The sequence below is a fragment of the Bos mutus genome, chromosome 5 (genome assembly GCF_027580195.1).
Source record: "Bos mutus isolate GX-2022 chromosome 5, NWIPB_WYAK_1.1, whole genome shotgun sequence".
Classification (NCBI taxonomy): domain Eukaryota; kingdom Metazoa; phylum Chordata; class Mammalia; order Artiodactyla; family Bovidae; genus Bos; species Bos mutus.
In genome coordinates, this window is record NC_091621.1 from 96,626,681 (window position 1) to 96,770,859 (window position 144,179).

General features: G+C 39.9%; 1 pseudogene; it reads right to left on the minus strand.

The window, feature by feature from the left end:
• Nucleotides 1-5,926: 5,926 nt before the first annotated feature.
• Nucleotides 5,927-42,457, minus strand: LOC102276088 (protein Mis18-beta-like; annotated as a pseudogene).
• Nucleotides 42,458-144,179: the final 101,722 nt, after the last annotated feature.

Here is a 144,179-nt window from a genome sequence, read left to right on the forward strand (position 1 = left end):
CTTGCTGAGCTTGCAGGCAGGCACAGAATCCCAGCAGTGTCCAGACAGGTCAGAGGCCTGCTCTCCTACTTCTGAAGCCTGAACACGACTTCCTCCATTTTAATTTCCTAACAGTCAGCCTCAAGATTGTTTAGGCTGTAGAGCACAAGAATAAAGCAAAATAAAATGAGCAGTCTTCTTAATTCTATAAATCAAATATTAATAGCAGTTCTAGATAGTCAATAGAAACAAAGTGATCAAAGAAACATGTATGGGTTAAACAATGCAGAAAACAATTTTTGAGCAGTAGGGGATTTAGTAAAGAAAAAAATCCCATGAACAAGAAGTTTGTACATCAACTCCTACATCTATTAACTTATTTGCAGAAATAGTAGTAATAACAGTAATAAGAGAATCAAGGTACAATTATGTTTATCTATGAAATTTTGTGACTCTTTGATTCCTTGCAAAATCTTACTTAAGGGGAAGCTAATATTGGGAACAGAAAGAGTAGGGAATAACATTTGAGTCCACAATACTGGAATTCTCATGGGGGAGTAAGAGAAAATAAATAGGTGATACCCTTCCAATATAAGGGCTTCCCTGGTAGCTGAGATGGTAAAGAATCCACCTGCAATGCAGGAGACCTGGGTTTGATCCCTGACTCAAGAAGATTCCCTGGAGAAGGGATTGGCTACCCACTCCAGTATTCTTACATGAGAAATCTCAGACAGAGGAGTGTGGAGGGCTATAGTCCATGGGGGTCACGAAGAGTTGAACATGACTGAGCGACTAACACTTTCACACTACTATCACTTCCAATATAAATGATCAATATGTGTTAGGCATCTGAGAAAAGGGGTTCCTAAAATGACAGAATGATCATTGTTCATTTCCAAGACAAACCATTCAATATCACAGTAATCCAAGTCTATGCCCCAACCAGTAATGCTGAAGAAGCTGAAGTTGAAGCTAAGTCTATGAAGACCTCCAAGACCTTTTAGAACTAGCATCCAAAAAAGATGTCCTTTTTATTATAGGGGACTGGAATGCAAAAGTAGGAAGTCAAGAAACACCTGGAGTAACAGGCAAATTTGGCCTTGGAATACAGGATGAAGCAGGGCAAAGGCTAATAGAGTTTTGCCAAGAGAACACACTGGTCACAGCAAACATCCTCTTCCAACAACACAAGAGAAGACTACACATGGACATCACCAGATGGTCAACACCGAAATCAGATTGATTATATTCTTTGCAGCCAAAGATGGAGAAGCTCTATACAGTCAACAAAAACAAGACTGGGAGCTGACTGTGGCTCAGATCATGAACTCCTTATTGCCAAATTCAGACTTAAATTGAAGATAATAGGGAAAACCACTAGACCATTCAGGTATGACCTGAATCAAATCCCTTATGATTATACAGTGGAAGTGAGAAATAGATTTAAGGGCCTAGATCTGATAGAGTGCCTGATGAACTATGGACTGAGGTTCGTGGCATTGTGCAGGAGACAGGGATCAAGACCATCCCCATGGAAAAGAAATGCAAAAAAGCAAAATGGCTGTCTGGGGAGGCCTTACAAATAGCTGTGAAAAGAAGAGAAGTGAAAAGCAAAGGAGAAAAGGAAAGACAAAAGCATCTGAATGCAGAGTTCCAAAAAATAGCAAGGAGAAATAAGAAAGCCTTCCTCAGTGATCAATGCAAAGAAATAGACAAAAACAACAGAATGGGAAAGACTAGAGATCTCTTCAAGAAAATTAGAGATACCAAGGGAACATTTCATGCAAAGATGGGCTCGATAAAGGACAGAAATTATATGGACCTAACAGAAGCAGAAGATATTAAGAAGGGGTGGCAAGAATACACAGAAGAACTGTACAAAAAAGATCTTCATGACCAAGATAATCATGATGGTGTGATCATTCACCTAGAGCTAGACATCCTGAAATGTGAAGTCAAGTGGGCCTTAGAAAGCATCACTATGAACAAAGCTAGTGGAGGTGATGGAATTCCAGTGGAGCTATTTCAAATCCTGAAAGATGATGCTGTGAAAGTGCTGCACTCAATATGCCAGCACATTTGGAAAAATCAGCAGTGGCCACAGGACTGGAAAAGGTCAGTTTTCATTCCAATCCCAAAGAAAGTCAATGCCAAAGAATGCTCAAACTACCACACAGTTGCACTCATCTCACATGCTAGTAAAGTAATGCTCAAAATTCTCCAAGCCAGGCTTCAGCAATACGTGAACCGTGAACTTTCAGATGTTCAAGCTGGTTTTAGAAAAGGCAGAGGAACCAGAGATCAAATTGCCAACATCCTTGGATCATCAAAAAAGCAAGAGAGTTCCAGAAAAACATCTATTTCTGCTTTATTGACTATGCCAAAGCCTTTGACTGTGTGGATCACAATAAACTGTGGAAAATTCTGAAAGACATGGGAATACCAGACCACCTGACCTGCCTCTTGAGAAACCTATATGCAGGTCAGGAAGCAACAGTTAGAACTGGACATGGAACAACAGACTGGTTCCAAATAGGAAAAGGAGTACATCAAGGCTGTATATTGTCACCCTGCTTATTTAAATAATATGCAGAGTATATGATGAGAAACGCTGGGATGGAAGAAGCACAAGCTGGAATCAAGATTGCCAGGAGAAATATCAATAACCTCAGATATGCAGATGATACCACCCTTATGGCAGAAAGTGAAGAGGAACTCAAAAGCCTCTTGATGAAAGTGAAAGAGGAGAGTGAAAAAGTTGGCTTAAAGCTCAACGTTCAGAAAACGAAGATCATGGCATTTGGTCCCATCACTTCATGGGAAATAGATGGGGAAACAGTGGAAACAGTGGCAGACGTTATTTTTGGGAGGCTCCAAAATCACTGCAGATGGTGATTGCAGCTGTGAAATTAAAAGACCCTTACTCCTTGGAAGGAAAGTTATGACCAACCTAGATAGCATATTAAAATCAGAGACATTACTTTGCCAACAAAGGTTCATCTAGTCAAGGCTATGGTTTTTCCAGTGGTCATGTATGGATGTGAGAGTTGGACTGTGAAGAAGGCTGAGCACCGAAGAATTGATGCTTTTCAACTGTGGTGTTGGAGAAGATGCTTGAGAGTCCCTTGGACTGCAAGCAGATCCAACCAGTCCTGAGTGTTCTTTGGAAGGACTGATGCTAAAGCTGAAACTCCAATACTTTGGCCACCTCATGCGAAGAGTTGACTCACTGGAAAAACTCTGATGCTGGGAGGGCTTGAGGGCAGGAGGAGAAGGGGATCACAGAGGATGAGATGGCTGGATGGCGTCACCAACTTGAGGGACATGAGTTTGGGTGAACTCTGGGAGTTGATGATGGACAGGGAGGCCTGGCATGCTGCAATTTATGGGGTCACAAAGAGTCAGACACGACTGAGCAACTGAACTGAAGTGATATATAAAAGTATATTCTACGTCATTGGTACAATACATACAAATTGAGGGGCTATTTCTAAAACATAGGATTTAGGGAAGATAACCCATTCACAGTAGTTGATGGAGTTCTCCAATAGGCAGGGATCCCACATGTGAAAAGTTGGTCCACATAACAGTCCCTCAGTAGCCTTTTTACAGTTTATCAGTAAGTGAGTGCAATTATTAACATCCAAATAATTTCCAGTGAAATGAGGTAGCCAGTATTCTCCAAAAAGAATAGGTAAAATTGGCACATTAAACTCATATTGGCTATACAATAACAGTATAGAGCTCCTTGGTACCAGGTGCCAGTGCATTTGGTAATGCTTCAGAAATAAATACCCAGTGATTTTTAGGAAACATTCTCTAAATAATTTTTCCACTCGTATGCATTAGTAGACATTAAAATTCCTTGGGCCTTATCCTTTTGAGCAAGGTAATATAACAGCTGCATAGAACAATCCAATCAAACATGTCAGTTAAGGATTTAGTTTGGTATAGCTGAAATATTACTTTCAGCTTTTTTTTTTTTTTTAACATACCATAAAAGTCTTTATGGTATGTTAAAACTAAGTTCATGGGGTTTTAATATTGTAGGCATCCACTTAGCATTAATGGTCAAGGCTTGAGCTATGTCTTTACAAATGCTGTGTAATCTAGCAAACAGATAAATTTTGTCCTTAGAAAGTCAAAGTTAAGAAAAGACAATCTTATTTGCTCGGCAGGAAAAATTATCTTGGGTTCAGGTCCAGCTCATGTTTCTCCAGCTAAAGATCCTTGAAGGTTGAGGTGCAAATCACAATCTGCATTACAGTCAGGCTTTTAAGAAGAATCTATTTGTGAGAATTAACAGTGGGTTAATTCTCACAAATTAACCCATATTTCCATTTTTCCTGTCCAGGGATCATCACTAATACAGTGTTATCCTTTCCCTGTGTAATCACATCAGCAGGTATGGGAGAACTGTTAGACTGCTTCACCCAGACTTTAGCTCCAATTGCATATATTTCGTTTGTGGACCCAAACCCTCTATCACCTCTGTTAGTACGGTGGGAGAGTCTCCTTTTTGTACTTTTCCATTTACATTAGAAAAATCAGCAATTGGGCCATTTGATTATGGTTTATTAACAAATAGATCATCTTTTCCTTCATTTTGTAAAATTACTAAGATTTCTCCTTGGTAGTCTGGATCTGTAACTCCCCCATGGACACAGATCCCTCTTAACGCTACACTGGAACATTCTTTGATTAATCCTAAGTGTCTGAGAGGCATTTTAATTACAAGACCAGTTGAAATAGCACATGTCAATCTTTCAGTAAGTCTTTGTTCACATATAGAGTACAAATTCTGTCCTGTGGCCTCAGGAGTAGCTCGGAAAGGAGCTAATGCTCTTGGGCTAATTTTCCAATTTGTTATTGTTGTTTATTCTCTCAGTTTTAATGTCTGGCTCCTTTGCAATCCTGTGGACTGTAGCCTGCCAGGTTCCTCTGTTCATAGGATTTCTCAGACAAGAATACTGAAGTGGATTGTAATTTCCTTTTCCAAGTTTCCCAATACTTAGTTGTTTCAGGAAAAAAGTGTATTTTATGAATTTGTAAATTTGGAATAATCATCCTCATCAAAGGAATTTCTGATTCTCCTCATGCTCATGCTCAAAATGCTAAGTCATGTCTGACTCTTTTGCAACCTCATGGACAATAGCCTTCCAGGCTCCTCCTGTCCATGGAATTTCTGGAGTGGATAAGAATACTGGATTGGGTTGCCATTTCCTTCTCCAGGGAATCTTCCCGACCCAGGGACTGAACTCATGTCTTCTGCATTAGTAGGCAGGTTCTTTACCATTGAGCCACCTGTCCTCCAGTTTTTATAAAAGCCCTCTCCAAGTTTAATTAATCTCTGTTTAAGCAGACCATTCCTTCTTTAAATCAAACCGGCAGCTTGGAGATAGTAAGGAATATGAAAAATCCGTTGTATGTTATGTTCCTGGGCAAACTCTTGCATTAACTTACCTTTAAAATGTAACCCATTGTCACTCTCAGTTTGAAATGGAACACCATAATATAAATTATCTCCAATGTTTTAATAGTTTTAGCCTAATTGGCTTTCCTGAAGAGAATGACCACTAAATATCCAGAATAGGTGTCCACAGCAGTACACATGTGTTGACATCCTTTATCTCAAATTAATGGATCCAATATAATCAATTTGCCATATTTGCGCACATGCCAATTGTCCTTTGACTAGGTGTGCAAGCTTCTATGAATAATACATTGACAAATTGGACATTTTAAATCGGACAATTGGACATTTAAATCTGCATTGTAAAATCGCAAGAGTCTTCTCCAACACCACAGTTCAAAAGCATCAATTCTTCAGCGCTCAGCTTTCTTCACAGTCCAACTCACATCCATACATGACCACTGGAAAAACCATAGCCTTGATTAGACGGACCTTTGTTGGCAAAGTAATGACCTTCAACGTGGGATACCTCCTCTAGGCCCTCCTGCGCCTGTGCAGCCAGGGCTCTTTGGACGTGGGGTTGGTCCTCCCGGCCACCGCCCTTGGCCTCGGGTGAGGGGTCGTGGGGGCATGGGGTAGCTCCTCCCAGCCGCTGCCCCTGACCTCGGTCACGGGGTAACTCCTCTCGTCGTCACCCCTGACCTCGGATGCAGGGTAGCTCCTCTCGGCCGCCACCGCTGACCTTGGACGCGGAGTATCTCCTCTCGGCCGTTCCTGTGCTGTCGCAGCCTGGCACTCTCGGCCGCTGCCCCTGACCTCGGACATGGGGTAACTTCTCTTGGCCGCAATCTCAAAAATGACAGAATGATCTCTGTTCGTTTCCAAGGCAAACCATTCAATATCATGGTAATCCAAGTCTATGCTCTGGCCAGTAGGGCTGAAGAAGCTGAAGTTGAACGGTTCTATGAAGACCTACAAGACCTTTTAGAACTAACACCCCAAAAAGATGTCCTTTTCATTATAGGGGACTGGAATGCATAAGTAGGAAGTCAAGAAACACCTGGAGTAACAGGCAAATTTGGCCTTGGAGTACAGAATGAAGCAGGGCAAAGGGTAATAGAGTTTTGCCAAGAGAACACACTGGTCATAGCAAACACCCTCTTCCAACAACACAAGAGAAGACTCTACACATGGACATCACCAGATGGTTGACACTGAAATCAGATTGATTATATTCTTTGCAGCCAAAGATGGAGAAGCTCTATACAGTCAGCAAAAACAAGACCGGGAGCTGACTGGCTCAGATCATGAACTCCTTATTGCCAAATTCACACTTATTGAAGAAAATGGGGAAAACCACTAGACCATTCAGGTATGACCTGGATCAAACCCCTTATGATTATACAGTGGAAGTGAGAAATAGATTTAAGGGGCTAGATCTGATAGAGTGCCTGATGAACTATGGACAGAGGTTCATGACATTGTACAAGAGACAGGGAGCAAGACATTCCCCAAGAAAAAGAAATGCAGAAAGGCAAAGTAGCTGTCTGAGTAGGCATTACAAATAGCTGTGAAAAGAAGAGAAGTGAACAGCAAAGGAGAAAAGGAAAGATATACCCATTTGAATGCAGAGTTCCAAAGAATAGTAAGGAGAGATAAGAAAGCCTTCCTCAGTGATCAATGCAAAGAAATAGACGAAAACAACAGAATGGGAAAGACTAGAGAGCTCTTCAAGAAAATTAGAGATACCAAGGGAACATTTCATGCAAAGATGGTCTCGATGAAGGACAGAAATGGTATGGACCTAAGAGAAGCAGAAGATATTAGGAAGAGGTGGCAAGAATACACAGAAGAACTGTACAAAAAAGATCTTCACGACCCAGATAATCATGATGGTGTCATCACTCACCTAGAACCAGGCATCCTGGATGTGAAGTCAAGTGGGCCTTAGGAAAAATCACTATGCACAAAGCTAGTGGAGGTGATGGAATTCCAGTTGAGCTATTCCAAATCCTAAAAGATGATGCTGTGAACGTGCTGCACTCAATGTGGCAGCAAATTTGGAAAACTCAGCAGTGGCCACAGGACTGGAAAAGGTCAGTTTTCATTCCAATCCCAAAGAAAGGCAATGCCAAAGAATGCTCAAACTACCGCACAATTGCACTCATCTCACATGCTAGTAAAGTAATGCTCAAAATTCTCCAAGCCAGGATTCAGCAATACATGAACCATGAACTTCCAGATGTTCAAGTTCATTTTGGAAAAGGCAGAGGAGCCAGAGATCAAATTGCCAAAATCCACTGGATCATGGAAAAAGCAAGAGAATTCTAGAAAAACATCTATTTCTGCTTTATTGACTATGCCAAAGCCTTTGATTGTGTGGATCACAATAAACTGTGGGAAATTCTGAAAGAGATGGGAATAGCAGACCACCTGACCTGCCTCTTGAGAAACCTATATGCAGGTCAGGAAGCAACAGTTAGAACTGGACATGGAACAACAGACTGGTTCCAAATAGGAAAAGGAGTACGTTAAGGCTGTATATTCGGAGAAGGCAATCGCACCCGACTCCAGTACTCTTGCCTGGAAAATCCCATGGAAGGAGAAGCTTAGTAGGCTGTGGTCCATGGGGTCGCTAAGAGTCAGATATGACTGAGCAACTTCACTTTCACTTTTCACTTTCTTGCATTGGAGAAGAAAATGGCAACCCACTCCAGCGTTCTTGCCTGGAGAATCCTATGGACAGAGGAGCCTGGTGGTCTGCTTTCTATGGGGTCACAGAGAGTCAGACATGACTGAAGTGACTTAGCAGCAGCAGCAGCAGCAAAGCTGTATATTGTCACCCTGCTTATTTAACTTTTATGTATAGTATATCATGAGAAATACTGGGTTAGAAGAAGCACAAGCTGGAATCAATTTGCCGGGAGAAATATCAATAACCTCAGATATGCAGATGATATCACCTTTATGGAAGAAAGTGAAGAAGAACTAAAGAGCTTCTTGATGAAAGTGAAAGAGGAGAGTGAAAAAGTTGGCTTAAAGCTCAACATTCAGAAAACTAAGATCATGGCATTGGTCCTATCACTTCATGGGAAATAGATGGGGAAACAGTGGCAACAGTGGCTGGCTTTATTTTTGGGGGCTCCAAAATCACTTCAGATTGTGACTGCTGCCATGAAATTAAAAGACGTTTACTCCTTGGAAGGAAAGTTATGGCCAACCTAGACAGCATATTAAAAAGCAGAGACATTACTCTGTCAACAAAGGTCCATCTAGTCAAGGCTATGGTTTTTCCAGTAGTCATGTATAGATGTGAGAGTTGGACTATAAAGAAAGCTGAGCACCAAAGAATTGATACTTTTGAACTGTGGTGTTGAAGAAGACTCTTGAGAGTCCCTTGGACTGCAAGGAGATCCAACCAATCCATCCTAACAGAGATCAGTCTGGATGTTCATTGGAAGGACTGATGTTCAAGCTGAAGCTCTAATACTTTGGCCACCTGATGTCAAGAGCTGACTCATTTGAAAAGACTCTGATGCTGGGAAAGATTGAGGGCAGGAGAAGGGGACAACAGAGGATGAGATGGTTATAAGGCATCACCGACTCAATGGATATGAGTTTAGGTAAACTCTGGGAACTGGTGATAGACAGGGAGGCATGGTGTGCTGCGGTTCATGGGGTCACAAAGAGTCAGACATGACTGAGCGACTGAACTGAACTGAACTGAACAGCATATTCATCACCAAATTGAGTCAACACCTATATCCAGACTTGAACAGCACTGGGAAGTTCCACATTAAGAGAAATCTGGAGTCTTAATTGAGAAAAGGTCCAAAGTAGTGTATCTACTCCATGGGTGAGATGTCAAATTGCAGTTTGGGGGCTCCCATTTATAATCCCAGACTACAAACTGATGTTATCATCAGTTTACATTAAAAAATGCAGCTATGGTTTTACTCAAACTTTTACAATGCTGTTTGTTACACTTGTGAGTCATAAGACTTCTTAGATCCCAGGAGGTTGGCTAGGCCTCCAGAGTATGAAGAATTCCAAGACACGTTCCCTTTTTTATCTAAAGAACTGCCTGACTTGCTACAATTGTAAACAGGCATAGAATGTGGGCAGTGTCCAGACAGGTCAGAGGCCTGCTCTTCTGCTTCTGAAAGCTGAACAATACTTCTTTTTGAATTTCATTAGCAATTGGTTGGAGTGTAGGGGAAAGATTTGAGTCAAGGCTAATTTCTAGAATTTAGGTTTGGAGAATTGAGTGACATATGGTGGTGCATTTAATGAGCTGAGAGGATTAGAGAGGTTTTTTGAAAAGACAGTGATGTTAAATTTTGGACATGTGAATTTTGTTGTTGTTCAGTCGCTCGGTCATGTCCAACTCTTTGCAACCCCATGGACTGCAGCACGCCAGGTTTCCATGTGCTTTGCCATCTTTTGGAGTTGGCTCAAACTTATGTCCATCGAGTTGGTGATGCCATCCAAACATCTCATCCTCTGCTGTCCCCTTCTCTTCCTGTCTTCAATCTTTCCCAGCTCAGGGTTTTTCCTAGTGAGTCAGCTCTTCCCATCTGGTGGCCAAAGTATTGGAGCTTCAGTTTCAGCATTAGTCCTTCCAATAAATCTTCAGGGTTGATTTCCTTTAAGATGGACTGGTTTGATCTCCATGCAGGCCAATGGACTCTAAAGAGTCTTCTTGAACACCACAGTTTGAAAGCATCAATTCTTTGGCACTCAGCTTTCTTTATGGTCCAAATCTCACATCTGTACCTGAGTGCTGGAAAAACCATGGCTTTGACAAGAGATGGACCTTTGTCAGAAAAGTAATGTCTCTGCTTTTTAATATGCTGTCTAGGTTGGTCATAGCTTTTCTTCCAAGGAGCGAGCATCTTTTACTTTCTGCAGTCACCATCCACAGTGATTTTGGAGCCCAAGAAAATAAAGTCTGTCACTGTTTCTATTGTTTCCCTATCTATATGCCATGAAGTGATGGGACCAGAGCCATGATCCTCATTTTTTGAGCGTCGAGTTTTAAGCCAGCTTTTTCACTCTTCACTTTCACATTCATCAAGAGACTCTTTAGTTCCTCTTCACTTTCTGCCATAAGGGTGGTGTAATCTGCATACGTGAGGTTTTGATATTTCTCCTGGCAATCTTGATTCCAGCTTGTGCTTCACTCTGCATAGAAGTTAAATAAGCAGGGTGACAATATACAGCCTTGATGTACTCCTTTCCCAATTTGGAACCAGTCTGTTGTTCCATATCTGGTTTTAACTGTTGCTTCTTGACCACATACAGGTTTCTCAGGAGACAGCTAAAGTGGTCTGGTATTCCCAACTCTTTAAGAATTTTCCACGGTTTGTTATGATCCACACAAAGACTTTGGTGTAGTCAATGAAGAAGATGTAGATGTTTTTCTTAAATTCTCTTGCTTTTTCTATGATCTAGTGCGTGTTGGCAGTTTGATCCCTGGTTCCTCTGCCTTTTCTAAATCCAGCTTGTACATCTGGAAGTTGTCTATTGAAGGATTTTGAGCATGACCTTGCTAGCACATGAAATGAGTGCAATGGTGCAGTAGTATGGACATTCTTCCTTTGGGACTGGAATGAAAACTGACCTTTTCCAGCCTCATGGCCACTGCTGAGTTTTCCAAATTTGTTGGCATATTGAGTGTAGCACTTTCACAACATCATCTTTTAGGATTTGAAATAGCTCAGCTGGAATTCCATCACTTCCTCTAGCTTTGTTTGTAGTCATGCTTCCTAAGGCCCACTTGACTTTGCAATCCATGGTGTCTGACTCAGGGTGAGTGATCACACTATCATGGTTGTCTGGGTCATTAAGATCTTTTTTGTACAGTTCTCTTTATTCTTGCCATCTCTTCTTAATATGGTCTGCTTCTGTTAGGTCCATTCCATTTCTGAATTTTGTAGGGCTATGGAAAATATAGGCTTGCAGCTATAGATCTGGGAAGTTATGCTGGTTTGCTTTTAGCGGAAATATTGAATACTAGCAATAGTACATGTATTTACTTATGAATTCAGTAATCTGGGGGAAGAATCCTCTGTTGCTCTGATCGTTTAGACCTTAGAAGACCTTGACAGATCAGATAAGAGCAGACTTCATGGTCCTTCCTGTCTGTTTGTTGAGGGATCCCCAGTTTGAGTGCTACACAGCTGTCCATCTAGGTCTTCCCGTTGATTACTTCATTCTTCAATACCGGAAAAATGCAGGTCACTGCTCCAGTCTTATGAGGTACTCAACTTTGGGTGCCTGCATTCTTCAAGATTAACTATATTCTTCTAAATAGTCAAAGAAGATGTCACAACTTTTTTGTTTTTTAAGGAAATGTCAATTATATAAAAAGGTGGGATAACAAAGTTCTAGTTATTTCTCGCCAATTATTTTAAATGTCAAAGATGTACAAATCCTCATGATATCACAATTCTTAGAACTAGAACATATTTTACAAAGATTTCCTACAGATTTTAGGGCCTACAATTTACAAACTAGCCTCTCAGATACTTACCACATCTGTACCAAGAATATGAATCTCTTGCTCCTGGATAAGATAGGTCTGATGTCTATTATAATTGCCTTAACATACTCATCTCATTCCTTCCTTATTTTATACCAGCAATGTGGTTTGGGGACTGACCCCATATTCAGAGATGGGTCTAGATTAAGGCTAATCAGTGATTACTGTAATTATTGATTCAAGGGTTAACAGGCTTAGACTAATCAAGAAATTACAATATTCCCTTAGCCATTCAAATGGATTCAAGAATGGTCACATGGGCATAAGATTCATTCATTGCCAATAAGAAGCAGGAAAATTTTTCTGGGGATTTCTGGGAAAGAGGGCTTCCCTGGTGGCTCAGCTAGTAAGGAATCTGCCTTAAATGTGGGAGACCTGGATTCAATCCTTGGGTTGGGAAGATCCCCTGAAGAAGGGAAAGTCTACCCACTCCAGTATTCTGGCCTGGAGAATTCCATGGAATGTATAGTCCATGGGGTCCCAAAGAGTCAGACACAACTGAGTGACTTTCACTTCACTTCATTCGTGTCTTACTTCAAGTTGGAAACAATAGTGCTCATGATCATAAGTTCTGCATTGTTAAAATTTTCATTAGCTTGATCCTTGATTTAATTTGTTTCTAGACTATAGATCCATGAATTTGTAATTCTCATGGATTTGAGGCATATAGTGTATGATTCTGGATCTAAGTCAGGAAACAGCTGGGCAAACTCAAACAAGAAAAGCAAAACCTTAATAAAGAGGCTGTTTACAAAGGTTTGGGTACAGGAATAATAATGTTTCAATACCTTAGGACTAGCAATAGCAGAAAGCCCTTACCTCTCCTAGCCCTGAAGGGATAGGGAGGGAGCAATTACCAGAATCTGAAGAGAATTAACATAGGTGTGAGTGATGTCGCTCAGTTATGTCCGACTCTTTGCCACCCTATGGACGGTAGCCTACCACACTCCTCCGTCCATGGGATTTTCCAGGCAAGAATACTGGAGTGGGGTGCCATTTCCTTCTCCAGAGGATCTTCCCAAACCAGGGATGGAACCCGTGTCTTCTGCATTGTAGGCAGATTCTTTACCGTCTGAGCTACCAGAGAAGCCACCTCACATAGGTGAGGCCACCAAAAAGGAGGTATGGCCTCTGGGTCAGTAAGGGAACACAGTCAGCAAGTGCAACCCAGACAGGAGAGAACTGGAAGAATAAACAGTCTAACTCATTCTCTATCTTCTCTTTTGATCTGCTGGTGCCATCATGCCTTCAACCCAACCAGAGGTTAGAGGTCAAGGGATCCCAGTTTACACAATCTATAAAGGTCAGCTTATTAGAGCCCAGAGTACAGAAGGATTGTTGTTGTCAGTCACTCAGTCATGTCCAACTCTGCAACCCAATGGACTGCAGCACGCCAGGCTTCCCTGTCTTTCACCATCTCCTGAGCAAACGTGGGTTTGGGTGGACTCCTGGAGTTGATGATGGACAGGGAGGCCTGGTGTGCTGCGGTCCATGGGGTTGAAAAGAGTCGGACACAACTGAGTGACTGAACTGAACTGAATTGAGCTAGCTCAAACTCATGTCCATTGAGTCGGTGATACCATCCAAGCATCTCATCCTCTGCCATCCCCTTCTCCTTCTGTCTTCAATCTTTCCCAGTCAGGGTCTTTTCCAACGAGTTGGCTCTTTGAATCAGGTGGCCAAATATTGGAGCTTCAGCATCAGTCCTTCCAATGAATATTCAGGACTGATTTCCTTTAGAATTGATTGGTTTGATCTCCTTGAAGTCCAAGGGATTCTCAAGAGTCTTCTCTAACACCACAGTTCAAAAGCATCAATTCTTCAGTGCTCAGCTTTCTTTATGGTTCAACTCTCACATCCATACTTGACTACTGGAAAAACCATAGCTTTGATTATATGAACATTTGTTGACAAAATAATGTCTCTGCTTTATAATAAGGCATCTAGGTTTCTCATAGCTTTTCTTCCAAGAAGTAAGCATCTTTTAATTTCACAGCTGCACTCACCATCTTCAGTGATTTTGGAGTCCAAGAAAATAAAGTCTGTTACTGTTTCCATTGTTTCCCCATCTATTTGCCATGAAGTGATGAGACCAGATGCTATGATCTTAGTGTTTTGAATGTTGAGTTCTAAGCCAGCTTTTTCACTCTCCTCTTTCACTTTCATCAAGAGGCTCTTTAGTTCCTCTTTGCTTTCTGCCATTAGGGTGAAATCATCTGCATATGTGAGGTTATTGATATTTCTCCCAGCAATCTTGATTCCACCTTGTGCTCCATCCAGGCCAGCATTTTGCATGATGTACTCTGCATATAAGTTAAATAAGCAGGGCGACAATGTACAGCCTTGATGTACTTCTTTCCCGGTTTTGATCCGGTCGTTTCTCTACCTTCGGTTCTACCTGTTGCTTCTTGACCTGCAAACATGTTTCTTAGGAGGTAGGTAATATGGTCTGGTATTCCCATTTCTCAGGAGGCAAGAAAGGTGGTCTGGTATTCCCATCTCTTAAAGAATTTTCCACAGTTTGTTGTGATCCACAGTCAAAGGCTTTAGTGTAGTCAATGAAATAGAAGTATATGTTCTACAATTCTCTTGCTTTTCCTATGATCCAACAGATGCTGGCAATTTGATCTCTGCTGAAAAGCCTTTTCTAAATCCCGCTTGAACATCTGGAAATTCTCGGTTCACATACTGTTGAAGCCTAGCTTGGAGAATTTTGGGCATTATTTTGCTTGCATGTGAAATGAGTGCAATCTGTGGTAGTTTGAACATTCTTTGATTATTGCCCTTTTTAGGATTAGAATGAAAACGGACTTTTTCCAGTCTTGTGGACACTGCTGAGTTTTCCAAATTTGCTGGCATATTGAGTACAGCATGTTCACAGCATCATCTTTTAGGATTTGAAATAGCTCAGCTGGAATTCTATCACCCCCTCTAACTTTGTTTGTAGTGGTGCTTCCTAAGGCCCGTTTGACTTCACACTCCAGAATGTTTGGCTCTTAGGTGAGTGATCATACCATCATGGTTTTCTGAGTTAGGAAGATCTTTTTTTGTATAGTTCTGTGTATTCTTGCCACCTCTTCTTAATATCTTCTTTTTCTGTTAGGTCCATACTGTTTCTGTCCTTTATTGTGCTCATCTTTGCTTGAAATTTTCCCTTGGTATCTCTAATTTTCTTGAAGAGATTTCTAGTTCTTCCCATTCTATTGTTTTCCTCTATTTCTTTGCATTGATAACTTAGGAAGGCTTTCTCATCTCTCCTTGATATTCTTTGGGACTCCACATTCAGATGGGTATATCTTTCCTTTCCTCCTTTGCCTTTAGCTTCTCTTCTTTTCTCAGCTATTTGTAAGACCTCCTCAGACAACCATTTTGCTTTTTGCATTTCTTTTTCTTGAGGATGGTTTTGATTATCACCTCACTAAACCACCAAGGAAGTTCCCACAGGACAGAGTGGAAAATATCCAATTCATAAATAAACCACTGATTTTTAGATAAAGTAATTAAATATTACTAACATTTTGAACACTAATAAGAATAATAGTTAAATAAAGCCAAAATGACAATGATCAGTTTTGCAACAGTGAGAAGATGGCAACTGGTTTCCTTCATCAGTATGCTGAGAGCCATTGCGAAGACAACCTTGTCTTTTTCTCGTTAGCTTCGTCTGTTATTTTTATTTTTACAGTATTACATGACTCCTAACTCATATTTATCAGTCACTTACAATGGAAGCAAATGCTTGATATTTCTGTCATACAGTCAGACTTTTTAAAATCCATCCATTACATTCATTCAAACAAATATTTAATGCTTTCTAGGTGCCAGGTAGCATATAGTAGTAAGCAAACATATCCTCTTGGAGTTTATATTTTAGTGTGGGAGATAGAAAACAAGCACACAAACAATGTGTGGAGATGAGGACGATGAAGAACAGGGTAGGATCAAGGAGAGAGAGGGTGTTGGGGGAAGGGGAGAGATGATAGAGGGATTACTTTTGCTGTGGGTAGTCATGGGAGGCATCTCTGAGACTGTGATATTTTTGCCAAAACCTATTAAAAGATAAAATGAAGCATATTAAAAATCTTGAGAGTTTATTTGAAAAAAATTTGATTAGAATTAGGCAGTGCTAAACCAGAAGTGGTTAGGAGTGTTCTGCTGATAGGATTTGGGAGGAGAGACTTACATAGAGAAAGAGCAGAACCAAAGAAAGAAATTATTTGATTGGCTATAGCTAAAAGCCTAGTTGGCTATTTGTGATTGGCTGTCTTCAGCATTTTGATATAATCTTAACATTTACATGCTTAGATTTTGGTTTGCTTAAATAGGCTGCCATGGCATTAACATGTGTGGGTGCTCAGTTACTAAGTCATGTCTGACTTTTTGTGATCCTATGAACTGTAACCCACCAGGCTCCTTTGTCCATGGAATTTTCCATGCAAAAATATTGGAGTGGGTTCCCATTTCTTACTCCAAGGGATCTTCCTGACCCAGGGATTGAACTTGTGTCTTTTGTGTCTCCTGCATTGGCAGGCAGATTCCATACCACTGAGCCACTTGGGAAGCCCCATGGCATTAGAGTCAATCACAATCTAATTGTTTCCCTATTTATTTGTTTTACACTTCATACTTGAGCTATAAAAAGGAGCTAACAATGCAGAGATCTGGGGACTGAGGGAGGAGACTCTTCTGAAAGGAAAATAAAAATAGAGTCAGTATGGCTAAGAGAGCTCTCTAAAATGGAACCAGGAAATCATTAAGAAAGTATGGCTTTTGCACATTTCAGCCTGGATGAAATCTGACCTTTTGACCTGATGAAGTAATCCAGAACACCTGCCAGAAACTGGAGATGTTTGTTGGATTCTTACTCTAAAACAATTCATGACAGTCTATTTACTGATTAGACCACTACTTTAAAACAACTTGTGATTCCTAAGGACAAATATTTTCTGACTCACATCCAAGTCAATCACAATTTTTGTTAGGCAACTTTTAACAGCCTGGAGTTTTGTCTTTATAAGCTTCTGACTCTCTTCCTTAGAACTCTCCTTTGGGTTTACCTAAATCTGTGTCTCATGAATTGCAATTCTTAAGACTCCAAATAAATTCTTTTCTTATTTGCAGCCTCCTGTATTATTTTTTCGGTTGACATTCTGAAGCAAAAAAATGTGCTTAGTAAAGTTTGAAGGACCAAAGGAGGTCAGTATGGAGGAGGGAATAATAGGAGATAAGATTGGAAAAGCCAGAAGCCAGGTGAGGCAAAATCTTCATGACCAAAGAACTGAATCTGAATATTATTCAAAAGGAAATGGAAACTAAACAAGTAGTTACATCAGTTTCACTTTTTAGGAGAAAGGTAGAAAACTACAGACTACTGAAACCAAAAGCATTAAAATTTAGATGCACTTCTACTTTTCAGCTTAAAGCTATAGACGATCCATGTTTTATGTTGTGTGTGACTAAAACATATTATTAAAAAGTATTTTTAAAGGGTATTTCAGTTATCACTGTGGCCAAACAAACATCAAAATTCCTTCACTCTATGTGCATGTCAGTTTTGAAAATGCAGGAGGAAAGATACTCTTCAGTTATTAAAGTCAAAATTTAAACATTTTCAAAGCCCAACTAGAACAACCAGTGCTTCCTACTACCTGCATTATGTGCTATTTTTGTGAGAGTTACCACAGAAGATTCACAGACACACTTTAGATCATATATGTAGCAGGTTGCCATTTACCCTTGTGGAGCTAGATGTCTGTGGAATACCTCTACCTATTACTAGCACTGACTGTACTGGAGGAAGAAAAAGCAATATTACTGCATACGGGCTCTCAGTCTCAATCAACTACTCTTCCCAGTGCATGCATCTGTCCTCATGGCTAACTTTTAACAAATATACTTTTACATTATATAACTTTTTAATCGGTCTATCTTGTTTAGATTGTATACATCATTATATCTGACATTCTTGCAACTACCATGTGATCAAAGGTATACAAGCAGAATCCTATACAAATTCTGCTTTTTAAAGACAAAAATACCAAGCTAAGAGGGGTGACTTATATCCCACATTAGTGGAAGTGCACATGTGTGCTCAGTCACACAGTTGTGTCTGACTCTTTTGTGATCCCATGGACTGTAGCCTGCCAGTCTCCTCTGCCCATGAAATTTTCCAGGCAAAAATAATGGAGTAGGTTGCCATTTCCTACTCCAGAGGATCTTCCCAACCCAGGGATCAAATCTGTGTCTCTTGCATTAGCAGACAGATTCTTTACCACTGAGTCACCTGGGAAGCACATTAGTGGGTACTCACTCTAATTACAGGACCTTTAAAACAAACACATTTTTTGGACTTCCCTAGTGGTCTGGTGGCTAAGACTCTGAGCTCCCAATGCAGAGGGCCTAGGTTTGATCCCTCATCAAGGAACTAGATCCCACATGCTGCAACTGAGAGTTCAAAAGCCGCAACTAAACATCCTGCATGCCACAACAAAAATCAAAAAGCCCACATGCCACAACTAAGACCCGGAGCAACCAAATAAATAAATTAAAATACTTTTTAAAGTACATTTTCAATGAACTAGGGTGAATAAAGGCAGAACTAACAACTTTCCTCCCTTCACACACACACACACACACACACACACACACACACACACACACACACACACACAAAAGAAATGGAAACCATTAAAGGTTTAAAGAAGGGAATTGGTATCACTTGGGCTGCAGTGTGAAGAACGGAGGAAGCTATGGGGAATGAATCACAGCATGTCTTGAACAGAGCTGAGTCTGGTGGTGGTTTCCCCAAAGGTTATACCTTTCCAGAGCCCCCACCTAGCACTCTCAGCTCCCTTGCAACCAAGTGGAAAGTGCCCTCCAGGGAGAAAGAAGAGTGGTGCTTCTGGTGGCAATAGTGCTGCTAGAGATGGTGGTGGTGGTGGTGTCACCAAGCACAAGTTTTGTGCCTGACGCAGGCCAAATAACACTGAAATGTCAAAGTTTGGTGCAGAGAAAGGTTTTTTGCAGGGCCATGCAAAGAGAAAGATGGCTCATGCATCAGAGAAAGCCTGAACTCCCCAAAGGCTTTCAGCAAAGCCTTTTTAAAGGCCAGGTGAGACAGGCACATGGTTAATTTTGCAGACTTCTTGTTGTTGGAGCCTTTGTTATGGCAGTTGTCCAGTAGGGCAGGTCACGATGTTCCTGTAAACCTCCAATGGGATAAACGTTATTCTCTGTTCTGCAACTTTTTATCTCTACATGAACCAATTCTTAAAAGTCAGAGCCTTGAGATAGGGTATATTGTATATTTCAGGCCATGGGCAACATTCTTTTACCAAAAAGTTGTAAAATTGTGTATAAGCTCCTGTGTCCTTGTCTTTTCAAGTAAAATGCTGACTTGAGTAAATGATTGGGAAGTATGAAAGATGTAGAAACAAAGAATAGCTGTTGGGCTAGGGAACTGGTAACAATTTAGACCACAATTCTGCCACATAGCAGAATCACTGAACTTCCAGTTTCCTGAAAGATATAGATAAAGCCCTGACACACATTCTTAAATTGCTTTTACAGGAAGCAGATCCCTTTCCGATGAAAACTGCTGACCACAAAATGATAGATCCTAGATGAAGACGCTCTATACAGTCAGCAAAAACAAGACCGGGAGCTGACTGTGGCTCAGATCATGAACTCCTTATTGCCAAATTCAGACTTAAATTGAAGAAAGTAGGGAAAACCACTAGACCATTCAGGTATGACCTCAATCAAATCCCTTATGATTATACAGTGGAAGTGAGAAATAGATTTAAGGGACTAGATCTAATAGACAGAATGCCTGATGCACTATGGATGGAGGTTCGTGACATTGTACAGGAGACAGGGATCACAACCATCCCCACAGAAAAGAAATGCAGAAAAGCAAAATGGCTGTCTAGGGAGGCCTTACAAATAGCTGTGAAAAGAAGAGAAGTGAACAGCAAAGGAGAAAAGGAAAGATAGAAGCTTCTGAATGCAGAGTTCCAAAGAATAGAAAGGAGAGATAAGAAAGCCTTCCTCAGCAATCAATGCAAAGAAATAGAGGAAAACAACAGAATGGGAAAGACTAGAGATCTCTTCAAAAATTAGAAACACCAAGGGAACATTCCATGCAAATGTTCCCTTTATCAATGGGCTCGATAAAGGACAGAAATGGTATGGACCTAACAGAAGCTGAAGATATTAAGAAGAGGTGGCAAGAATACACAGAAGAACTATACAAAAAAGATCTTCAAGAACCAGATAATCACAATCGTGTGATCACTCACCTAGAGCCAGACATCCTGGAATGTGAAGTCAAGTGGGCCTTAGAAAGCATCACTATGAACAAAGCTAGTGGAAGTGATGGAATTCCAGTTGAGCTATTTCAAATCCTGAAAGATGACGCTGTGAAAGTACTGCACTCAATATGCCAGCACATATGGAAAACTCAGCAGTGGCCACAGGACTGGAAAAGCTCAGTTTTCTTTCCAATCCCAAAGAAAGGCAATGCCAAAGAATGCTCAAACTACTGCACAATTGGACTCATCTCACATGCTAGTAAAGTAATGCTCAAAATTCTCCAAGCCAGGCTTCAGCAATACATGAACCGTGAACTTCCAGATGTTTAAGCTGGTTTTAGAAAAGGCAGAGGAACCAGAGATCAAATTGCCAAAATCCACTGGATCATGGAAAAAGCAAGAGAATTCTAGAAAAACATCTATTTCTGCTTTATTGACTATGCCAAAGCCTTTGACTATATAGATCACAATAAACTGTGGGAAATTCTGAAAGAGATGGGAATACCAGACCACCTGACTTGCCTCTTGAGAAATCTGCATGCAGGTCAGGAAGCAACAGTTAGAACTGGACATGGAACAACAGGCTGGTTCCAAATAGGAAAAGGAGTTCATCAAGGCTGTATATTGTCACCCTGCTTATTTAACTTCTATGCAGAGTACATCATGAGAAATGCTGGGCTGGAAGAAGCACAGGCTGGAATCAAGATTGCCGGGAGAAGTATCAATAACCTCAGATATGCAGATGACACCACCCTTATGGCAGAAAGTGAGGAGGAACTAAAAAGCCTCTTGATGAAGGTGAAAGAGGAGAGTGAAAAAGTTGGCTTAAAGCTCAACATTCAGAAAATGAAGATCATGGCATCTGGTCCCATCACTTCATGGGAAATAGATGGGGAAACAGTAGCTGACTTTTTTTTTTTTTTTTGGCTCCAAAATCACTGCAGATGGTGATTGCAGCTGTGAAATTAAAAGATGCTTACTCTTTGGAAGGAAAGTTATGACCAACCTAGATAGCATATTCAAAAGCAGAGACATTATTTTGCCAACAAAGGTCTGTCTAGTCAAGGCTATGGTTTCTCCAGTGGTCATGTATGGATGTGAGAGTTGGACTGTGAAGAAAGCTGAGCACTGAAGAATTGATGGTTTTGAACTGTGGTTTTGGAGAAGACTCTTGAGAGTCCCTTGGACTGCAAGGAGATCCAACCAGTCCATCCTAAAGGAGATCAGTCCTGGGTGTTCATTGGAAGGACTGATGCTAAAGCTGAAACTCCAATACTTTGGCCACCTGATATGAAGAATTGACTCATTGGGAAAGACCCTGATGCTAGGAAAGATTGAAGGCGAGACTAGAAGGGGACGACAGAGGATGAGATGGCTGGATGGCATCACCAACTCAGTGTACATGAGTTTGAGTAAACTCTGGGACTTGATGATGTATAGGGAGGCCTGGAGTGCTGCAGTCCATGGGGTCGCAAAAAGTCTGACACGATTTAGCAACTAAACTGAACTGAGGAATTGACTCTCTCAATAGTATTTGGACTTTGTTGCTGAAATGTCTCCAGAGGAAAATCTTGTGTAAATAGGAAAGAACAAATCTGACACCATATTCACTTTAACCTCACTTTAACCTTTTTGCTCTGTTGCTTGTGCTTAGTCATGCTGGCTCTGCACTTTCTGTAAAAGAATTTGCCTATAACCTGAAATATACTTGACAAACTGACCATGATCTGACCTGAACAGAGAATAACATTTGTCTTGTTGGAGGTTTACAGGTACATCATGACATGACCTATATGGACAGTTGCAAGAACAAAAAAACCAGCACCAAGAAGTTTGCAATAATCAGCCATGCCCCTCCCTCAACTTGCCTTTATAAGGGCTTTGCTGAAAGCCTTCAGGGAATTCCGGCTTTTAAGGCCAGAGCTACCTGTCTCCTTGCTTGGCCTTACAATAAATCTATCTTTGCTCCAAAATTCTATTGTTTTGGCCTCACTGTGATTTAGGCGCTGGGACTTGAGTTTGGTAACACTGATATTCATAACAAGCCCCTTTGGACTAACACTTGAGTTGATGTTAATGAACTGACTTTTAGAAAGCTCCTAAGGATGGTGGCTGGCTGCCAGGGGAACCAGCCATGAGATTAGATGGTTGCAACTTTCAGCCCACTGCCCCCCAACCTATGAGGAGCAGAGAGGGTGGGTGACATCAATCACCAATGGCAATGATTTAATCAATTGTGCCTATGTAATGAAGTGTTCATACAAATCCACCACCACACAGAGCACAGAGGAGAGGAGAGAGCACAGAGGAGACTTGCTTACCTAGTCTTCTGTGCAACTGGAGTAGGAAGTACAGTTCTCCACCCACCCAGACCACCACACTCACCTCTGCATTCCTCATTTCTCACACAGAAATGATCTATGTCACTATTCCTCTCCCACCTCCCCAGCTAGACTATGGGTTGTCAGAGTAAGATGGTTTCAGGGCTTACTCAGTGGCTCAATGACATTGTGACTCCATCCTCTCAGGCTTGTAAGATGGCTCTGTGGGTCTAAACAATACATTGTTGCACTAAGGAGTCTGCTGCTGCTGCTAAGTCACTTTAGTCGTGTCCGACTCTGTGGCAGCCCATTAGGCTCCTCTGTCCCTGGGATTCTCCAGGCAAGAACACTGGAGTGGGTTGCCATTTCCTTCTCCAATGCATGAAAGTAAAAAGTGAAAGTGAAGTCGCTCTGTCCTGTCTGACTTTGCGACCCCATGGACTGCAGCCTACCAGGCTCCTCTGTTCATGGATTTTCCAGGCAAGAGTACTGGAGTGGGGTGCCATTGCCTTCTCCGAGGTAAGGGAAATGGTCTTTTCTCCCCTCTCACATCTCCCTTTCTAAGAGCACAAAATAGATACCTAGAAGAATTCCCAGCAGTACCCTTGTATTATAGCAGTACCATGACTAAACCAATCAAGGGAAATGAGACATCACCTTTGGCTTAGGTTGGTTGTACTTTATGTCTTGGGATGGGGATGGGTCTGACTGCCCCTGTAGCATATGGCTACCTGATACCTGAACAAAATCAAAGTTCTGTTAAACACGAGAAGAGGAAGGGACAGGGCGTTACTGTAAGCAACAAACACTGTCATCCACAGAAAGTCAGGGAATAAAAGGAGAGGTAAGTTAGCTTTCCTGGAAATGGTAATGTTTCACTTGAGACTTGTCAAGAAGTTGTCAAGGGAGGAGGGTTCAGGATGGGGAACGCGGGTATACCTGTGGTGGATTCATTTCGATATTTGGCAAAACTAATACAACATTGTAAAGTTTAAAAATAAAATAAAATTTAAAAAAAAAAAAAAAAAAAAAAAAATAAAAAAAAAAAAAAAAAGAAGTTGTCAGTCTTATGAAACCTGGAGACTAGCATTCAGGCATAAAGAGCAAATGCATTGCTTATGGCTACAGGGTTTCTTTTGAGGGTGATAAAGATGTCCCAAAATTGATTGTATATTAGTTGCATAACTCTGAATATATTAAAATTTATTAAACTATATACTTTAAATGGATTAATTGCATGATATATGAATGATATCTCAAAGCTGGTATTTTTAAAAAGAACAATAAATACAAATGCTTTGAGACTAGACAAACTTGGTCACAAGAACTTTTTGTTTCACTGAGTCACATTGAGTGGAGAATTCTCATAGAAAGACCTTAATCATATTATATCTATTAATGAGGGGTATGTAACTCAATGTCAGAAATTCTAATAAAAGACAGAGAAACATTATACCCTATATTTTCAGGTGTGATATTCCCTGTTGGTGTTTCTTCCCAGGAATGCAACCTTCAAGTCACTCAGCAAGTGTGGCTTCCAATAGACCTGCAGCCAGTAGTAGGTTGGACTTTAACTCATCTGAAGGGCTTCCACTGTGATTTATATAATTCTCCTCATATGTAACATCTAGTCTACTACATAAGTTGAAATTTTTCCATTGGATACAAACATTAACAATAGACATTACTTGAGTAGTCTCTGTCTTCCTCTTTTGTTGTTGAGATTACTTTTGTTGTTTTTACCCTCTGGTTTTACAAAATTGCAAGAAAACATTTTTTATCAGTGCTAGTATTATGCACCTTGCAGCTCAGCCTATCTAACTTTCTGCAGAAGTGCAAGTGAGCATTTGCCAAGAATTGGCACTTATTCAAAGCTGAGCAAGAGAGGGAATTCACACACATACCTCACACATGCAATTAAGAAATAAGAAGAAAGCCAGTGTTGCTGGAGCTTAGGGAGGCAAGAGATTAGTAAAGACTGGATCATATAGGGCCTTGAGGATCATGAAAGTTTAGATTTTATAGCCAAATGCAGTTGGGAGCCACTAGAAGTCTTTGAACAAGCATGTGACCAGATCTGATTGGCATTTTTAACAGATCAGATCAATTTGGAGCCATAAATTTGGGAAAAGTATCTGCAAAACAAATAACTGAAGACTTTAGTATCTAGAGTATTAAAAGTACTTCTACAAATCAAAATAGTAAAAGACAAAGAACACAGAAAATTAACAAAATATCTGAGAAAGCTGTTCTCCAAAAGAGGAAATTCAGACGGTCAATAAAGACATGAAAAATGTTCATTATTAATTAACCAGGGAAATACATATTAAAACTGCAATAATAACTGTATCAGCCACTAGCTTGGTAAAAAGTAGAAAAAAACACATTATCAAAACACTGAAAATATCAATGCAAACTCACCCTCTACTAGTTGTCAGAGTATTAAATTGGTATAACTATTTTGGGAAAATGAGGATGCATAACTTCATGGTTATTAGCAGTCCAATATCTACAGCCACATTGATATAGATCTTAGAGAAACTTACACAAAAGTACCAGGAGACATGTATCAAAGTGTTTATTGTAGCACTGTTGATAACTGAAAACAGTCCATGACTCTGTGTGTGTGTGTGTGTGTGTGTGTGTTTTAGTTGCTCAGTTGTTTCTGAGTCTTTGCAACCCCATGGATTGTAGCTCACCAGGCTCCTTTGTCCACAGGTTTCTCCACTGGAGTGGGTAGCCATTACTTTCTCCAGGGAATCTTCCCAACCCAGGGATTGAACCTGGCTCTCCTGCATTGCAGGAAGTCTCTTTACCATCTGAGCCATCAGGGAAGCCCATTAATTATGGTATAAATATGCCCATAATTATGATATATACTATAAAATTTTATACAGCTATATCCATTAGGATGAATGAAGCTCATGAACATAATATTGAGAAAAAAGAAAGTCACAAAAGAACATATACAGTGGACTCCATTTATATAATTTCAAGATATACATATATATATGGTAAAACTGAAGTAAAGCAAGCGAATGATCCAAAAAAAGAGGAAAAAACCAAAGGGCTATGGTTATCTCAATAGGAGAGAGGAGATATAAGCAGAAGTAGCCTTATGAAATTCTGAAAGTGTTCCATTTTTATGAAGCACAAAAGCTTTTAATTTTGATGAAGTTTAACTTGTATATATTTTCCCCTTGGTTGCTTACAGTTTGGGTGTCATAAATGATACAAAGATTTATCCATATATTTTCTTCAAAGAGTTTTATAGTTTTAGCTCAAACATTCATATTTTTGGTCCATTTTAAGTTAAATTTTATATTTACTGTGAGGCAGAAAATCTGATATTTCTTTTGCATATAAGGTTCAACTTCTAAAGCTGTGTGTAGATACATGAACATTTGCTTTATCATATATACTCTTCTGTATATAAAGTATATTTCATAGATTTAAAAGTATAAACAGGAAATAATTGATTGGAAACTGTGTGTGGAGAGCAAATTGTAGTGGAATAAGAGACAAATCAGGAGCACAGTTTAGAAGGTCCCATGGGTTTTTGGTTGAAGTAAAGGTTCGGTGGTGGTCCCATAACTGAGATAGTAATGAATGCAGAAAGACCACGGTTTGGGGGGGAAGAAACAAAATTATCTTTAGGATATGTTAATTTTAAGTATCTATTTTCAATATCTAACCAGAGAATTCAAGTAATTGGATAAATTAATCTGTAGTTTGGTGAGGGAGACAGGGCTATAGGTACAAGTGATACAGGTAAAAGCCTGATTTGGTTTATACACACTGGGAAGATGAACAAGCTGCCAACCTTTGGTTTATTCACATTTTTTACAGTTTCCTTTAAATAAGATCAGAAGGCATATTATTGACCAACCATTTTTCTTTATAAAGCAATGCATGCACGCATTGCCCTTTAAGTGCAACTTTCATTGTTACATGTAGTTAGCTGGTGTAACGTTGAACTGAATCCAGCATACCCTTTCCAGTCTATGTTATGGCCTACAACATAGTGAAAATCTACATGAAAAAAAATTTCTCCAGAAGCACTGGATTTTTAGTAATGAGCAGAACAAAAAACACTTTACCACTTCTTCATATACCACACATGCCAAGAATTGATTCATTTTCTAGTGATTAGTGGCTTCATCCAACTCTAAACAAAATCTTCTCTTTCTAAAAAAATATAAATGTATCTATGTTTATTCTCAGTTGCACTAGGTCTTCATTGCTGCACCAGCTCCTCCCTAGCTGCTATCAGCCACAGGCTGCTCTCCAGTTGTGGTGCGTCGGCATCTCACTTTGGTGGCCTCTTCTGCCACAGGGCATGGGCTCTAGGGCAGCGGGCTCTAGACCACAGGTTCAAATAGTTGTGGTGCACAGGCCCAGTGGCTCTGCCATATAAGGGATTTTCCTGGACCAGGGGTTGAACACAGGCCTTTTGCATTAGCAGATGGACACTTTTAGTCACCAGGGAAGCCCCCAACAAAATATATTCTAGTATACATCAGTTCATTTCAGTTCAGTCGCTCAGTCGTATCTGACTATTTGAGACCCCATGAACCACAGCACACCAGGCCTCCCTGTTCATCACCAACTTCCGGAGTTCACCTAAACCCATGTCCATTAAGTCGGTGATGCCATCCAACCATCTCACACTCTGTCGTCCCCATCTCCTCCTGCCCTCAATCTTTCCCAGCATCAGGCTCTTTTTAAATGAGTCAGGTCTTTGCATCAGGTGGCCAAGATATTGGAGTTTCAGCTTCAACATCAGTCCTTCCAATGAACATCCAGGACTTATTTCCTTTAGGATGGACTGGTTGGATCTCCTTGAAGTCCAAGAGACTCTCAAGAGTCTTCTCCAACACCACAGTTCAAAAGCATCAATTCTTTGGCACTCAGCTTTCTTTATAGTCCAACTCTCACATCCATACATGACCACTGGAAAAACCATAGCCTTGACTAGACAGACCTTTGTTGACAAAGTAATGTCTCTGCTTTTTAATATGCTATCTAGGTTGGTCATAACTTTCCTTCCAAGGAGTAAGTGTCTTTTAATTTCATGGCAGCAGTCACCATCTGCAGTGATTTTGGAGCCCAAAAAAATAAATTCAGCCACTGTTTCCCCATCTATTTCTCATGAAGTGATGGGACCGGATGCCATGATCTTCGTTTTCTGAATGTTGAGCTTTAAGCCAACTTTTTTGCTCTCCTCTTTCACTTTCATCAAGAGGCTCTTTAGTTCTTCGCTTTCTGCCATAAGGGTGGTGTCACCTGCATATCTAAGGTTATTGATATTTCTCCCAGCAGTCTTGATTCCAGCTTGTGCTTCATCCAGCTCAGTGTTTCTCATGATGTACTCTGCATATAAGTTAAGTAAGTAGGGTGAAAATATCCACGCCTTGACATACTCCTATTCCTAGTATACATGCTGCTGCTGCTAAGTCGCTTCAGTCGTGTCCGACTCTGTGCGACCCCATAGACGGCAGCCCACCAGGCTCCTCTGTCCATAGGATTCTCCAGGCAAGAACACTGGAGTGGGTTGCCATTTCCTCCTCCAATGCATGAAAGTGAAAAGTCAAAGTGAAGTCGCTCAGTCGTGTCTGACTCTTAGCGACCCCATGGACTGCAGCCTACCAGGCTCCTCCATCCATGGGATTTTCCAGGCAAGAGTACTGGAGTGGGGTGCCATTGCCTCTTTCACAATGAACAGCATTGACTTAACGCAATGATATGTAATTTGACAATGGAATTTTGCCAGTAGTTTGTTTTGCTTTCTCTCAGGGGATTTTCAATAACTCTGCAGATGATTTTTACAAGTTTTTTAAGGACAGTAAGAGCTACCTGTTTTAGTGTAAAAGGAGTGCAACTTTGAATAAAATATCTTCAGTTTTGGCTTCCTTTTGACTTTAGCAAAAGAATTATTTAATTTTATACCCTATTTTTTAACAATAAAAAATGTTATTGGGTTACCATAAGGCACAGTGTGTTGAAATGAAAGTGTTAATTTCATGCCAAAACTCAATGAAGCTTCTTAGAAGATAACACAGTGAGAAAAAAATAGCTAGATTGCTAATTTTTAGATATCAGTCTTATACTTGTGTTTATATTTTCTTTTTCACTTTTTTCTATGAAATTATCACATTTGTATCTTCATTTACCTAGAAATGGAAATCCTGTTCTTTTTTTTTCATTTATGATATTCTTAACTTTAATATTTATATTACATCATTACGTCTTTGTAATAATGAAATAATATATTACATCATTTATATTTTCATCATTATGTCTTTGTTTTAGTAAAACACTTTTGAAGTCCTCAATAGCATTTTTTAAAAACACTAAAGATACAAGGCCACATAATAGTCACAACACAAAAAGTTAAAATAATGTGAAATTTTTTTTTTTTTTTTGTATCGAGAAGTTTATTTTTAAAAATAGCATGGCATCCTGGCAAATCAGTCACATCACATCCACAGCCTGGTGGAGGGAAAGTAACTTTTGTGGGCCAAGTTTCATCACTGCAGTGTACAGATAACATGGATTTTTATCAGTAGTTGTTTTACGTCAGGAATTTTGTTGACAAAGAACAATGCTAATTGCAATAAAACCACCACCTTGAAATATCACCATACATGACTCAAGCATTCCTGACAGTTGGTTCTTTGCATGTATGTACTTAAATCATATAGTCACCTATTAGGCAAATTATTTAATGACAGAACTCAAGAATTTCTTAAACCAAACTATTTTAAACCAAGGTGAGTTGCACCTGGTAGTTGAATGTTAGTGGTAACAAACTACCAGGCACAGTTTTTAAAGTGCATCTTGTACATTCAAAAATGAAAGTATCTCAAAAGATGTAGTGGGACATAAGATTTGAAAACAGTAGTGCAAAGTTAGAATTTTTCCTTTTTGGGGGAGTATCACTCAAAAGTGACAAGTAGAATGAGATGACAAGTAGAATGAGAAGAAGAAACTGAGGCAAATCCCTGAATTACAAATAAGCAGGAGGGCTGAGTATGGGAGGATGTTAAGAATGCATATTTTAGAAAGTTTTTGTTAGTTTTGGGGTTTGGGATTGGATACATGTCAGGGTTTGGATTAAGTAGCAAAATATACTGCTGGAAGGTTAAGGACATAACTTAAATCTCTAGTTAGAGACTAGATAAATAAATCTGAAATAAATCTTTTATTTCAGAAGCAGGAATGAGATTCACAGGCTGGTTGCTGGAGCTTCTCTAGACCCTTTACAGTTCCAAGAAGCAGAGAAAGTGTAGCAACCTACGTATGACATGGAAAAATTGCATTTACAGAAAATGGTCTGCATCTGTGACAGTCAGGGAGAAGAGACTTTACACCTTAAATATCCCTGTAATGATCTATTTCCATTGGCCGAGGTGAAGTCAAAGTCAAACAGACTGACGCACAAATTACAGGGTCATAAGCAAATCCCTGATGGCTTAAAAAAACGGTAGACAGCCAGGATAGCAGAAAGCTGCCTGAGTGAGCAGGAAACCAGAAAATACAGTGTTAGCCTGAAGAAGTATTCCTATAACAACACACTTTTTGGTACCAAACCTCGGAATGACAGTTGTTACGTATAAACTGAACCTGGATAAACTTTAAGCCAAAACTCCAAGAACTGACGGTCTTGGTTACTGACAGAAATAGAAACAAACCATGTCTGGACAAGAGCTCTCCAAGTTTGATTCGGAGAACTCGTACAGATTATGATCAAGCAATGAACTCACAAACAGTACTATCAAACATACAAGAAGGCAATAACCATAAATGAGAGTCAGCAGAAACAAGAAGCATCACATTTAAATTTCCCAAAGATTTCAAGTATTGGAGTTACAATTACACACATACAACATTAAAACACATATGTGGGAACTGTTTTAAGTAAAGCATGAAACTTAAAAAGTGAACATTCAACTAGAAACACTTAGGAATGAGTAGAAATATTTTGGAAACAATCCAAAAGAAATGAGAAATAAGAAATATAATTGTTGGCAGCAGAAAAATCTCAGTGGAGAGATTAACTAGATTAGATAACTCAAGTGAGAATATGTGAATCAAAAGTTATATCTGAAGAACTGACCCAGAATGCAGTAAAGAGAAACAACAAAAAATGGGAAATATGATTAAAGGATTAAAGGACATGGAAGACAGAATAAGATCCTACAATTTGATAACATTCCAAGTAGAAAGAATAAAGAGGAAGGGAGAGGTAATATATAAACAGATAATGGCTGTGAATTTGCGAGAACTGATGAAAAACATAAATCTACATCTTTAAAGCAAACAAGAAAAAAAAATAATGGAACAAGAAAAAAATTCAAGAAAAAATTGCAGAAATAAAAGGAGACTTAAGTCTGAAAGTGTAAAAGGACATACAGTAATCTAAAAATGATCCCACATGGTTAATGCCAATATATGTTCAAAAATAAAGCATTCTCTGAAAGTTAAAGAAAGTAAATTACTTATAATGAGAAAGACTTAGGCGGATTTTGTGTTGTATCACAATATTCATTTCTAGAAGACATTGTAGATATAGCAATACAGACAAAATCCTCAAGGAAAGAGATGTGACCCAGAAATTCTATAACCAGTTAAATTGTTTCTTGAGTAAAAAAAAAAAAAAAAAAAATTGAAAACACAAAGTTTTAGGGGTATTGTTTCCATAAACTCACTTGAACAATCTGCCAGTGGACACATTATATCAAAGAAATGACTAGAAAGCAAGCATAGGGGAGATAGCATAAAGAATGCACATAATTAAGACTAAAACTAAAACAAATGTGGGGATCATTAGTATTAAACAGAAAGATAAATATTAAGAAAGATAATATAGTTAAAATTGGAAAGTTGTGGAGAGAAAGGAGAGAAGGAAGAGGAAAGCTATTAATTTAATTATTCTTTAGAAGAGCACTTTTAATGTCTAAAGAAATAGAGATTAGACATTACAAAAAATTGCAAACATTCATAATCATTGGAAGACATGCATGTATAACCATGCAAAATCTCACATGGGAAATTATTTGTAAACCTTGAAAACATGAATCATAACATGGTATAACCATAACTAAACATGTCTTTCATATCAATAATTGTAATTGACTGGTTCAAAAATTGGGAAAGGAGTACAACAAGGCTTTATCTTGTCATCTTATTTAACTTCTATGCAGAGTACATCATGCGAAATGCTGGACTGGATGAATCATAGGTTGGACTCAAGACTGCTAGAAGTAGCAACAACCTCTGATATGTGGATGATAACACCCCAATGGCAGAAAGTGAAAAGTAACTAAAGAACCTCTTGATGAGGGTCAAAGAGGGGTGAAAAAACTGACTTAAAACTCAACATTCCAAAAACTAAGATCATGGCATCTGGCCCTATAACTTCATGGCAAATAGAAAGGGAAAATGTGGAAGCAGTGATAGATTTTCTTGGGCTCTAAAATCATGCAGAAAATTAAAAGACACCAGATCCTTGGAAGAACAGTTATAACAAATGTGTGACAAACTTGTGTATTAAAAAGCAGACATCACTTTGCCAACAAAGGTCTGTCTAGTCAAAGCTATAGTTTTTCCAGTTGTCATGTATGATGTGAGAGGTGGTCCATAAAGAAGGCTGAACACCAAAGAGTTGATGCTTTTGAATTGTGGTGCTGGAGAAGACTCTTGAGAGTCCCTTGGACTGCAAGGAGATCCAGCCAGTCAATACTAAAGGACTGATTCTTTGGAAGGACTGATCCTGAAGCTGAAGATGCTCAACCTGCTAATTATTCAGTTCAGTTCAGTTCAGCACACAGTCGTGTCCGACTCTTTGCGACCCCATGAATCGTAGCACGCCAGGACTCCCTGTCCATCACCAACTCCCGGAGTTTACTCAGACTCATGTCCATCGAGTCAGTGATGCCATCCAGCCATCTCATCCTCTGTCGTCCCCTTCTCCTCCTGCCCCCAGTCCCTCCCAGCATCAGTCTTTTCCAATGAGTCAACTCTTTGCATGAGGTGGCCAAAGTACTGGAGTTTCAGCTTTAGCATCATTCCCTCCAGAAATGCAAAATCAAAACAATAATAAAGTAACACTTCACACCTGTCTGAATGGCTATCATCAAAATATTTACAAATAACAAGAGTTGGAGAGGATATGGAGAAAAGGGAACCCTTATACATGGCAGGAATGAAATTGGTGCAGCCACTATGGAAAAGAGTATGGAGGTTCCTCAAAAAACGAAAAATAGAACTGCCATGAAAGTGTTAATCGCTCAGTTGTATCATACTCTTTGGGACCCCATAGACAGTAGTTTACTAGGCTCCTCTGTCCATGAAATTCTTCAGGCAAGAATACTGGAGTGGGTTGCCATTCCCTTCTCCAGGAGATCTTCCTGACCCAGGGATCAAACCCAGGTCTCCTACATTGCAGGCAGATTCTTTACCAACTGAGCCACCAGGGAAATCCTATAGTAGGGAAGAACTACCCTATAATCCAGCAAATGTACAAAAACACTAATTTAAAAAGACATATACACCTCAGTGTTCATAGCAGCACTGTTTACAGTAGCCAAGATATGGAAGGAAACCAAATGACCATAAGCAGATGATTGGATTGGGACTTCCTTAGTGGTCAGTGGTTAAGAATCCTTCCAGTGCAGGGGACATAAGTTCAATCCCTAGTCAGAGAATAAGATCCCACATGCTATGGGGCAACTAAGTTTGCCTGCCACAACTAGAGAAGCCCGAGTGCTGAAACAAAATACCAGCACAGCCAATCTTATTAACTGGATTAATAAGACGTACTATGTATATATGTATACAATGGAATATTACTCAGCCATAAAAAGGAATGAAATTTTGTCAATTGCCATATGGATGGAATTGGAGGGTATTATACCAAGTAAATAAGTCAGAGAGAGAAAGACAAACACTTTGTGATAGCACTAATATGTTGAATCTAAAAATTGGTACAAATAAATGTATATGCAAAGCAGAAACAGACTCATGATATAGAAAACAAACTGCTGTTGCTGCTGCTGCTAAGTCGCTTCAGTCGTGTCTGACTCTGTGCGACCCCATAGACGGCAGCCCACCAGGCTCCCCCGTCCCTGGGATTCTCCAGGCAAGAACACTGGAGTGGGCTGCCATTTCCTTCTCCAGTGCATGAAAGTGAAAAGTGAAAGTGAATTTGCTCAGTCATGTCTGACTCCTAGCAACCCCATGGACTGCAGCCCACCAGGCTCCTCCGTCCATGGGATTTTCCAGGCAAGAGTATTGGAGTGGGGTGCCATTGCCTTCTCCAGAAAACAAACTAGTGGTTACCAAAGGGGAGAAGTAAGGGAGGAAAGACATTAGGAGAATGAAATTAATAGATACAAATTACTATGCATAAAGTGATAAGGGAACAAGGATATATTTGTAGTATAGTACAGGGAATTATGGCTATTAGCTTGCAATAACTTTTAATGGAGTATAAACCAAAAAAATACTGAATCACTAGGATGTGTACCTGAAACTAATTTAGTATTGTAAACCAAATATACTTCAATTTTTTAAAAAGTCAATGTAATTTGAGGAATCAAAGTATTTTTCAAACTATTTTGATTTCAATGCAAAACTGTGAATCTGGACATTAGCAAGGCAACACTTCGTTAAAAGAGACTACTGCAATAGGGAGATAGTCAAACTTGAAGCCAGAAACATCTCTGAGAAGGAGTGCCCAAGCACAGCTTTATATGCAGAGACCATGGGACAGGTGGCTGTGAAAAGAGGAAGTGGTATATTAAAATTGGTAAGGAAAGTCCCGACCTTAATGAACTATGGCAAACATTGCAAAAACAGGAAGATCATGGGAGGAAATATTAGTCAGTGGTTAGGTATGTGGGGTGGAGTTTGGGTCTTAGGTGGAGTAAATTACAGCAAAGAAAGTTTGCATAAAGTTCAGGGTCTACTTCCTTTAACAGACAAAAGTTATGTCAAGCACTAAGTTTGACCAACCTTTTATCAGTGCCTGCTTAAATAATTTTGATTTTTAAGCAGGTATAAATTGCATATATTCCAAGTTGTTCTGACACAAATATATCCTAAAATCTAGCCCTACAAATATTCCAAGCTAGGTCTTATTCACAGGGGAATAAATCACAAAGCAGCTAGAAAATTTCACTATATTAACTAATAAGAAAGAATGAAAACAAATGAAATGGGTGTCCAAGTGAAATTAAAGAAAGATCAGCAAAATTAATCCCAAGAAAGCCGAAAGAAGGGATTAAAAAGATAAAAGAAACCAGTTAGTTAGAAAATAAAACCAAAAAACTGTAGAATTCAATAACCCAAAAGCTGGTTGCTTGAAAAAGCAAACTGTTGGCTAAGTTAATTAAGAATAAAAGCAAAAAGCTGGAAATTCTAGATAAAATGGATTCTTTTTAAAGAAAATATCATGTACAGACACTGATCTCAAAACAAATCTAAACAATTTAATTACCATAAAAGAACCATAAAATGAGGGACCTAGTTTTCTCCCTCAACTCTCCTGCATAAACTATTACTCCTGACACATCCTGGAGGAAGGATGACCCCTACCTAATGAGACTGCACAGTTTGGGTATCCTTAGTGACCAGGCAAGGGCTTCCCAGGTGGCTCAGTGATAAAGAATCCACCTGCCAATGCAGAACACCTGGGTTTGATCCCTGGGTCAGAAAGATCCCCTAGAGAAGGAAATGGCAACCCACTGCAGTATGCTTGTCAGGAAAATCCCATGGACAGAGGAGCCTAGCAGGCTACAGTCCATGGGGTCCCAAAGGAGTCAACTTATCAACTAAACAACAACAACAATGATGACCAGGCAAATACCTTAAGTAAACAAACAAGAAATGTCTTAACTATACATCCTGAGTAAATACATTAGAGGATGTATTTATTAATACAATTATTTGTTAAATTGTAAAATGTATAAAATATGTACATATCCAAAGATACAGTCTGTATGTACATTTTCTGTAAAAAGTTTAGAGGCCACCACTATATGAATATAAATCTATTTCAAAATATATCGATATATTTCAATATATATTGATATATTTCAAAATATATCTATTTTGTCAGTAAAATGACTTCTGATAAATTATTTTTTTTAATTTAAAGAAGAAACTACAAAAAAAGCACCAGGTGCTTCTCATAGGTGGTTATGTTGCACCTTTCAGGAACACACAACACCAAAATAATTTAAGCTATCCCATCACATAAAGAAAGAAACTGTCCAAATTTGTTATACAAAGCAAGAATAATTTCAATACTAAATCTGACAAAGACTGGAGGGGGGAAAAAAACTAATTATTAATCTCACTTGTAGATATTGATGAAATAATACTAAGTAAAATATTAGGAAACAAATTCTGCCATATTAGAAAGCAATGACTTGACAAAGTGGGATTTATTTCAGGAATACAAGAATGATTAAATGTTATGACAGATATATTTTTTAATTCTTTATTCTTTCTTGCTCTGCTGGGTCTTTGTTCAAGGGCTCTTTGTTGCTCCTTAGGGGCTTTCTTTAGTTTCGGTGAGTGGGGGCTACTCTCTAGTTGCGGTGCACAGGCTTCTTATTGTAATGGCTTCTCTTGTTGCAAAGTATGGTCTCTAGTGTCCATGGGCTCAGTAGTTGCAGCATGTGAATAAATGCTAGTTCCCAGATTAGGGATTAGGGAACATGTGTTCCCTGAATTGGCAGGCAAATTCTTAACCACTGGACCACCAGGGAAGTTCCCAGGACATATATTTTGTGAATAGATCTGAGAAAAATCAATTCCACAGACTGAAAAGAATTTGATAAAACATGTAACATCTATTTTTGAATCAAAAATGTCATTAAAAGAATAAGAATATAGGACACTTCCTTAACATGAATTTATTTTAACCCCCAAACTAGCTTATGTTCAATAGGAAAATATTACAGTCATTGTCATTAACAAAAGTTTTAAAAAATGATGACTACTATTTCCACTAACATTTTCTAGCTAATACAATTATCTTTATAATTTCAGGAAAAATTAAAAATATAGAGTATACCTCCTCTTGTCAGTTCTATTCAACATTGTACTGAAGTTTCTAGCCAGGGCAATTATGCAAGAAAATGAAATAAATAACATTCTTGTTTTGCAGATAACAATCTTTTTTTAAAAAAAGTCTTTATTGAATTTGTACAATATTGCTTGGGGCTTCCCATGTGGCGCTAATGGTAAAGAACCCACCTGCCAAAGTGGGAGAAATAAGAGACACTAGTTTGATCCCTGGATGGAGAAGATCTCCTGGAGGAGGGCATGGCAACCCACTCAGGTATTCTTGCCTGGAGAATCCCCATGGACGGAGGCGCCCAAGCAGCATAGGCAAAAAATCTATGAGTCGGACATGACTAAAGCTACTTAGCACACACACATGCATAGTATTGCTTCTGTTATGTTTTAGCGTCTTTGCTGTAAGGCACATGGGATCTTAGCTCCCAGATCTTGGATCAAACCCACAACCCCTGCATTGGAAGGTGATGTCGAGTCCAGCTCAACAGCACAGGTTCCTGAAAGCGAGGTGTAGCGAAAGAATGAGAAACACTCAAGAAAGTTACAAAGAGGATTAGGGGACCAACACCACCATGAGGTGAAGGTGGCCAAACTGATCTCAAGTCTGCTTTATTATACTTTTTGAGACTTGCTTGTACGTGCTTACATGAGCATAGCAGGTCAGGTGGCCTTCAATGATAACCCTGGGCAGTTAACATTTAAATTTTTGTATCCCTGTTTTTCTGCCTCAAGGACAAGGACCTAGCTAATCTTTTTTTTTTTTTTTTTTTTTTTTTTGATGTCAAGTTCAAGCATTTAATTTTCCATTGCTGCTGCTGCTAAGTTGCTTCAGTAGTGTCTGACTCTGTGCGACCCCATAGATGGCAGCCCACCAGGCTCCCCCGTCCCTGGGATTCTCCAGGCAAGAACACTGGAGTGGGTTGCCATTTCCTTCTTCAATGCATGAAAGTGAAAGTCGCTCAGTTGTGTCTGACTCTTAGCGACCCCGTGGACTGCAGTCTACCAGGCTCCTCCATCCATGGATTTTCCAGGCAAGAGTACTGGAGTAGGGTGCCATCGCCTTCTTCAAATTTTCCATTGAAAGTTTACCAAAACAGCAAATCCAAAGGTTAAGGAAAATAGCTACATAAGAAGAGCTTAATTTACATTAAAAAATATGTTGAGGTAGATATACCCATACACAGTACAAACCCCAGGATGATTCAATAGAGACTATTATTGGATCTCATTCTTCAGGAGTGGAAAGAGCTTTTCTGGTACTGTTTGTTGCCAGAGGCTTCCTCCTTACTTAACCAAATTTTGCAAACTGAAAAGCATAAAGCAAGTCAGAATTTTCTATCATATTTTTAAAGGAAAATATCCTTTATGCAGTCAAAAAGGGAAAGAACTTGCAATTAACTCTACTAGCCACGTCTGAACCATGTTACCCTGTCTGCACACCACCCTTTGGCTGTATCATATCTTGACTGTACTAGTGTCAGCCCCTCTAGGTCTGCTTGCTGCCCTCTCACCCATTGCTCACAGGACAACCATAATGAGATTCTGAAAAAGAAAATTTGATCCTGTCATAGGCTTCCTCCTTTAAAATTCTTCAAGAGCTTTTCATTGTTGTTGGGATAAAAACAAATATCCTTCAGCAGGCTGATAAGGCTTTGCATCTCTGGTTTCTGGACACTATTACAAACTGCTACATGCCTTTATAGGGGCCTCACAGGGCCTTCATATAAGCCGTTGCCTCTATCAGCTTATTAACTCTTACTAATCTTTCAGACCACTGGTGAAACACTTCCACAGAAAGACCCTACCTGACCCCCAAACCGGGTCAGTTACCCGCTATATGTGTTTATTTCCCTATGTCCCTTTTATTCAGAATCCTTACTACAGTTATAATTTTAAATGCCTTAATGTGGTTATTTGAATATCCATCTATAACTAGATTATAAACTCCAAAGATACAGAATAGGTGTTTTTGCTTATTTCCAGCAGCGAGCATAATATTTTATAGTTATTTATTAAATGACTACTGTGGGAATTTTTTTGGGGGGGACTTGGAAATGGCAAACTTGAAAGAACAACACTTGGACAGTTTTTGTAAGGACTGACAACTTTATTTTTGTAGTCGAGCCTTTTTATAGGAGCAAGGAACAAAGAGTTCAGAGAATATGGTAAGCAGAGCACGTACAAGGTTAAGATATAATCAGTAAAAGATCTTTTAAGGACCAGCACGTTCTTAACGACCCATGTGTTTATCTCATACCCATTTTTTTTTAAGCATCGTCTTTAATGTTTTAATTGTTAAATCTTGGTGCCGAGCCTCGCCAAAGGCAGGAAATGTTTTTCAGCTATCAGTACACAATGCCTGGGTACTTCTGGCCCTTCGCCATTTTCCCAAGGACCTTTTCCTTCAAGGCTATTTTGCACTGTGCCTCTCAAATACTATGATAAGCTATTGAGCCACAGTGCTATATAAAGCAAAATAATGAGAAAACAGCATTCGGTGACTACTTGATGTTTTTATCATTCCTTTCATTACTATCCTGCTAAGTTCAGTTTACAACTGAAAAGGTAAAGATAAATATATATTATGCAGTTAACTTATTGAATATTACCTACAGAATATGTATGTACCTGTATTTCATGTAAGAAAAAAATGATTTCTTAGTATTCCTATGACAACTGCTCCATGTAGGAAAAATAGTTAATTAACAGAAGTAAAACTCTATTTTCAGGCCAATCATGCATCTTTAGATCACAGCATTCATGGGACATTGGCTCTTAATTCTTAAATTTGCAATCAGAATGTTTTCAAAAATTAATATTATGAAATTGATAAGAAGCCAAAATGAATTCTTAAGACAAATAGCTATGAAACCTGGACAGAAGACAGCAATAAGGCCTGCCTCTGATACTCAAGCTTTGATTCTGAATTAGTTAGCTTGGACTGGTCAGGAGGCAGTTCCTTCAAAATCTTTATGAGTGAATTTAAGCGAGTATGGGTTAACATCATCTTCTCTTTCAGCTCTGCAAACTTTTCTCATAGAGGGATGTTGTAGATATCCATCTCAGATGGATTTACTACGGCTTTTGTTTTTAAGAGGTACGGCAGAGGAACCAGAGATCAAATTGCCAACATCCGCTGGATCATCGAAAAAGCAAAGGAGTTCCAGAAAAACATCTATTTCAGCTTTATCAGTCATTTAGTGGTTCAGTCGTGTCTGTCTCTTTGTGACCCCGTGAACCACAGCACGCCAGGCCTTCCTGTACATCACCAACTCCCAGAGTTTACCCAAACTCATGTCCATTGAGTCAGTGATGCCATCCAACCATCTCATCCTCTGTCATCCCCTTCTCCTCCTGCCCTCAATCTTTCCCAGCATCAGGGTCTTTTCCAATGAGACAGCTCTTTGCATCAGGTGGCCAAAGTATTGGAGTTTTAGCTTCAACATCAGTCCTTCCAATGAACACCCAGGACTGATCTCCTTTAGGATGGACTGGTTGGATCTCCTTGCAGTTCAAGGAACTCGCAAGAGTCTTCTTCAACACCACAGTTCAAAAGCATCAAATCTTCGGTGCTCAGCTGTCTTTATAGTCCAACTCTTACATCCATATATGACTACTGGAAAAACCATAGCCTTGACTATACAGACCTTTGTTGACAAAGTAATGTCTCTGCTTTTTAATATGCTGTCTAGGTTGGTCACAGTGATTTTGGAGCCCCCCCAAATAAAGTCAGCCACTGTTTCCACTGTTTCCCATCTATTTCCCATGAAGTGATGGGAGCAGATGCCATCATCTTTTTTCTGAATGTTGAGCTTTAAGCCAACTTTTTCATGCTCCTTTTCCACTTTCATCAAGAGGCTCTTTAGTTCTTCATTTTCTGCCATAAGGATGGTGTCATCTGCATATCTGAGGCATTGATATTTCTCCCAGCAATCTTGATTCCAGCTTGCGCTTCTTCCAGCCCAATGGTTCTCATGATGTACTCAGCATATAACTTAAATAAGCACTCAATATGCCAGCAAATTGGAAAACTCAGCAGTGGCCACAGGACTGGAAAAGGTCAGTTTTCATTCAGCTTTATTGACTATGCCAAAGCCTTTGACTGTGTAGATCACAATAAACTGTGGAAAATTCTGAAAGAGATGGGAATTCCAGACCACCTGACCTGCCTCTTGAGAAACCTGTATGCAGGTCAGGAAGCAACAGTTAGAACTGGACATGGAACAACAGACTGGTTCCAAATAGGAAAAGGAGTCCATCAAGGCTGTATATTGTCACCCTGCTTATTTAACTTATATGAGTACATCATGAGAAATGCTGAGCTGGATGAAGCACAAGCTGGAATCAAGACTGCCAGGAGAAATATAAATAACCTCAGATATGCAGATGACACCATCCTTATGGCAGAAAATGAAGAACTAAAGAGCCTCTTGATGAAAGTCAAAGAGGAGTGTGAAAAAGTTGGCTTAAAGCTCAACATTCAGAAAACTAAGATCATGGCATCTGGTCCCATCACTTCATGGGAAATAGATGGGGAAACAGTGGAAACAGTGGCTGACTTTATTTGGGGGGGCTCCAAAAGCACTGCAGATGGTGATTGCAGCCATGAAATTAAAAGATGCTTACTCCTTGGAAGGAAAGCTATGACCAACCTAGACAGCATATTAAAAAGCAGAGACATTACTTTGTCAACAAAGGTCTGTATAGTCAAGGCTATGGTTTTTCCAGTAGTCATATATGGATGTGAGAGTTGGACTATAAAGACAGCTGAGCACCAAAGATTTGATGCTTTTGAACTGTGGTGTTGGAGAAGACTCTTGTGAGTTCCTTGAACTGCAAGGAGATTCAACCAGTCCATCCTAAAGGAGATCAGTCCTGGGTGTTCATTGGAAGGACTGATGTTGAAGCTGAAACTCCAGTACTTTGGCCACCTGATGCAAAGAGCTGTCTCATTGGAAAGACCCTGATGCTGGGAAAGATTGAGGGCAGGAGGAGAAGGGGATGACAGAGGATGAGATGGTTGAATGGCATCACTGACTCAATGGACATGAGTTTGGTTAAACTCTGGGAGTTGGTGATGTACAGGGAGGCCTGGCATGCTGCCATTCACAGAGTCACAAAGAGTCAGACAAGACTGAGCGACTGAACTGAACTAAGGCACTCCATTTTTTCACTGGAAAGGCAGAAGTGGCCTCTCAAGGCAGCCAGGGCAGCATGGGTAGAATACGGTGGAAACCAATGGGAATCTCACAGGAACTACAGAACAAAAGGTTAAGTGCTGCCTTTGAGTGACCTTCAATGCCTACTAGGAACGGAGCCTCCAAAACTACATTATTTGTGACTCTGGAGAAGACCATAGCCCCGAGGGACTGCAACAGGTCCCAGGCGAGGTGAACAGAGTCAATGAGCATGGCGTGGCTCTGCACGCACTGGAACACGACGCACCTCTCGGGCTGCAGTCATCGCGGGGGTCGGCAGCTCCTCCAGTCCCAGCCCTGCGGGTCCAAGCAGTGAAGACCCTTTCACCACCTGCGAAAAAGAAGGTTCATCAATCGTCTTAATAGCCCATCACAGAAGTCACCCCATGGCTGCTTTGCAGTTCCAGAGATATGCCTCCACGGCCAAGCAGCCATCTTCCAGCGGTCTTTGCTACCGTTCTAATTAATCTTTATGTGCCTCCCAGGCGCTCAAGATAGGAACAGTCTGTTAATGGCTTTCCACTCCCAGGCGTACATCCTGCTTTCAAGATGTCTTTTGTTCCTTCTTGGATTCCTTCAGGAGTTACATGCTGAGTCATGTCCTCTCAGCAAGATTGCTTAATTCTTTTGCCAGGCCTTTTAGTAGGCCTGTCTCCTACAAGGTTTAAGTCTTAGTCACTGGACCACCAGGGAAGTCCCAGCATATAACGATCTTAAATAGACAATTCTGAAGAAACTACAAATCTACTGGGACTAATAAATGAATTCAGCAATGTTGCAGAGATATAATATCAATATATAAAATAGTTGTATTTCTATAAGCTAGTAATACAATCCAAAAATGAAATTAAGTAAACAATTTCATTCACACAGCATCAAAAAGAGTAAAATACTGAAACTTAACCAAAAACAGTGGATGGTTTATAGTCAAAAAACAAAACACCACTGAAAGAAATTAAAAGAATTCTTTGCTAAAGACAGTTCTTTCTCCTATTGATTGCCTTGACACCTTTATTGAAAATGAATGGATCATAATTATATAGGTTATTTCTCAATTATTCTATTTATGCCAGTACCACACAGTCTGATTGCTGTAGTTTTGAAATAAGTTTTGAAATGGGGAAGTGTGAGTCCTCTAACTTTTCTTTTCCAAGATTGTTTTGGCTATTCAGGGCCCCCTGCAATTCTATATTAAAGAAAACTTGAAATTGAAAAGCTATCTGTTTATGAATTGATGATGTGCACTCAAATCAATCTATCAAAATTCCAGTAGCCTTTTTTTTTCAGAAGTGGAAAATATAGTCCTTAAATTTGAATATTCAGAAATCACTCCATTTCATAGATACAAACAACAATCAATTCAAAAATATCTAGTTACAACAGCAACACGAAAGATTGAATTCTTGGGGATAAGTTAGTAGAAAATGTGCAATACGCAAAGAAATCTTTTAACTCACTACCAAGGGAAACAAAAGCTTTGAATAAATGGAAAAGCATAGGATAGGATGACTTATTATCATAAAACTTAAATTCTTCTAAATTAATCTATAAAATCCACCATGATTCTAAGAAAAAATTTTAAGAGACAGACTAATTCTAAAATTTATAGAGAAAAAAATTTAAATGACAACATGTCTGATGAAGAAGAAAAATGACAGAGAACTAGTAAAACCAGAGACGACAACCTGCTTTAGAGCTGTAATTATAGCAGTATGGGCTAGTGTGTAAATAGACACATCAACAGAGCAGAATGGAATCCAAAATAGATGCCATTGCATGAATGAATTAGCATGTGATAAGGTAATATTTTAAAGTACTATGGGCTATTCAATGCATGTTTGAGGATCAGTTCAGTTCAATTCAGTTGCTCAGTTATGTCTGACTCTTTGCAACCCCATGGACTGCAGCATGCCAGGCCTCCCTGTACATCACCAACTCCCAGAGTTTACTCAAACTCATCTCCATTGAGTCAGTGATGCCATCCAACCACCTCATCCTCTGTTGTCCCCTTCTCTTTCTGCCTTCAATCTTTCCCAGCATCATGATCTTTTCAAATGAGTCAGCTCTTTGCATCAGGTGGCCGAAGTATTGGAGTTTCAGCTTCAACATCAGTCCTTCCAATGAATATTCAGGACTGATTTCCTTTAGGATCGACTGGTTGGACCTCCTTGCAGTCCAAGGGATTCTCAAGAGTCTTCTCCAACACCACAGTTCAAAAGCATCAATTCCTTGGTGTCCAGCTTTCTTTATAGTCCAACTCTCATATCCATATATGACTACTGGAAAAACCATAGCCTTGACTAGATGGAACTTTGTTGGCAAAGTAATGTCTCTGCTTTTGAATATGCTGTCTAGGTTGGTCATAACTTTTCTTCCAAGGAGTAAGAATCTTTTAATTTCATGGCTGGAGTCACCATCTGCAGCAATTTTGGAGCTCAAAAAAGTAAAGTCTACCACTATTTCCCCATCTATTTGCTGTGAAGTGATGGAACTGGATGCCATGATCTTAGTTTTCTGAATGTTGAATTTTAAGGCAACTTTTTCATGCTCCTCTTTCACTTTCATCAAGAGGCTCTTTAGTTCTTCTTCACTTTCTGACATAAGGGTGGTGTCATCTGCATATCTGAGGTTATTGATATTTCTCCTGGCAATCTTGATTCCAGCTTGTGCTTCTTCCAGCCCAACATTTCTCATGATGTACTCTGCATATAAGTTAAATAAGCAGGGTGACAATATACAGCCTTGACGAAATCCTTTCCCTATTTGGAACCAGTCTGTTGTTCCATGTCCAGTTCTATCTGTTGCTTCCTGACATGAATACAGATTTCTTAGGAGGCAGGTCAGGTGGTCTGGTATTTCCATGTCTTTCAGAATTTTCCACAGTTTATTGTGATCCACACAGTCGAAGGCTTTGGCATAGTCAATAAAGCAGAAATAGATGTTTCTCTGGAACTCTCTTTCTTTTCTGATGATCTAGCAGATGTTGGCAGTTGTTGGATGTTGGGTATTGTTTGAAGACAACTGGTGTGAAAAAAAAAAAAACAAAAACTTGGATCCATATCTTACATTCTAACTAAGATAGATCTCAGGTAATCAAAGATTAAAATGAAAACACTGCTTATCACCTATAATTTTTTAAATGTAAAAAAAAAATTAAGATGGAAAAAATGCAATTATCCAAATACTAGAATAAATCATCTGAGAAATTTAAATGTAGTTTCCTACATTGTTGTCCAAGGAGCTGTGGCTGCGCGAGTGTAGGAGGTCCTAGAGGAGCTATCCCACGTTGAAGGTCAGAAAGGGCGGCGGTGAGGAGATACCCCTCGTCCAAGGTAAGGAGCAATGGCTGCACATTGCTGGAGCAGCCGTGAAGAGATACCCCATGCCCAAGGTAAGAGAAACCCAAGGAAGACAGTAGATGTTGCAAGAGGGCACCAGAGGGCAAACACACTGAAACCATACTCACAGAAAACTAGTCAATCTAATCACACTAGGACCACAGCCTTGTCTAACTCAATGAAACTAAGCCATGCCCATGGGGCAACCCAAGATGGGTGGGTCATGGTGAAGAGATCTGACAGAATGTGGTCCACTGGAGATGCTAAGTCACTTCAGTCATGTCCAACTCTGTGCGACCCCATAGATGGCAGCCCACCAGGCTCCTCTGTCCCTGGGATTCTCCAGGCAAGAACACTGGAGTGGGTTGCCATTTCCTTCTCCAATGCATGAAAGTAAAAAGTGAAAGTGAAGTCGCTCAGTCGTGTCCGACTCTTAGTGACCCCATGGATTGTAGCCTAACAGGCTCCTCCATCCATGGATTTTCCAAGCAAGAGTACTGGAGTGGGGTGCCATTGCCTTCTCCAAAGGGAATGGCAAACCACTTCAGTATTCTTGCCTTGAGAACCTCATGAACAGTATAAAAAGGCAAAATGATAGGATACTGAAAGAGAAACTCCCCAGGTCAGTAGGTGCCCAATATGCTACTGGAGATCAGTGGAGATTTTAATAACTCCAGAAAGAATGAAGGGATGGAGCCATAGCAAAAAGAATACCCAGCTGTGGATGTGACTGGTGATAGAAGCAAGGTCCGATGCTGTAAAGAGCAGTATTGCATAGGAACCGGGAATGTCAGGTCCATGAATCAAGGCAAATTGGAAGTGGTCAAACAAGAGATGGCAAGAGTGAATGTCGACATTCTAGGAATCAGTGAACTGAAATGGACTGGAGTGGGTGAATTTAACTCAGATGACCATTATATCTACTACTGCGGGCAGGAATCCCTCAGAAGAAATGGAGTAGCCATCATGGTCAACAAAAGAGTCCGAAATGCAGTACTTGGATGCAATCTCAAAAACGACAGAATGATCTCTGTTCATTTCCAAGGCAAACCATTCAATATGACAGTAATCCAAGTCTGTGCCCCAACCAGTAATGCTGAAGAAGCTGAAGTGGAACGGTTCTATGAAGACCTACGAGACCTTTTAGAACTAACACCCAAAAAAGATGTCCTTTTCATTATAGGGGACTGGAATGCAAAAGTAGGAAGTAAAGAAACACCTGGAGTAACAGGCAAATTTGGCCTTGGAATACCGAATGAAGCAGGGCAAAGGCTAATAGAGTTTTGCCAAGAAAACGCACTGGTCATAACAAACACCCTCTTCCAATAACACAAGAGAAGACTCTACACATGGACATCACCAGATGGCCAACACCAAAATCAGATTGATTATATTCTTTGCAGCCAAAGATAGAGAAGCTCTATACAGTCAGCAAAAATAAGACCAGGAGCTGACTGTGGCTCAGACCATGAACTCCTTATTGCCAAGTTCAGACTTAAATTGAAGAAAGTAGGGAAAACCACTAGACCATTCAAGTATGACCTAAATCAAATCCCTTATAATTATACAGTGGAAGTGAGAAATAGATTTAAGGGCCTAGATCTGATAGATAGAGTGCCTGATGAACTATGGAATGAGGTTCATGACATTGTACAGGAGACAGGGATCAAGACCATTCCCATGGAAAAGAAATGCAGAAAAGCAAAATGGCTGTCTGGGGAGGCCTTACAAATATCTGTGAAAACAAGAGAAGTGAAAGGCAAAGGAGAAAAGGAAAGATATAAACATCGGGATGCAGCGTTCCAAAGAATAGCAAGAAGAGATAAGAAAGCCTTCTTCAGCAATCAATGCAAAGAAATAGAGGAAAACAGCAGAATGGGAAAGACTAGAGATCTCTTCAAGAAAATCAGAGATATCAAAGGAACATTTCATGCAAAGATGGGCTCGATAAAGGACAGAAACGGTATGGACCTAACAGAAGCAGAAGATATTAAGAAGAGATGGCAAGAATACACAGAAGAACTGTACAAAAAAGATCTTCACGACCCAGATAATCACGATGGTGTGATCAGTGACCTAGAGCCAGACATCCTGGAATGTGAAGTCAAGTGGGCCTTAGAAAGCATCACTATGAACAAAGCTAGTGGAGGTGATGGAATTCCAGTTGAGCTATTTCAAATCCTGAAAGATGATGCTGTGAAAGTGCTGCACTCAATATGCCAGCACATTTGGAAAACTCAGCAGTGGCCACAGGACTGGAAAAGGTCAGTTTTCATTCCAATCCCAAAGAAAGGCGATGCCAAAGAATGCTCATACTACTGCACAATTGGACTCATCTCACATGCTAGTAAAGTAATGCTCAAAATTCTCCAAGCCAGGCTTCAGCAATATGTGAACCGTGAACTTCCTGATGTTCAAGCTGGTTTTAGAAAAAGCAGAGGAACCAGAGATCAAATTGCCAACATCTGCTGGATCATGGAAAAAGCAAGAGAGTTCCAGAAAAGCATCTATTTCTGCTTTATTGACTATGCCAAAGCCTTTGACAGTGTGGATCACAATAAACTGTGGAAAATTCTGAAAGAGATGGGAATACCAGAACACCTGATCTGCCTCTTGAGAAATTTGTATGCAGGTCAGGAAGCAACAGTTAGAACTGGACATGGAACAACAGACTGGTTCCAAATAGGAAAAGGAGTTCGTCAAGGCTGTATATTGTCACCCTGTTTATTTAACTTATATGCAGAGTACATATTGAGAAACGCTGGACTAGAAGAAACACAAGCTGGAATCAAGATTGCTGGGAGAAATATCAATAACCTCAGTATGCAGATGACATCACCCTTATGGCAGAAAGTGAAGAGGAACTCAAAAGCCTCTTGATGAAAGTGAAAGTGGAGAGTGAGAAAGTTGGCTTAAAGCTCAGCATTCAGAAAACGAAGATCATGGCATCCGGTCCCATCACTTCATGGGAAATACATGGGGAAATAGTGGAAACAATGTCAGACTTTATTTTTCTGGGCTCCTAAATCACTGCAGATGGTGACTGCAGCCATGAAATTAAAAGATGCTTACTCCTTGGAAGGAAAGTTATGAGCAACCTAGATAGCATATTAAAAGCAGAGACATTACTTTGCCAACAAAGGTTCATCTAGTCAAGGCTATGGTTTTTCCAGTGGTCATGTATGGATGTGAGAGTTGGACTGTGAAGAAGGCTGAGCACCGAAGAATTGATACTTTTGAACTGTGGTGTTGCAGAAGACTCTTCAGAGTCCCTTGGACTGCAAGGAGATCCAACCAGTCCATTCTGAAGGAGATCAGCCCTGGGATTTCTTTGGAAGGAATGATGCTGAAGCTGAAACTCCAGTACTTTGGCCACCTCATGTGAAGAGTTGACTCATTGGAAAAGACTCTGATGCTGGGAGGGATTAGGGGCAAGAGGAGAAGGGGACGACAGAGGATGAGATGGCTGGATGGCATCACTGACTTGATGGATGTGAGTCTGAGTGAACTCCGGGAGTTGGTGATGGACAGGGAGGCCTGGTGTGCTGTGATTCATGGGGTCTCAAAGAGTTGGACACAACTGAGCAACTGATCTGATCTTTTCTGATCTGCCACCAAAATCTTGGCTTTCTCTGCCTACCAAAGCCAAATAAAAAACCATAGAGACAGAGTTTGGAAGAAATACAAAGGTGGCTTTAATCTTTAGCCAGTGGAGGCTCATGCCTCAAGAGCTGTGCCTCTCCCCTCTCCATGAGGGGTTGCAGGGGCTTATATAAGAAGATGGTTCTCAGACAGGGATAGCTAATGAGGAACAAAGGTGTAAGGATCTTGTATTCTTCCTCTTGCATTGTTTCACAAACAGTCATAGGTTGGTGTCAGGTAGCCCAGTAATTGGATCTGGCAATCTGGTAGCCAGATAGTTGGGCCCATTGTCTTTTGTTATTGTACTGTGGCCTTCTTTCTGTAATGCAAAAAGAGAAAAGGCTGCAAGGGGTGGTCTTCGAAGAAAAGTCCATAAAGTTGAGCACCAGATACAGGATGTAATTAGTATAGTGTCAAAAGATAATCGGAGAAGGCAATGCACCCCACTCCAGTACTCTTGCCTGGAAAATCCCATGGACGGAGGAGCCTGGTGGGCTGCAGTTCATGGGATCACTAAGAGTCGGACAGGACTGAGCGACCTCACTTTCACTTCTCACTTTCAAAAGATAATAGGTTCAAATAGGTTCAAAATGTAGCACATGCAGAGTTAGGGCACAGAAAAGCAAACTTAGTTACAGATTACAGATTATGAACAAAGTATAAACTAGGAGTGATCATGCCTGCCTCCTGTTATCTTCTTTGTTCTCAGGAAAGAAGAGAAAAACTCATTTCTCTTTAACCCTTTTCATTGCAACACAAGCTCAAAAGAAACTAAAAAAAGGTTTGAGAAATGCAATCACATATTTTTAAAAAATCTGCATAGGAAAAGTTATCATAACCTAAGTTAAAATGGAAACTTAAGGAAAATCATTTGATACTAGTGTCATAAAAAGCTAACTTTCAATGTAAAAGAACACCTAAAATAACTAAAGAAAAAAAAACAAAAAATAACCCAATAGAAAAATGGAAATCAGAGGACCAGGTAATTCACAGGAAAGTTAAAACCGATGGTTCAAACATGAAAAAACTGTTAACTTTACTCACAATAGAATGCAAGTTAATGTGCCACTGAGAGATCATTTTGAGCTAAGGAATTAGTGGGAAAAAAATCTTTGATAATGTGTTGCATATTCAAAAGCAGAGACATTACTTTGCCAACAAAGTTTCGTCTAGTCAAGGCTATGGTTTTTCCAGTGGTCATGTATGGATGTGAGAGTTGGACTGTGAAGAAGGCTGAGCACCGAAGAATTGATGCTTTTGAACTGTGGTGTTGCAGAAGACTCTTAAGAGTCCCTTGGACTGCAAGGAGATCCAACCAGTCCATTCTGAAGGAGATCAGCCCTGGGATTTCTTTGGAAGGAATGATGCCAAAGCTGAAACTCTAGTACTTTGGCCACCTCATGCAAAGAGTTGACTCATTGGAAAAGACTCTGATGCTGGGAGGGGTTGGGGGCAGGAGGAGAAGGGGACGACAGAGGATGAGATGGCTGGATGGCGTCACTGACTCGATGGACGTGAGTCTGAGTGAACTCCGGGAGTCAGTGATGGACAGGGAGGCCTGGCGTGCTGCGATTCATGGGGTCTCAAAGAGTCGGACACAACTGAGCAACTGATCTGATCTGTGTGGCTGAGCCTATGGGGAACCAGGCACTCTAATTCCCATGAGAGGATAAATTGCCCTCCATGGAAGGGCAAAATCCATTCAAAAATCATGAAAGATTTTGGCAGTAACTTTAAAATTACAAGTACAGTAACAAGCCGATAAATATTGGCTAGGATAAGATGCAATCATAGAGATCTGTTTATCCTTTGATCTTTTTCAATTTTGAATCATGTGAAAGTCCAACCTATTTTAAAATAATAAATTAAGAATATAAGAGGATTTCTATAAAAGTAGTGATTAATCTTAATTTTACATTTATTAACTATGTGTTAACAAAATTGTTTCTTTGCTTTTTGCTTTGAAATTGCTAAGCTTTTTTGACTACTTGATAGACCACCAGTTGACCACTCTTTGAACAATACTATACTAGAACTTTAAATATTCAGATTCCAGACAGCCTGCCACAGTTGGACCCAGGATCTCTATCTATATCCCCTTAGGACTAAGTATTATATTCTCACACCAGAGATTAAATGAGATCTTATTAAATTTAGTTCTTAATCCCACTCCATAAATACTTGTTGAAAACCTATTAGGTAATGTAATCTGTTGTGTAGACATGAATATATTATGACTATCATTCTCAAGAAGTTTACAACCATGCTAAAATACTAAATTATTTTCAAATATATAAAATATATTCCAAAGACCCTAGCAACACTATGGCAATTGGTTAAAACAGGCTTATTATTAACACCTTGTGCCTAAGTCTATACCTGAAAAAGTACACATAAAATTGTTATTAGCAATCACCTCTTGAGTGGGATTGGTAGGAAGTAGATCAGTGGAGACTTTATTTTTAAAAATTAATTTTTACTGGAGTATACACCAGGTGGCTCAGTGGTAAAGAATCCATCTGTCAATGCAGGAGACCCAGGCCCTGGATCAGGAAGATTACCTGGAATAGGAAATGGTAACACACTTCAGTATTCTTACCTGGAAACTTCCATGGACAGAGGAGCCTGGTGGGCTGCAGTCCATGGAGCTGAAAACAGTAGGACATGACTGAGCAAGCACGCACACACACATATACACATCATTGCTTTACAATGTTGTATGTTGGTTTCTACTGTACAGCACAGTGAATCAGCTATAGATATACATATAAGGACTTACTTTAAATATTTCAAAATAAAAATGTGGGATCATAAATGATTTTATTTTTAGGGTTTTTGTTTTTCAAACAAAGTGAAAGTCACTCAGTCATGCTCTTTGCAACCCCGTGGACCACACAGTCTATGGAATTTTCCTGTCCAGAATCCTGGAGTGGTTAGACTTTCCCTTCTCCAGGGGATCTTCCAACCCAGGGACTGAACCCAGGTCTCCCTCACTGCAGGCAGATTCTTTACCAGCTGAGACACCAGGGAAGCCCAAGAATACTGGAGTGGGTAGCCTATCCCTTCTCCAATGGATCTTCCCGAATCAGGATTTGAACTTGGGTCTCCTGGGCTACAGGAGGATTCTTTACCAAATCTAGAGTTCTAAACAACAAACATATAAATTATTTGTTCACATTATTACAACAAATTCTCATATACCACTTCCCACTTCCCTTCAGTTAATAGTAGTACTCTGTGTTTATCTTGACTCTTGTTAAAGAACAAGACTGTCTTTTCCTTAGACGAATGTACAATATATCAAAAGATGAAACCATCACCTAAAATCTGAAACCTAGAAACTGAATTTACCACTTAAGTAAGGGAAAGCTATGATGATAAAAGTCAAGTTGACTTGAAATTACAGGGTTTATGAAAATTATTGTTTGAGAAAGTACTTCTAAGAAGTAAAATTAGTTGAAAATCAGCCTTAGAAGTATGGGTTACAGAAAGTTGTTTCCTGTAACTGAGATGTGTTTATTGAAGCAAATTGTCACTGATTAAACAAGTTTAAAATCAGCTTTGGTGTTTGCTTCCCAGGTGGCGCTAGTGGTAAAGAACCCATCTGCCAATGCAGGAGACTTAAGAGATGTGGGTTTGACCCCAACCCACTCCAGTATTCTTGCCTGGAGAATCCCCATGGACAGAGGAGCCTGGCGGCCTGCAGTCCATAGAGTTTCACAGAGTCAGACATGACTGTAGTGAGTTAGCACACATGCATCATGGCTATAAAAAACTGTCATTCTTTTCCTAGGTTGGTGGGGATTTTTTTTTTCTTTAATTCTTAAAAAGTAAGTTATGTCTCTTTTTTCCCTGTACTTGACTTTAAAAAGGCTAGAGGAATCTTGCACTGAGAAGAAGCAATTTCCCTGGACTTACCATAATTTGTTAAGAAACCTTAATATAGTGCATTCATTTTCTATTGCTGCTGTAACAGATTACCAGAAATTTAGTGGCTTAACCCAAATTCATTATCTTACAGTTCAGTAGGTTAGAAGTCTGACATGGCTTCACTATGTTAAAATCAGGCTTTTAGAAATGTTATTTTCTTCTGGAGCCTCCGGGGGAAAATATTTCCTTTCTTCTTTCAGCTTCTAGGGGATGCCCACTGTGGGGAGAAAGCAAATTAGCCAAGATGGTGTGTTCAGGCTCTCTCAGCCCATGTTTTGTAAATAGTGACTAACAGCTGACGTCATTTGTAGCACTGTGCATGCATGTCACAAGGTACTCGCTTGTTACAAACTACTTTGTACTGTAGGAATATATGAGCTCCACCTAGAAAGCAGCAGCATTACTGCTGTTGTTGTGTCCATTAGGTCAGCCACAAGAGAGAATATAGCGAGTTTGCTGCTACAGCTGCTGCATCAGCCAGGAGATAATACTGTTATGGCCGCTGTGTCAGCCAGGAGAGAGGTTATATTGTGTTAGGGTATGCTATGGCTGCTGCTATGACTGCTGTGTCAGCCAGGAGAGAATAAATGTGTCTGCAGTTCCTGCAGCTCCTTGAGTCTTCTTCCAGACTCTTTAACTCATGCCTTGCCTACCCTGGGTTCAGTGAACTGAGTGAACAGTGAGACAATTGGCATCATGAACAGGATCAGTGAGACACCCACATTCTTTAGCTTATGGCCTTCTTCTACATTCAAAGCCAGCACATAGCATTTCTCTGACCTTTCTGTTGTCACATCTCTTTCTCAGATCTTCTTTCTGCCATCCTTTTGCACTTAAAAGGACTTTTATGATCACATTGGGTCCACCTGGAGAATCCAGGATGCTTTTCTCACCTGGAGATCCTTAACTTAACCCTGGCTGCAAAGTCCCTTTTGCCATGTAAGGTCATACGTTCACAAGTTCAAGAGATTAGGACATAGACATCTTTAGGGGACCATTATTCTGCCTACTGGAGAAGCCAATGGCACCACACTCCAGTACTCTTGCCTGGAAAATCCCATGGACAGAGGAGCCTGGTAGGCTTTAGTCCATGGGGTCGATAAGAGTCGGACAAGCCTGAGCGACTTCACTTTCACTTTTCACTTTCATGCATTGGAGAAGGAAATGACAACCCACTCTAATGTTCTTGCTTGGAGAATCCCAGGGATCGGGGAGCCTGGTGGGCTGCCGTCTATGGGGTCACACAAAGTCAGACACGACTGAAGTGACTTAGCAGCAGCAGCAGCAGCAGCAGATTCTGCCTACCATACACAGAAATGGAATGGATGAATGTATCAATTAAGACGGCACTTGACCGCCAAAAACAGTAAAGGATTTCTTTGTCTCACGTACCAGTAAATCCAGGAAAGGGGAAATTTAAGACAGTCGTGGTCGCTCAATAAGGCCATTAATGACACCAATCCCTTTTGTCTTGTGCTTTACCATACTTAGCAATGATTGCCAAGCCTCAGACATCACCCATGTGATGATATGAACTAGAAGGCGCTGTACCAGAAGAAAATCAGTTTTCATTTTATCTGCCAGAATTGAGTCTCACAGGAAATATGAGAAGGAAATTTTTTTTTAATTATTATCCTGCTTCTCTGAAAAAGGAAGGAAAGGACTTTCGTTTTGGTCCACTGGTTAAGTCTGCATGCTTCCACTGCAGAGGGCATGGGTTTGGTCCTTGGTACCCTGTGCAGGGAAGTTCCACATGTCACTCGATGTAGACAAAAAATTCTTTTAAATAAAAGTAAAAAAATTAAAAAGGAAGGAAAATTGAAATAAGGTTTGAAATGAGTGATAGATGGACTGCAAAAATCAAGTGAACTTAACAAAGACTTTATTTCGTTATTGTAGAGCAGGTACAAAGTATTAGAATTTTCCCGGACTACTTGCTGTGTTACTCAATATTGGTTGGTCTTATTGGCTCAAAATTGATAAAAAGTCAAGATGAAAAGAAAAATTTAAAACTTACACCCAGCTAGAAATAACTTCATACTCCCTTCTGATTCTGTAGCTCAGCTTACTCTTTGCAGTCAGGTAAGCGTCATAGTTTCGGGGAAATAGAAACTTAATGTTAGGAAATGAAACTTACCTCACTCACCCTTGTCAATTACCCAGCCCCTGTAATACCGCTTAACCATGATTGTGTAAAGGTCAGGCATCCTCCATGCTGTGTCCTAACAGCTGTTCTCAGGGGTGAGGAGAACCCCTAGTTTAAACTGGCCTATTAACAGTCGGCACTGCTCACTATAGTCTGATGTCATGCACTGCCTATAACAACTGTAACTGCTTTTTTGGGGCTCAGAGCTGGAAGTGTTAACTCCTCTGGGCCTGACGTCGTATCTCCAACTATCAGAGTGTGGTGCTTGGTTTCTTCACCCTCCGACTTCTGCAACAAAGACATGTTCCCCACCTCCACACCAGTTTTCCTAACTTTGAAAGATAAACTGTAATAATTCACAAAGCCAAATAGCAGAGGCCTCCTGACATCTGGCAACAAGTTAGGTTCAGCTTCCACTTTCTTCCATTCCCCAGGGTTCAGTCCCAAGAATGAGGTAGAGCTCAGTGCAGGCAACTTCACCTTGGGGCAGCCTCGCTTCCTATTCCCTGCCTGTGTATGTCCTACGCTTGCTGCCCAGTCTCTTTAGGAGTGTGTGCCAAGTCACATGCCTGCCTCCCAGTGAGCTGCAACTCATGAGAGAGATTTCACAGAGAATGCTCCGGGAACCAGGTGTAATCTGATCTGCTAACAGTCCACATTTATCTCATATCACTACACTCTGGAGAGTAGAATAGCAAGAAAGCAAATCTAAGGTCATACCTCCAGGGTCCCTGGGCCTGACCTAAGAGTTCACACCAGCTGAAAATCTTTTCCTTGCAAGTCAGTTCAGCTTAGTTGCTCAGTTGTGTCCGACTTTTTGCGACCCCATGAATTGTAGCACGCCAGGCCTCCCTGTCCATCACCAACTCCCAGAATTTACCCAAACTCATGTCCATCGAGTCGGTGATGCCATCCAGCCATCTCATCCTCTGTCGTCCCCTTCTCCTCCTGCCCCCAATCCCTCCCAGCATCAGGGTCTTTTCCAAAGAGTCAACTCTTTCGCATGAGGTGGCCAAAGTATTGGAGTTTCAGCTTTAGCATCAGTCTTTCCAATGAACACCCAGGACTGGTCTTTAATATGGACTAGTTGGACCTCCTTGCAGTCCAAGGGACTCTCAAGAGTCTTCTCCAACACCACAGTTCAAAAGCATCAATTCTTCGGCACTCAGCTTTCTTCACAGTCCAACTCTCACATCCATATGACCACTGGAAAAACCATAGCCTTGACTAGACAGACCTTTGTTGGCAAAGTAATGTCTCTGCTTTTGAATATGCTATCTAGGTTGGTCATAACTTTCCTTCCAAGGAGTAAGCGTCTTTTAATTTCATGGCTGCAATCACCATCTGCAGTGATTTTGGAGCCCCCCAAAATACCAGGTACCTAATAAGTACTGTCCCATTCTTCCTTCACAAGAGAAGACTCTATACATGGACATCACCAGATGGTCAACACCGAAATCAGATTGATTATATTCTTTGCAGCCAAAGATGGAGAAGTTCTATACAGTCAGCAAAAACAAGACCAGGAGCTGACTGTGGCTCAGACCATGAACTCCTTATTGCCAAGTTCAGACATAAATTGAAGAAAGTAGGGAAAACCACTAGACCATTCAGGTATGACCTAAATCAAATCCCTTATGATTATACAGTGGAAGTGAGAAATAGATTTAAGGGCCTAGATCTGATAGATAGAGTGCCTGATGAACTATGGAATGAGGTTCGTGACATTGTACATGAGACAGGGATCAAGACCATCCCCATGGAAAAGAAATGCAAAAAAGCAAAATGGCTGTCTGGGGAGGCCTTACAAATAGCTGTGAAAAGAAGAGAAGCGAAAAACAAAGGAGAAAAGGAAAGATATAAACATCTGAATGCAGAGTTCCAAAGAATAGCAAGAAGAGATAAGAAAGCCTTCTTCAGTGATCAATGCAAAGAAATAGAGGAAAACAACAGAGTGAGAAAGACTAGGGATCTCTTCAAGAAAATCAGAGATACCAAAGGAACATTTCATGCAAAGATGGGCTCGATAAAGGGAAGAAATGGTATGGACCTAACAGAAGCAGAAGATATTAAGAAGAGGTGGCAAAAATACACAGAAGAACTGTACATTACAGATCTTCACGACCCAGATAATCACGATGGTGTGATCACTGACCTAGAGCCAGACATCCTGGAATGTGAAGTCAAGTGGGCCTTAGAAAGCATCACTACGAACAAAGCTAGTGGAGGTGATGGAATTCCAGTGGAGCTATTCCAAATCTTGAAAGATGATGCTGTGAAAGTGCTGCACTCAATATGCCAGCACATTTGGAAAACTCAGCAGTGGCCACAGGACTGGAAAAGGTCAGTTTTCATTCCAATCCCAAAGAAAGGCAATGCCAAAGAATGCTCAAACTACCACATAAGTGCACTCATCTCACACACTAGTAAAGTAATGCTCAAAATTCTCCAAGCCAGGCTTCAGCAATATGTGAACCGTGAACTTCCTGATGTTCAAGCTGGTTTTAGAAAAAGCAGAGGAACCAGAGATCAAATTGCCAACATCCGCTGGATCATGGAAAAAGCAAGAGAGTTCCAGAAAAGCATCTATTTCTGCTTTACTGACTATGCCAAAGCCTTTGACTGTGTGGATCACAATAAACTGTGGAAAATTCTGAAAGAGATGGGAATACCAGACCACCTGATCTGCCTCTTGAGAAATTTGTATGCAGGTCAGGAAGCAACAGTTAGAACTGGACATGGAACAACAGACTGGTTCCAAATAGAAAAAGGAGTTCGTCAAGGCTGTATATTGTCACCCTGTTTATGTAACTTATATGCAGAGTACATCATGAGAAACGCGGGGCTGGAAGAAGCACAAGCTGGAATCAAGATTGCCGGGAGAATATCAATAACCTCAGATATGCAGATGACACCACCCTTATGGCAGAAAGTGAAGAGGAACTCAAAAGCCTCTTGATGAAAGTGAAAGTGGAGAGTGAAAAAGTTGGCTTAAAGCTCAACATTCAGAAAACTAAGATCATGGCATCCGGTCCCATCACTTCATGGGAAATAGATGGGGAAACAGTGGAAACAGTGTCAGACTTTATTTTTCTGGGCTCCAAAATCACTGCAGATGGTGATTTCAGCCATGAAATTAAAAGACGCTTACTCCTTGGAAGGAAAGTTATGACCAACCTAGATAGCATATTCAAAAGCAGAGACATTACTTTGCCACCGAAGGTCTGTCTAGTCAAGGCTATGGTTTTTCTAGTGGTCATGTATGGATGTGAGAGTTGGACTGTGAAGAAGGCTGAGCGCTGAAGAATTGATGCTTTTGAACTGTGGTGTTGGAGAAGACTCTTGAGAGTCCCTTGGACTGCAAGGAGATCCAACCAGTCCATTCTGAAGGAGATCAGCCCTGGGATTTCTTTGGAAGGAATGATGCTAAAGCTGAAACTCCAGGACTTTGGCCACCTCATGCGAAGAGTTGACTCATTGGAAAAGACTCTGATGCTGGGAGGGATTAGGGGCAAGAGGAGAAGGCGATGACAGAGGATGAGATGGCTGGATGGCATCACTGACTCAATGGACGTGAGTCTCAGTGAACTCCGGGAGCTGGTGATGGACAGGGAGGCCTGGCGTGCTGTGATTCATGGGATGGCAAAGAGTCGGACATGACTGAGCGATTGATCTGATCTGATTCTTCCTTCTGAATTCAGAATCAATTGAGATATGAGTCACACCGATGAATGTAAAAATATTATCTTAATAAAGCTGACTGGAAGGCGTGGCCAAGTGGACACACTTTTCCCAGACTTATGCGCTGGTCACTGGCATAGTTGAAAACCACAGGCTTCCCAATAGAACAATAGAGGCCCATGTGAGGAGATCAGACCCACTTTCTGCAAAACAGGCCTATTAATAGAAAGAGTGGGGACGGCTGAGCTGTTTATTCTCCCCAACTCACATGTCCAACTAGTTCTTCCTATTCCCCTGGGGAGGAGTACGAATGAACTGTTAGTATCAGTTGGAGATTAACCCTTTGTTGGTCACTTTATCTGTAAATGTTCTCTTCCATTTTGTGGAAGAAAATATTTTGGTTTTGGTTTCCTTTGCTATGCAAAAGCCTTTAAGTTTAATTAGGTCCCATTTGTTTATTTTTGTTTTTCAATACTTTGGGAGGTGGATCGAAAAAGATATTGCTTCAATTTACATGAGTGTTCTGACTATTTTTTCTCTAAGAGCTTTACAGTTGGGCTTCCCAGGTGGCACTGGTGGTAAAGAACCCACCTGCCAATGCAGGAGACAGAGGAGATGCAGGTTCAATCCCTGGATCTGGAAGATCTCCTGGAGAAGGGCATGTCAACCCACTCCAGTATTCTTGCCTGGAGAATCCCACAGACAGAGGAGACTGGCAGGCTATAGTCATAGGGCCATGAAGAGTCAGACACAACCGAAGCAACTTAGCACGCCTGCCTTACATTTAGGTCTTTGATCCATATTGAGTATATTTTTGTGTATGGTATTAGAGAATGTTCTAATTTCATTCTTTCAAGTGTAGCTGTCAAGTTTTCCAAGCACCACTTATTTGAAGAGACTCTTTTTTTCTCCAGTGTATATTCTTGCCTCCTTTGTCATAAATTTAATTGACCATAGGTGCATGTCCTGGGACTTCCCTGATAGCTCAGTTGGTAAAGAATCTACCTGCAATGCGGGAGACCTGGGTTTGATCCCTGGGTTGGGAAGTTCCTCTGGAGAAGGGAAAGGCTACCCACTTCAGTATTCTGGCCTAGAGAATTCCATGGATTGTATAGTCCATGGGGTCACAAAGAGTCAGACACCACTGAGCGACTTTCACTTCACATGTCCTCACAACTTTTGTATATAATCTACAGCAGTGTTAATTTAACAGAGTGATCCAAATACATTAAATGATTTACATAGGCAGCTATGTCCTAAAGAGTCAGCTTATCCATTTCAACTAGTGAGACCTATGAAAATGCTTTGGTTTCATCCTTTATATATTGGTTCATTAGCCAATATGTTTTGTCAGCTTTCAAACATCCTTTCAAAGAAATTTCTTTTACCTTATATTAGCCAGAGTAATTTTCTATTGTCCGCAACCACAAAACCCTAACTAGCTATGGAAGCTTGTATTAGTGACTTACATTCTGTATAATCAAGAAAATTATATTTACATATATGAATGTCATGAAGATTAAATGTGCAAACAAACTTAAAGGATCTGGCATGCAATCACCACAATCAATCTGTGATCTCTAAACTCAGGTGAACATCCAAAAGAACTTGGCAATGTTTTTATTGCTTTGAGCCATCTGCTTCTCCAAAATTCTTTCAGATTTTAACAAACATTTACAATTTTCTTCAGGCTGTCCATTCAGCCTCTTCCTCAGTCTGAACAGCCTGTCTCAGTTGCAACAGGAGACTGTCAAGGAGACAGAGGTACCAAGTTTGCAGAGTCTTGAAAGGTTTTATTGATCTTGTGATTCATGTCAGTATCATAGTTTCTTAGCCATGCTTGCAGGAATAACTTTTTGAAAAAACATATATAATTAAAGCCATCTCAAATTTATAACATTAACCAGGGTCTCCTTACCTTTGTCTACATCCTATAGTAAGTCTTTGTGATACTGACATGGTTCCTGTTGCACATAGGCACCACTCTAATAGGCACATATAACACTCTACCCAGTGTTAACTGGATAGATCAATGGAATGAGGTTTTAATGTGCTCTGCTGCTGAAATTCTTCCTCTTAATCTGATGATGGCAGATTTGAAGGTCAAATCTGGTAGTTTATCTTCTTTTTGTGGGCTTTTGGTATGCAGTGGAAGTCAGAACTATTCAGTCTTTGAACAACTGTTAAGATCAGAATGCTTCTGGTTTGTCCTGGCACTAGAGATACTATTTGAAAATTTTCTGTACCTTTTTCCCAGTCAATCATCAAAACATCAGGATTACATATGGATACAAATAATTTACGTAGTAAAAAATGTGAACTATTAAGTCTTAGTTATAAAAGAGTCCATGAAGCATTCTCAACAAAACAATCAAACATAATACAAAATACAAACGTACAGTATAAAACAACATCAGCCATAAATTTATGCAATCCCAGTGATAAAGAAGTAGTACTATGCTATGAAGGAATGTTAATTAACTGGAAAAGGTAGTTTCAGGGTATCTAGAACCAAGGCTTATAGCTTTCTCACTGATTTCTGTATAAAGAGGCTCCTTTTTTATATTTTTTCTTTCTTCTCCCTCCCTCCTTCCTTCCTTCTTTCCTCTCTATGTTTTTAAAACTCCATGAATAATCTAGGACTAGCATTAATTTTGTTAGACATAGTATTTTCTCAGTATATATATGTGTTTCAGGGTTTTTTTCTACTTGGAATTTCATTTTATTTTGAATCAAGTCCCCCACCCCACCCCCCCCCCACACACATGCACATTACTGAAGTTTTTCAATGTTTAGATATTTTTCTTGGATGAAACATGAGTTTCTTCTTGTTACTCCTGGTCAGTTTTAAACCTTGGGACCACAGTCACACTGCTGATTGGCTTCTGGGCAGTGTCTTTGACTAGTTGGGCTTGAAGTAGAGAGATGGCTTCATCGTCTTAGAATGAAAGCTCTGGAGTGTGCAGCACAAGAAGTTCTGAGTGCACAGTCTCAAGGCTAGTGATTACTCTGGCAAAAATAAGGATTATGGCTTGAATAAGAGGAAACACCTGTCCATTTGACATCTGATTTCTATCTAGAGGAATGGCACATATTGACATGGCAATCTTAAAATTTTCTGATCTTGTTTGTCAAGCTGCTGCCTGGTACCCTGTGACTGGGCATTACAGTATTAATGAGCATGGTGAACTCTCATTTGCAGCATGTTTATATGGTAGAAATGTAGGGACAGCGGGAGTAACTGCAGTAGTAACAGCTGCAGGATATGGACTCAATGTCTATGCTAACACAATGTAGGACATAACTCTTAGAATTGGTCTCATTACATTTGTTGAGAAGTTTAGGTCTGAAAACCTAATCATTCCAGGAAGAAGCTGGTCTTACTTGAGTTGTGTCTAGGAGGACTAAATGCAGCAAGGTTCTGAGAGTCTTGGGACAGCCACCAGAAAGTGTCTAAAGGAGGTGTTGGCACATAGGAGTTGATATGAAGCTAGTACAGTTTTTATTTTTACCATTCTCTGCAAGAACTAATTATTAGGATGAGCCTTCTAGTCTTCTTTATGTTGAACTAAAGCTATAAATAATGGCTTGGTGAACATATTGGTAACTTCTTTTGGGAAGAGGGGGAAATCCTTTGCTGGGTCCACATTCCATCCTTCCTTTACACTAGGGATTGTAGCAAATGGATAAAACAGTTTTTAGAAATAAAATTCCCTCTAGAATACTTTTTAAAAAGTACTCCTCCCAATCAGAAGTTCTCAGAAGTGGGACTTCTATGGCAGTCCAGTGGTTAAGACTCTGTACTTCCATTGCAGGGGGTGTGGGTTTGACCCCTGATCAGGGAACTAAGATCCTGCATGCTACTTGGTACAGCCAAAAATTTAAAAGATGAAGAAGAAATTCTCAGAAGTAATGGATCCCCTCAAATTGAGCCAACACATCCATCAGTTGAGAGATTTTCATAGATTTTAATAATAACAGAAGTTGTTATTGTTACTGAAAGTTATGCATGGGGAGTCCGGCTGCTTGTTGCTCAAAAGGCAATGAGCAGGCCAGGTTGGTGGAAAGGAAAGTTTGCTTTATTTCAGATGCCAGCAACTTGAGGGGAGGGTGGTGGCATCTGTCCAAAGGCCAACTCCCCCTACCCCACCCCTGCCGACAGGCAGCGGGTAAGAGACAGAGGTGGAGAGGGGATTACATGTAGAAAGAGAACAGTCATCTCTAAGAGTCGTCTTCAACTTGTCATGAGTTGCCTGACTAGCATCATCTTGGTTGTTTCAGGTACAGTTAATCTTCAGTTCTGGGGTGCACTTGTTCCCGTTTCTTTGCTCTCAATTCTTGGAACTGTGGCAGCTCAAGTCCTGGGTATATCCTGGTCATCATGTACTTAACTTCTCCACCTGGTGTTTTGGTATCTGTAAGACAGCTCACAGGATATGGCTCAGAATATTATCTATAGCCCTTGAGAAAGGACTAAATATCCTTGACTATGCTTAATGACTGGAGAAGGCAATGGCACCCCACTCCAGTACTCTTGCCTGGAAAATCTCATGGACGGAGGAGCCTGGTAGGCTCCAGCCCATGGGGTCGCTAAGAGTCGGGCATGACTCAGCGACTTCACTTTCACTTTTCACTTCTATGCATTGGAGAAGGAAATGGCAACCCACTCCAGTATTCTTGCCTGGAGAATCCCAGGGACAGAGGAGCCTAGTGGGCTGCCGTTTATGGGGTCGCACAGAATCAGACACGACTGAAGCAACTTAGCATGCTTAATGACTACACTATTATTATTTAGTCTCCTTTGACTATTTTCCTTTGTTTCAGCATTTCTCACTTCTCTGATTAAGCTTATTCATTGACTAAAGTTTTCCACAGGTAAAAGTCAGGCAGAGAACATGATTGGGGCAAGGACCATATGATCCTGCTCTGTTTCAATTTCCCCTTTGCTTTGATACTCCTTAATCTTGAGGAGGGACAGGTACAGAACAAGAGTGGCAATAAACTTTCATAGTACCTGGACAAACACTTGAAAATTATTAGACATATTACAATGAGGATAATAATCAAAATATACCTTTGCACTATTTTTTTGTCTTAATGATTAAAGCAGATGTACAATGTATGTTTAATAGGCCACGAACAGGCTGTTTTGGTTAGCCTAAAGTTTAAATTAAATCATATATAGGCCAGAATGACTTTCCCATACCTCAATATGTGAATATTTCTCTCATCATTTTCCATTTTAAGTTACAACTCTTTCCATAGAGAACATTAATAATCAATATATTTTTCCAAAGTTGCCAGAGTGGTTCATTTGCCTGCTCTGGGTCCATCTATGTTCCCTCAGTACTAGGTCTCCTTTTTATTTACATATTTGGCTAGTTGTCCACATTGGGGGAAAACTAATCAGATATCATGAACAGGCTCAGATGTACGTTAACAGGGAAATGCTTTATAGACCAAACATTTTATCATTCATATCCAATTGTCACACAAGCATTGTGCATGTGTTGTAAGCAGTACATTTAAAGTTAGCAGTATTACACATCATGAGCAGCTTTACTGAACAATTTTTCTTTCCTGAACATTGAGGTCAAAAGTTTGATTAGAAACAAAGCAATTATTTTTCATTAGAAGTCTCTGTTACCAAATCAGATCAATATTCCAGGAGAACTTTGCTTTCTTAACAGAGATAAAAAAAATAAATAAACTTCTGTCTTGTATCAGTTTACTGTTAATAAAATTCATATACCTAATTAAATTTAGTCTAATCTAATCCTGACAACATACCCAATTCTTTTTTAAAAATTCCTTTTTCACAAACCTTTTGTCAACTTCTAGATCCAAAATTTCTTCATGCAGAAACAAACAACTGTAGAACAAAATTATTATCATTTTTCCTCAACAAAAATCTCTTCTTTATTCTTTCTCTTTGTTGACATCATATATCCTACTTGCTTTACATACTGAAATGCTTTGCTTATCATTTTACATATGATAATTTTCAACTCGAAAGTTTTAACAAAACCAGGAAACAAGTGATGGAAATGTTACACTAGCATTTTCTGATTGGCAAACTTAACATATTTTGTAACCTCAAAAAACATACATTTTTATAGCATAATTTTTCTTCTGTGGTACAACATATATGTTTTATAAACCCAAACATCTTTAGTTTCCTGCTTGGTCTTACAAAAAGACAAAGGTAGGTAAATTTAGATTTGTTTGATTTATAAGTACTTTTTTAAGGCCAATTAAATAGTTTCTTTACAAATTAACCTCAGAGATACTAGCCAAAGACAAAACACACATTGAGACATACAAACATACAGACAAACAGAGACCACATTGTTTCATCTTTTTACATTTCATGAATTAGGTGTTGCAATTAAACATTGGTTTATGGATAATAATCAGAATAACCAAATTACACACTCAATTTTAAAAGACTTCCCCCCTTTTTCTTTCCTTAGCTTGAAGTTTTACAATTAACCAGAGGCTAGAGTTCCAGGCTATGTGGACTGTGGTTGTATTTCAAGGACATGAGAAGCATTAACTTCAAATTTTCTCCTAAACATATTTTTGTTTCTTCATGATCTGAAAAAAAAGTGTTTTAACAAGCTAGCTTTCCCTAACTGCATATGCAAAAAGACCTTAATTTTTTTTAATTTCAAGAGTGTCTTCTTAACCAATCTGGAATCTAAAGAATATTGTTGCCATACATTGATTAAAAAAAATTATAATTCCACAGCTTTTTTTCTTAGTCATAATTCCACAGCTAAAATGATTTTTAGTCATAGTTCCACAGATAAAATTTTTCTTAATGAATTGAACCTGAATTTCCCATTTTACATAGGGAATAAGGATACCAGTCATACAAATGGAATACACACTCACACACCAAATGACATATTTGTCATAAACCCTCTCCAAGGGTGATTGGTACAGAGTTCCAAACAAACATTTCCCTGACACAAATGGTCTTCAGTTCAGTTCAGTTCAGTTCAGTCGCTCAGTCGTGTCCGACTCTTTGCGACCCCATGAATCGCAGCACACCAGGCCTCCCTGTCCATCACCAACTCCCGGAGTTCACTCAAACTCAAGTCCATCGAGTCGGTGATGCCATCCAGCCATCTCATCCTCTGTCGTCCCCTTCTCCTCCTGCCCCCAATCCCTCCCAGCATCAGAGTCTTTTCCAGTGAGTCAACTCTTCTCATGAGGTGGCCAAAGTATTGGAGTTTCAGCTTTAGCATCATTCCTTCCAATGAATACCCAGGACTGATCTCCTTTAGGATGGACTGGTTGGATCTCCTTGCAGTCCAAGGGACTCTCAAGACTCTTCTCCAACCTCACAGTTCAAAAGCATCAATTCTTCGGCACTCAGCTTTCTTCACAGTCCAACTCTCACATCTATACATGACCACTGAAAAACCCATAGCCTTGACTAGACAGATCTTTGTTGGCAAAGTAATATCTCTGCTTTTTAATATGCTATCTAGATTGGTCATAACTTTCCTTCCAAGGAGTAAGCGTCTTTTAATTTCATGGCTGCAGTCACCATCTGCAGTGATTTTGGATCCCCCACCTCCAAAAAAGTCTGACACTGTTTCCCCATCTATTTCCCATGAAGTGACGGGACCAGATGCCATGATCTTAGTTTTCTGAATGTTGAGTTTTAAGCCAACTTTTTCACACTCCTCTTTCACTTTCATCAAGAGGCTTTTTAGTTCCTTTTCAATTTCTGCCATAAAGGTGGTGTCATCTGCATATCTGAGGTTATTGATATTTCTCCCGGCAATCTTGATTCCAGCTTGTGCTTCTTCCAGCCCAGCGCTTCTCATGATGTACTTTGCATATAAGTTAAATAATCAGGGTGACAATATACAGCCTTGACGTACTCCTTTTCCTATTTGGAACCAGTCTGTTGTTCCATGTCCAGTTCTAACTGTTGCTTCCTGACCTGCATATAGGCTTCTCAAAAATCAGATCAGGTGGTCTGGTATTCCCATCTCTTTCAGAATTTTCCACAGTTTATTGTGATCTACACAGTCAAAGGCTTTGGCATAGTCAATAAAGCAGAAATAGATGTTTCTCTGGAACTCTCTTGCTTTTTTGATGATCCAGCAGATGTTGGCAATTTGATCTCTGGTTCCTCTGCCTTTTCTAAAACCACCTTGAACATCTGGAGTTTCATGGTTCACGTATTGCTGAAGCCTGGCTTGGAGAATTTTGAGCATTACTTTACTAGCAGTGGTAGTCAAATGTCAGAACCAACTGGCAAAATACCTAAATGACACTTGGTCACAAAGGGTGCTCAACAGTAGTCAGATGTCAGAACCAATTGGCAAGAAAGCCCAAAAGCATTTATGCTCATAAACCATCCTCAATTGCAGACAGACATCAGAACCAATTGGCAAAAATGCCCAAATAATACTCAGTGTTCATAAATGATCTTCAACATCAGACACATGTCAGAAACAACTGGCAAGAATGACTAAATAGTCCTGGTGCTCACAAACAGTCCTCAACAGCAGGCAGAACCAATTGACAAGAATGCCCAAATGGCACTAGCCTCACAAACGGAAAAGTTGCCCATGTGCGTACCAGCGGACTTACCCAGTCTTGGAGCTCGTCAGCTCATCCCAAATGCAAGTTTCCATTCCACCAAGAAAAGTGTAATTTGGCAGCCAGTGCCGAGCAAGGGAGAAACAGGGAGGATCCTCAAAACAAACAGTTTCAGTAGCTGCTAGGAACGTCCTCCAAATCCCCTACCTGGGACGAGCTAGCTACAAGCTGCAGGCTAATATACTGTCATAGCCACAGCACGCCCCAGGAAGACCCAAGAGAGCCAGGTGTCATGAAAGCACAGGAGCCCAAAATCTGTTACCAAAAGGAGGAGTATGTTGGGGGCTCTGGCTTCTCACCACCCAAAAGGAAAGGAAATTTTGCTTTATTTCAGATGCCAGGAACTTGAGGGGAGGGTGGCAGACATCTGTCCAAAGGCCAACTTCCCCCATCCCTGACAAGCAGGGGATGAGAGCTTAAATAGACAGAGTTGGGGAAGGAGAGCAGGGGCGAAAGATGCAGAAGGAGAACGGTCATTTCTGGCAGTCATCTTCAACTGATAACGCATTGCCTGACTAGCATCCTCTTGGTTGTTTCAGGTATAGTTAATCTTCAATTCCAGGGTGCACTTGTTCCTGTTTCTTTGTGGTCAATTCTTGGAATTGTGGCAGCTCAAGGTCTGGGTACAGCCTGTCATCATGTAGTTAACTTCTCCACCTGGCGTTTTGGTATCTATCAGACAGCTCACAGGATATGGCTCAGAATATTATCTATAGCCCTTGAGAAAGAACTAAATATCCTTGACTATGCTTAATGACTACACTGTTATTATTTAGTCTCCTTTGACTGTTTTCCTTTGTTTCAGCATTTCTCACTTCTCTGATTAAACTTATTCGTTGACTAAAGTTTTCCAGAGGTAAAAGGCAGGCAGAGAACCTGTTTGGGGGCAAGGGCCATACAGTCCCACTCCACTTCTTTGTGATGGGGTGGAACTCAAGAACTAACTTGGGAATTTTGATTTGGCAGTTAGCAGCATCCAGAGAATAGGTAAAGAGAATGGTATAGAAGACATTATAAAGAAAAGTGTTTAGAATAATAAGAAAAAACCAGTGAGGTTTGAATTGTGGAGAATATCAATATGTAAAGAGAGGTAAAGGAAGGAGATCTGCAATGGAGGCTGAGAAGCAGTTATGAAAGGATTAGAACAAAAGCCAGGAAAGAATGGTGTCAGCACAGTCATGGGGAAATAGATTCATGGAAAACAAATGCTACAGAGATTAAGCAAGGACTGAAAAATGTATTGGGGTTTTCAACCAAGAAGTCCTTGCAATGTTCCGTGACCCTGGGACGTCAGTTCCATTGGAGAAGTTGGGGTGCAGGTCAAATCTCCATGGACCAAAAAAAAAGGGAAGTGAGGAAGTAAGAGATGTGTGTAGACTTCTCTTTCAGGAGCTCAGCCTTACAGATAGAGTGGTAACTAGAGCAGAACAGAAGGATTTTGGTTTCTTTTCTTTTTTTTCACAAGAAGGTATACAAGTGAAGCTTCAGGACTATAACTTCAGAGCATCTACAACCAAAATAGGGAAAGAGCTAATAAAGTGGAAGTACTCCAAGTTGTGAGAGCAGAAGTGTGATTGATGGAGGTGGAAGAAGTCTGGTGGTCTGACTCCAAGATGGCTTCCAACGTTCCCTGCTTGCTGGTACTCCCCTCTGTTGTCCCTCCCATCTTGTACCAGGGATGTGCTGCTTGGAATATGGCATCACTAATTTCTGTCTTAGTGCCGTTTCTTTTTCTCACTCTGTCTCTCATCACTTGCCTGAGGAAAACCAGCTGCCATTTCATAAGCAGCCCTATGGAGAGGCACAGATGGTGAAGAGGTGAGACTTTCTTGCCAACAACTATGTGACTGAGCTTGAACGTGAATCCTCCAGCTCAGCTAAGCCTTCAGATGACTACATCCTGGCTGACATTTTGGTTGTAACCACATGAGATGCACTGAACCAGAAACACTCAGTTAAGCTGTTCCCAGACCATACCATCTGAAATGGTGTGAGATATTAATAATAAAGTAATTTGCTGTACAAAGCAGGGGAGGAAAAAGATTTTCTCAGCCTTCTTAAGATCCTTGGCTGGGTCTGAAAATTCAACTGACAGAGACAGATTGTCAGGAGAAAAGCATAAACATTTATTTCATGGAAATTTTATGTGGCACAGGAGCCTTCATAAGGAAATGAAGACCCAAAGAGACAGACCTGTGTATTTTATGCTAGTTTTTTATTTTTTAATTTTTGATTATTTATTTTTTGGCTATGCTAGGTCTTCCTTGCTGTGCAGGGGCTTTCTCCAGTTGCAGCGAGTGGGGGCTACTCTCCAGTTGGGGACCTCAGGCTCTCATCACGGTGGCTTCTCTTGTCGCAGAGCAAAGGCTTTAGGTGTATGGGCTCAGTAGTTGCAGCTCACAGGCTCTAGAGCATAGGCTCAGCTGTTGAGGTGCACAGACTTAGTTGCTCTGAGGCAAGTGGGACCTTCCTTGACCAAGGATGAAACCGGTGTCCTCTGCATTATGAGGTGAATTCTTAACCACTGGACCACCAAAGAAGCCCCCTTTATGCTGGGTTTGATGGACAGTGTGGGCATCCTATGAAACTATGGCAAGTTAAGGAGTATGAGTTATTTGTAGCAAACTGGGGGTGACTTAGAAAGGCCCGTTTGTTGGAATTCTTCTTGATGTCCTTTTGTCTTGAGATAAGGATCCTCCTTTCCTCTGGGTATAGGAAAGGCACTTTTCACATGAGGGTTTTATAACTTGTTACAATGGAAAATGGCAGAAGGAAGGTCAGAACAACCTTATTCCTACTCCCGTTTTCTCAAGCTTCTTCAGCTTAAAATATTCAACATACAAAGTTGTCATATTTGAGGGCTGCATGTCCTGAACTCTGTAAGCAGAAATAGATAAATAATACAGGAGGGATTGGCTTTGGGCAGGAGGATGGACTCTGCTTCCTCTGAGAAGCTATTGAAGCTGGTCATTTTTACAAGTTTTTGTTCTTTATGTCTACACTTTATTGCTGAGGCATGATTTCTTTCTCCCTTTCTTCCTTTCTCTCTCTCTTTCTTTTGTCTTTTGTCTGTGCCTTGAGACATGTAGGATCTTAGTTTCCTAACCAGGGATGGAAGCTGCACCCCCTGCTTTGGAAGTACAGAGTCTTAAACACTGGACCACCAGGGAAATGCCTAGGCATCATTTCTTAAAATGTTTCAAATTCTAACCTACAACTAGACTTAAACCATTTTTATTGCTCTTCAAATAATATTTAAAATGTTGGAAGCTCCTACTTTTTGTAATATCCACTCAAAGTTGACCATAATACTTCTTTTCTTAGCTGATATTCATTTCACTTAATCATTCATTCGATGAAGATGTATTATGTGACATTATTATAAACTTTAGAGAAAGCAGTGTTGCTTTTAAAGTGATTAGTAGAGTGACAGGTCAGCTATTTGCTAGGATATTCAAATTATCCAGCAATAAGGCTTTATTGAACAAAGTGGCAAGGGTGTTAGCATAAAAGCATGAACAAATACCCAGACAGCATACATGGGAATTATCCAGGCAGATAATAGATACACGAAAGCCCCACCATGTATGAAGTACAATCTGAGAATGTATCAAAATTGCGTTCAAAGAAAAAATCATGTTTTCATAACACACAGTAGAATACCAGTTAAGACAAATGAATACCCTTGATCATAGAACAAGGAGAAATTCTTCCACCAAGTGTGTGTAAGAAATGGGACCATACTAAAACAGTATGAAGGGAAAACTAATTTTGAGTATGTAACCAGGTGGAACTGAAGCTGATTCTTGATGTTCTGCTTCAGATTATCCAAGAGAGTTGTGCTCACCTTTTAACCATTTGTGATAAGTATAAGATTCAAGCATAAAAATTAAACAGTGAGAGACTTTATTTTGGGGGGCTCCAAAATCACAGCAGATTTTGGGCTGGTGACTGCAACTGTGAAATTAAAAGACACTTGCTCCTTGGAAGAAAAACTATGACCAACCTAGACAGCATATTAAAAAGCAGAGACATTACTTTGCCTACAAAGGTCCACCTAGTCAGAGCTATGGTTTTTCCATTAGTCACGTATGGATGTGAGAGTTGGACTATAAAGAAAGCTGAGCACCAAAGAAATGATGCTTTTGAACTGTGGTGTTGGAGAAGACTCTTGAGAGTCCCTTGGACTGCAAGGAGATCCAACCAATCCATCCTAAAGGAAATCAGTCCTGAATATTCATTGGAAGGACTGGTGCTGAAGCTGAAACTCCATTACTTTGGCCACCTGATGAGAACTGATTTGTTGGAAAAGGCCATGATGCTGGAAAAGATTGAAGGCCAGAGGAGAAGGGGAAAACAGAGGATGAAATGGTTGGATGGCATCATTGACTCTATGGACATAAGTTTGAGTAAGCTCTGGGAATCAGAGATGGACAGGAAAGCCTGGTGCACTGCAGTCCATGGGGTCACAAAGAGTCAGACACGACTGAGTGACTGAACTGAACTGAAATGTGACTTATTGCAGTAATAAACTTGTAAGTTTTTCAGCCATTTCCATTATTTATCTCAGACCTTTACTCTTGTATTCATTTTAGTACAAGCCATTGTGCCAATTTTTAAATGTCAAATATACCTTAAAAAAAAAAAGAAAGTGGGATTTTTCCTTAATGGAAGAGTTTTTAACCACTTTCTATTTTCCTTTATTGTATTTTGGATTTCACTAGGTTGGAGCAGGCTGGACCATGGTGAGAGCTTGGAGCTTGACCAGCTCGTAAGACCGGGCAAAGGTGGCAAGATTAACAGGCTCCACTGTCATTTCATAGAAAGGTCTAACCCAGTGAGCAAGCCATGGTTTTCTTGGTTTCCCATTCTTAATCTGTAGAAACAGTTATAGGTCTTGGAAATGGAAGAACTTGATTTGAAATCTGGGTTGGTTTGGGGTTTCTTTAGTCTTCTGGTTTTGTTAAATTTTTTTGGCTGAGTTGCTTGATTTGTGGAATTTTAGTTCCCTGACCAGGGATTGAACACTGGTCCTTGGCAATGATAGCATAAAGTCCTAACCACTGGACCAGCATGGAATTCCTTCCTCATTTTTTTAAAATACAATTTTTACATCTCGTTTTTCATTTACTTTTGGCTCTTTGTTGCTGCACTTGGGGGCTATTCTCTAGTTGTGGAGTGCAGACTTGTTGTTGTGGTGGCTTCTGTTGTTGTAGAGTATGGGCTGTAGGATGAAGGCGCTTCAGTAGTTGTGGCACATGGACTGAGTTCCCCGTGTATGTGGAATCTTCCTGGACCAGAGATCAAACCCATGTCCCCTGCACTGGCAGGCAAATTCTTAACCACTGAACCACCAGGAAAGTCACCACATTCTTAATTATAAGCAGTACCATAACATTATATAATCTTTCAAAACTCATTTTTTTTTGTTTGTAAAATCTAATTCCTTTTTAGATCTAAGATCTAAAAACCTTTCTAGAAAATATCTGAATTTGTTTCAAAGTTAAATATTTTTCCTCCAAGTATATTTCTAAGGACTCAAGTTCAAAACCTTGCACTACTCTGAACTCCTTCTCTTTTTTTCTTACGGGGAATTACCTGAATTGACTTGATTCTGGATCAAATCTGAATTCTATTAATTCTTTTCTTTCTATACCTATTCCCAGGCTCTTGTTTCCTCAACTCTAGATCATTGAAGGTGGTTTTTGACTGGTTTCCTTCTAATTTCTTTGCTGTATAATCTGTCTTATAAACCTCTTTAATGTATCATTACCCTGCTCAAAAATATTGACTGACTCTACATTCTATAGCAGAGGCCTCAAACTGGAGCCTCAAGGCTGCATATAATCTGCAAATTTGTTGTATTAAAACACTCCAGTATTCAGAACATTGTGTTTTTGTCTTGTTTTGTTTTAAATTTTATTTATTTATGGCCCTGCTGGGTCTTTGTTACTGCATATGGACTTGTTGTGCAAGTGGGGATACTCTCGTTGCAGTGTACAGGCTTCTCATTGCCGTGGCTTCTCTTGTTGTGGGACTTGGGCTCTAGGCGTTCAGGGTTCAGTAGTTGTGGCACGCAGCCTCAGTAGCTGCAGCCCATGGACTCTAAAGCCTGGGCTCAGTAGTTATGGCACACAGGCTTAGTTGCCCACAGCACGTGGAATCTTCCAAGACCAGGGATTGAACCCGTGTCCTCTGCACTGGTAAGCAGATTCTTAACACTGGACCACCAGGGAAGTCAGGAACGTTGTTTTTTAATTAGTTGGAATCCTTTAGATGCTTCACTGTCTTGTGTTACTTGCCTGGCCTCCAGGTTTCCAAGTATGACTGAGCAGACTGAATTGTCTAACTCCAGAGGGACAATGCACATACCACCTCCTAGAGTTGTACAATACACAAACTGCACAATCAGCACTACTCAGCCTGGTAGTCCAGCTAAAACCTATGGACTTTTGAGGCTCTACACACACACACACACACTATATATATATATATATATATATATATATATATGTATGTATATATATATATATTTTTTTTTTCCCCTGCTCAGCATGTGGGATCTGAGTCCCCTGACCAAGGATTGAACCCATGCCCCCTGCAATGGAAGAGCAGAATATTAACCATGGGACAGCCAGGGAAATCTGTCCAAACTCTAATCTCTACAATATGAGAAAGAAAACTGATATCTTGTCTAACCTTGCCTACCATAATAGCTAATGAAGCACATCATGTACCACAGCCTGGGAAAGGCTGACATTCCTAAAAACCTTGCATGCTAAGATAAGTCATGAAAAACAGGAATATTCTAAAAGCCTTGAATTCCAAGATAAGCCATAAAGTTGTTTTTTCTTCAAAAGACAGAAACATCTTTTTTTCTCTTTTTATCAAAATGGAACCAAAATTTACCCAATCAGAACTGCTCACTACCATATAACAATCTGAGTTATCACCTGACCTTGTGATTTTTTTTACACAAATGCTTCTTATGTTCTTGATTACGTCTCCTTTGCAAATATAAGTTAAAACTCTAGTCAGTTCTTTAATTTGTCTCTGAGTTTTGCAGAATAAAGTGTAAAAACCCTTAAATCCTAATTCCAAGTTCTTGTTATGTGGACCCTAAAGTTTTCTCCTTTGCCTAAACATTATACTTGAGACAAAATGACTTATTTCTCTCTTAAGATAATCTTCTCAATTCTTTGTTGTATTTCCCCTTCCCCTGATCCTTCTGCTCTCCTCTTAACCTACATCATTTCCATTCTTTAAGGCCCATTTGAGTTCCTCCTTCTTCATCAAGTCTTCTTAGCCCTTGTAGTTTTCATCCTTTTCCCCCTAATTCTTTCTGCCTTTATAGTCCACTTTATTATTTATTCGACACTGTGTACATCCTATGTGTATTTGTATTTTTCTTATTCTTTTTTAATTATTTTTTTCTTATAAAAGTAAAATTTTCCATTTAAAATACAAAAGTAGAAAGAAACAAAATGAAATATTGAAATACTTGTAGTAAAACAATAAATACCAAAGAAAGCTAGTTGAATATTTGTATTATCTTGAGATAGATAAGGGGCCTCTAGACTGATGCCAAAATGTATAGATTTTAAATTTAGGAAAAATTTGACTTCGTAGAAGTGTTGCATTTATATAAATATTTGTTCTATGGAATAAAACATGAAGTATCTTTCTTGTTAGGTTACTTTTCAACTTTTAGAAATGTGCCTGTGCTGGTTCTGTTGATTTCAGAAGGGGCTGATTTCCTTGTTGATAACATGGGAAAAAATGGCCAGCTTCTCTGGGCATTGATTAATAGCAACACTTATCTCTACAAAGCACTGTTACTGTTGTGAAAGTGAAAGTCGCTCAGTCGTGTCCAACTCTTTGCGACCTCATGGGAATAGTCCATGGAATTCTCTAGGCCAGAATACTGGAGTGGGTAGCCTTTCCCTTCTCCAGGGATCTCCAGGGGATCTTTCCAAACCAGTGATCGAACCCAGGTCTCCCACATTGCAGGTGGATTCTTGGATTGAACCCAGGTCTTCCACATTACAGGAAGATTCTTTACTAGCTGAACCACAAGGGAAGCCCAAGAATATTGGAGTGGGTAACCTATCGCTTCTCTAGGGGATTTTCCCACCCCAGAAATTGAACCCGGGTCTCCTGCATTGCAGGCAGATGCTTTACCAACTGAGCTATCTGGGAAATTACTATTGTAAAGAGAGAGAAAAATGTGTAGAACCTTGATACTTATGATAGAAACTGTCAGCATTACTATAGCCTTTGGATTTAGACAGAATCTGAACAGTTTCAGGAAGAATCTAATGGAAATTTTGTGAATGCAGGGAATGAAACTACTAAACAGTACGTGTGGTTAATCACTATTCGTTTAGTCTTAGGGCTAAAGAAAAGCTGTTGGAATAGTCATTAATACTTTAGACATCTGAAGAAATCTACCTTGTTTTCCAAAAGCCAAAAAAGGAAGATATTTCCAAAAAAAGGAAAACATAGTAAAATCTCTGCATAATTTGTAACAAATAAAGCACCTTCAAACTACCATGAATTACCACCCCAATCTGCTGGGTGGGTAAGGTCCAAATCCAGCTTGGAAGGTTCCTAGCCTCTGTAATCTCTGTGCACACTCTCCAGCCCCCACCCAGATGCCTCTTGGAGTTTTCATCCTCTGTCATAAACAATTTCCTCAAACTTATGTAAAGTGTAAACAAAAGTTTCTTTAGTATGCTGTTATATTTATTGATTTATAATATGTAATCCAAGTAGAAAATGGTGAATTTATTGTGCAAATACAACAGAGTGTTGAGAAAGTCCTGTTGCCTTCCCTATCAGATCAAGAACATTGATGTTTAGAAATGGGAGCTTGGTTGGCTTGAGATGAATGGTGAACAGTGCAGCATGATGGAAATTTGTGTTGGGCTAATACTTTGAGAAAAAAAATACTTTTTTGCCCACATCAAAGGATGTATGTGGGGTAGTTCATTAAATTTATGGAGGCACTAATGCCAGTTGAATCCCCCTCTTGTCACTGTCCCCCTTCCAAACAAATTGTCAGCCCCAAGCCCAACTACATAAAAATTCTGGGGATGGCACTGCTGTAAACCTCTTTGGCAAATATATCTTTACCCTCATTTCCATTCTATCCTCCTTCAGAAGGCAGAGGTAAGTGAAGAAAGAAAATAATAACATTTATTAAGCACTTAGTATGTGTCAGATGCTATTATATCTGCTTTTTATTTAACAACATATTTACTCTTCTCAACAATTTGGGAGATATGAACTATAATTGGTTTTATTTGCAGATGAGGAAACTGAGGTGCAGACAAGCTAAGTAGCCTCCTTAAGTCACTGTTAAAAAGCTATGTTAGGAATAACTGACATGGCAGTCAGCCTAGGACACTGAGACCTCCGTCTTTTTTTTTTCAATAAACATCTCACTCCATTAATCTAAAGCTATACTCTGTTCCAGTTTCCTGGCTTTCAGAAGAATGCCTCCCTGGTCTGGTAGGTCATAAAACATCCAGACACAAGACAGGACATCTATTAACTGCTGTCCAACTTATCAAGAAGAAAAATGCCAGGTGGACCATTAACTCTTAGCCCATACATTTGGTCCTTAAACAATGGCCTGGGGTCATGAGAAAGGGTCACAGGATGGCAACTAAATGTCTGAGGAGATTTAGAAACTGATGATCAAAAGAAGCCATAAAGATGTCAAGTTAAACACTGTAACTTTAAACTGATTGGTTAAAAATGATATATATTAAGAAAAGGGGCCAGCAAAATGTACAGCTCAAAACTAGAAAGCATATAAACTGCTGTAATTCCTACTTTTTTGGGCACTTCACCCTCTCTCAGTGTCTATGCTGAAAGCATTGTATTTTTCTTCTCTTCAGAATGAACTGTGAGTGTTTGCATGTTTGTGAAGTTCATTCTTTGGTTCTGCGAACAAGAACTTGGATTCCTGTTTCATGAGGACTTCCATGTTTACACATGGGCTGGACTTTTGCTGAACACTCTAAATTAAACTACTGAATAGTTGCCGAGTTGCCAAAAGGAAAGAATAATGCTGAGAACTGTACTTTGTCTGGACTAAGGATGAGATGTGTTCCATAACCCAATTGTATATGTAAAACAATTTTACTCTCCAATCCAAACTCTAGGTAAACAAATGTAGGCCTGCGTGAACTTCCCCCTTTTTTAGCACAAAATGCTCACCAACTTTCTTCAAATGGAAGAAACTATTCTGGGTTCCTCTGGAATCTGAGATCTTCAAACTGCTATTCTAAGACCCCAAATAACCTGCCTATTTGCCCTCTTTATAGCTTGGGGTCCCTTCTGCTAACAGTCACCAAGCTAAGTACTGGTAGAGCCAGGGTTCTAACCCAGGCAGTGTAGCCTCAGAATCCATACCCTTACCTGCTACACCAGGAACAAGGGGTGGGGGGGATTGGTGGTGGGGTGGAGGAGGAGGTTCAAAGAAATGACAACTGCCATTTACTGAACTGTCCTCAGAACCACCCTATGAATCTGTAAAATAGGCCTTGGAGAGGTTAACTAATGTAAGAGACCCTGAAGTCCTGAGTGTTTTCCTCATGGCTGCTGTGTTGTCTCTGCCTGAAGTTGCTCCTCCCATTTTTGTTTTGCATAGAAGCTTAGCCTCTAACTGTTCCTCCCAGTCATTTTGACGAATCTAAGTCATCCAAATATTGGCTGCTACTCTGCAACAATTCCTTTCCCTTCCAAGAAGTTTTTCTGACCAACTATTCCCCAGACTAGCTGAATTTTCATTGACAATCCCCTCCCTCACAGTAGCTAAACTTCTTTAAAATTTTTGCTCCTTCTTTCCCCAAGATAAATCATTCCTTAGCTCCTTCAGGAGTCTTCTCAAGCCTAACATTTTCTTGATAAAACTAAATGCAAAGCTTATGGTGCTCTAGCTGATTTTTTTCCACATTAATTTCCTCAAAACCACATGCCTGAAAAGTAATAGAACTGTGATTCAAACCCTGATTATTTTTATTTGCTATACTCTACTGATAATTTTCAGTTTTAAAAGTTACTTGTTGACTTATTTGTTTGCAGTTTGAAATGCTCTTTCTCAAAGAAGTGATTTCATGGTCCAAAGCCAGCTCTTTAGGCTGCTATAACCGCCCCAATCTACTATAAGTGGAGGAGACAAGGCAATAATGAAAGACTGGAAATGTGTGAATGAAAGCAGTCAGCTTTATTATGAATATATATAATTTATATATTAATAATATAATATATAATATATTATATATAATATATATAATATATATAATAAATAATATAATTTATATATTATAAATTATATAAAATTTATTATAATTTATTGTCAAATGAGGAGATTTTGGAGAGTGAAAGAGATGTTACTAATAATTATACTGGAACTACAGAAATAAACTGAGACTCTCTTGGACACACCAGGACATATATTTTCTCTAGACTTACTTTCAGTAATGTCTAGAATGACTTTCAGTAAGTCATAGTAACCTGCTTAAGCCTGTTTCTTCATTGTAAAACGGGAGAGTTGACACTAGCTCATGGAGTGGTTGTGAGAATTAGAGTGTATAGTGCACACTTGAATTTAAAAATATTATGGAAATACAACTATTTCATAATAATTATTGCTAATATGCTGACCTGAGGTCTTTGGCATGTTGAAGCACTATCAGATCAGATCAGATCAGATCAGTCGCTCAGTCGTGTCCGACTCTTTGCAACCCCATGAATCGCAGCACACCAGGCCTCCCTGTCCATCACCAACTCCCAGAGTTCACTCAGACTCACGTCCATCGAGTCAGTGATGCCATCCAGCCATCTCATCCTCTGTCGTCCCCTTCTCCTCTTGCCCCTAATCCCTCCCAGCATCAGAGTCTTTTCCAATGAGTCAACTCTTGACATGAGGTGGCCAAAGTACTGGAGTTTCAGCTTTAGCATCATTCCTTCCAAAGAAATCCCAGGGCTGATCTCCGTTAGAATGGATTGGTTGGATCTCCTTGCAGTCCAAGGGACTCTCAAGAGTCTTCTGCAACACCACAGTTCAAAAGCATCAATTCTTCGGCGCTCAGCCTTCTTCACAGTCCAACTCTCACATCCATACATGACCACAGGAAAAACCATAGCCTTGACTAGACGAACCTTTGTTGGCAAAGTAATGTCTCTGCTTTTGAATATGCTATCTAGGTTGGTCATAACTTTCCTTCCAAGGAGTAAGCGTCTTTTAATTTCATGGCTGCAGTCACCATCTACAGTGATTTTGGAGCCCAGAAAAATAAAGTCTGACACTGTTTCCACTGTTTCCCCATCTGTTTCCCATGAAGTGATGGGACCGGATGCCATGATCTTCGTTTTCTGAATGTTGAGCTTTAAGCCAACTTTTTCACTCTCCACTTTCACCTTCATCAAAAGGCTTTTGAGTTCCTCTTCACTTTCTGCCATAAGGGTGGTGTCATCTGCATATCTGAGGTTATTGATATTTCTCCTGGCAATCTTGATTCCAACTTGTATTTCTTCCAGTCCAGCGTTTCTCATGATGTACTCTGCATAGAAGTTAAATAAACAGGGTGACAACATACAGCCTTGACGTACTCCTTTTCCTATTTGGAACCAGTCTGTTGTTCCATGTCCAGTTCTAACTGTTGCTTCCTGACCTGCATACAGATTTCTCAAGAGGCAGGTCAGGTGGTCTGGTATTCCCATCTCTTGAAGAATTTTCCACAGTTTATAGTGATCCACACAGTCAAAGGCTTTGGCATAGTCAATAAAGCAGAAATAGATGTTTTTCTGGACCTCTCTTGCTTTTTCCATGATCCAGCGGATGTTGGCAATTTGATCTCTGGTTCCTCTACCTTTTCTAAAACCAGCTTGAACATCAGGAAGTTCACGGTTCACATATTGCTGAAGCTATCACACAGTATATTAATTGTGGATTCACATTGCTCTCCTCTTTGATACTGTATTTTCAACTGTGGTCAGAGAAAGCAAACCAAGCAGTAAGAGACCATAGGCACTCCATCCCCTCAGCAAGGCACACCAACAATCCAAAGAATAAATTCTATTTCCTTTCAGAAACCAAACCAAAACAAAACAAAAAACTACTTTTGAAACTGAATAGTAGATTCATTAAACTATAACTTAGTTGTCTAATAAATAGTAAGTAGTAACCTGCCTTCACTGATCAAGGTTGCTTTCATTGTTCTTGCAAACTGCATTTCCCTCAAGCTTCACTTACCTTAGACAATATTATCATAAGACTCCTTTAACCACCCCCTATAGATACCACCTCGACTTATGGGTCACGATGTCAACTTAGGTAACAATTGACTAGTTGTTTTTCAGGAACTTGGAGCTAATTCTTGCTAATTCGAGCTGATTGAGACCATGATCATTCAACTGGGCCTGCATGAGTGTCTAATGGGTGACATTTGATGTCAGAAGGTCAGAAATTCCACCCTGAGAACATGCTAATGCCAACATTTTCTGAATATACATCCTAAGATGAGCCATGAACTCAACTTCATTAGTGCAGACCACCAATCACCTCACTTTTATTTCCTCCAACTATCTTCCCCCAAGCCTCACCACCTTAAACCCCTCTTTCGATGGAGGTGGATCCGAGACTTGTTCTGCTGTGTTCTTGCTTGCTGCCTTATAAATAAACCTTTTCTCTGCTACAGACCTCAGCATCTCAGTATTCAGTTTGCTGCAAGCCAGTCAAATGAACCTGGTTTGGTGACAGTTTGCTTTTATCGAAGTACAAAATGAATCAATGTTGGTGAATGAAACATCAAATTTATAAACATAAACCCCAATCACCACATCAGTCAGATAAAGGTTTACAGATATTCAGTCCCCATGAAGTCCTTGAGCCCAAGTCTCCAGTGAGCCAAGTTGGCCTATCTTATCCTTTACTTATCTTATTCTTTGACCACTGCTCAAACATCTCCCCTGGATCGTTGTCCATGGTGGCACTAATTAGACCAATGTGCTTTTCAGCCTTTGTTGACTGTTCACTATTTCTCATGATATTATCTTCAGGAGGAAGCCCATTTCTACAGGAACCAGTACATGCCTGAGAATTCTGTTTTGTGGACTTCATACACCTCTTTGGTCAGCTTCCAATGTGTCTTTGACTTACTGGTGCTCTGGTAGACTCAAGTCTCAAGCTCTTAATTTGGTTTTCATTCTCTTATCTCATGTACCAGAGCCAGCTCTTCAACTTCCTCTTTCTGTGTTGCTGACCAGGGCAATTTTCCCATAGAACTGAAAATCCTTCAAATACCCACATCTACATGACCTTGTTCTTTATTTTTTCAAGGCTTTTAACTAAACACAATTATTATTTTCAATTTTATGTGTTTCTTGCATAAAATTATGATTCATTCATTCATATATTCAACAAATGTTCACTGAGCACCTCATATATGACAGACTATATGTCCAGGTCTAGAGATAGTGAATGAGAAACAAAGTTTTTGCTCTCAAGGAATTTATATTCAACTGGGGAAGACAAAGAACCTAAAAATTAATAGATAATATATTGAGTGGTAATAGGTGCTGTGGAGAAAAGATAGAGCCAGGGGAATAGGTAGTACAGAGCTGGGGGCAGTAATACAAAATAGTATACAGGGTGCTCAGGGAAGTCTTCACAAGGAAGGTGCCATCTGAATAAAGACCTCAAGGGAGTCAGGAAGGAAGCCATATGGAGAGGTGATCGAAGTGTTCCAAACAGCAAGATGGTTAAGTGCAAAGGTACTGAGGTGGAAGCATTCAAGGAACAGAAAGGAAGCCAGTATGGCTGGAGCTGAGGGTCTAAGGAGAAGAATATAAAGAAATGAGGTCAGGGAGATTAGGCCTGGGTTTTGTTTTTAAAATTATGAGTGAAATAGGATGCTACTGGAGGTTTTGAATCAGTATAAGATGATCAGACTTTCATTATAATAGTAGGAAGGATAGATGCAGAGAAGTATTGAGATGAAATGGGAGGTATTACAAAAATCTGGGCAAGAAATGATGATTGGGAGCAAAACGGCAACAGTGAAGTGGTACCAAATGGTCAGATTATGGATATATTGCATTTTTAATTTAGAGTGAATAAAGTTCATTAAAGGATTCATGTACAGTTTGAGAGAAAGAAAAACATCAAAGATGACTCCAAGATTTCTGCTCTAAACACGTAAGAGAAAATTTCTTCACCGAGGTGGGTATTGCTATAGAAGGAGTAGGTTTGGGAAGTAATCAGGAGTTGTGTTTAGATAAGTTGAGTTTTTGATGGGTGTCTGACATCCAAGTAGATATGTTGAATCAGCAGGAGTTCAGAGGAGAGGCCCAGGCATGGAGATATAAACTGGGGAATTAGCTTCCTTAGTTGACCTCTAAAGTTATGACAGCATATTAAAAAGCAGAGACATCACTTTGCCAACAAAGTTCTGTCTAGTCAAGGCTATGGTTTTTCCAGTAGTCATGTATGAATGTAAGAGCTGGACTATAAAGAAAGCTGAGTGCCAAAGAATTGATGCTTTTGGACTGTGGTGTTAGAAAAGACACTTGAGAGTCCCTTGGACTGGAAGGAGATCCAACCAGTCCATCCTAAAGGAGATCATTCCTGGGTGTTCATTGGAAGGACTGATGTTGAAGCTGAAACTCCAATACTTTGGCCACCTGATGAGAAGAACTGACTCATTTGAAAAGCCCCTGATGCTGGGAGAGATTGAAGGTGGGAGGAGAAGGGGAGGACAGAAAATGAGATGGTCGTATGGTATCACTGACTCAACGGACATGAGTTTGAGTAAATTCTGGGAGTTGGTGATGGACAGGGAAGCCTGATGTGCTGCAGTTCATGGGGTTTAAAGAGTCAGACGTGACTGAGCAACTGAACTAAACTGAACTGAAAGCTACACAATTAAATTCCCTCTAAGGGGCAAGAGAAAGTAGAGACAGGAAGAGTTTCAAAGCATGGATTTTGTGACACACAAGAATTTAGAAGTTTGAGATGTAGAGAAATTAGCAAAGGATACTGAGAAGAAGCAGTCACTGAGAAAGGAGAGGAATGTCACACAAGACAGGAGAGTGATATCACACAAGCTAAGTGAAGAAAACAGTCAAAATCATCCTCTAAAAGAGCAGTCTCCAACCTTTTTGGCACCAGGGACCAGTTTCATGGAAGACAATTTTTCCACGGGCCAGGGTGGAGAAGGTGGATTTGGTTTTGCCCACTGCTCACCTCCTGCTGTGCAGCCTGGTTCCTAAAAGGCCATGGACTGAAACCAATTCAGGGACCCCATGCTCTAAAATAATATATATTTTTTGTTTCATCACATGGTATAAATTTACTTGTTTATCTCCTTCACTAGAGTATCAGGAACATATTGCATCCATTACTCTCTCTCTCTTGACTTCCTACACTTGCATTTCAATCCCCTATGATGAAAATGACATTATTTTTTGGTGTTAGTACTAAAGGGTCTTATACTCTATCTCTAGGGCTATAGCTAGTTCAGTGCCTGCCATGCCTCATACTTTTTGCTGATGGGAATACTTTTTGTTCTATAAAGCCTTTTATTTTGGAAAAAAATTGCATCAGAGAGAAGTTGCAAGAATAGTATCATGAACTCTTGAAACCCCTTCACTATATCACCAATTATCAGTAAATATTATGCCATTTGCTTTTATCTCTCCATTTCAAACTGAGTTACAGACATCATGTCATCAGCTGATAATGAACCTGTCTGCAATGCAGGAGATACCAGTTTGATTCCTAGGTTATTCTGGTGTTGAGGATCGATCCCTGGAGAAGGGAAAGGCTACTCACTCCAGTGTTCTTGGGCTTCCCTAGTGGCTCAGTTGGTAAAGAAACTGCCTGCAATGCAGGAGATCTGGGTTCAATCCCTGGTTTGGGAAGATCCCCTGAAGGAGGGCATGGCAACCCACTCCATTACTTTTGCCTGGAGAATCTGCACAGACAGAGGAGCCTGGCAGGCTACAGTCCATGATGGGGTCCCAAAGAATCAGACACGACTGAGTTGACTAAGCACAGCACAGCACAAAAATCATTACCTCTCACATCTAATTAAATTAACATATATTATTTAAGAAAAGTGTTAGTCGCTCAGTCATGTTTGAATCTTGGCAACCACATGGACTCTAGCCCACGGGTCTCTTCTGTCCATGGAATTCTCCAAGTAAGAATACTGGAGGGTAGTCATTTCCTTCTCCAGGGGATATTCCTGACCCAGTGATTGAACCTGGGTCTCCTATACTGCAGGCAGATTCTTTATTGTCTTAGCCACCAGGGAAAAAGATACTATCTTACAAAATCACAGTGTAATTGCTAAATGCAGTAAATTTAACATCAACATCCTGTTATTATTAATACACAGTCCATATGCAAATCTTCGCAGTTGTTACGATAATCTCTGTAACAATCCTTTCCCCTTCACACAATTCATTTAGTTCCTGTCCCTGTGTCCCTTCTGTCTCCCTTCATCTGGAACAATTCCTCAGACTTCATCTTATATAGCACTGATGTTTCTGAAGCACACAAACAAATAGATTTTTAGGGTAGAAGTAGATTTTCTCAGTGTTTCCTCAGTTTCAGATTTCCTCCATTTTAGGCAGGAAAATACATAAGTGGTGTTGTATACAAATTAGAAACTCAATATTGATTGAATCACTATTAAAGAGAGTAATTCACTAATTTCTTAAAGGAAGATGTCAAGTCAGAAACTGTGAGGGGTCTGAGATAGTCCCATACTTACATTGGGAGGGAGAGAGAGAAAGAGAGGGAAGGAGATGGGGAGGAAAGTGAGGGAGGGAAAGAGAAACTAGTAGAAACAAGAGGTCTCTGGGTCAGAAATCAAAATATGATTTACCCATAGTGCCAGAATAACACTGCAGCCAGGCAGCCAAGCCTACATGCACAGAGGGATCAAACTGTAGTTGAGGGACACAAATAGGGATCTGGGAGTTTACGTGGGAAGACACAATCATTTTTGTCCTTGATGTAAACTGATTTTCCTTAGGAATAGAAGGGGAGGAGTCTTGGATTTATATCCTTGGGAAGCTAAATTATCTAAATGATCCCTATGGAGAAGATAAAACCAGCCTCTCGGAGATTACAACCAGGGCTGTCTCCTCTTTTGAGGTATACACAAGTGCTATGCCATGCTCAGTCACTTTAGTCGCGTTCAACCCTTTGCAACCCCATTGACCATAGTCTGCCAGACTACTGTCCATGAGATTCTTTAGGCAAAAATATTGGACTGAGTTGCCCTGCCCTTTTCCAGGGGATCTTCCCGACCCAGGGATCAAATTTATGTCCTGCATTGCAGGTGGATTCTTTACCACTGAGCCACCAGGTAAGTACACATGTAGGGAAATTCAGTTCAGTTCAGTCGCTCAGTTGTGTCCGACTCTTTGTGACCCCATTTTTCACTCTCCTCTTTAACTTTCATCAAGAGGCTCTTTAGTTTTTCTTCGCTTTATGCCATAAGGATGGTGTCATCTGCATATCTGAGTATCTGTGTGGATATTTAACACATCCATTTGGAAATCCCAGTGAACAGCATTACCATTCACCCAATTTCCTCTTTTCAGGAAACTGAAGATCTGCTTTTTCCTTTCCTTTTCCATATCTAATCAAACACCAAATCCAATCAATTTCAAATATCTCTCTAATCTGTTAGTTTCCTTTCATCTGTGTTGCTACCACCCTCCTTTAGCTACACTGAAGTCTCCCACTTGGATTAGTGCAACAGTCTTTTAAATTGCCTTTCTGCTTTCAATCCCTATTTCCTCTATTGCATTTATCACACTACACCAGAATAATCTTTTCAACATGTAAATGTAATGTCATTTCTGTCAATAAAAATTTGCAGTGGGCTTTCGATGAATTTCAAACAAAATTCAAATTTCTCATCCAGAACTTCAAGGCCACATGACCTGGACTTTGCCTACCTCTCCCATCTTGTTTCAAAACATTATCCCTCTGACTCCATCTGGGTTCCTTCCTCAATGCTAGGTCTTTATTGTCTAAGAGCATCTACTTTGGTTGTTTGACAGTTTTTAAGTTTTCTTTCTACTTTCATGTGTTTGATCTTTTCTCAGTGTTCAAGTCTCAGATGAAATGTCACTTCCTCAAAAAGCCTTCTCCAACCATGCCATCTAAAGTGCTCTCATGCTTATAGAAAACAAACATGGTTACTAGAAGGCAAGGAAGCGGAAGGTACACATTGGGAAGATTGGGATTGGTATACACACACTACTAGGCCTCCTGAATAGCACAGGGAACTCAGTACTCTGTAATGGCCTATATGGGGAATATAGAATCTTTGAAAAAATGAATATATGTATATGTATAGGGCTTCCCAGGTAGTATAGTGGTAAAGAATCCACCTACCAATGCAGGAGATGCAAGAGATGCAGATTCAATCCCTGGGTTGGGAAGAGCCCCTGGAGTAGGAAATAGCATCATGTTTCAGTATTCTTGCCTGGAGAATTCCATGGACAGAGGAGCCTGGGGGGCTATAGTCCATGAGGTCTCAGAGTCCAACACGACTGAGCATACACACATGTGTATGTGTAACTGATTCATTTTGCTGTACACCTGAAACTAACACAACATTGTAAATCAACCATACTCCAATACATTTTTTTTATTTTAAAAATAAAATACACTTTACTGTCTGAGCCACTAGGAAAGCCCTAATATATGCTTTATATCACAGAAGAAGATACATATTTTCTTTCTGGCACTTACCATCGTATGCAATTACACTCATCATTACATATATGTACAACATACAAAAGTGAAGTCACTTTTTGTCGGACTCTTTGCGACCCCATGGACTGTAACTTATCAGGCTTCTCTGACCATGGGACTTTCCAGGCAAAAATACTAGAGTGGGTTGCCATTTTTCTGAGCTCTCATTTCTTTTCCATTGATTTTCTTTTTTCCAGTCTTATAGCTAATACTGCATTTAAAATTTTTTTTATTTTAAATTATTTTAATTGGAGGCTAATTACTTTACAATATTGTAGTGGTTTTTGCCATACATTAACATGAGTCAGCCATGGGTGTACATGTGTTCCCCATCCTGAAGCCCCCTCCCACCTCCCTCCCCATCCCATCCCGCAGGGTCATCCCAGTGCACCAGCCCTAAGCACCCTGTCTCATGCATTGAACCTGGGCTGACGATCTGTTTCACATATGATAATATACATGTTTCAATGTTATTCTCTCAAATCATCGCACCCTCACCTTCTTCCACAGAGTCCAAAGGACTGACTGTTCTTTACATCTGTGTCTCTTTTGCTGTCTTGCATATAGGGTCATTGTTACCATCTTTCTAAATTCCAAATATATGCGATAGTATACTGTATTGGTGTTTTACTTTCTGACTTACTTTACTCTGTATAATAGGCTCCAGTTTCTCCCACCTCATTAGAACTGATTCAAATTCTTTTTAATGGCTGAGTAATATTCCATTACTCAGCCAAAGGTGGGCTGCAGTCCATGGGGTTGCAAAGAGTCAGACACGACTGAGCAACTTCCCATTCACTTTTCACTTTCATGCATTGGAGAAGGAAATGGCAACCCACTCCAGTGTTCTTGCCTGGAGAATCCCAGGGATGGGGGAGCCTGGTGTGCTGCCGTCTATGGGGTCACACAGAGTTGGACACGACTGAAGTGACTTAGCAGCAGCAATATTCCATTGTGTATATGTACCACAGCTTTCTCATCCATTTGTCTGCCAGTGGACATCTAGGTTGCTTCTGTGTCCTGGCTATTTTAAACAGTGCTGTGATGAACATTGGGGTACATGTGTCTCTTTCAATTCTGGTTCCTTCAGTGTATATGCCCAGCAATGGGATTGCTGGGTCATAAGGCAGTTCTATTTCCAGTTTTTTAAGGAATCTCCACACCGTTCTCCATAGTGGCTTTAGTAGTTTGCATTTCCACCAATAGTGTAAGAGGGTTCCCTTTTCTCCACACCTCTCCAGCATTTATTGTTTGTAGACTTTTTGATAGCAGCCATTGTGATTGGCATGAGATGGTACCTGATTGTGGTTTTGATTTGCATTTCTCTGATAATGAGTGATGTTGAGCATCTTTTCATGTGTTTGTTAGCCATCTATATGTCTTCTTTGGAGAAATGTCTGTTTAGTTCTTTGGTCCATTTTTTGATTGGGTCATTTATTTTTCTGGAATTAACCTGCAGGAGCTGCTTGTATATTTTTGAGATTAATTCTTTGTCAGGTGCTTCATTTGCTATTATTTTCTCCTATTCTGAAGGCTGTCTTTTCACCTTGCTTATAGTTTCCTTTGATGTGAAAAAGCTTTTATATTTAATTAGGTCCCATTTGTTTATTTTTGCTTTTATTTGCATTACTCTGGGAGGTGGGTCATAGAGGATCTCGCTGTGGTTTATGTCAGAGAGTGTTTTGCCTATGTTCTCCTCTAGGAGTTTTATAGTTTCTGGTCTTACATTTAGATCTTTAATCCATTTTGAGTTTATTTTTGTGTACGGTGTTAGAAAGTGTTCTAGTTTCATTCTTTGACAAGTGGTTGACCAGTTTTCCCAGCACCACTTGTTAAAGAGATTGTCTTTTCTCCATTGTATATTCTTGCCTCCTTTGTCAAAGATAAGGTGCCCATAGGTGTGTGGATTTATCTCTGGGCTTTCTATTTTGTTCCATTGATCTATATTTCTGTCTTTGTGCCAGTACCATACTGTCTTCATAACTATAGCTTTGTAATATAGTCTGAAGTCAGGCAGGTTGATTCCTCCAGTTCCGTCCTTCTTTCTCAAGATTGCTTTGGCTATTCGAGGTTTTTTGTATTTCCATACAAATTGTGAAATTATTTGTTCTGAAAAACACCATTGGTAGCCTGATGGAGATTACATTGAATTTATAGATTGCTTTGGGTAGTATACACATTTTCACTGTTTTGATTCTTCTGATCCATGAACATGGTATATTTCTCCATCTATTTGTGTCCTCTTTGATTTCTTTCATCAGTGTTTTATAGTTTTCTATATATAGGTATTTTGTTTCTAATACTGCATTTTTTTAAAAAGCAGAGTATTTTACTGTGGTTGGCCCTTTTTGTTCTTCAATAATAATTTTAGAACCAGTTTGTCAAGTTATAAGTTAATCTTAGAAGATTTTAGAGATAACTGATTAGTCCTTCTTATTCAAAATCATGGTACATCTCTATTTAGATTTTTTAAAATGTATTTCAATATGAGCTTATATTTTTTTCCCAAGAAAAAAAAGGTTGTATAACTTTTGTTAGATTTATTCCTAAGCCCTTGAAATTTTTTGTAAAATGTCTCTATGGATGTATTTCTCCCAACTTTTCATTAGCAAAAAAAAAAAAATCAAATACAGAGGAAAATTCAAATAATACAATAAATAACTATTCATATAGATTCATTCACTATTAATTTTATCCATATTGGTTTTAATGTCTCTGTACCTGTAATTTTTAAAAATATTTATTTATTTTGTCATTTTATTTGTTTGTTTATTTTTGGCTGTGCATGGTCTTTGTTGCTGCATGGGTTTTTCTCTAGTTGTGGCAAACAGAGGCTACTCTGTTATTGCAGAGCATGGGCTCTAGGGTGCACAGGCTTCAGTAGTTGTGGTTCCTAGGCTTTAGGGCACAGGCTCAATAGTTGTAATGCAAGGGTTTAGTTGCTCCATGGCACTGAACACATATCTCTTACTTTGGCAAGTGGACTCACTACCACTGAGCCACCAGGGAAGCCCTTTGTATGTAATTTTTTTGTTGTGCCATTTTCACAAACTTTTCAAGTGGTAGACTCTTCATTTTAAACTAGGACATTTAAAAATGACCTTAGAAAGTATTTTCCAATCAAATATTTGACAATTGTCCATTTCTTACCCTTTACTTTTGTCTTGACCAAACTTTAGTGAGACTTCATTTTTTTTTTTTCTATAGGATCCTGAATCCTTGCCCCAAGCTTGAGCAAGCATGTACAAGAGAAGCAGAATGTGGCCCTCTTATCAGCTTCTAATGGCAATCAGCTGACCACAGCTAGATCCTTTTCCTGTCACGTGTTACTGGTCTTTCCTCTTGCTTATCCAGCTTTCCCTTAAAAATTCAGCTTATCTCTGCTTCCCTTCCTTTACCCTACAGAAGAATAACCTTTTCTATGTTTGGTTTTAAAATATTTATTTATTATTTCTTAGGCTGCATTGGGTCTTAGCTGCAACATGCAGGATCTTCATGTGTCATGAGGGATCATTCGTTGTGGTGCATGGACTCTCTAGCTGTTGCATGCGGCTTCAAGAGTTGTGGTATGCGTGCTCTCTCTAGTTGCGGCCCAGGCTCCAGAGCTTGTGAGCTTCAGTAATTTCACTGCTTGGGCTTAGTTGCTCCATGACATGTGGGATCTTAGTTCCCTGACCAGGAATCAAATCTGCATCCCCTGTATTGCAAGTCAGATTCTTAACCACTAGACCACCAGGGAAGTCTCTCTGTTTCATTTTTAAATATTTACAGATTCCTGAGATCAGAGCGTTTTCCCCATTGCACTAGGTTTTCTTTATAATTGAAGTCTGTTCTTAAGTCCAGATTTGTTTTTATTTGGCATTTCCCTGCTCCAGACGTGGAATCAGCTGTTTTTTTTTTTTTTTTTTAAGAAAATGATTTCTTAAAAGGAAATGGTTCTTTTTACTTTATATGTTTCTATTGTCTTTGCATGTATTTATGCTTTTTTATCTAACCATTTGAAACTAAGTTGGACATACCAGGATACATCACCTCTAAATATCTCAAGCAACCATCTCTTAGGAATAAGGGGAGTCTCCCTTATAGATTGTGGGGTAACTACAATCTGTTACCCCACCAACAAACATTAATTATAATTTTACAATACCATTTTCCCCAAGGGTACCCAAAACTTTTTATTGATGATTTTTTGTTTGTTTCTCCTACCCAGAATCCAATCAATATTCATCCTTTATATTTGGTTTTCTGATTTTTTAGTCATTTTTAATCAAGAACATTAGCCCCACTTTGTTTGTTCTTTCTGACATTGACCTTTGAAAACTATACTTAACTATTTTTATGTATTATAGGATACAGCAAATAAGAAAGCACATTAAGAGTAAAATGTAAGAGAAATGAGATACAAACATAAAATAGGAGAAATTCATAATGTTAAATTTAAACTGACAGTATCAATATAAACTCTAGATTTGAAAACTATATCAGTTTCTAATTTTGTTCTCTGAAGTGGCCAAGAAGCAATGACTCTCCAGAACCATTGAGCAAACCTAGTGACCAGATTATATTTTCTAAATGTGACTCCTCACTAAAAGGAATCATTACCTTTTACTGGGAAAAAAGGGGTGTTTTCACATCTGAGGCATTGAAATATAATATAAATATAAAATGTCGTGTTGTGACCTTAAAATTATATTTCTAGTTTTAAATCATGGCTCTATCATTTGCAAGTTTTGCAAAAAATAGGCAGAAAACATTAACTTCTGTGTTTCACTGTCTTTATCTATAAAGTAGGTGAGAATAATAATAGTTAAAAAATTTTTTTTGCAGAAGATTGAGTAACAACACTTGCAAAATTTTTAGAATAGTAACTGAAACATAATAATAATCAAGAGGTATTAGTTGTTATTATCATTTCCATTTTTGTAAAATTCAGTTCAGTCACTAAGTCATGTTTGACTCTTTGCAACCCCAAGGACTGCAGCATGCCAGGCTTCCCTGTCCATCACCAACTTCCGGAGCTTGCTCAAACTCCTGCCCATTGAGTCGGTGATGGCATCCAACCATCTCATCCTCTGTCTTCCCCGTCTCCTCCTAACTTAAGTCTTTTCCAGCATCAGAATCTTTTCCAATGAGTCAGTTCTTCACTTCAGGTGGCCAAAGTGTTGGAGCTTCAGCTTCAGCATCAGTCCTTCCAATGAATATTCAGGACTGATTTCCTTTAGGATGGACTGGTTGGATCTCCTTGCAGTCCAAGGGACTCTCAAGAGTGTTCTCCAACACCACAGTTCAAAAGTATCAATTCTTCAGTGCTCAGCTTTCTTTATAGTCCAACTCTCACATCCATACATGACCACTGGAAAAACTGTAGCTTTGGCTAGACGGAGCTTTGCTGGCAAAGTAATGTCTCTGCTTTTTAATATGCTGTCTAGGTTGGTCATAACTTTTTGTAAAATTAACCAACAGAAACGTCAGTTAAATAGAGTTAGAATGCCAGAAGGGGGAGTTCCCAGGCCTATTGACAATAGCAGAGCCTGACAGGAGGAGTAAAGACTCCTTTCCTGACAAGGACTCAGCCAATGAAAAATTGTGGACTCTTTGTTTACTACAGCCCTCCCAACATCCTTTTCTCCTGATCAAAAGAGTTTTCCTTCCCTTGCCATTTGGAACTTGAATGTGGTTCACCATAGCTTGTTGTTATTGCTGTTTAGTTGCTAAGTCATGTCTGACTCTTTTACGACCCCATGGACTATAGCCCCCTCTGTCCATGGGATTCTCCAGGCAAGAACACTGGAGTAGGTTGCCATTTCCTTCTCCAGGGGATCTTCCTGACCCAGTGATTGACCCTTTGTCTCCTACGTTGGCAGGCAGATGCTTTACCACTGAGCCTCACTATAGTTGCTGACCCCAAATTGCAATTCTCTACTGATTAAGAAAAATCCATTCTTCTGGAGAAATATCTGGCAGTCTACTTATTTTAGGTCAACATTTTCATTAAAACCATTTAGATATCCTATTGTTCTTAGTATAAAGCCCAAAAGCTTTAACAAGGTTTACAAGACACTGCCTGATCGTCCCCTTTCTACCTTACTGTATTCACTGCCTACATACCATTCTTCCTTTTGCTTTCCACTTTTGCACCACATTTATGAATGTGCCATCTTCTCATCCACTTCAGAGCTTTGGCACATAACGTTTTTCTTTTTTAAATGTTCTCCTTTGTCTTTTTGACTAGCCCTTCAGAGCTCACTTTAATGTAACTTCTCTAAAGGAATTCTTCAGACTATGTCCCTTGTTTTATGAACCTTGCAACACCTTATAACTCTTAGCAGCACTTCCATCAATTATGATAGACTAGGTTATGTTGCAGGGCAAACAATCCCAATATCTCAGTGGCTTAAAACAACAGAGGTTTTCACATTCTATTTACCTGCTTTCCAAGGTTCTGCAAGAGCCTTTGTTCATCTTAGACACATAACCATTTGTCTAAATACTTAGATAAATGGAGTACTTACTATCTTGAACATTGGCAGTTGCTATATTAGGGAGGAAAATTCTTTAGTTTCTCATACTCAACAATTAAATGCTTATCCTGGATATGATACATATTTTTTAAAAATTGAAGTGAAATCACATAATAAAACTAGCCCTTTTAAAGTGAAGAATTCAATGGCATTTAATACATCTTGTTTTTGTTGTTCAGTCACTAACTCATGTCCAGTTCTTCGCAAGTCCATGGACTGTAGCATGCCAGGCTCTTCTGTCCTCCACTATCGCCCAGTTTGCTCTAACTCATGTCCATTGAGTCAGTGATGCCATCCAACCATCTCATTCTCTGTCACCCTCTTCTCCTTTTGCCTTCAATCTTTCCCAGCTGCAGAGTCTTTTCTAAAGAGTCAGCTCTTTGCATCTAGTTGACAAGTTTTGGAGCTTCAGTGTCAGCATCAGCCCTTCTAATGAAAATTCAGGATTAATTTCCTTTAGGGTTGACAGGTTTGCTCTACTTGCTGTCCAAAGAATTCCCAAGAGTCTTCTCCAGTACCACAGTTCAAAAGCATCAGCTGTTCCAGGCTCAACCTTCTTTATGATCCAACTCTCACCAGTAGTCATGTACAGATGTGAAAATTTTGACTATATAGACCGTGGTCAGGAAAGTGATGGCTCTGCTTTTGAATACACTGTCTAGGTTTGTCACAGCTTTCCTTCCAAGGAGCAAGCACTAATTTCATAGCCGAAGTTAGCATCCACAGTGATTTTGGAGTCTAAGGAAAAAAAATCTGTCACCTTTTCCACATTCCTCTTCTGTTTGCCATGAAGTGATGGGGCCAGATGCCATGATCTTAGTTTTTTGAATGTTGAGTTTTAAACCAGCTTTTTCACTCTCCTCTTTTACCCTCATTAAGAGGGTCTTTACTTCCTCTTCACTTTCTGCCACTAGAGTAGTATCATCTGCATATCTGAGGTTGTTGATATTTCTCCCAGCAACTGGTCCATCCTAAAGGAAATCAGTCCTGAATATTCATTGGAAGGACTGATGTTGAAGCTGAAACTCCAGTATTTCGGCCGCCTGATGCGAAGAGCTGACTCATTGGAAAAGACCCTGATGCTGGGAGGGATTAGGGGCAGTAGGAGAAAGAGACAACAGAGGAAGAGATGGCTGGATGGCATCACCAACTTGATGCACATGAATTTGGGTGAACTCTGGGAGTTGGTGATGGACAGGGAGACCTGGTGTGCTGTGGTCCATGGGGTCTCAAAGAGTTGGACATGACTGAGCAACTGAACTGAGCTGAACTGAATCTTGATTCCAGCTTGTGCTTTATCCAGCCCAGCATTTCGCATGATGTACTCTTCATATAAGTTAAATAACCAGGGTGACAATATACAGCCTTGATGTACTCCTTTCCCAATTTTGAACCACTCAGTTGCTCCATGTCCAGTTCTAACTATTGTTCTTGACCTGTATACAGGTTTCTCAGGAGACAAGTAAGGTGGTCCTGTAGTCTCATCTATTTAAGAACTTTCCAGTTTGTTGTGACCCACACAGTCAATGGCTTTAGCATAGTCAATGAAGCAAAGGTTGATGTTTTTCTGGAACTCCTTTACCTTCCCCATGATCCAACGATTGTTGGCAATTTGACCTCTGGTTCCTTTGCTTCTTAGAAACCCAGCTTGTACATCTGTAAGTTCTTGGTTCATGTACTGCTGAAACCTAGCTTTGAAAGATTTTGAACATAACCTTGTTTGCATATGAAATGAACACAATTGTACAGTACAAACAATTGTACAGACAATTGGCATTGTCCTTCTTTGGGACTGAAATGAAAACTGAACTTTTCCAGTCCTGTGGTCATGGCTGAGGTTTTAAAATTTGCTGAAATATTGAGTACTGGACTCTAATAGCATCTTTTAGGATTTGAAATAGCTCAGCTGGAATTCCATCACCTCCACTAGCTTTGTTCATAGTAATGCAGTCCTAAGTCTCATTTGACTTCACATTCCAGAATGTCTGGCTCTAGGTAAGTGTATCTACATCATCATGTTTATCTGGGTCATTAGGATCTTTCTTGTATATTTCTTCTGTGTATTTTGGCCACCTTTTCTTAATCTCTTCTGTTTCTGTTTCATCCTTAGTCTTTCTGTCCTTTATCATGCCCATCCTTGCATGAAATGTTTTCTTAGTCTCTAATTTTCTTTCCCATTCTATTGTTTTCCTGTATTTCTTTGCATTGTCCATTTATGAAGGCCTTCTTATCTTTCCTTGTTATTCTCTGGAACTCTTCATTCAGTTGGTATATCTTTAATATATTTACAATGTCACAATTTACCACAAGCTCTATCTAGTTCAAAAATATTAAAAAAATTTAATCACCCCAAAATAAAACCCTGTGCTCATCAAGCAGTTTCTCTGAATTCCCTGCCATTTTCCACATACTGGCAACCACCAATCTGCTCTCTGTCTCTGTGGACTTACATATTCAGAATATTTCCTAGAAATGGAATACGGCCATATGTGACCTATGGTTGTCTCTTTTTAAATATTTTATGAATTTACTTATTTATTTATTTGGGTGCACTGGGTCTTAGTTGTGGCATGGGAACTTTTAATTGCAGTATGTGGGATATATTCCCTAAACAGGGATCAAACCCAGGTCCCTCTCAGTGGGAGTGCAGAGTCTTAGTCATTGGACCACCAAGGAAGTCCCCACATGTGAACAAGTGTGTCTGGCTTCTTTCAGTTAGCATGAGGTTTTCAAGGCTCATTCACATTGTAACATGTAATAGTGCTTCATTCCTATTTATGGCTGAGTAATATTCCACTGCAGATAGTGACTGCAACCATGAAATTAAAAGGCGCTTACTCCTTGGAAGGAAAGTTATGACCAACCTAGATAGCATATTGAAAAACAGAGACATTACTTTGCCAACAAAGGTCCGTCTAGTCAAGGCTATGGTTTTTCCAGTGGTCATGTATGGATGTGAGAGTTGGACTGTGAAGAAAGCTGAGCACCGAAGAATTGATGCTTTTGAACTGTGGTGTTGGAGAAGATTCTTGAGAGTCCCTTGGACTACAAGGAGATCCAACCAGTCCATCCTAAAGGAGACCAGTCCTGGCTGTGCATTGGAAGGACTGATGCTGAGGCTGAAACTCCAATACTTTGGCCACCTTATGCAAAGAGTTGCCTCATTGAAAAAGACTCTGATGCTGGGAGGGATTGGGAGCAGGAGGAGAAGGGGACAACAGAGGATGAGATGGCTGGATGGCATCATGGACTCGATGCACATGAGTTTTGGTTAACTCCGGGAGTTGGTGAGGGACAGGGAAGCCTGGTGTGCTGAGATTCATGGTGTCGCAAAGAGTCAGACACGACTGAGCGACTGAACTGAACTGAACTGAATGACTAATAAGATTGAGCATCTTTCCCTGTGCTTGCAAGCCATTTGGATATCTTGTTAGAATGTTTACTCAATTATTTCACTCATTTTAAAGTTGTTTGTCTTTTTGTAGTTGAGTTGTAATAGTTCTTTATTTGGGGAATAAGACTATTTGTTGAGTCCAGCTCAGCAACACAGGGCAAGAGATAGGTGCCGCAGAACAAAAGAAAACACAAAGAATAGAAAGAAAGATGGGACAGGGGGACTCAAGACCTCGAGGATCAACAGCCCTGACATCCAGTGCCGCATCTCTTTTATTGAGCGTCTTGGTGTCCAGGAAGTATCTGTTTTTTGAGATAACATAAGTTTTCCACGTTCCCAGTCATGTCCCCAGTTAATGTTTTTCTTTTGAACTTCTATGTTATTTTCTATACAAAGGGCACCATTTGGCTGGGAGAAAAAGATCCCGGCAGGAACATCACAGAAACAGTGTGTGCACAAGCAGCTTTCTAACTTCTGCTGACTCGACATTCCTAAGTCCACACTCCTCGCTCTCCATCTGCTAGAATAGGTCACTCTGACCCCAGCCAATCAGCCCATGTACTTTTGTTATTTTTTATTTCTGTTTCCTGTTATTTTTTCTCATGATTTTGCAAAGACATCTGGCAAATGTTTCCCCACAACTATTATCAGATACATGATTTACAATTATCTTCACCCATTCTGTATGTTGTCTTTTCACTTTTTTGATAATGTCCTTTGATGTACAAAAGTTTTTAATGTTGATGAAGCTCAAATTTTTTTTCTTTTGTTGCTTGTGCTTTTTGTGGATTGCCAATGTGAGGCCATGGAGATTTACCCTGTTTTCTTCTAAATTTTATAATTTTGACTCATATTCAGGTCAATAATCTGCTTTAGTTTTTGAATATGATGTGAGATAGAGATACAACTTCACTGTTTTTGCAAATGGATGTCTACTTGTCCCAGCATCATTTGTTGAATAGACTATTCTTTGCTCACTGAATGGCCTTGAGACTGATGTTAAAAGTCAACTGGCCATAAATGTATAGGTTATTTCTGGCTTCTCAACTCTATCTCATTGATCCATATGTCTATCTTTATGCCAGTATAATGCTGCTTTGATTACTGTTGTTTTGTAGTGAGTTTTGAAATTGGGAAGCATAATTTTTCTTTTCCTTATTCTATAAGTGGTCATGGGCAAATGACCTCATTTTATGTGCAGATTTAGACTAGATATCTTTGGTGAACTATATATAAGACATCAGTGTGTCATCTCAAAAATGTATGTGACTGTGCCTTTAACTTCTAATGAGTGGAACAGTCCTCAGAGTTTTCTGAAAAACTGTCTCCCAGGTTATAATCCTCATATTGGCTCAAATAAAATTCTCTATTTCTCCATTAGACTAATTATTGATTGATTTTTATCAGTAAATTTGTATAGAAGCATTAACTAATACTTCAGTATACTAGGCACATACTTAACAGACATATCTACCAAAGCTAGCACGGAAATCACTCTGTTGGAGTTGGGATAATATGAAGATAATAGAGAATGTGTCCCCATGAAAAAGTCTATCTGTATTGAGAGAGAACAGCATCAATTTACATAGGAAAGTGGGTTAGAGAAATGGCAGGGGAAAAATAAAAACAGAGTATTTGAAAGAGCAGTTTCAAACTGTAATACTGATTTAGTTCTTGATTTATGAAGTATCTGAAACTAGACCTACTCATGTAATTTCTAGTGTAATAAACCAATATATTGGTCTTCCCAGGTATCATGGTGGTAAAAAGCTTTCCTGCTAATGCAGGTGATGCTTGTTCAATCCCTGGGTCAGGAAGATCTCCTGGAGAAGGAAATGGCAACCCACTCCAGTACTCTTGCCTGGGAAATCCCATGGACAGAGGAGCCTGATGGGCTACAGCCCATGGGTTCACAAAGAGTGGGACACAGCTGAGCAACTGAGCAAGCATGTGCATACACAAACCAATATACTGCCCTTGTAATTAAACTACTCTGATTTTGATTTCTGTTGTTTGAAACTGAAAGAATCCCACTGAATACAGATTCATTTTCCATGTGGGAAGTTCTCTGAAGTGAGCCTGAAGGTATTTTAGCAACATGCCCAAGCAAGACATTTGCATTCAAGACAATGTTGGTAAAATGAGTAAAACGTAATTAATTATCCACAGATGTGATTATCTACAAATAAGAATGAGAGAGAGAATTTACAGAAGTGTTTTATTGAACCAGTGTTTTGGAGCAAACATCTTCTGTGTTATATTTCAGATATTCAAGAAGAAAAATTTAAATTATCTCTGGTATGCAGAAAGCTTAGATAGCTTCAGAGATTGGTCTTATCTCTTTACAAATGTCATTGAAAATTCTTAAAATATTTTTGAAAATTTCACAGTGGTTTTTACAACAACTTAGAGAGCACATAGCACATAGATCTTGCTGTTGTTCAGTCACTCATTCATGTTCAACTCTTTGCACCCCCATAGACTGCAGCATGCCAGGCTTCTCCATCCTTTACCACCTCTCAGAACTTGCTTGAACTCATGTCCATTAGTTCAGTGATGCCTTCCAAACATCTCATCTTCTGTCAACCCCTTCTCCTCCTACCCTCAATCTTTCCCAGCATCAGGGTCGTTTCCAATGAGTCCACTCTTCGCATCGTATGGCTAAAGTATTGAAGTATTCAGCTTCAGCATCAGTCCTTCCAATGAATATTCACAGTTGATTTCCTTTAGTACTGACTGGTTTGATCTCCTTGCCATCTAAGTGATTCTCAAGAGTCTTATCCAGCATCATAGTTCAAAAGCATCAGTTCTTCAGTGCTCAGCCTTCTTTGTGGTCCAACTCTCACATTCGTACATGGCTACTGGAAAAACAATAGCTTTAACCATACGGACCTTTGCTGGCAAAGTGATGTCTCTGCTTTTGAATACACAGTCTAGGTTTGTCATAGCTTTTCTTTCAAGGAGCAAGTGTCTTTTAATTTCATGGCTGGAGTCACTATCTGCAGTGATTTTGGAGCTCAAGAAAATAAAGTCTGCTACTGTTTCCATCTGTTTGCCATGAAGTGATGGGACCAGATGCCATAATCTTTGTCTTTTGAATGTTGAGTTTTAAGCCAGCTTTTCGCTCTCCTCTTTCACCTTCATCAAGAGGTTCTTTAGTTCCTCTTTGCTTTCTGCCACAAGGGTGATATCATTTGTATATCTGAGGTTATTGTTATTTCTCCCAGCAATCTTGATTCCAGCTTGTGCTTCATCCAGCCCAGAATTTTGCATGATGTACACTGCACAGAAGTTAAATAAGCAGAGTGACAATGTACAGCCTTGTCTTACTCCTTTCTCAATTTTGAACCAGTTCATTGTTCCATGTTCAGTTCTAACTGTTGCTTTACCTTGCTAGCATATGAAATGAGAGCAATTATCTGGTAGTTTGAACATTCTTTGGCATTGCCCTTCTTTCGGATTGGAGTGAAAATTGAACTTTTCCAGTCCTGTGGCCACTGCTGAGTTTTCCAAATTTGCTGCCATATTGAGTGTAGCACTGTAACAGAATCAGCTTTTAGGATTTGAAATAGCTCAGCTGGAATTCCATCACCTCCACTAGCTTTGTTGGTAGTAATGCTTCCTAAGGCCCATTTGACTTCACACTCCAGGATGTCTGGTTCTAGGTGAGTGACCACACCATTGTGGTTATCCACATCATTAAGACCTTTTTGTACAGTTCTTCTGTATATTTTTGCCACCTCTCCTTAATATCTTCTGCTTCTCTTGTGTCCTTACCATTTGTAGTTTAAAAAAAAATTTGAGTCATATTAAGGTATTAAAAATTAATTTGGAGCCCTGCTTAACTTATTTTTTCATTCCCTGGATCACTGATTAAAGATTGCCCTTTACAATCTAAATGATGTAAATAAAATTTAACTTTTATAAACAAGTAAACTTCTAAGCAATAGGACCTGATCCTTTCTCAAGTGAAAATTATTGAAACACAGTATATTTCTGTGATAAGAAAATGTGATTATGATAAAAAGCCTCTTTTTTCTTGAAATCTGCATTCTTATTACTCTTTTCAAGGTATTTTAGGTAAACTAACTGCACAGCAAATAGCCATAAGTAAAATGCAAGAGAAAGATGGATCATTCTCATTTAAATGTACAGTTCTTACAGTGAAATTATTAGTCTCTCGGTCATGTCTGACTCTTTGTAGCCCCATGGACTATAGCCCACCAGGCTCCTCTGTTGATGGCATTCTCCAGGCAAGAATACTGGAGTGGTAACCTTTCCCTTCTCCAGTGGATCTTTCCAACCCAGGGATCAAACTCATATCTCCTGCATCGCAGCCAGATTCTTTACTGTCTGAGCCACGGGAAGCCCAAGTCCTTAAAAACAATCCCCCCAAATATTAAAATCATCTTGGTAACTCATGGTTGAACTGGGAAGGTTTCCTTAGTGCACATGTCTTAATGAAGAGAGTTCACCAAGCTAGAGATATCCACAAGAGATCTGACATCAAATTTAAGATACCCCAGTTGTTACTGATTTCATTTACTGTTTACATGGTATACCTTTATTTAGATGTTTACTTTCAACTTGCCTATATTGTTATATTTATATTGGGTGTCTTTGGACAAGATAAAGTTAGATTGTGTATCTCTTCTGATAAGCTCTGTCTTTTAATTGATGTGTTTAATGGATTTGTATTTAAAGAAAATACTGGTATGCTTGAATTTTAGTCTGCCATTTAATTACATTTTCTGTTTGTGCCCCCCTTTTCATTCCTTTGTCCCCCTTTCCTGCTTTGTTTTGGATTATTTGAATATTTTTTGTATTCCATTTGAGCTCATTTATGATTTTTATCACTATGTCTCTTGGTAGTTTTGTTTTAGTTGAAGCTACAGAGATTACAATATTCATATATATATTTTTCAGAGTCTACTTAGAATACATATTTTAACATTTCAAATGAAATGTAGCCACTTTATCAGTCTTCACATCGTTTCACTGTCTTTCCTTTGTCTTGTAGGTGCCTTATGTATTATATCTTCATACATTGAAAACCCATCAAATGATAGTATGGTTTTCAGTTTCAATCAAGTATTTTTAAAAGAGTTAAGGGGAATGATAGTCTACTATGTTTATGCAAATATTTACCATTTCTGTTGCTCTTCCTTTATTTTTTTTTTTTTTTCAAATAAACCATACCAGTTCCTGTGTAGTGCAAGTACCTGTAATACCAAAATGGTCTTGACTCCTTCCTCCCTCCTCTTGTACTATTATAGTCATTATTTCAATTATATATAAACATAGATCTATAGATACCCCATGGACAATAGGCTCTTCTGTCCATGGAATTTTCCAAGCAAGAATACTGGAGTGAGTTACCATTTCCTCCTCCAGGGGATCTTCCTGACCCAGGGATTGAACCCACATGTCTTGTATCTTCTGCACTGGCAGTCGTGTTCTTTTACCACTGTGCCACCTGGGAAGGTCTATAGATACAGATAGATAGATACAGATAATCAATCAATTATTGTTATTGGACATTCCTGTGATACAATTGATAAGAATTCTCCTGCCAAGCAGGGAATATGGGTTTGAGTCCTAGTCGGGGAAGATTCCACATGCCATGGAGCAACTAAGCCTGTGCGCCACAACTGCTGAGCCAGTGCACTGCACCTACTGAAGCCTGTGCACCTGGAGCCTGGGCTCTGCAACAAGAGAAGCCAGCTCAATCAGAAGGCTGTTTACTGCAACAAAGAGTAGCCCCTGCTCACCATAGCTAGAGAAAGCCCCGTGAGCAGCAACTAAGACCCAGTGAATCCAAAAAACCAAAATTACAATTATTAAACACATACTGCCTGCCTGCTGCTGCTGCTGCCAAGTTGCTTCAGTCGTGTCCGACTCTGTGCGACCCCATGGACTGAAGCCTACCAGGCTTCTCTGTACATGGGATTCTCCAGGCAAGAACACTGGAGTGGGTTGCCATTTCCTTCTCCAATGCATGAAAGTGGAAAGTGAAAGTGAAATCACTCAGTCGTGTCTGACTCTTAGCGACCCCATGGACTGCAGCCCACCAGGCTCCTCCATCCATGGGATTTTCCGGGCAAGAGTACTGGGTGGGGTGCCATTGCCTTCTCCCAAAACACACACACACACACACACACAAATCTCAGAGGTGTATCTATAGGGCTTATGATCACCCAGAAGGAAAAGAATTCCATCTTCTCCTAAATACTATATTTTAGGATATGAAGAGGAGATTAAAAATGGTCCACACTGTTAAACATATGCAACTTTACCTATGATGTGTATTATGAAAACTCTTGACCACCCAGCACTTAGTATATAACTGGGACATGGCTGACTTACAACCACCTGGAGAGCTCAGATCTCTTCCTCCCTCCCACCACCTCCTATTTGCCTAACTCTTAGTTATTATTACTACCACCCCCACTCCCAAAGAAAGACCCTGCTCCTTGGTCTACCAAGCCTCCTTACCCTTCAGATCTCTAATGAAAGTGAAAGAAAGTGAAGTCACTCAGTCGTGTCTGACTCTTTGTGACCCCATGGACTGTAGCCTACCAGGCTCCCCAGTCCATGGAATTTTGCAGGCAAGAGTACTGGAGTGGGTTGCCATTTCCTTCTCCAGGGGATCTTCCCAACCCAGGGATTAAACCCAGGTCTCCCGCATTGCAGGCAGACGCTTTACCGTCTGAGCCACCAGGGAAGCTCAAATTGGAGGTCTTGCCTTTCACAAGCCTCAGGATACTAAGTCATTTTCCATGAACTGATTGTGTGCAGCACCCTTTGAGAATACCTGGGTGAGACAGATCACATTAGTAAGGTAAATACTTTTGACCTTTACCTCCACTTTAACCTCTAGCATCCACACTAGCTAATTCATGTTTTAATTGAAATAAACATCAAGAGAAGCCCTGGAGGAATTTTCCAGCACTCCAGTAGTTAAGACTCTGTGCTTCCACTGCAGAGGGCATGGGTTCAATCTCTGCTCAGGAAACTAAGATCCCACATGCCACACAGCACAGCCCTATTCTCTGCCCACACCCACCCCACCCCACCCCACAAAAAACAAACAGAGCAGTCTTGGAAAGCAAACAAAGAAAAGAGTAAATGCAGGAAAGGTTTTGTCAAGTGAGTATATGAGTTTATGCCTCAGTGATTTTTGCTGGCAGCTGCCTTCATCTCCTTGTTTCACTCCCCCAGAACCAGTATGGCATTCTAGTCACTCTCTGGGTGTTTTAAAAAGTCCACTTTTTCCTTCTATAGGTGTTTACCTTTTGAATTTGTGAAATAAATACCCACTGTGGGCAGGGATCATAAAATTTACTTTTTAAATTGGGGACTATAATTTTTACTTTTATGTCACCTTATGGGAACACAAACTATCCTCCCACATTTCTACCTTCACTTCCAAGAGTCCTATTATTCTTAAACTAGGAGAGTCACTGTCACTCTAGGAGGGGGACAGACACCCCAGTTTATTCAAATGACACTTAGGTATTCACTCTTTCCTGACTCTTCTTTTCCTAACATCTTCTTAAGGTAGAAACTGTGAAGGGTGTGATATTTTAAACTGCTTGCAAGCCAGCAAGTTACCCTACTGCAGGTTTTTATATACACACTGGCGAAAAACAGGAGAGGTCTTTGTCAAAAATAAAAATGTGAACTAACAGCAAAGACAGCAGCCACAGTAACTTCCTAGCTCCAGTTTCCTTAGCTCCAACCTCCAGACGGTGACACAGGGAGGACCAGAAGTTGCCCTACACATGCTTTCGAGGTGCAATATGCAAGATGAAGCCCACCTTGAGGAGACTATGATCTTACATGCTGGCAAATCTACACATTGTTCATTGTTCATCTGAATGTAAGCAAATGTTTCTGGGGAAAAACATATGTAAATCGTTTGAAGGGAGTCACTCTTTTGATCTGTACTTATCTGGAAATGCAAATATGTCTGCTGTAGAGGGAGGCCCCATCTCTATCCTCCGAGGGCTGCCTGCTTGCATTCCTGGACAGATAGTTCTGGAGCACATGGACTAAACATACAGGAGTGCAGCAGATCCATGGAAAATGGTCTTTTAACGTCTCTTAAATTGGTCCCCATGCTCACCAAGTTCTGCTTTTGGACATGTCATTACATTTGTCTTTTTAAAAAGTCTCATATTTTCCAATAATTTCAATTGTTGAAGCCTCAAACTAAGTGTAGCTAATTTCCTCAATGTAAACAAACTCTTGGCAACAAACTTAAAGTGTTCAATCAGAGTATTTTGGCAGAATTTACAGCAACATGGATGAATCTAGAGATTATCGTACTAAGTGAAGTTAATCAGAAAGACAAATATGATATGATATAATTTATATGTGCAATCTAAAATGTGATGCAAAGGAACTTACCTATGAAACAGAAACAGACTCGTAGACATAGAGAAACAGACTTGAGGTTGCCAGGGGGGAGACTGGGAAGGGATGGATCGGGAGTTTGGATGCAAAGTGTTATGTATAGAATGGATAAACAGCGAGATCCTACTGTAGAGCATAGGAAACTATATTCTATATCTTGTAATAAACCATAATGGAAAAAACTTATTTATATAACTGAATCACTTTGTACAGTAGAAATTAACTTAACATTGGAAATCAACTATGCTCAGTGGCTTCAGTCATGTCTGATTTCATGTGACCCCATGAACTGTAGCCCACAAGTCTCCTTTGTCCATGGGATCTCCCAGGCAAGAATACTGGACTTGGTTGCCATTCCCTTCTTCAGGGAATCTTCCTGACCCAGGGATTGAAACTGCGTTTCCTGCGTCTCCTGTATTGCAGGTGATTTGTTTACTGCTGAGCCACTGGGGAAGCCCCCAAATCAGTTATACTTCAATAAAATATATTAAAAAGAAAAAGAATATTTTGGCAGAAGACAATAATAGATGGTGTATTATACAGTGATCTTGTGCTGAAGTGATATGAAAAATTCAAATCTCTCATAATTTATTTTAAAGATGGCCTATTCTACTAGCTATTAAGAATTTGTCTTGAATATTTCTGTCTGTGTAAAAAAGGGAGTAAGAATATATGTGTAATTTCTTGTGTCTGGATATCAAGGTACGTATAACAAAAACACCAGTAACATTAGTTGTCTAAGGAAATGCTATTTAGTGACTGACAGATTGGTACAATACTTTGGATTATTATGCAGAAAATATTCATTTCCTTCCCCATTCTATTGTAGATAGATTATACTTTTTAGGCTTACCCATGTGATTTGCTTTGGCTAATGAAACATTGGTATTCCTTGAATGCAAATTAATGTGTCTTACACAGGATGAGGCTAAACAAAGCAAAATGTCAGAGTTTGGAGCAGGGAAAGGTTTACTGCAGGACCAAAGAAGAAGGCAGTCTGTGCTCAAAAAATTCAAACTCCCATATGGGTTTTCATGAAAGAGTTTTTATAGGTGAAATTTGAAGTGAGGATTGATGGGCATGTAATTTTCTTCTAATTGGTGGATGGTGAGTTAACAGGGTGGTATTCCAGGAATCTTGTGCTCACCCACCTGGGTGAGGGCCTTAGTTCCTACAGAAGAACTCAGATTTATTGTTATGTATACCCCTTGAGGAGGAACCAGGACCATGCTTTATCACTGTAGTACTGTTGTCTTTTAAAACAAAAATTTTTTTTTTTCTCTTTGGTTGTGCTGAGTCTTCATTGCTGCATGGGCTTTTCTCTAATTGTGGTGAGTCAGGGCTACTTTCTAGTTGGGGTGCCTGGGCTTTGCATGGGCTTCTCATTACAGTGGCTTCTTTTGTTGCAGAGAACGGGCTCTAGGGCTCACAGGCTTCAGTAGTTGTGCCTCCCAGGCTCTAGAGCACAATGCTCAAAAGTTGCAGCACACAGGTTGAATTGCTCTGAGGCATGTGGGATCGTCCCAGACTAGGGATTGAACCTGTGTCCCCTGCACCTGCCAGCAGATTCTTTATCACTGAGCCACCAGGGAAGCCCTGCAGCATTGTTTCCGAACTGCCCCTCTGTTTCTGCATTCTTTCCCTTCCTTAATTAGGGAATCTGTTTGAATCTGCCCTTTGGAACTCAGGGAATGTTTTAGAAGCTAAATAGTCTTTTTTCTTCCAAAGAAGAAATGGGGACACAGAAAGGCTTTGGGTCCTATTCAGTTTCACTAGCAAACAGACAAGAGCAGAGGTCTGAAATATATTTGACTTGGTTCTTATTCTACCGTTTGCCTAAAGAACATGCACCAACAGCAACTTCTTCTTCAGCCTGAGTTCTAAGGCAAGACATGGAAACAGACATGTTCCTAGCTTGAATCCTGGAGCCCAAGCAGCTAAGCCCCAGCATGAGGCAGAGTTATCCACTGACCCACAGAGAAACAAGTAAGAAAAACAAGTCATTGTTGTAAGCCATTGGGTGTTGGTGGTTTTTTAATACAGCATTATTTTGGCACTAGCTGGCTCAGCATTGGGAAGAAAATTTTTCACTCAGCATTCTTTTGTAATTTTTGCATTTTGAACCATATAAATACACTATTTCAAAAAAAAATTTAAATGTATCCTGTTATGCATATATGCCAAAATGACTCAGGAGATAGATAAGGGTAATCTTCCGAATACTAAATAGTTTCTTCGTGTCCATGTCTTTCCATTTCCTTATCTTGGACCCAAGATGATGTTTGTGAGAAAACAAGTATAAAAAGAATATTTTTAAAGAATCTGGGCAATATCTTTAAAATTCTGAGGGAATTTCATTTTCAACATAAAATTCTGTACCTAGCTGAATGATCAATCCAGTGTGAAGGTAGGACAATTAGTCATTTTTCACTAGTTGTACCAGTTAGTGCTACAGAATGAGTTTACAACTTTTTAAAAATTATTATTCAAAATGACTTTAACCACTTCACACGTACTTTGATGGCTATAATTTTTCTTTTTTTTGAAAAAAAGGAAAATAACAAATGTTAATGAAAATGTGGAGAAACTACTATACATTATTGACAGTACTGCCAACACACACACAAAAAATGTTTGGCACTTCCTCAAAAAGCTAAACATAGAATTACTGTATTCCTCAGTAATTTCATTAGTAAGCATATACCTGAAGGAACTGAAAGCAGAAACTTAACCAGATGCTTGTATACCAATATTCATTGTCTCATTATTCATATTAGCCAAAAGGTGGAAACAATTCAAATGTCCATCAACAAATGCGTGGATAAACAAACTATGGTATATATGGTCAATGGAATATTATTTGATCATAAAAGGAATCTTAAAAGGAATGAAGTTCTGACACATGCTACAACATTGCATGAACCTTGAAAACATAATGCTAAGTGAAATAAACCAGATGTGTGTGTGTTAGTTGCTCAGTCATGTTCAGCTCTTTGCAACCCTATGGACAGTAGCCCACCGGACACCTTGCTCTTCTGTATATGAAATTTTCTAGGCAAGAATACTGGAAAGAGTTGCCCTTCCCTTCTCCAGGGGATCTTCCTGACCCAGGGATCAAACTTGAGTCTCTGGCATTGCAGGCAGATTCTTTACCATTGAAGCCACTGCTGCTGCTGCCAAATCACTTCATTCGTGTCCTACTCTGTGCAACCCCAGAGACAGCAGCCCACCAGGCTCCCCCGCCCCTGGGATTCTCCAGGCAAGAACACTGGAGTGGGTTGCCTTTTCTTTCTCCAATGCATGAAAGTGAAAAGTGAAAGTGAAGTAGCTCAGTCGTGTCCGACTCTTAGCAACCCCGTGGACTAGGGAAGTTCAAACCAGCTACAAATAGAAAAGTATTATATGATTCTATTTACATGAAACATCTAGAATGGGTACATTGATACAGACAGAAAGAAGATAGAGGTTATCAGATGCTGGAGGGAGTGTTGGGAGAGTTATTGCTTAGAGTATTTCTTTGAGATGAAAAAGTTATGGAACTAGGTAGGGGTAATGGTAGAACGTTGAGAATGTTATTAATACCACTGAATTATATGCTAAAAATGGTTAAAATGGTACATTTTATGGTGTGTGTGTATATATATATATATATACACATATTAACATATGGTATATATATATGTAATATATACATATTAACATATGGTATATATATGTAATATATACATATTATGTATGGTGTGTATATATATATTAACTACAACCTTTAAAAGTAATAATGTAATACCCTGGAAACCAGTGATGATACACTTTAGGTAAATTGTATAGTATATGAATTATATTTCAGCAGTAAAACTACTTAGAAAGAAAAGACATTCACAATTTCAACCTTGCTGAAACAGAGACAACACTGTGTGTGCTAGTAAGAATGGTTAGAACCCAGGGTAAGTATGACATATAATTATTAAGTACATGCAAGTTAGCCCATCTTGAAATCTAAAAAACAATAAAAGAAATACAAAACCAGAAATTGAGGATGGAGCTGTTGTTCCTCAGGTCAACTGACTGCTAGAAAAAGCTATTAATGATGCAAACCTTTATTTGCTAGACTTTCTGCAGTGAGGAAGAATACCACTTTAGTAATGTTTCAGAAGAGTCCAGTCAGAGGAAGACGTTTATAGGGTTTTTGGAGCCTTGAGTTCAAGTGGCTTAGACTGATCTTTCAAGAAGGAAAATTGACTGGGATTGGACGAATTTTGAGACATAATAGCTTAGGATTGGTGGATACAGTGAGATGAGGACCTCAAAGTGAGAACTGATAAGTCAACTATTACTTGGTAAGTAAGTTTTTGTCCAGATGGGTGATCTATTGTCCTAATAGAAGAGCTGTTGGAGTAAATGAACAAATTGCTTACTTCAATAAAATTAGCTTTGCAAAAATGTCCCAAAATAGATAGTTAGTTATTTATTGATTTATCATTTTTCTAGAAAAAAATTCCTGAGGAAAATGTTCTCTGTCCCAAAAGTTAAGCTATGTGGATGAGGTGGCTAGGAAGAGTGAACAAACCTTACACAGAGAGGCCTAGTCACCCACTTTATCTCACTTCTTTCTTAGTCTACATCAATGACTAGCAAACTATAGCCTGTGAACCAAATCTGATCCTCTGAATATTTTTGTACAACCCATTAGCTAAAAATGGTTTTTGCACTTTTTAATCATTGGAAAATTAAAAGGAGAAGAATAAATGAAAATTATAAGAAAATCAAATTTTCTACAAATAAATCAAATGTCTACAAATAAAGTTTTATTGGGAAATTGCCACACCATTCATTTATGCATTGTCTATGGCTGCTTTTAAGCTACAACGACAGAGCTGAGTAGTTAACAACAGAGGCTGTATGGCCTGCGAAGCACTACCTGGGTATTTTAGAAATAACTTGCTGACCCTGGTTGAAGAACAGGAGGCATGTTACCAGAGGGTTAGCTAGCTATTTTAAAAAGGAAAGAAGAGAGAAATGTACATGTTGAAAAGTAGGAAGAAAAAAGGTTAAAGAAATTCATCCAGTTCTGATGAGGCAACTAAATCAAAGGTAACTGGACCAGAGATACTCTACTCATTTATGAGCACCTTAAAGAAAAAGTGGGTTGATGGGAGGTGGGGAGGAGAGAGAGATTCAAGAGGGAGGAGATATATACATTCAAGAGGGAGGTGAAGGAGATATATATATTCAAGAGGGAGGTGATATATATATATATAACTGTGACTGATTTGTATTGTTGTACAGCAGAAGCCAACACAACATTGTGAAGCAATTTTCCTCCAATTAAAAAATGTGTGCTCAGTCGCTTCAGTCGTGTCCAACTCTTTGCGACCTTATGTACTGTAGCCGGACATGCTCCTCTGTCCATGGGATTTTCCAGGCAACAAAAAAAAATCTTGGGACTTCCCTGGTGGTCTAGCAGTTAGGAATCTGCCTTGCAATGGCAGAGAACAAGAGTTCGATCCATGGTTAGAGAATTAAAATCCCACGTTCAGTGGGGCCACTAAGCCCGCACCTCAGCTACTGAGCCTGCTCACTCTAGAGCCCGTGCTCCATAACTAGAAAGAAGCCTGTGCACTGCAACCAAGAGCCCACACGCTACAGTGAAAGACCCTGCAAGATCCCACGTGCTGCAATTAAGACCTGACACAGCCAAATAAAATTTAAAAATAAATAAATAAATATTTAAAGAAGAAAGAAAAATGTTCTTTCGGGAGTTCCCTGGCAGTCCAGTGTTTAAGACTCTGTGCTCCTGATGCAGGGGGCACAGATTCATTCCCCGACTGGTACACAGTGAGGCTAAAAAAGAAAAGGTTTTTTCAATGACAAAAGTTAACAAAGCAATTCAGTAGTTCTCTGCTTTGATAGGCAGAAGCATAACAAATGTAAACATTTGTTTCTTCTGGATAGGAAGAATTATTAATAGAAATATTTTCCAATTTATTTTCACTGCATATACACATGTACCCACTTGCACAGATTCACATCACCAAAAAATGTTCCCTCTCCAAACAAAATTGGAAATCATAAGAAAATAATCCCTTAAGCCATATCTACATATTGTATTTAAGCAAACAAATATCCTAGAAGTAATTGCAAAATGTAAAGTAAAAAAAAACAACAACAAACAAATGTTATTAAATACAAAATATTTATATTACATAAGTGTTAGTAGATGATGTTCCCTGCTTCTTGCCAATTTTGGAGTCAAATCACTGACTTGTTAAATCTACTCCATGTGAACTCCAAGAATCAGAAAATATTTTATTGTCATTCTTTGATGTCACACTAAAAATTTCTGGGATATCTACTGAAAGACTGTATATACAAATAGACATAGCCAGACTACACACGTCAAAATAGAACTCTGACCCACAATCTACAGCAATCAACCCAGGAAGTCAGGCTAAGATATACAAGTCAGACATGTAGGAAATCAGACTACTATCTCTAACAAGCAGTCCAAGAAGCCAAACAAAAACCTCAATAACAATTGGCCCAAAATGTCTAAAACTTGACTAATATCTGATAGTGTTCCAAGTTTTTGCCCCTGCTTTCAACTTAGAACCAAGTAGAGAAAGCCAAATATGCACCCTAATCAAGGATGCTTCACTTCTAGTTAGTCCACCTGTTGTTTTCCTACACCAGCAACCTCCAATCACAGCACACCTAGAGCCTTTACTTTTCTCCACTATAAAGCTTTCCAGGCATGCTGCAGCCCATGGGATCACAATGAGTCGGACATGACTGAGCAAATGAACTGAACTGAACTGAACTCCTCTTTCTACCTCTGAGTTTTTGTCAGAACACAATGGTGCTGGCTGACTTTTTTTGCTATAGCCAGCTCAGAATAAATAGCCCTAGCTTGTTCACATTTGAGTGGTCTTTGTTTATTTCTGTAAAACCATTATCACCTTCCTCAGCAGTTCAGTTCAGTTAAGTTCAGTCGCTCAGTCATGTCCGACACTTTGTGACCCCATGGACTGCAGCACACCAGGATTCCCTCTTCATCACCAACTCCCAAAGCTTGCTCAAATTCATGTCCATCATGCTGGTGATGCCACCCAACCATCTCATCTTCTGTTGTCTCCTTCTCCTCCCACCTTCAATCTTTGACAACATCAGAGTCTTTTCCAATGAGTCAGGTCTTTACATCAGGTGGCCAAAATATTGGAGTTTTGGCTTCAGCATCAGTCTTTCCAATGAACACTCATGACTGATTTCCTTCAGGATTGACTAGTTTGATTTCCTTGCAGTCCAAGGGACTCTCAAGAGTCTTCTCCAATACCACAGTTCAAAAGCAACAATTCTTCGGCACTCAGCTTTCTTTATAATCCAACTCTCACATCCATACATGACTACTGCAAAAACCATAGCTTTGACTATCCAGTACTTTGTTGGCAAAGTAATGTCTCTGCTTTTTAATATGCTGTCTAAGTTGGTCATAGCTTTTCTAACAAGGGGCAAGCTTCTTTTCATTTCATGGCTGAACTCATCATCTGCAGTGATTTTGGAGCCCAAGAAAATAAGTCTTTCACTGTTTCCATCGTTTCCCCATCTGTTTGCCATGAAGTGATGGGACCGGATGCCATGATCTTAGTTTTCTGAATGTTGAGTTTTAAGCCAACCTTTTCACTCTCCTCTTTCACTTTCATCACGAGGCTCTTTAGTTCTTCTTTGCTTTCTGCCATAAGGGTGATGTCATCTGTGTAAATGAGGTTATTGATATTTCTCCTGGCAATCTTGATTCCAGCTTGTGTTTCATTCAGCCCAGCATTTTGCATGATGTACTCTGCATATAAGTTAAATAAGCAGAGTGACAATAAACAGCCTTGACATACTCCATTCCCAACTTGGAACCAGTCTGTTGTTCCATGTCTGGTTCTAACTTCTGCTTCTTGACCTTGCATATAAATTTCTCAGGAGGCAGGTAAGATGGTCTGGTATTCCCATCTCTTTAAGAATTTCCCACAGTTTGTTCTGATCCACACAGTCAAAGGCTTTGGCGTAGTCAATAAAACAGAAATAGATGTTTTTCTGGAACTCTCTTGCTTTTTCCATGATCCAACAGATGTTGGCAATTTGATCTCTGATTCCTCTGCCTTTTCTAAATCCAGCTTGAACATCTGGAAGTTCACAGTTCACGTATTGTTGAAGCCTTGCTTGGAAAATTTTGAGCATTACTTTGCTAGCATGTAAGATGAATGCAATTGTGAAGTACTTTGAACATTCTTTGGCATTGCCCTTCTTTGGGATTTGAATGAAAACTGACCTTTTCTAGTCTTGTGGCCACTGCTAAGTTTTCCAGATTTGCTGGCATATTGAGTGGAGCACTGTCACAGCATCATCTTTTAGGATTCGAAATAGCTCAACTGGAATTCTATCACCTCCACTAGCTTTGTTTGTAGTGATGCTTCCTAAGGCCCATTTGACTGTATTTCAGGATGTCTGGCTTTAGGTGAGTGATCACACCATCGTGGCTATCTGGGTGATTAAGATCTTTTTTGTATAGTTCTTTTGTGTATTCTTGCCACCTCTTCTTAATATCTTCTGCTTCTGTTAAGTCCATACTGTTTCTGTCCTTACTGTGCCGATCTTTGCATGAAATGTTCCCTTGGTACCTCTAATTTTCTTGGAGAGATCTCTAGTCTTTCCCATTCTATTGTTTTCCTCTATTTCTTTGCACTGATCACTGAGGAAGGCTTTCTTATCTCTCCTTGCTATTCTTCGGAACTTTGCATTCAAATGGGTATATGTTTCCTCTAGTCCTTTGTCTTCAGCTTTTTTTTCTTTTCTCAGCTATTTGTAAGGCCTCCTCAGACAACCATTTTGTTTTTGCATTTCTTTTTCTTGGGGATGATCTTGATTCCTGCCTCCTGTACAATGTCACGAACCTCTATCTATAATTCTTCAGGCACTCTGTCCATCAGATCTAGTCCCTTGAATGTGTTTGTCACTTCCACTGTATAATTGTAAGGGATTTTATTTAGGTCATACCTGAATGGTCTAGTGGTTTTCCCTACTTTCTTCAATTTAAGTCTGAATTTGGCAATAAGGTGTTCGTGATCCGAGCCGCAGTCAGCTCCTGGTCTTGTTTTTGCTGACTGTATACAGCTTCTCCATCTTTGGCTGCAAAGAATATAATGAATCTGATTTCAGTATTGACCATCTGTGATGTCCATGTGTAGAGTCTTCTCTTATGTTGTTGGAGGAGGGTGTTTGCTATGACCAGTGTGTTCTCTTGGCAAAACTCTGTTAGCCTTTGCCTTGCTTCATTTTGTACTCCAAGTCAAATTTGCCTGTTACTCCAGGTATCTCAGCAGTATCTTCTAGTTTTCATTGTTTCCTATTCACCACTTGCTTTGGGAAAAAGCTGTTTTGTTAACAATGTTCTAGAACAGGAGACATTGTCAGTACCTAGCTAACTTTACTTTCCAGGGAACATTTTTGAGACTACTCTGCTCATTACATGAAGAGTAATTATAAAGATTTTAGAGAAGAAATCCTGTAGCCTGCGATTTCCCCTTCATTTTTTTTTTTTTCTTTTTGGCTGCCTTACGTAGCATGTGGGATCCTAGTTCTTGGACCAGGGCTGGAAAATGTGGTCCCTTCATCAGAAGCATAGAGTCTCAATCACTGTGCCACAAGAGAAGTTCTTCCTTTTTCATCTTTAATTAGGTTTCTCTCTTCCACTCCTGTAACATTCCTTATAGCTACTTTAAAAGGAAAACTCTGGGACTTCTCTGGCGGTCCAGTGGTTAAGAATCCACCTACCAGTGCAGGGGACATGGGATTGATCCTTGGTCTGGGAAGATTCCACATGCTGTGGGCCGACTAAGTCTTGTACACCACAACTACTGAAGCCCTTGGGCTCTAGAGCCCATGCTCTGCAACAAGAGAACCCATTGTAACTAGAGGGTAGTCTCTGCTTGCTGCAACTAGAGAAAACCTGTGTGCAGCAAAAAGTTAATTAGTTTATTTTTTAAGAAAGAAATTGGGACTCGGACTTTTCTAACCTTCCAGTTGTTAAGACTCTGAGTTTCTAGTGCAAGGCACACAGGTTCCTGGTCAGGAAACTAAGATCCCACATGCTACGGGATGCAAACAAAAAAGCATTAAGGAAAAAAAACAAAAACAAAACTGAGGCTTCTGTCATCAGCTGTTACCATTCTATATACCACCTTCTTTCTGCAATGTAAGGTCTACTGGCTCTATTCTATTAATAGATCTGTGCAGGAAGCCTGTTCACTTTTTCTGGATTTGTATTGTCAGTCAACCTGAAGCAAGAGGCTCTTTAAATATTAGTATGTGGCAAGAGCAAAACGATTGCTTTAAAGGAGAGAAAAAGGAAGCAACTGGCAGTTTGTTTTAAGAAAATGAGCTTCCATATCTTTAACTTCTGTATATCAGATCCGATGTTGGTTGAAAACGCAGATGTGGAGTGCCAACTGTAAAAGATTTGAGCTCCTGAGGATTTTGGTATCTGCAGGGGCCCCAGAATCAATTCCCCATGGATACTGAAGAATGTCCATACTTTTCCTTAAACTAGATCTGCTTGAGAACTTACCTGTAGTCAAGACATCATGCTGGTTCTCAGATGTTAAACATGTCCCACTTTTCCAGCTTCCCACTTTTCCACTCTCCTCCCAATTCATGAACCTATTACAGATATTGCTTGTAGAAGAGGAAGACTCCAGGGTTCCAGGAAGGATTAACTTGAAACACAGCTTTGGCTATTGAGAAAGTGACGGACTCTAATGATAGAGCAATGCACCCTTTGCAAGTCAGGTGTTTCTAAATTCTTTGCTTTCAATAAAATTGAAGGAGGATATGAAGAAGTTGACAACCAAAATTACATTCAAAACTCAACATTTGGGGAACTTCCCTGGTGGCCCAGTGGCTAAGAATCCACCTTGCAATGCAGGGGACTCTGGTTCAATCCTTGGTCAGGAAACTACGATCTCACATGCCATGAAGCAACTAAGGCCGTGTGGTGCAACTAGAGAGTGACAGTGAGACAACTACGGAGCAGAAGCACTCTAGAGCTGGTTCTCCACAACAAGAGAAGCCTGCGCGCCGCAACAGAGACCCAGTGCAGCCAAATATAGAAAAATAAAACAAAATAAATTTTTTTAAGTTATCTCACACTCTCAAAGAAATCAACATTTGGGAACTGTCCGGTGGTCCAGTAGTTAGGATTCCATGCTTTCACTGCCAAGGGTGTAGGTTCAATCCCTAGTGGGGCAACTAAGATCCTGCAAGCTGCTTGGCACGGCCAAAAAAAGAAAAGAAAAGAAATCAACATTTTCTGATGGATAATTATTGTCATATATTTCAGAAAGACTTTAAATAAACTAATGACATCACTATAATAAAATCTCTTTCATTTCCATTTCCTCATTTAAACTACAAGGCATCAAAAACAAATCCAGAGTAGGTAAGGAGAAACTTTTTTCAGAAAGACTGCTGTATTGGGATACTCTGTTGGAGTAAACAAGGTCAGAAGGAACAGGGTGTGGGTGAATGGCATCAGCAGATAGCACCCTGAGCAGAGGGCATAACTGGATAGTTTTTCCTTGCAATCACCAATCTTGGTAATGCCATTAAGGAGATTGTTCCACCTTCCAGGGCTTGTTTAAGCACAAGGGTCCAGGAAAGATTAGGAGTCCTGAGGAAGGAGAGAAGTCCAATTAAAGCTTTGTCAAGTCAGATTGTTACTGTACTCAATGGGTCCGTCACTCGAGGTTCACGGCCAACAGACACGCTATTGCAGGAGTGGGAATCCCTCCCAGGACCTGAAAGTGGGCTCTTGTCTAATGCTCAGAAATGAATTATCTGAGGAGATACATAGGCTGACAAAGCAAGAGATTTTATTGGGAAGGGGCACCCAGGTGGAGAGCAGTAGAGTAAGGGAACCCAGGAAGACTGCTCTGCAAGTTTAGGGTTTTACAGTGATGGGATTAGCTTCTGGGTTGTCTTTAGCCAATCGTTCTGACTCAAAGCCCTTCCTGGTGGTGCACACCTTGTTCAGCCAAGATGGACGCCAGCGAGAAGGATTCTGGGAAGTGCTCAGACATGTGGTGTCTCCTTTTGACCTTTCCTGAACTCTTCCGGTTGGTGGTGGCTTAATAGTTCTGTGTTCCTTACCAGGACTTCCTGTCATAAAACAACTCATGCAAGTGGTTACTATGGTGCCTGGCCAGGGTGAGTGGTTTCAGTCAGTGTGCTTCCCCTAACAACTCACCCTGTGAAAGACTTCTACTCAAGATACTTCTTGGGAATTGGGGAGGAAGTCTCTTTCTTCTGTAACTTTTTCCTGCTGTGTATGGGTGTAGGCCTGCATAGCAGAGCAGAAGTCTCTCTCTACCTGATCTAAGTAAAGGTATTCTGTGCCTGAAACCAGCATTCAACCTTTTAAGAACAGCAATTTAGCTTAAAACTGCTGACCCCTGTCAGAGATGAAATAGACAGGACCAAACAGGAGGCCTAAAGGGATGGTCATCACTGGGTCCCAGAAACAGAAGGCAACATTTGGGGTGAGGGCTGCAGGGTATATGACTTTGTCCTGATTGATTAGTGGTGAGGCAACAGAGCAGTGCTCCAGAAATCTTGTGCTCAGCCTGAAGTTACATCCTCCACCGGGGTGGGGGCCCCAGTTCTGCAGATGAGCTCAAACATATTGTTATGCATATTTCTTGAGTAGGAACCAGGACCCTGCCTCAAGGCTGTACCACCATTTGATTGTTCTTTCTCGGTTTCTGTATCCTCTCCCTTTCTTGATTAGCAACTGCTTGAATCTACTCTTTGGAACTCGGGGAAGGTCAAGGAGGCTGAATGAAACCTATAACCTACAGACAAGAAATGGACAACACAGAACAGATTGGTACTCCAGAGCCCCATGGAGTTCTGCACAGTTTTAATTTAGGGAACCTGGCAACTATGACTGTGATAACTTTCTGTCAAAATGGGACATAGGACTGCCTCAGCTTGGAGAATAGACCCTAAATTGCAAGTCCTATATCTGTGTCTTGTATGAACAAAATCTCAGTCCCTTGATCTGCCATTTTGGTGTAACAGACCAGTTAGAAGTACTGGGAGTGACAACTGGAATTTTAATAGACAAAATAAATCTCATTTCTTTTCAGAAGAATAGGCCTGAAACCCAAGCTGGACATGGCACTCTGGGGAGACTTGTAGCCAGTTGCCTAGTTTTATAAAAAGTAAGGTTATTAGTTGCCAGCAGACACTGTTTTGAGAATGGTGGCATCCAAACCTGACATGACTCAAAAAACTCAAGTATTTAGCAATACAAGGTCTAGTCTGAAATTACACCCATAGAATCACCTAGTTATTTCCTTGGATGTTTGAACCATAGTGACTCTATTTGGACTTTTAATTGTAAAATTTTCTTTAATAGCCAAAGCAGATGTCACCATTAACGATGTCAGTGTTTCTCTGGGTATGAGAAGATGCAAGAACTGGGACTCATAAAAATCTTCTTCTAAAAAGATCTAACTGCCTGAAGGCCTGTTCTGTCAGGTTTTCCCAGAGCACAGAATGCCTCATTCCTGATTTCTACCCTGAACTCCTTTCAAGGGTGTTGAAGATCAGCAGCTGCAGTGGCTATGATTTAATCTTTGTAGAGGTATATGGCAAGCATCAGTTTTTAGTTGGCAGAGCCCTTTCTTGGTCATAAACTTGACCATGATTTTGAGGGGGGCATTTCATGACCATTTTATCCCATGGTGCTGAGAATGTCCATTCTCAGGTTATGGTAAAGATTTTGTTGACAGGCCACTCAATGTGCTGTTACTGCACTAGGCCAAAACACAGTATTCAAAATTCTCTGGACCACCTGTCTTACTAGCCTCTTGGTCCAGGAAAACATACCTTCTTGTTGTTTCTTCCCATATCTAGAGTTACACTGTTACCATCATCAATCTCATATGGAACTATATGTTATTTTATCAGAGGCCTCAGTCAAACATTTGGCAGTGTAAGAAACAACAATTTTGTAAAACAGGTGAAATACCAATAACATAGCCAGCAGTATTAGTAAAGTCATAAGTAAGACTTAAGCTAAGAATTTCCACTAGATGCAGCCCAGTATATCCCAGGTTATCTGACCTAGTCTACTCTGTACAAATCTTTATCTTCCAGGAAAATTATATATTGGCATTGTCTATAAGGCACATAGCTCAGTTTTTTAGTGTTACTGGGTTGATTATCCTTCAGTCAGTTCAGTTCACTTCAGTCCCTCAGTTGTGTCCGACTCTTTGCAACCCCATGAATTGCAGCACACCAGGCCTCCCTGTACATCACCACCTCCAGAGTTCACCCAAATTCATGTGTATCGAGTCCGTGATGCCATCCAGCCATCTCATCCTCTGTTGTCCCCTTCTCCTCCTGCCCTCAATCCCTCCCAGCATCAAGGTCTTTTCCAATGAGTCAACTCTTCGCATGAGGTGGCCAAAGTACTGGAGTTTCAGCTTTAGCATAATTCCTTCCAAAGAAATCCCAGGGCTGATCTCCTTCAGAATGGACTTGCAGTCTGTTGGGACTCTCCTTGCAGTCCAAGGGACTCTCGAGAGTCTTCTCCAACACCACAGTTCAAAGCATCAATGTTACCAGGTATTAATTTAATATTGAATACTTCCCAGTTCACATGAACCTGGAATTCATTGTTTAATTTAGAATTATTTGATTTGTAAGCGCTTACTTTTCTTTAAGCCAATTAAATAGAGCTCATTTACAAATTAATCTCAAAAATATTATCCAGAGACAAAGACATATGGAGACATACACATATTCAGATATAGCTCAAGATCTAGCTTCATTTTCTAAGCTTAGTCATGAATTAAATATTATGATATAAAATGCACTAGTTTTTAAATAACAGTTGGAATCAGTAAGAATTTAAAGGCTTCTTCCTATTTTTCCTCTGTCTCAGGAGTTAGAGATGGTCTAGATAAGAGTTCCTGAGAGCCCTGGTCTCAAGGCACAGGGAATGAAAATCAAATTCTAACAAAATAGCAGCAGGTCGAAACCAAATGGTGGCCACACAAGGCAAAATGGCCATCACAAATCACAATGCAGAACACAGAGTATAAAACACACACATAGGCCTGGCAGTCCTAATCAGACCCTTCCTGAAATACAAGATTACAGTCTCTCAGAAAACTTCCTATAGGCCCAGAACTTCAGATCCAAGTACTAACAGAATAAATGAAAATGTCTCAGGTCTTCAAAGATTTCAAAGGGAGGAAAAGAAGCCAGGTTGAAAGAAGAGGCAGGAGGTGGGAAAGGAGGGCAAAAAGGGTGGCCTGCCACCTGCAGATACCTAGGCATTACAGGACTTTACCCTGAGCCTCCAGAGAAGGGAGGATTGAAACTTAGCCCTACCAGAAACCAGACCAGAACAGAACCAGAATTCGAGTTCTCTGCCAAGAGGAGGTGATCAGTCTCCAATCCTCAGCTCAGGTTGAGGCCCTTCAACCAGATTCCTGTGTCCAAGATGGGGGGACTAGAAAAAACTGTAGGATAGGATAGGAAGGGTTAAGGAGAGGAAAAAAGAGAGAGAAGGGGAGAGAGGTCAATAAAGTCTCTTGTTCCTTACTGGGTCAGGGCACTCTAGCCAGTTGTCCACATCAGGAGGAGACCAGGGACAAAAGGGTCCCTGTTGTGGCTTCTGGGTCTGGTCCATCGGCAGGCAAGCTGCTCCCTGAGCACCCCAAGTGGTCAGGATGTCAGTCGTAGCAGAGAAGAGTCCCCACCAGAGTCACCATTTGTTGCAGGAAGGGGGACCACTTCCAGGGCCCGAAGGTGGACTCTTGTCTAACACTCAGAAATGAATTGTCCGAGGAGACACGTGGGCTGACAAAGCAAGCGATTTTATTGGGAAGGGGCACCCAGGTGGAGAGCAGTAGGGTAAGGGAACCTACCCTACTCACAGTCTTGGTTTTTATAGTGATGGGATTAGTTGTCTTTAGCTAGGCTTTTAGCTAGGCTCAAAGTCCTTCAAGTGGTACACGCCTTCTTCAGCCAAGATGGATGCCAGTGAGAAGGATTCTGGGCGGTGCTCAGACATATGGTGTCTCCTTTTGACCTTTTGAACTCTTCCAGTTGGTGGTGACTTATTAGCTCCATGTTCCTTACCAGGACCTCCTGTAGTAAAACAACTCATGCAAATAGTTACTATGGTGCTTGGCCAGGGTGGGCAGTTTCAGTCAGTGTGCTTCCCCTAACAATGCCAGGTACTTTCCATCAAAGTGGAAGCATTTATTACTTGTGGCAAGTAAAGTCTTAGTCTCTCAGTCATGTTCCACTCTTTGCAACCCTATGGACTGTAGCCCACCATGAAAGTGCCATGGATGACTATAGTTCCTCTATCCATGGAATTCTCTAGACAATAATACTGGAGTAGGTAGCCATTCCCTTCTCCAGGGGATCTTCCCAATCTAGGGATCGAACCCTGGTTTCCTGCATCACAGGCAGATTCTTTATCAACTGAGCCAAGTAAAAAGGTGAAGAAACATCTCTTAAAGAACTGTCTATCCAAACAACAAGATCAGGGAATTCCAAAAGAGCTTCCTTGGTGGTTCAGACAGTAAAGAATCTGCCTGAAAACATGAAAAATTACAGTACCATATATAAAATAGATAGCCAATGGGAATGTGCTGTGTGGCTCAGGAAACTCAAACAGGGGCTCTGTATCAACCTAGAGGGGTGAGGTTGTTGAAGGAGATGGACACTGGGAGGTGGCCTCTGGGAGGGGATATATATGTGCCAGTGGCTGATTCATTGATTGATATTTGACAGAAAACAACAAAATTTTAAAGCAATTATCCTTCAATAAAAAATTAATTAATTAAAAAAAAAAAGAATCCCCCTGCAGTTTTCAGGAGACCCAGGTTCAACTGCTAAGGGTTCAGTCAAGATCCCCTGGAGAAGGGAATTAGATGGCAGCCTCCAGTATCCCCATGCCTGGGATTCTCCATGAACAGAGGAACCTGGTGGGCTATAGTCCTCAAGTCCAAAGAGTTGGACACAACTGAGTGACTAACACTTTCACTTTCAAGCTAAGGGCGGCTGCATATTTATGAAAGAACAAGTGCAATCTTTGACATAGAGGTGAAGTTCTAGAGGTGCTTGGGCAGTGGGACAATAGACTCAGACAGATGTCACTGTACAAAACACAGCAGCTATCCCCGCCCCTGGGGTGGAGATTTTAGCATTAAAATGAGGCGAGGTTACTCTAGGTTGACAAAATCCAGGCATCTAATTGAATGAAGTCAAGAGGGTCAACAAAGGTCAGCATCATCAATTCTTACACTCCAGTTACTCTTGAGGTTGAATTCTCCAGGGGGTTTGGATCCTGCAAAACAGCTCAAGAATGTACTTCAGGGTGATCTGTACCATTATGGTCTGGGCACATGTTGGAAAAGAATTTCCAGTCATGAGACAGAATGAGAGGGAAATAAAGTTTATTAGAATGGCTCAAGGAAGAACCAACATTGAACAGGGGTCCCAGATCCACTTTTATAGCCAGGATACAAGGAGTGGGATAGGGATATTGTGGGTCATTTGCTGATTGGATGAGGCATGTATACTGGGTAGGGGGAAGAATGAGGCAAATGCCTTCTCTTTATGGAGTAGGAGGGGAGACAGGTTATACTGCTCTGAAATCCATTAATAGTTAGAACATGGGGGAGGGAAGGACAATAAAGGCTTGGTTTTTCCGTTCCTGTATTGCAAACCCTCCTGGGTTTTATCTGCTCTTTAGTCCTTGGATCACCACATTCCTCTCCTCTTTTAGGGCCAATTCTTTGGCCCCTGTTGATACCCTGCTCATGTTTAACTATCTACGTATTTCCCTTCTCAGGCATTTGGGAACACAGTCTCAAAGGAAAAGGGGCAATGACCGCTCTGACTTCTTCAGGCTGTACAGGGGCATTGTGGGGCTCTGGGTTCCCTTTGCTGGCTCTCTCTCAGGGTGCATTTACAGAGGGAGATGACAGTCCATGGACTAATAAGGTGACTTGTTTCAGCATTGTCTAGATGTTGGTCAGGGAATATTCTTGTCATACTACAACTTTTTTTTTTTTTTCATACTACAGCTTTAGATTTGTTGTATTCTAGAAGAAACAAACTTAACAAAAAAGTTAAAGGTACATGGCCCAAAGATTAATAGAAATAGAAAAGCTGATCAGGAGCTAGCCAGGAGAACCAGGACCTGACATTGGTTCGTGACATTAGTATTTCTCTAGGTATGAGAAGATGCAAGAATTTGGGCTCATAAATTCTTTACCTGAAAACATCTGACTATCTGAAGGCTGATTCTTCTGGGTTTTCCCCAGAGCACAGAATGCCTTATTTCTGATCTCCACCCTGAACTCCTTTCAGGGGGTGTTGAAGGTCAGCAGCTTGCAGTGGTCATGATGTAATCTTTGTAGAGGCAGCTGGCCAGTGCCAACTTCCAGTCAGCAAGGCCTCTTCATAGCCCCATGTTCAACCATGCTTTGGGGCATTTCATGGCCATCGTGTCCCATGGTGCTGGGAAGGCTCATTCCCAGATCTACCAAAGATTCCATTGACAAGCCACTCAGTGTGTTGTTACTAGACCAGGCCTTGCAAGTGGCAAAAGTGTCCGGACCATACCTGTCTTACTAGCCTCTTGGTCCAGGAAAACATTCCCTCTTATTGCTTCATCACATATCTAGAGTTCAGTTCAGTTCAGTCGCTCAGTCGTGTCTGACTCTTTGTGACCTCATGGACTGCAGCACGCCAGGCCTTCCTGTCCATCACCAACTCGTGGAGTTTGCTCAAACTCATGTCCATTGAGTCGGTGATGCCATTCAACCATCTCATCCTCTGTCGTCCCCTTCTGCTCCCGCCTTCAATCTTTCCAGCATCAGGGTCTTTTCAAGCAAGTCAGTTCTTCACATCAGGTGGACAAAGTATTGGAGATTCAGCTTCAACACGAGTCCTTCCAGTGAAAATTCAGGACTGATATCCTTATCTAGAGTTACACTAGTACAAACATTGATCACATATGGAACTTCATATCAACATTTTATCACAGGCTCAGTCACACATTTAGTAACATAAGAAACAATCTTCTGAAACAAGCAACATAGAAAACAATATAACTAGCAGTTATTAGTAAGGTCATAAGTAAGAATTATAAGTCAAGAACTTTCATTAGGTAGAGCCCAGTATACCCCCAGTCATCTGACTTCATTTGTTAAATGACTGGTGTTAATCTCCTGGTTGTATATCATGGAGCATCTGATCTTTATCTGAAGACTGCTTACTGAGATAAGCTTTAGAAACAAACTTAGAGTGTCCTTTTTAGTAACGTAATTAAATCTTTCAGCAATATAACACAACAACAAGGAACTATCTCAGAACTGAGTCTTAGTAAACACTAGACCTTAATTAACAAAACTAGAAACTTAGTTTTACAATTAACAAAAACTTAATATTCAGTGAAACATAATTTTTTCCCAAGAAGATTGGAAAATGTACCTTTAAAACAGAACTAGGAGTCTTTGTAACTGATTTATTGCATTTACTATCGTTAATGTTCTTACTTGATAATAGTGCATTTGTTCCTGAATTCTTTCCTCTTTCAGAAGTCTGATGGGACAGAGTAACTGCTAGATCTAAAGCTGATCAGCTTTGTTTTTTTCAAAATCATTGATTACTGAAACCTATTCTTTGATCCGTATGAAAACCTAGAAGACCATAATTTACCTTTCCCCAAATCATCAGTAAAGAGAAAAAAGGTGAATTTTTAAGCTCACTCTGAAATAAGGTTTGTCCAGTGTGTTACAGTTTCTCTGATTGCCTGGTATTCTACTTCTGAAAGATATGACATACTGATGTAAACACATCCCTTCCTTATTACTGTCTTGTTAACAAGATTAGTGGCATTTTGTTTAGACTGGTCAGTGAAGACTGTTCAGCTAATCATTTATGGGACAAAGAATGGAAATTTAGAGGATCCGAGTCTGGCTTTGTCATAGCGATGTGACATAGACCTTGAATTAAAAGGCAGTTGAAGACAGTATTATGATAGGAGTGGAGGCTGAACTCTGTAACATTTGCAAGTTTTCTTCTCCACAAAATGTTAGAGATAGTAACCTAACTGGTCCTGTGAAGTTAATAAAAATAAACCCCACAAAATCAGATGCCAAATGTGTTTTTGTGTTTAACTGATGTATCCCTGGTACATAGCTGGTACATGCTAAGGATCCTCAATAGATATTTACTGATTCAAAGATCTCATAAGGCAGAAGGACTCCTGCTTCTCCAACATACATAAACCCTAAAGAGTGATGACTCAAGGGTCTTGGAAAGGTGTTTCTGTTGTGATGATGTGGCATGTATAGATCTTATGCTATTAATTTATTTTCAGTGTGTATCATCATCCTGCTACTGAGTCCAAGCTGACTCTGCTTAATGCACAACAGACCAATGAATCTGAGAGACAAGTTGCTGAGGCAAGGAGTATGACTTTATTCAGAAAATTGGCTGATCAAGAAGATTGGACTAACATCTCAGAGTAACCATTTTGTTGGGTCCTAGATGCCAGTTTTTTTAATAGAGTCAGAGAGAGAGGCAAAGAGGAGCTTAAAGTCAAAAGGCAGAACAGAGAGGGAGAGGCAGTGAGGAAGTAAAGTAAAAAAGGGTCTTCAGTCATGCAAAACATCCGGAAGGGTCAGCCTTTAGAGGGATGTGTTAATTTCTACTACTTACAGGTGGCCAGGGTCAGATTATCTCTCTATGAGCTGAACAAAGGCACTTCAGTTTATAGGCAGGCAGAGGACAGGAACTGAAGAACTATGGACAGAGATTCCTAACATTGTACAGGAGGCAGTGACCAAAACCATCCCAAGAAAAAGAAATTCAACAAGGGAAAATGGTTGTCTGAGGAGGCCTTACAAATAGCTGAGAAAAGAAGAGAAGTGAAAGGCAAAGGAGAAAAGGAAAGATATACCCATCTGAATACAGGTTTCAAAGAATAGCAAGAAGAGCTTTTAAAAAGCATTCTTAAGTGAACAGTACAAAGAAAAAGAGGAAGAAAATAGAATGAGAAAGACTAGCAATCTTTTCAAGAAACTCAGAGATACAAAGGGAACATTTCATGCAAAGATGGGCACAATAAAGGACAGAAATGGTATGGAACTAACAGAAGCAGAAGATAATAAGAAGAGGTGGCAAGAATACACAGAAGAACTATCCAAGAAAGATATTAATAATCCAAATAACTAAGATGGTGTGTTCATTCACCTAGAGCCAGATATCCTAGAGTGTGAAGTCAAGTGGGCCTTAGGAAGCATCACTATAAACAAAGCTAGTGGAGGTGATGGAATTCCAGTGGAACTATTCCAAATCCTGAAAGATGATGCTGTGAAAGTGTTGCACTCAATATGCCGGTAAATTTAGAAAACTCAGCAGTGGCCACAGGACTGGAAAAGGTCAGTTTTCATTCCAATCCCAAAGAAAGGCAATACCAAAGACTGCTCAAATTACTGAACAATTGTACTCATTTCACATGCTAGCAAGGTCGTGCTCAAAATCCCTCAAACTAGGCTTCAGTAATACATGAACCAAGAGCTACCAAGTGTACAAGTTGGATGTAGAAAAGGCAGAGAAACCAGAGATCAAACTGCCAACATAAACTGGGTCATAGAAAAAGCAAGCGAATTCCAGAAAAACATCTGCTTCATTGACTGTGCTAAAGCCTTTGACTGCCTGGATCACAACAAACTGTGGAAAATACTTCAAGAAATGGAATATCAGACCACCTTACCTGCCTCCTGAGAAATCTGTATGCAGGTCAAGAAGCAACAGTTACAACCCAAACAGAGTACAGGGGAGTGGTTCCAAATTGAGAAAGGAGTACATCAAGGCTGTACATTGTCACCTTGCTTATTTAACTTATATGCAGAGTACACCATGTGAAATGCCAGGCTGGCTGAAGCACAAGCTGAAATCAAGATTGCCGGGAGAAGTATCAATAACCTCAGATATGCAGATGACACCACCCAAATGGCAGAAAATGAAGAAGAACTAAAGAGCCTCCTGATGAAACTGAAAGAGGAGCATGAAAAAGCTGGCTTAAAACTCAACATTAAAAAAACGAAGATCTTGGCATCCAGTCCCATCATTTCATGGCAAAGAGATGGGGAAGAAAAGGAAACAGTGACAGACTTTTTATTCTCTTGGGTTCCAAAATCACTGCAGATGGGGACCTGAGCCATGAAATTAAAAGATGCTTGCTCCTTGGAAGAAAAGCTATGATCAACCTAGACAGCATATTAAGAAGCAGAGACATCACTTTTCTGACAAAGGTCCGTATAATCAAAGCTATGGTTTTTCCAGTAGTCATGTGTGTATATGAGAGTTGGACCATAAAGAAGGTTGAGCACCAAAGAATTGATGCTTTTGAACGGTGGTGTTGAAAAGTCTCTTGAAAGTCCCTTGGACTGCAAGATCAAACCAGTCACTCCTAAAGGAAATCAACCCTGAATATTCATTGGAAAGACTGATGTGAAGCTGAAGCTCCTATACTTTGGCCACCTGATGTGAAAAGTCAACTCATTGGAAAAGACTCTGATGTGGGGAAAGATTGAGGGCAGGAGAAGGGGGTGACAGAGGATGAGATGGTTGGATGGAATCACCAACTCAATGGACATGAGTTTGAGCAAACTTGGGGAGATAGTGAAGCACAGGGAAGCCTGACATGCTGCAGTCCATGGGGTTGCAAAGAGTTGGACAGGACTGAGAGACTAAACACCAACAACTACAAGAAACTGTTGATATAAGAAGGACACCTTGACCTCTTCTCTGTCTTCCTGAAAGAAGGAAATGAATCCTCAATGTGAAAGGTGCCCTCCCTGCACTGAGAGGTAGAAAGACATCCTTACCACCAAAGACAAGGAGTTCAGATGGAGAAGCCTATGTAGACAAACTCACCACTTCTTTACTCATATACTCAGTTTAAATTCCTTACTAATTAGGCACACAAACCTAAGTTTTTTTGTCCTGTCAAATCCTCACAAATGTATTGTTTCTTTATATGTGTGTGTATTTAGTCGCTCAGCCATGTCCTACCCTTTGAGGCCCCATGAATTTTAGACCACTAGGGTCCTCTGTTCATGGAATTTTCCAGGCAAGAATACTGGAATGGGTAGCCATTTCCTTCTCCAGGGTATCTTCCCAATCCACGGATCAAATCCCAGTCTCTTACATCGCCTGCACTGGCAGTTGGACTGTTTACCACTAGAGCCACCTGGAAAGCCCTATTGTTCCCTTATATGACAAGATATAAGAGCTCCCTGCTTTTGGTCACTCTCTGAGTATCATTTTATAATCTCCTGTGGATGTGAAATTTAAATGGCTTTTCTTCTGTTATTCTGTCTTGTGTCAGTTTTATTATTTGTCTAGCCACAAGTGCTCAAGATGGGTAGAGGAGGAAATTTCGTCCTCTCCAACAAGGAACTGCCAGGCTGTTATCCAAAACAAATGCACCATTTTATAGTCTCAACTGCAACATGGCAGAGTTCCAATGTCTACATCTTTACCACATTTTCTGTCTTTTTGATTATGACCATTCTAGGAGCTGGAGTCGGAAATGGCAACCCACTCCAGTATTCTTGCCTGGAAAATTCCATGGACAGTGGAGCCTAAGGGGCTACAGTCCAGGGGGTCACAAAGAGTCAAACACGACTGAGCACACACACACACACACACACACACACTGTAGGGAGCATGAAGTATAGGTATCTCATTGTAGTTTTGATTTGCATTGCCTTGATGGTTAATGATATTGATTATCTTTTCGTGTGCATATTGGCCATTTATATATCTTCTCTAGAGAAGTATCTGGAGAAGGCAATGGCACCCCACTCCAGTATTCTTGCCTGGAAAATCCCATGGATGGAGGAGCCTGGAAGGCTGCAGTCCATGGGGTCGCTGAGGGTCAGACACGACTGAGCAACTCCACTTTCACTTTTCACTTTCATGCATTGGAGAAGGAAATGGCAACCCACTCCAGTGTTCTTGCCTGGAGAATCCCAGGGACGGGGGAGCCTGGTGGGCTGCCGTCTATAGGGTCGCACAGAGTCAACACAACTGAAGCGACTTAGCAGCAGCAGCAGCAGCAGAGAAGTAACTATTCGGATACTTTGTCTATTTTTAAGTGGGCTATTCATCTTTCTATTGTTGTGCTTTAAGATTCTTTAAAATATATTCTGGATATTAATCACTGGATATGATTTTCCCAAATTCTGTAAGTTGTCCCTTTACTTTCTTGATCATGTCCTTTGAAGCACAAACTTTTTAATTTTGATGAAAACAGAAATTCTTTTCTTGATTGCACTTTCAATGTCATGTCTAAGAAATGACATTGCCTAACCCAAAGATTTATGCTTAAGTTTACTTCTAAGAGTTTTAGCTCTTACTTATACATCTTTGATCCATTTTGAGTTAATTTTTGTGTGAAGGATATTAAGTGTTGGAAGGAAGAAGCTTGAAGTGGAGCCCAACATCATTATTTTGTATGTAGATTCAATTGTCCCAGCACCATTTGTTGAAAACACTAGTCTTTCCCCCACTGAACTGTCTTACATCCTTGTTGAAAATCAAGTGACCTATATTTTTCTTAAACTCTTTTCAATGTCTCTACTTAAATGTGCAGTTTCCTACTGGATCTTGACCACCAGAAGTGGTCCCAGGAAATAGCCCTTCAAAAAGTGACACTGAGATTAGGTTGCTAACATACTTGAGAAGCAGTGGCTACCCACCTTGCTGAAGGAAAGTGAACACTGATAATCCACAGAGTAGTGGCATCATGATTACTCAAGTATCAGTTGTAGCCTAGGTTGATGTGCAGGTTGAAGGCCCTGGGAGATCAAATCACTTATGGCATGTAGCTGCTGTGGTGACATTAGAGATTATAAGGATTTGGGATATTTCTGGTGGCCCTACAAAAGGCAAAGGACAAATTGATTCAGAAACTGAGTAAAACATTAAAAAGCCTTCATAGCAGCTTTGAGGTTGCAAAGCCAATGTAGGCAAACATCAAGCACAGGGCCTAAATGTAATTATTAGTGTTGTAACAAAACATACTCAACCCTATCAGGATCTCTTTTATAAAAGTAAAGGTACTTGTGGGTGAGAGGTAGACCCTAAGACATAGGATAGACTCATAGGCAGATGTGAATGAGGTGAAGAATTTTAAAATCCTGAATACTCACTGGTTCCCACCCACCACCAAACCATTTTCCTGACAGAAAGCAGATCCTCCTTAGCTATTTGAGGAAACTGGTCTTCCCCTGAATAAAATTCCTTTGATGAATGTACCTTCACTTCCCAAGACCATGATAATTCTCTGAACCCCCTGTACTATTTTCATTCTTTGTAGTCCCACAGTAAGGGTTATATCCAACATAAATGTCTTTGTTTGCTTTGGTTGCTGTAACAAAGTACCACAAATTGGGTGACATAAACAACAGAATTTATTATCTCACAGTTCCGAAGACTAGACTCCAAGATCAAGGTATCAGCAAGATTGGTTACTTCCAAGGACTGTGAGAGAGACTGCTCATCTGTGCTGCTGGTTTGTTGACACTCTGGTATTTCTTTCTGGTAGAAATATAGTTTCACCTGCTTTTGTGTTTACTTGGTGTTCTCCCTGTGTGCATGTTCTGTGTTTGTAAGGACAAAAGTCATATTGGATTAGAGTGTACCTAATGCCTTCATTTTGACTTGGTTACCTCTATAGAGACCCTATTTCCAAATAAGGCCATGTTCTGAGGCAGCGAGCATTAGGACTCAACATATAAAATTTGGAAGAGACACAATTCAACCTATAATGATAACACAGGTACAGGACCTTCAGTTCAGTTCAGTTCAGTCACTCAGTCATTTCTGACTCTTTGAGATCCTATGGACTCCAGCATACCAGGCTTCCCTGTCCATTACCAACACCCGGAGCTTGCTCAAACTCATGTCCATTGAGTCAGTGATGCCATCCAACCATATCATCCTCTGTCATACCCTTCTCCTCCTGCCTTCAACCTTTCCAGCATCAGTGTCTTTTCTAATGAGTCAGTTTTTCGCATCACGTGGCCAAAGTATTGGAGCTTCAGCTTTAGCGTCAGTCCTGCCAATGAATATTTAGGATTGATTTCCTTAAGGATTGATTGGTTTGATCTCCTTGCAGTCCAAAGGACTCTCAAGAGTCTTCTCTAGCACCACAAGTCAAAAGAATCAATTCTTTGGCACTCAGCCTTTTTTATGGTCCAACTCTCACATCTATACCTGACTACTGGAAAAACCATAACTTTGACTATAGGGACCTTTGTCGGCAAAGTGATGTCTCTGCTTTTTCATATACTGTCTAGATTTATCATTGCTTTTCTTCCAAGGAGCAAGTGTCTTTTAATTTCAAAGCTGCAGTCACAATCTGCACTGATTTTGGAGCCCAAGTAAAGAAAATGGGTCACTACTTCCACTTTTTCCTTTTCTATTTGCTATGATGTGATGGGACTGGATGCCATGATCTTTGTTTTTTGAATGTTGAGTTTCAAGTCAGCATTTTCACTCTCCTCTTTCACCCTCAAAATTTTCTGCCATTAGAGTGGTATCATCTGTATATCTAAGGCTGTTGATATTTCTCCCAGCAGTCTTGATTCCAGCTTGTGATTCATCCAGCATGGCATTTCCCATGATGTACTCTGCATAGAAGTTAAAAAACGAGGGTAACAATATACAGCCTTGTTGTATTCCTTTCCCAATTGTGAACTAATCAGTTGTTCCATGTCCAGTTCTAACTATTGCTTCTTGACCTGCATATAGGCTTCTCGGGAGACAAGTAAGATCTCTTTAAGAATTTTTCATTGCTTGTTGTGATCCACACAGTCAAAGGCTTTAGCATAGTCAATGAAGCAGAAGTAGATGGTTTTCTGGATTTCTGTTGCTTTTTCTATGACCCAATGTATGTTGACAATTTAATCTCTGCTTCCTGTGCCTCTTCAAAACCAAGCTTGAACATCTGGAAGTTCTTGTTTCAGGTACTGCTGAAGCCTAGCTCAAAGGATTTTGAGTATTACCTTGCTAGCATGTGAAATGAGTACAATTGTGCAATAGTTTGAAAATTATTTGGCATTGTCTTTCTTTACAATTAGAATGAAAGCTGATGTTTTCTAGTCCTGTGGTCACTCATATAGTCACCTGGAACAGACAAATTCACAGAGACAGAAAGTAAAATACGTTACCAGGGGCTGGGGAGAGAGGAGAATGGGTAGTTATTGTTTAATGGGTAAGGAGTTTCAATTTAGGGCGATAAAAATGTTCCAGAAAAGAATAGTGGTTGTACAACATTGTGAGTGCAATTAATGCTACTGATTCTACACTTAAAAATGGCAAATTTTATGTTATGTATATTTTATCACAATAAAAATGTAGACAAACATTACTAGCTCTATAAATTTACATATAATGTAAGCTTTTCCTTCATTTTGTGGTAGAAACATTAAAGCAATGATTCTTAAATAATTGAAATTAAAAGAATTTCAAATATCACTTATATTAGAGAAGAAAACACCAAAAAAGAGAAAAGCCCACCATGCTTTTAAAAATAATTAACAAAATGTACTCCATAACATGTGCATATTTTTTATTTATGTTCATAAGTTATACATATGAACATAAATGTTATAAAATTTTTAACTATATATGTAATATATATTTGTGGGAAATGACATGTATCATGAGAAAGAAAAGTTATGTGACAAAAAATAAATAGCTTTCAGGGAAGAATACAAACTATCTTAAACAATTTACAAAATTCACAGTTTCCTGAACTTTAACAGCATCAACAAGGACCATTTACTGAGAGGATGTGGCTAGAGGTTTTCTAATGAACTCTGTTCATTTCCAAAGCAAACCATTCAATATCACAGTAATCCAAGTCTATGCCCTAACCAGTAACGCTGAAGAAACTGAAGTTGAACGGTTCTGTGAAGACTTACAAGACTTTTTAGAACTAACACCCAAAAGAAGATATCCTTTTCATTATAGGGGACTGGAATGCAAAGTAGGAAGTCAAGAAACACCTGGAGTAACAGGCAGATTTGGCCTTGGAGTATGGAATGAAGCAGGCAAAGGCTAATAGAGTTTTGCCAAGAGAATGCACTGGTCATAACAAACACCCTCTTCCAACAACACAAGAGAAGACTCTACACATGGACATCACCAGATGGTCAACACCAAAATCAGATTGATTATATTCTTTGCAGCCAAAGAAGGAAAAGCTCTATACAGTCAACAAAAACAAGACCGGAGCTGACTGTGGCTTAGATCATGAACTCCTTTTTGCCAAATTCAGATTTAAATTGAAGAAAGTGGGGAAAACCACTAGACCATTCAGGCATGACCTAAATCAAATTTCTTATGATTATACAGTGGAAGTGAGAAATAGATTTAAGGGCCTAGATCTGTCAGATAGAGTGCCTGACGAACTATGGAATAAGGTTCGTGACATTGTACAGGAGACAGGGACCATCCCCATGGAAAAGAAATGCAAAAAAGCAAAATGGCTGTCTGAGGAGGCCTTACAAATAGCTGTGAAAAGAAGAGAAGCAAAAAGCAAAGGAGAAAAGGAAAGATATAAGCTTCTGAATGCAGAGTTCCAAAGAATAGCAAGGAGAGATAAGAAAGCCTTCCTCAGCGATCAACGCAAAGAAATAGAGGAAAACAACAGAATGGGAAAGACTAGAGATCTCTTCAAGAAAATTAGAGATAGCAAGGGAACATTTCATGCAAAGATGGGCTCGATAAAGGACAGAAATGGTATGGAGCTAACAGAAGCAGAAGATATTAAGAAGAGGTGACAAGAATACACAGAAGAACTGTACAAAAAAGATCTTCATGACCCAGATAATCACAATGGTGTGATCACTGACCTAGAGCCAGACATCCTGGAATGTGAAGTCAAGTGGGCCTTAGAAAGCATCACTACGAACAAAGCTAGTGGAGGTGATGGAATTCCAGTGGAGCTATTCCAAATCCTGAGAGATGATGCTGTGAAAGTGCTGCACTCAATATGCCAGCAAATTTGGAAAACTCAGCAGTGGCCACAGGACTGGAAAAGGTCAGTTTTCATTCCAATCCCAAAGAAAGGCAATGCCAAAGAATGCTCAAACTACTGCACAATTGCACTCATCTCACATGCTAGTAAAGTAATGCTCAAAATTCTCCAAGCGGCTTCAGCAGTATGTGAACTGTGAACTTCCAGATGTTCAAGCTGGTTTTAGAAAAGGCAGAGGAACCAGAGGTCAAATTGCCAACATCCGCTGGATCATGGGAAAAGCAAGAGAGTTCCAGAAAAACATCTACTTCTGCTTTATTGACTATGCCAAAACCTTTGCCTGTGTGGATCACAATAAACTGTGGAAAATTCTGAAAGAGATGGGAACACCAGACCACCTGACCTGCCTCTTGAGAAACCTGTATGCAGGTCAGGAAACAACAGTTAGAACTGGACATGGAACAATAGACTGGTTCCAAATAGGAAAAGGAGTACGTCAAGGCTGTATCCTGTCACCCTGTTTATTTAATTTCTATGCAGAGTACATCATGAAAAACGCTGGGCTGGAAGAAGCACAAGCTGGAATCAAGATTGCCAGGAGAAATATCAATAACCTCAGATATGCAGATGACACCACCCTTATGGCAGAAAGTGAAGAGGAACTCAAAAGCCTCTTGATGAAAGTGAAAGAGGAGAGTGAAAAAGTTGACTTAAAGCTCAACATTCAGAAAAGGAAGATCATTGCATCCGGTCCCATCACTTCATGGCAAATAGATGGGGAAACAGTGTCAGACTTTATTTTTTTGGGCTCCAAAATTACTGGAGTTGGTGACTGCAGCCATGAAATTAAAAGACGCTTACTCCTTGGAAGGAAAGTTATGACCAACCTAGATAGTATATTCAAAAGCAGAGACATTACTTTGCCAACAAAGGTCCGTCTAGTCAAGGCTATGGTTTTTCCAGTAGTCATGTATGGATCTGAGAGTTGGAATGTCAAGAAAGCTGAGCACTGAAGAATTGATGCTTTTGAACTGTGGTGTTGGAGAAGACTCTTCAGAGTCCCTTGGACTGCAAGGAGATCCAATCAGTCCATTCTCAAGGAGATCAGTTCTGGGTGTTCTTTGGAAGGACTGATGCTAAAGCTGAAACTCCAATACTTTGGCCACTTCATGCCAAGAGTTGACTCATTGGAAAAGACTCTGATGCTGGGAGGGATTGGGGGCAAGAGGAGAAGGGGACAACTGAGGATGAGATGGCTGGATGGCAGCACTGACTCAATGGATGTGAGTTTGAGTAAGCTCCGGAAGTTGCTGATGGACAGGGAGGCCTGGCGTGCTGCGATTCATGGGGTCTCAAAGAGTCAGACACGATTGAGTGACTGAACTGAACTGAACTGATTTTTAGGTAAGCATGTCAGGTAACACTAAAACAATTACTGTTAAAAGATACATAGCAACTGTCTTATAATTCTTCACATTGTTCTATAGATGAGTTGAAATAGTCCAAAAGAAGTGTAATTTCATATTTCAGAGTATTTTCAAAAGTCTTAAGTGCTTTATGTAATGTGAAAATGAAGAGTATGATGTGAATGCCTGACCCAATGACAATAAGCTTCATTTTGGCCATGAACTATCAAACAAACCTCTTTATTCAACAAACCCCATGTGAGTGCTTACATGGCATAAGCTCTGGAATCCGACAGACAATGGGGTCTTCTAGAGGCTCCATTTGAAGCTGTGTAGAATACACAGAAGAACTGTACAAAAAGGATATTCATGACCCAGATAATCACAATGGTGTGATCACTCACCTAGAGACAGACATCCTGGAAAGTGAAGTCAAGTGGGCCTTAGAAAGCATCACTACGAACAAAGCTAGTGGAGGTGATGGAATTCCAGTGGAGCTATTCCAAATCCTGAGAGATGATGCTGTGAAAGTGCTGCACTCAATATGTCAGCACATTTGGAAAACTTAGCAGTGGCCACAGGACTGGAAAAGGTCAGTTTTCATTCCAATCCCAAAGAAAGGCAATGCCAAAGAATGCTCAAACTACTGCACAATTGCACTCATCTCACACACTAGTAAAATAATGCTCAAAATTCTTCAAGCCAGGCTTCAGCAATATGTGAACCGTGAACTTCCAGATGTTCAAGCTGGTTTTAGAAAAGGCAGAGGAACCAGAGATCAAATTGCCAACATCCGCTGGATCATGGAAAAAGCAAGAGAGTTCCAGAAAAACATCTATTTCTGCTTTATTGACTATGCCAAAGCCTTTGACTGTGTGGATCGCAATAAATTGTGGAAAATTCTGAAAGAGATGGGAATACCAGACCACCTGATCTGCCTCTTGAGAAATTTGTATGCAGGTCAGGAAGCAACAGTTAGAACTGGACATGGAACAATAGACTGGTTCCAAATAGGAAAAGGAGTTCGTCAAGGCTGTATATTGTCACCCTGTTTATTTAACTTCTATGCAGAGTACATCATGAGAAACGCTGGACTGGAAGAAACACAAGTTGGAATCAAGATTGCCGGGAGAAATATCGATAACCTCAGATATGCAGATGACACCACCCTTATGGCAGAAAGTGAAGAGGAACTCAAAAGCCTCTTGATGAAAGTGAAAGTGGAGAGTGAAAAAGTTGACTTAAAGCTCAACATTCAGAAAAGGAAGATCATAGCATCCGGTCCCATCACTTCATGGGAAATAAATGGGGAAACAGTGGAAAGAGTGTCAGACTTTATTTTTCTGGACTCCAAAATCACTACAGATGGTGACTGCAGCCATGAAATTAAAAGATGCTTACTCCTTGGAAGGAAAGTTATGACCAACCTAGATAGCATATCAAAAAGCAGAGACATTACTTTGCCAACAAAGGTTCGTCTAGTCAAGGCTATGGTTTTTCCTGTGGTCATGTATGGATGTGAGAGTTGGACTGTAAAGAAGGCTGAGAGCCGAAGAATTGATGCTTTTTAACTGTAGTGCTGGAGAAGACTCTTAAGAATCCCTTGGACTGCAAGGAGATCCAACCAGTCCATTCTGAAGGAGATCAGCCTTGGGATTTCTTTGGAAGGAATGATGCTAAAGCTGAAACTCCAGTACTTTGGCCACCTCATGGGAAGTGTTGACTCACTGGAGAAGAATCTGATGCTGGGAGGGATTGGGGGCAAGAGGGAAAGGGGATGACAGAGGATGAGATGGCTGGATGGCATCACTGACTGGATGGATGTAAGTCTCAGTGAACTCCGGGAGTTGGTGATGGACAGGGAGGCCTGACGTGCTGCAATTCATGGGGTTGAAGACAGTCGGACATGACTGAGCGACTGATCTGATCTGATCTGATCTGAACTTGGGAACAGTTACTTAATTTTTCACTGCTTCAATTTCCTGTCCACAAAATGGCAGTTAATAATAATCTTGTTTGAATGACTAATAAGATAATGTATATAAGATTCTTATATCTCAGATGGTAAAGAATCTGCCTATAGTGCAGCAGACCTGGGGTTTATCCCTGGGTTGGGAAGATCCCCTGGAGAAGGATATGGCTACTTGAGTATTCTTGCCTGGAGAATCCCATGGACAGAGGAGCCTGGCAAGCTACAGTCCATGGGGTAGCAAAGAGTTCGACATGATGAAGTGACTAAGGCTTTCATTTTCACTTCACATATAAGATTTTTAGTACTATGCCTGGCACAAATGAATGACATGGTATTACAAGTGATGGACTGTGTAACGGGCTGAAAATGACTTACATGGCACAAGGTGCAGTTTGAGCCTGTGGTCTGCTCACTCTAGGTTCGGACAATGTGGTGGGTGTGCTAGACTGGTGGCCAGATTTAAGAGGAAGAGAAGAATCTCCTGAAAACCTCTCTTTCCTCCAAGAGGAAGACAGGGTTAAGAAGAAAAAGTTTAGTTCAAGGAAAAGAGGCTAAAGTAAGAAAGGAGAATAGCAATGCAATACTCAGTGTAATCTACTGGTCACAATCTCTGTCTACAGTGCAATTCAATTAAAAATTTATTGTAAAAATAGAGTGAAATGTATTTGGTAATTTAAAACACACCACTAAATAACCCATGGAACCAAGCAGAAATCTTAATAAAAATTAAGAAATCTTAAACTGAGTGATAATGAAAAGTACCAAATATCAAAATTGGGGTGCATCTGAAGCAACAAGAAGTGAGTGGTTCTCCCCTGCTGGTCTAACAGCTAAGATTCCATGCTCCCAATACAGGGGGCTCCCACTTTATCCCTGGTCAGGGATCTAGAGCCTGCATGCTGAAATGAAGACCGAGTATAACCAAAATAAATTAAAAAAAAAAAAAAAAAAACCACCATGTAGAGAATTTTTTCTTTCTCTCTCTCTCTTTTTTTTTTTTTTGGTTTTATGTCTATAAAATGTCTATATCAAGAAATAGGAAAGGCTGGAAATTAAGCTTAAGGAGTTTTTTTTGTGTGTGTTTGTTTTATGTCTGTAAAATGTCTTTATCAGGAAATAGGAAAGGCTGGAAATTAAGTTTAAGGAGTTTTTAAAAAATGAGCAATTGAATAAATAAAAGTTCAGTTCAGTTCAGTTCAATCATTCAGTCGTGTCCGACTCTTTGTGACTCCATGAATTGCAGCACACCAGGCCTCCCTGTCCATCACCAACTCCCAGAGTTCACTCAGACTCACATTCATCGAGTCAGTGATGCCATCCAGCCATCTCATCCTCTGTCGTCCCCTTCTCCTCCTGCCCCCAATCCCTCCCAGCATCAGAATCTTTTCTAATGAGTCAACTCTTTGCATGAGTTGGCCAAAGTCCTGGAGTTCCAGCTTTAGCAACATTCCTTCCAAAGAAATCCCAGGGATGATCTCCTTCAGAATGGACTGGTTGGATCTCCTTGCAGTCCAAGGGACTCTCAAGAGTCTTCTCCAACACTACAGTTAAAAAGCATCAATTCTTCGGTGCTCTCACATCCATACATGACCACAGGAAAAACCATAGCCTTGACTAGATGGATCTTTGTTGGCAAAGTAATATCTCTGCTTTTGAATATGCTATCTAGGTTGGTCATAACTTTTCTCCAAGGAGTAAGTGTCTTTTAATTTCATGGCTGCAGTCACCATCTGTAGTGATTTTGGAGCCCAAAAAAATAGTCTGACACTGTTTCCACTGTTTCCCCATCTATTTCCCATGAAGTGATGGGACCAGATGCCATGATCTTTGTTTTCTGAATGTTGAGTTTTAAGCCAACTTTTTCACTCTCCTCTTTCACCTTCACCAAGAAGCTTTTTAGTTCCTCTTCATTTCTGCCATAAGGGTGGTGTCATCTGCATATCTGAGGTTACTGATATTTCTCCCAGCAATCTTGATTCTAGCTTGTGCTTCTTCCAGCCCAGCGTTTCTCATGATGTACTCTGTGTAGAAGTTAAATAAGCAGGGTGACAGTATACAGCCTTGATGTACTCCTTTTCCTATTTGGAACCAGTCTGTTGTTCCATGTCCAGTTCTAACTGTTGCTTCCTGACCTGCATACAGGTTTCCCAAGAGGCAGGTCAGGTGGTCTGGTATTCCCATCTCTTGAAGAATTTTCCACAGTTTATTGTGATGCACATAGTCAAAGGCTTTGGCATAGTCAATAAAGCAGAAGTAGATGTTTTTCTGGAACTCTCTTGCTTTTTCCATGATCCAGCGGATGTTGGCCATTTGATCTCTGGTTCCTCTGCCTTTTCTAAAACCAGCTTGAACATCTGGAAGTTCACAGTTCACATACTGCTGAAGCCTGGCTTGGAGAATTTTGAGCATTACTTTACTAGCATGTGAGATGAGTGCAATTGTGCGGTAGTTTCTGCTTTCTTTGGCATTGCCTTTCTTTGGGATTGGGATGAAAACTGACCTTTTCCAGTCCTGTGGCCACTGCTAGTTTTCCAAATTTGCTGGCATATTGAGTGCAGCACTTTCACAGCCTCATCTCTCAGGATTTGAAATAGTGCAACTGGATTTCCATCACCTCCACTAGCTTTGTTCGTAGTGATGCTTTCTAAGGCCCACTTGACTTCACATTCCAGGATGTCTGGCTCTAGGTCAGTGATCACACCATCGTGATTATCTGGGTCATGAAGATTTTTTTTGTACAGTTCTTCTGTGTATTCTTGCCACCTCTTCTTAATATCTTCAGCTTCTGTTAGGTCCATACCATTTCTGTCCTTTATCGAGCCCATCTTTGCATGAAATGTTCCCTTGCTATCTCTAATTTTCTTGAAGAGATCTCTAGTCTTTCTCATTCTATTGTTTTCCTCTATTTCTTTGCATTGATCGCTGAGGAAGGCTTTCTTATCTCTCCTTGCTATTCTTTGGAACTCTGCATTCAGAAGCTTATATCTTTCCTTTTCTCCTTTGCTTTTCGCTTCTCTTCTTTTCACAGCTATTTGTAAGGCCTCCTCAGACAGCCATTTTGCTTTTTTGCATTTCTTTTCCATGGGGATGGTCTTGATCCCTGTCTCCTGTACAATGTCACGAACCTCATTCCATAGTTCATCAGGCACTCTATCTATCAGATCTAGTCCCTTAAATCTATTTCTCACTTCCACTGTATAATCATAAGGAATTTGATTTAGGTCATGCCTGAATGATCTAGTGGTTTTCCCTACTTTCTTCCATTTAAGTCTGAATTTGGCAATAAGGAGTTCATGATCTGAGCCACAGTCAGCTCCTGGTCTTGTTTTTGTTGACTGTATAGATCTTCTCCATCTTTGGCTGCAAAGAATATAATCAGTCTGATTTTGGTGTTGACCATCTGGTGATGTCCATGTGTAGAGTCTTCTCTTGTGTTGTTGGAAGAGGGTGTTTGCTCTGAAAAGTGTGTTCTGTTGGCAAAACTCTATTAGCCTTTGCCCTGCTTCATTCCGTATTCCAAGGCCAAATTTGCCTGTTATTCCAGGTGTTACTTGACTTCCTACTTTTGCGTTCCAGTCCCCTATAATGAAAAGGACATCTTTTTTGTGTGTTATACAAATAAATGTATGCAAATTAATTTGAAAATTTAGATCAAAAATTCAAAATTTTAGACTTACTTGATGGTCCAGTCGTTAAGATTCTGCACTTCCACCGCAAGCAGTGAGTGTTCCATCCCTGGGCAGGGAAATTAAACATGACTTGAGGCATGCCTCCACCCACCAAAAAAAAGAGAGAGAAAAATTTTTAATTTTAGAAAAAAGATAACTTACCAAAACTTATTGAAGAAGAAATAGAAGCTTAAGTAGTTCCATCACTAGTAAAGTACTTCAAATACAGTAGCCTTTCCTTCCTTCAGGAGATCATCCAAACCCAGGGATCAAACCCAGGTCTCCCGCATTACAGGTTGATTATTTACCAGTTGAGCTACAAGGGAAGTCCAGAAAAATATATGAGACCCTTTAGATTTTAAATGCATTGTATTAGACCTTTAAGAAATAGATCATTGTGATCATATGACTCTTCCAAGTAGTAGGAAAAGAGACAAAGCTCTTGGTAGGAAAGCTGTCAATTGTACACTTAAAATCTTTTTCCCCTTCTTCCAAAGGCAAGAAGGCTACAGTGGACATGTATCACCTAGCCAGAGACTCTGTTTCTCCCTCTGTTGCACTTAGATGCGGTTATGTGAATAAGTTCTCCTCAACTGAATGTGAGCAGACATAAGTACAATGTCCTTCCCTTAATACAGTTTGTGTCCCCACAGCACACATTTCTTACCTTTTCCTGCTGGATGAAACATGGATGTAGCTGCAGCTCTTGTTTCAACCATGCAAAGGGAACATAATCCTAAAATCTGGCTTATCCTCAAATTCGAAGAAATCTGGGTTCCTGAATGACAAGGACTGGATCCACCTGGCAAGTTGGGACCCCTGTCCTTGACTTTAATATATTAAATGGAAAACTATATTAAAATGAAAAAGAGTCAGTTTTTTAAAAATGGAAAAGATATGTCATAAATTAAGAGAAGATATTTACTATACATATTATCCCTGAAAGATTAGTATTCAAAATATATTTTAAATATCTGACAAATCAGTCAGAAAAAGACATCTTTTAAGATGGGCAAAAGCTATAAACAGTCATTGATATTGATGGTGTTCAGAACATGGTACCACTAAATATAGCAAGTTGGCATTCTAAATATCATAAGCTGAAAGAGTCTGAGAGAACAGCAGAAGCAGAAAGATCACTTTGATTTCCTTCCTTGCCCTTCTTCCCCTAAAACAGGTCATAAAATCCTTCTGTGAAAGGTCTCTCCCTATACCCCTAGGAAACAAGCATCTTTATCTCCAAAGAGGAAGGCACACTGAGAATGTAAACAAACAAGACTTGCTAAGTTTTTCCTAGTTTACTGCACTTCCCTCATACTCCTTAACCTGTCATATTCCCCCACACCTATCCACTCTTCATTAAACCTACTGTAAAAATACTGTTTCTCTGGGTCTTCATTTTCTTATCAAGGCTTCCCTGTGCATAAAACTTATACTAAATAAATTTGTATGCTTTTCTTCTGTTAATTTATTTTTGTAAGTTTTATTTTTAGACCCAACTGGGGACACTAAAAAGGTTGAGGAAAACTTTTTCCTCCTCTACACTGTTCAGTCAACTTATATATCTTTGTTAACCAAATATTCAACTAAATATGTATTGAATATCCACAATGTTTTAGGCATTACTCTTCGTACTGGGGCTACAAAGTTCTTGAACTCCTGAACTTAAATCCTTGTAGATATGTAATTCACAAAAGTGAAGGGCACAAATAGCCAATAAACATGAAAAGATTCTCATTGCTCATCAAAGCAGCAATCAGATACAATTTTAAACCCATCATGGTTGCAAAATTTAAGTTAGACAATACCAAATTTGGGGAAATTTTTGAAGCAGAAGACATCTTATATACTACTAGGGGTGGGGCACATGATGGGGATTGTAAGTTGCTAAAGCAACACTGGAAGATATGTTGATAATATTTAGTAAACTTGAAGATGTGCCTACATTGTATCTGTATTGTATTATTTTCATCTCTAGGTATGTGCTGTTCATCCAAAATAAAAAGCTGTGATAGAATGAATATAGTATAATACCACTATGTAAAATAAAAACCACACAAAATGATTCTATGTTTTATTTAATAATACATACATATATTGTGAATAATATAACATGTAATGGAATGATGAAACAACAAACTCAGGGTAATACTTAATTCTTAGAGAGAAAGGTGGGGATATATATAAACTAAGGATTTAAATGCATTGGTATAACTTTTTCCTTTGGCTGGGTAATGAGTATTTTTGTGTTTGCTGAGCTATTCTTTACATATTCCTTACATGTCTTAAATATCAGAAGAAAAAAAAAAATTGGGGAATTTCCTGATGGTCCAGTGGTTGGGACTCAGTGCTTCCATCATGGGGGTCCCAGGTTCAATCCCTAGTCAGGTAACTAAGATCCCACAAACCACACAGCATGGCAAAAAAAAAAAAGGTAAATAATAAGATTGGGACTATCCCAAGTTAAATCACAATCAGAAAGGCATGATTGAAATGTTACTGTAACTAAAAAACTGAGGCTTAATGAACAGTGCTTCATTCTCTCTATGGAAGGAATGTTTTTAACTGTCTTGAATTGATCTGTAAGGCATAATAAAAGGGACGTTGCAGACTAAGAAACTCTAACTAAGCTGGTAAAAAAT